The following is a 124,906-nucleotide window of genomic DNA, read 5'->3' as shown; positions in this document are numbered from 1 at the left end:
CCTTCAGAACCATTCAGTAGTACATCGTCTCTGTATCTGTGTCTTTATATTTCGCAGTTTGCAGAGGTACCTGTGTTCTGAATTATGCCACGTATGGACACACACATACATGTGCAGCCTGCCGCTAAAGCCCGAAGTTCATAACAAAACACAATCGCTTTACTTAAAGTTATCCCTTTGACGAGCAAGATCCTGAATTTCCACCACTTAAGGCAATGTGAACTGAGTATCGCTCACATAATACCCACCCAATAAAAGGTACCAGATGTAATCATATCTTCAGGTTTACGAACATTTCCAGTTTTTCTGCACCTCAATAAAGCAGTGCCATCAAGAGAGTTCAGTGCAAACAGTGTACCTTAGCACACGCATGTGAATGTCGGGGAGGAATGTATAACACACGGTGATTCTGTTTTTAGATCGTCTGTTTTTCTGTGCATCACGGCAGCACGACAATGTAAGAGCTCATAACCACGATGAGGGATGGAGGATTTATGTACTAGAATATAGTCAGACATTGGATTCATTAACTAAAGACCAGACGAAACTTGCAGTAAATACATTGTTTTAGAATCCCCATAACACCTATTGCCTCAACAGTGAAATGGCAGAAACGGTTGCAGAATACATGAAAGGGAAAATGTAGTTGGCACTCTCTTTGAGCGTTTAAAGTACCGGCCGAAGCTGATAGCCAGGGTAAGTAACTGCAGTCGTCTCCTATGACATTATCAATAACAATGTCAGTTCTCATTAACATATCGTGAAGAACCATACCATAAGATGCTTAATATTACAGTTCTCAATATCATCCATCTACTCTCGTGGTCAGACAGAATCTTCTTCAAGGAATTTCACATAAATCCTCTTCCTGTAACTCGATCATGATGGGAAAGAGCAGATCTAAACAAACAGGAGCAACTCACGGCCGCTTGAACAACAAATGAGGAAGGAAAAATGTTAACTTACGAGTTGAATTAACGAATATAGACATAGGAAAGCAAAAGGAGAGGAAAAACATAAAAGATAATTGACAACATCGGATGAAATGGCAAGCTGAAAAAGATCTCCGTGGGACAAACTGGAGATGAAGGCGTTCTTCAGCCCGTGTGGGAACCAGCTTTCCAATACTGGGGTTCGATATCCCAACCCCGTAAGGATATGGACATCTAAGTCTACTGGGTAGACTTGCTAAACTATACAAGATTTAGTACAGAGAGAGAAAGGTTCGTTAGAATGAGAATTTGAACCTAGAGGCAGTGGAGTGTTTCAGATATGTAGAAGTGGATTATGGCAGCGAATAGAACCATAGATGCTGAAGCAGGCTTTAGGGTGGGTGAAGGGGCTTTGTGGCGCGTTGTGGAGTGTGTGGCAAGAGCAGCTGTAGCCTGTGAGGACGAAGATGGATATGTTTGATGATATATTAGTCCCAGTGGTAATGCATGGATGTATATACAAAGCATTGGCACAATGTAAGAAAGAAATATACGAAAGAGGGTGGATGTATTGCAAATGAAATATTTGAGGATACTACGTGGCTTAAGGAGGGTTGATCGAATAAGAAATGACAAGGTGAGAGAGAGAGAGAGAGAGAGAGATTAGTAAAAGACTAGTAAGTTGAAGATGGCGAGCTCAAATAGTATGGAGGTATTGACATACTGAGAGGATGAGAGAGGAGAAGACGACAAAGAAGGTATTCATGGCGGAAGTGGAGGAAGCAATAGTTAAGAAACCTAGGAGGAGACGGAAGGATAGAGTGAAAGATGTTCTGAGTGACTGGGACCTGAACATGCAAGAGGGTGTGGATTGGAGAGATGAAGTATACAGGAGGTGACATGGTGTCGGTGGGCTGAGCCATGTGTAGCGGTCGGGGGAAACCACTGAGAGATATGTTGGGCTTGGCTGTGGATAAGATGCATTATACACAACAACTTGGAGAGCAAATGTGAGCAAATGAGATTCATCTTCGTCTGTTTCTGTTGCGATGCAGGAAACGGCGAACAAGTATAAAATATAATGAAACAATAGAAAAAATAAAGATGGACACGATCTGGTTTGATCACTTGATCTTTTGCCAAGTTTTGTACAGTTTTTAACAAGTTTGAAAAACTCAAAATGACCACCAGTCGTCACTTTCGCTTCAGGACATACACTATAGTTTCTCAGCTCTTCCTCCAATCTGCCAACTGTGGTGAAGTTTGCCAAGGGCTTTTGGGAATGTGTCAAAAGAAGATGGTGGATAATGATCAAAAGCAAAAAAGAATACGTAGAGGATGGGCCTTCCTAACTTGACCCACTTTACCAAGAACCTATGATGATAATGATAATATTCGATAAGATTTTTATGAGATCTTCAGTACTTACTTTCTGCTACCGCAGTTGGTGGTGTTGTCGCCATCACTTCAGTGCCCACACTGTCCCGCGGCCCAGTACCTTTCTACTCAGATATCGAGCGCGCGCGCGCGAGAGAGAGAGAGAGAGTGTATGTGTGTGTGTGTGTGCGTGTGTGTGTGTGTGTATGTATGTGTATACGTGTACGTTCATGCATAGGAGTAATGATATGGTACATATATACAGAGTGAAGACGACGGAGTACCGTGAGCGTAAACTCTCCCCCCCCCCCCCCAAAAAAAAAAGTAAATAGCTTTCAGTAATCACACACACACACATATTATATATATATATATATATATATATATATATATATATATATATATCATACAAACCTCCAACAGCCAGGATCGAACCAGGGACCCCTTTGCAACAGGCGGGAGCGATACTGCTAGGCTATGATCGCTGCTGGAGGTTTGTATATTAAAACACGTATATACATACATACACGTCCACACACACACATATACATGCCTATGAATTTCAACGTATACATATTTATATGTGTATATACACAGACATATACATATATACATATGTACATAATTCATACTTGCTGCCTTTATTCAATCCCGTCGCCACACCGCCACGCATGCGCGCGAGGTAGCACTAGGAAAAGACAACAAAGGCCACATTCGTTCACACTGTCTCTAGCTGTCATGTATAATGCACCGACACCACAGCTCCCTTTCCACATCCAGGCCCCACAGAACTTTCCATAGTTTACCCCAGACGCTTCACATGCCCTGGTTCAATCCATTGACAGCACGTCGACCCCGGTATACCACATCCTTCCAATTCACTCTAATCCTTGCACGCCTTTCACCCTCCTGCATGTTCAGGCCCCGATACCTTAAAATTTTTTTCACTCCATCTTTCCACCTCCTATTTGGCCTCCCACTTCTCATTCCCTCCACCTCTGACACATACATCCTCTTTGTCAATCTTTCCTCAGTCGTTCTCTCCATGTGACCAAACCCTTTCAGTGCACACTCTTCTGCTCTCTCAACCACACTCTTTTTATTACCACACATATCTCTCTTACCCTTCCATTACTTATTCGATCAAACCACCTCACACCACATATTGTACTCAAACATCTCATTTCCAACACATCGACCCTCCTCCGCACAACTCTATCTATACCCTACGCCTCGCCACCATATAACATTGTTGGAACCAATATTCCTTCAAATATACCCATTTTTGCTTTCCGAGATAACGTTCTCAACTTCCACACATTTTTCATCGCTCCCAGAACCTTCGCCACCCCCCCACCCTGTGACTCACCTTCGCTTCCATGGTTCCATCCGCTGCCAAATCCACTCCCAAATCCACTTTACTTCCTCCAGTTTTTCTCCATTCAAACTTACCTCCCAGTTGACTTGTCCCTCAACCCTACTGTACCTAATAACCTTGCTCTTATTCACATTTACTCTCAGCTTTCTTCTTTCACACGCTCTACCAAACTCAGTCACCAGCTTCTCCAGTTTCTAACTCGAATCAGCCACCAGCGCTGCATCATCAGCGAACAACAACTGACTCACTTCCCAAGACCTCTCATCCACAACAGACTGCATACTCGCCCCTCTCTAAAACTCTTGCATTCACCTCCCAACACACCCCATCCATAAACAAATTAAACAACCATGGAGAAATAACGCACCCCTGCCGCAAACCTACATTCACTGATAACCAATCACTTTCCTCTCTTCCTACTCGCACACATCCCTCACACCCTAGATAAAAAACTTTTCACTGCTTATAACAACTTGCAACTCACACCATATATTCTTAATACCTTCCACAGAGCATCTCTATCAACTTTATCATATGCCTTCTCCAGATCCATAAATGCTACATACAAATCCATCTGTTCTCACACGCATTCTTCAAAGCAAACACCTGATCCACACATCCTCTACCACTTCTGAAACCACACTACTCTTCCCCAGTCTGATGCTCTGTACATGCCTTCACCCTCTCAATCAATACCCTCCCATATAATTTCCCAGGAACACTCAACAAACTTATACCTCTATGATTTAAGCACTCACCTTTATCCACTTTGCCTTTGTACAATGGTACTATCCATGCATTCCACCAATCCTCAGGCACCTCACCATGAGTCATACATACATTAGATGTCCTTACCAACCAGTCAACAACACAGTCACTCCTTTTTTTAATAAATTCCACAGCAACACCATCCAAACCTGCTGCCTTGCCGGCTTTTTATCTCCCGCAAAGCTTTTACTACCTCCTCTCTGTTTTCCAAATTACTCTCCCTAACCCTCTCACTTCGCACACCACCTCGACCAAAACACCTTATATCTGCCACTCTATCATCAAACACATTCAACAGACCTTCAAACTACTCACTCCATCTCCTTCTCACATCACCGCTACTTGTTATCACCTCCCTATTAGCCCCCTTCACCGATGTTCCCGTTGTTTTCTTGTATTACGCACTTTATTTACCGCCTTCCAAAACATCTTTTTCTTCTCCCTAAAATTTAATGATACACTTTCACACCAACTCTCATTTGGCCTCTTTTTCACCTCTTAGACCTTTCTCTTTCTTTTATACATCTCCCAGTCATTTTGTACTATTTCCCTGCAAAAATCGTCCAAATGCCTTTCTCTTCTCTTTCACTAATAATCTTACTTCTTCATCCCACCACACACTACCCTTTCCAATCTGCCGACCTCCCACGCTTCTCATGCCGTAAGCATCTTTTGCGCAAGCCATCACTGCTTCCCTAAATACATCCCATTCCTCCCCCACTCCCCTTACGTCCTTTGCTCTCACCTTCTTCCATTCTACACTCAGTGTCTCCTGGTACTTCCTCACACAAGTTTCCTTCTCAAGCTCACTTACTCTCACCACTCTCTTCACCCCAACATCACTAGTCTGTGATGATAGTTATGAAGGCGAAATCGCATTTCAGTAGGAGTTCATATAGTTTTGGCTAATATAAAATTCTTTTCTATTACATGCAGCTCTACTTATTTTGCGGAGAAAAGTCGCATCGTGAGGTGCAAACAAGCAATGCTAGAGTTTTAAAACAGCACATTTATGTTCTCTAATTTTCTCAGTATTATTCTACCATTAGGTGGGTGTTCAAACACTAGTTGTACAAAGTTATCCATTTATTTCAATCAAGCTATAGGTATCATTAGTAATCTACAAAAAGATATCATACTGCGTCACAAAACTTGAATGATAGGTAAATAGCACATAGAAGTCAAAGATGACACTAAAAGCGAAACAAATGAACATCATGAAGGTTAGTAGGAATTACACTCTAAATACAACATATGGAAACAAACTTATAGTTGAGGAAACACAGTAGAACAATATAAACGAGGTAGGAATATAGAAACTCTATCACTGAACACATTAAGCAGGGCCGCGTTCCTCCTGACCAGAAATGGCGGACTTTGTAGCTTCAGACAGGTCAATAACTTGTCCCATCTGTACTAAAAAGGCATTATGTCTACGTCCTAGTGGCAGGCCATCAAAGAGCTGTATGGCAGTCGTCATGTTTGTTTGGATATTGATGACAGGTGCTTTCTCTCTCAAGTGAATGACTTCTAATATCTGCAGCTTCCTCCGATCACAGCAACTAGTAATGATTTTGGTGTTATTCACCATAATCTCCCTCGCTAGTATCGTTCCATGCTTTTGTGCATGATCTTGTCTGATTCCACCTTCTTGTAACTGAAGCGAGAGGCTGCGGCTTACAGTGCAGGTCGGTTGTACGTCCAATGTAGTGGGGCTGACAGTCCCCAATATTTCATCGATGCTCATATGCCACATCGATACGATTCAAACGTCCATAAGCGACCTACCATATTGTTGTTCATGACGAGCGAACATGTTTCCGGATTGTTGTAGTATATTATTATACTGATATCCTTGTCTTCATCAATTGCTTTGCAGTTTCTATCCACATTATCTCGCACGACCATCTCGTCCTTTCGATATGTTGTCGTAAATGTGTTACTGTAGTAAACATCAATGCTCTCATGTTGAGGTTGTCTATTTACCGCGAGATGTTGCTCTAGCATGTTGTTCACAATGGTATCAAATTCAGTATTTAGATATCCACTGTTAATTAACATTTGCAGGACACGTCGAAGTTCTTGGTGTACAAGTGGCTAGGCTGAGCACAACTTAATACCTCTCCTCCTGTACCATGGTTGTGGGCATGGTAAGATCTTTGTGGTTAGTGAAAGAACCTGGCTTCCAGCAGGTGCGACTACTGACTGTGGAGGAGAAAATGGCAGGAGCGAGCCAGGATCTCCCCCAGCAAGCTGAAGAAGGCAATGATGTAGCCCAGCAGCAGCAGGTAAAATGCTCCCTGTAGATGATCCAGTCCCAGTACCACTTGACGCTCTTCATCCTGTACACGATATATATATATATATATATATATATATATATATATATATATATATATATATATATATATATATATATATATACACCACTGACAAGTTATATGTGATGATTTAGGAATAAGACACAGAACAGGTACTTTGAAAATGCGATCGCCTTCTGTTACACAGTTGCAAAGATAATAGATTAAAAAAGAAGTCACTGCATCTACATGCAATCATGATCCTGTGAGTGATGTATAACCTGTGGCTGACAAAATCTGAAGAAATATATCTGTTGTAAGTCGAAGAGCAGTTATCATTATTTCTCACTCTGCCCCAGAGCTGAATCTCTCACCTCAGAGGAGACTGTCTTGCTCGCTCCCTTGGTACTGACAACTCTCTCTCTCAGGACATCATCCAGCCAGTACGTGATCAGCCCCGCCTCCATCATTCGCTGCTTCATCGCACTGATCTGGTCAATGAATGGCGCGCCTCGTCTGGAAAATATTTTGTGGAAAGAAAGAAGCCAACAAACAAATGAGAGAGAGAAAGAGAGAGAGAGAGAGAGAGAGAGAGAGAGAGAGAGAGAGAGAGAGAGAGAGAGAGAGAGAGAGAGAGAGAGAGAGAGAGTCCAACATAGCCATGACTGGAGCATGCGATTGTCCGTGTCATCTTGCCTATTATGAAAATTGAATTGTCGACATACAGAAATGACCACACCCACACGGTTCCTTGATTTTATTTCGGTCTTCAAGTTGCTAAGAGCAACGTGTTTTTCTTCGAACAAAGCAACTGCGGCGACCTACAGTGCAAGGGATAGAGGGCATGGGTACCAGAGGAGCCTGTGGGGTGGCCAGCGAAGAACGCAATGTTGGGCAGAAAGAGTCTGCCAAGTGGAAACTGGAGATAAGATTTAGGAAGCTTGAGGAATCAAGGCCTAAGGGCAGCGTTTCCACATAGCTTTCTGTACTGAATCTTATGTGAGATCACCTCCTTCCCGATGAGCAAGTATTGCTATAGTGCTTCAATGCTACAGGTAAAACAGGAAGTTAGCAAGCAAGTTGGAACTGCATACTAAAAGTGAGATTTGCGGTCGGAACAAAAAGGAAAGAATATATTTGAAACAGTTGATTGAATCACTCTGGAAAGGGGAAAGACTTTAGTACTAAATTGAGGTCTCACTTCTGAGATATATATATATATATATATATATATATATATATATATATATATATATATATATATATATATATATATATATACACAGATATTTACCCCAGATCTATAGTTCTACAGTGCTACAGGAAATTCGGAGAAGCGACAAGCACCGCAAACTTAGGACAAGACTGCAGACGATTATTATAATCAGGAAATTGAATATATCACAGTGAGTAGAAACTGACCATCGGATGTAGCTCGGATGTGAGTGAACACTGACCATACTAACGCTTCTACTTAATTTCTTCAGGACTAACATTATACGAGAACTGTTGACCTCCTTCATGAATACAAACCTCTCAAGAACCATCATTTGCTTCCATCCTCGTAAGTCTGCAAACATCACCAGAGTGATTGGTCATCACGTCCACTAAACAAAACGGTACCAACCACACACAGTGGAATGGTAATTAACATTTCATTCTACCAACATTTGGCTGGGATTCATGCAGACAATTACAAGTTTCATCTGAGGTCACATATTACTGATAAAACTACTTGCTTGGCTCTTTCCTCCACCACAATTTGAACATCATGTGCTTTATGGCTTAACAAAAAAATTGTCTTCAACATCAAACAAACTTTGGATCTACTCGCTAATTATCAACAATCAGTCTCATGTCACTGACGGTTCTGTCATGAAAGTATTGACTGGAATCATATAAGTGTAATTCCATTATTGGAAATTTTATGCTAAGTTGTTAGGTTAGCAATACGAACTTTTCTTAAGAGGAAAGGAAACGTCAATAAAACCTTACAGCGTCAATTCTAAGATGACGCAATGATATGCTTACCTAACACCCCATGCATTGCCTCCAAAAATGGTATATTCGGTGGAGCCCAGATGGAGAGGAGCGTTGCTGTATCTGTCGTCGTGTTTGACTTTGACCTGAAATTTTTTCTTTTGGAGGATGTATGAGAAGCCTCCGGCAAGCACCCGTTCCATCCCGTGTTCTAAACCAATTACCTGAAACCAGAATCTTACATTATTACGTCAGATCGACACAAAATGAGATTTTGTATACAAAGGAACCTTGCTATGATGAAGCAATGTTGTGGCGGTCTATCTATGTATCTATCTATCAAGCAACGAAATCTATAACTGCAAAACAGTATTATAGATTTAATTCAGACAAGGTAGAAATATTAAGTATGACTAAAGAGCACAATATGAACGCTTTTCAGATGCAGTGCTTCCCAGAAAATTAAGAAGAAATAACATATATAATAGACTGTCCGGCATAGGCCAGGAAGGCTTAAACTGGAAGTCTATGTCAGATATGAAGATCGTACAGGCCACCACTGAGAAACGGGTCTGTCACACAGGAGAGAACAGAGCAAATAGTTGTTCCGCAGAGAAAATCTCTAAGCTGAGAGAGATGAGAGACCCTCTTTGTCAACTTATCAATATGATATTTCTAGGGGGGCCACACTATCTAGATTTTTAAGAAATGACCCTAAGCAGTGCTTCTTTGAATATCAATAAATCTTTATTTAACAAATGACAATGGATGTGCTGCATTACTATCATGGTCATTTATTCAGGTTAAACACCCGAAGTCCTCAAAGTAAGAATCATCGTGTATCCCAAGTTACTGAACAAATTGTTTAGACGCGCATCTTCTGAACAGGAAGTAATCCAAATCACAGAGTTGGAAAAGAAGGACTATCTTACCTACTTTCTGCAAAAGCTTTATAGAAAGTTTGATACAAAAATATCTGAAAATCTATATACTTTATCTACCTGCATCTTTTTGTTTACTTCTTGAACTACAGGGTCAGTGCTCTGGTTGAAGTAGAGAAAATCAGTTCCTGATAACTTTTTACTACCCCAAGACCAGCCATCTCGACTAAGAAGATCTTCGAAGGAGTTGATGGGTAGGAAGTGTTTCTGGACTGCGAGGTGTGCAATGAGGGACGGAGCGATAGGCTGTTCCGATGACCATACATGACAGGAACCAAAACCCCACCAACATCTGAAGAATACAGGAAAATCTTAAAGAAACACAGGGTCTTGGTAGCCTATGATAGTGCACGTTATTTTCGAAGGTACTTGTAATTGAATAACTACTGCTCAATATTTTGAAAAAAGAAAAATCTTCTGATCTTCGTTTTGTATGAAATAGTTGATTTCTTTACACACACACACACACACACACACACACACACACACACACACACACACACACACACACACACGCACACACACACAATGACGATAATTCAGGGCAAGCCTTCTCTAGGTTTGGTCCACATGTGTTCGAGTACTGTGCATCCTCCCTTTGGGGCTGCTCATTGAACTAGTACCTATCTTGAGCTAGGTTCTATCCAGGTCTTTCCAAAAATTCTACCCAGATCTTCCCCAGATCCTCCTCAGGTTCTCTCCATCAAGCATTTGGTAAGCGACCTGAAATTCTAATGTGACATTTAAAAGTGTAGCTGATAAAGTTATCACTGTGCTAAATGAGTTAAACGTATGTACTTTTACGCCAACCCAGACCTCTTGAGTCAAAATGGAAAATAATGATGCAGCTAGCATGGCGTCTGACCATTAGATTCCTCATTGCTTGTGAAGCACAAAATTTCATAATAGTTTATCGTTAGACATATGATATCAGCATGTTTAAATTCCATATCAGATATGTTTTTTTTTTCATATTATCATTCAGCAGTAACAGAAGGCAACGGCAATGGACATTACACAGCAACAGATAAAGACTGACAATGTTCCTACCCTGCCAGAGACATTAACAGGAGGATCAGTGGGCGGGTCATCCAGCAACACTCCCCAGCTGTAGAAGATGGTGGAGGCCAGCCTTGGGTTACGCTCACCCGACAACGATGACCACACCCTCTGTAGCAACCACAACACGACGCCAAAGACTAGTGTACATGCAGCAATCAACACCCAGAGTTCACCTGGAAAGAAATGATCAGTGAGTGTCGTGCTAAATGTTAGTACATAAGGGGACATAGCTTTCATATCTAATGTGGGTGATCAAAAGCAAAAATTTTAAACGAAAAAAAAAATAATCATTACCTGTTATCGGTTAGATGTTTGTATATCCTGTTTGAAAAAAAATAACTCCATGTGTATATCTAGCGTTGGAAGATAAATCTATTTTTCCAAAAGTAGGAAGTTTTACTTTCGGTTCAATCATTGTACCTCTACATAATACATCATAATGCCACAACATCAACACTAACCGTCTCTCTCGTTGACCTACAATACTTAAACTTCATCTACCCCATACATTCCAACAGTCTCTTAAGAAAAACGCAACCTGAGTATTTGCAAAGCATAGAACATGGAACTATGACAATCCTTGATTATTTCTCAAAAGCGCGACAACTTTTATTATATAACTTTTTTCTGATCAGTATCTTCCTCTTCTTTTCAAGGTCTGTCTTACTTTTTTTCAAGACTTTTTTAAGTATGATGATAAAGATAACATAATTAACATCTTCATTATCATTCCTCAAAACAGCAACATACAGTATCTGGGAATTTTGAACTCTTTTCTCAGATGACAACACTGCGTCTCTAATGTTAACTACGACCAAAATTGTAAACCATTACATCACAAATGTAGACTAACCTGTAAATGGTCTTATAAGAGCCAGATGTCGTGGCAGACGACCAGGCTTTAGTGACACTATAACCATTGGATCATGAGTGTATACCCTGGTGAAGGATATGACCTCCAGACGTGATGCTGTCTGCGTCAGGTCTAGGCTAAGGTCCGCTGCTGGTGCTGGAGGGTTCCGACGATGCCCGTCCAGCTACCATTGGTCAATGGTACACCCCAATTGCCATCCAGTGGCTCCCGGATCTCGTACCTGAGATCCAATAGTATCAGTAGTATACTATGCTAGCCAAATATAACAGAGCATTTGGAACATTCATCATCTGACAACCACATACATTCAAAACCAACTCACTTTCATTTCAATATCACCTCAGCATCCTCGGGACTCAAGTTTTTTCCAACATCACTAGATCCCTTCTTGTCCAAATCACTCCACTGGCAACCACCAATCACCAATTGCAAACCCCCAAGTAGAAATGAAAAGATGACCCCTGCCTCACACTCCGAAAAAAATACTCACAGATTTCCACCTCCCCACACAACATAATAATGGCAAAACATATACATACCGAAAGGGTCCAACGAGCAATCAAGACCAACACCTTCCCAACCCAATATATATACACCATCCCAACAGAAATACACCCATCAGAAAACGTAACCCCCAGACATGGACGAGTTATTCTTTACCGTCTATTTGCTCTTGACCCCACCAAGCCCTACAACATGACAAACCTGTGTCATCATAATACAATATTCCTCGTGCATAAGATGCAACTAGCACAATAAAGACACCGAAAACTTGCTCTACAATTACCTTACATTTTACCCAGGATAAACATGTACTAAATCATCACATGTGGCCGACTTCCTGAACGTTACGAGAAACTTCTTCAGCAAGAAGATAGACAGGTTTTTGTATTTCAGAGAGAGAGAGAGAGAGAGAGAGAGAGAGAGAGAGAGAGAGAGAGAGAGAGAGAGAGAGAGAGAGAGAGAGAGAATGAATGAATGAATGAATGAATGAAAAAAGGAAAAACAGAATTGAAAGGTGAAACAAGACAGTCGACTCAACTTCACATACGTGAGGTTGAGCTGAGCAGCGATGGTGTTCATCATGCGGATGTCTAGGGCGTCCCGTGGCGATACGGGGCCGTCAGGGTCCTCGCTGTTCTTCTCATAGGCGATGTATGGGAAGTACGGTAGCGCTACTATCTTGAGAGTATGTCCCATGAAGTTCTCAAGTCTATCTGGAGTATTGGCAGAAAACAGGCAAGAAAGGACTGTTTACTGCGATATCCCTTATGTGATTATTTTCTTAAAAAATGGTAGTATAGCAGATGTGAAACATGTAGTGCTTGGCTAAAATTACCTTGAAGATAACGCTTGTTATCACCCGATTAGCAACAGTAGCAAGTTACTTGCTTACATTGTCAATACAAGATGGCCCAGCTAACAGCAGAAAAAGTACCTCTCCCTACCTTATCCGACAGGCTGCGCTCGATGAATGCAGTCAGAATTTTGAGCGGATTTGGCGCGCACATGCGCACAATTACAAAAAAAAGGAAAAAGAAAAGAAATGCAGAATATACTGGAAGGCATGTCCCTCAAGAAGTCAACTTGCAGATATAATGTGTCATTGCAAGTAAGAAAACTCAGCAGGGTACTAGTTCACGGCACTGGTAACAACTGATAAATCTTGTCAGCTAATAGAATGACTGCATTCAGTTGGGTAATATTAGCCTCCTGTCTGTGTGAGTAGAGACAACAATCTGTTTAAGGAGTGATGTAGAGGTTGAACCTTACATCCTGCATATCTGTTCCTGAATAGTAATTCTTAATAATACACTGTACTGAATACCACTCACCATTCACTAGAGAACAGTACTGATCAAATCACGTCTTTCGCTCGAGAGTAAATTACTTTTGGTGAGTATTTGCAAAGGAAGTTACGATTAAGATAATTTTACGATAAATACTGGAAATCAAAATATGGTTAGTGTAAGAAGTCCTATGGAAGCAAAATGTAAGGCGAGATATACACATATATATCTCTAGATATATATAGATATAAAGTATATTCCATTAATAATATCAATCATTCTTTGCTGATGACGTACCAGGGAAGAGGTTGTGTTCCAAATGGAAGCGAGAGGACAGGTTCCACTGTTGGACACTGTGGACGCCTATCTCTCCTCTGTTGCAGTACAGACATCGACGGTAGATCTCCACACGAGCTCTTCCTTCCGAAATAGGTATGTAAATCACATCACATAACGACAAAATATAGTAAATAAGTAAACATCTCAAATTTCGTATAATTGACAATTGTGTTGCAAATCTGTTATTTGATATGTATGCACAACAGAGTATGTATAGACTATCAGTACTATTATATTGCATTTTTTCGCTTTAATTTGCAAAAGTAAGTACACCCTAACATGACCACGTGTATCCTTTCATTACTTAAAGGCAACATCCCAAATATTTTCTCATGTATGTAACTCTGATTGGAATAGAGAAAATTATTTAACACATTGCAGTCTACATGTCTTATAATCAGATATCATAACGAAGAGCCTGTTGACTTTGGCAGTCTCGTACTGGTGTCCCTCTGTGGAAACATGGTGGGTGGAGTTACTTGACCCCTTTTGGGCCAGTTCACCCGCCGCAACATTTTGGCTAGAGGCACCTGCTTCTCATGAGGCAGTTCACCTGCGGCAACATGGTATATGGAGGTACCTGCCTCTCATGGGACATTCCACCTGCGGCAACATGGTATATGGAGGTACCTGCCTCTCATGGGCCATTCCCCCTGCAGCAACATGGTATATGGAGGTACCTGCCTCTCATGGGCCATTCCACCTGCGGCAACATGGTATATGGAGGTACCTGCCTCTCATGGGCCAGTCCACCTGCAGCAACATGGTATATGGAGGTACAACGACCAGCTACTGGGCATCGATCCTAGACAGGTTCACACATCAAACTTCACAACACCGAGACACACAGTGAATGTCAGTAGGTATCTCTCTGTAGCCTCCTCTTATTGTTGACTAACATTACCTTGCTGTAAGGTTCCTTTCCTTAGCCATGTGTTGACTGGTAACTTCTGACGGGGGAGAATTTCTAGGGCCAGGTACAGCATGTGGACGGTATTGCGAAGACCTGAATAAAGGAGGACGCTCTCCATCCCTGTCCTTGTACCCACCACCACTACGGACGTCTCCGGCCACAGCCACAATTCAGACCACTCCAAGAACCTATTAAAGAATATACTGTAAGACAATTTATTCTAGATTTGGGAATTAGTGTTATTGTTTAGGTTTGCTACTATGAGCAATTATGTAAAGACAACATTGTAATCAGACGGTACAATTCATGCAGCATTTACTGTCGGCAGAAGTTGTAGTTAGATTTGCTAGGTTGTCTGCCTGGTAGGAGCCCTTGTCTTAGGGTGACTAGTCCAGGTCACAAATGAACTATAGGAGAGTAAAAGGACGTAAGAAATCAACATAATGTCAAATTTTAGAATGTAACACAAGTTCTGTATACCGACGAGGACATATTTCTGAAGATAGCAGCATATTCATAGTTAAAGTGATAGATGGACGAATTTGAACGTGGTTTAAGTAAAAATAACAGTTCAAGACCATAATGATTCACGCATTTCTTAAGAGCGTATTTGTAAAAATGTTCATAGTAAAACCTTAATATTTATTAACCTGAACAGGAGAGTGTTGTAGGTGGTGTCTATATAGAGGATGAGGGCGCGGCAGGAGAACCTCACATCGCCCCAGAGCCCCTGGAGGAGGTGATGCTGTGCTGGTTGTCCCTGGGAGAACAGCAATCCTACGTCTACCACCGTGCTCGCCTCCCCTCCACCCGCCAGTCGTCTGAGGCAACAACTTGGTTTTCATCTAGAACTATAGAGGTACTGAAGGGATCATATACTTGCTTTGAACGTCACATATCTTTGTTTAGAAATGTCCTGTATGTACGTAAAATCCTACCTAAAGTTTTCTGTGTCTCCATATGTCCTTAGGAAGACTGGAAATCTTTTTAATCAAGTTTGGATCATTGCCATCCTTACCTGTATGGACTGTTGGATGTAATAATCAATTCACTAAAGCGCCTGCAACTAAGCGTCCCTGACATGTCACTAGGATTCTCTACACTAACTTCGGTTTTTTGTTTTTCTTTGCAGAAATAACAGATGCTTCACAAACACCATGAAAAGACATAATGCACCAGTAATTCAGAGAACACTTGGTTATCTAGAGCAACCACGCAACATTTACCTCAGCTGAGTGTATATACAGACGAAATTGGGTGGGTGGGTTGGGATGAGGCGTATAGGCGACCAGCGAGACCCGCCATCTATCGGCGAAGGGAGAAAATGAATGTTCACTCGCTATGATTTTCCATTAATTTAAGAAAAGAAGAATGAACTAGATTTATGTAAAGTTACGAGTTGCCAACCAACTGCGGTAATCGTGCCAGTAATTTTGCCTTGAAACATGCTATTCGTGTCAGTGGCTCAATAGCTTTGGTCCAAGACACAGTTCTATGATCTCATGCCAGTAGCTACATTAAAGTAAATATCGTCATTACCTCATACTCCTACCTGCCTTTATAGAGCTGATTTTTTGCATAACCTATTACGTAGAAACATCTGAGTAGTTACAGCATTGTTATCATTTACTAACCTGAGAATCCAAGAGAATATAGAGGTGTTGTCTGTTGTGGTGGCCAGCACCAGCTGACAACTGGTCAAGTGTTGCTCCACCATCTGGCTCACCACAACGGCCACCTGGTCCATGAAGTTGTCAACCAGTCCTGCTACCAGATTCCCGTGGCCATCTACCAGGTATGCCACCTGCTGTACAAGGCCGTCTATCAAGCTTCCCTCTTGCTCTGCAGGGTCGTCTACCAAGCTTCCCTCTTGCTCTGCGGGGCCGTCTACCAGGCCTGCCACTTGCTCTGCGGGGTCGTCTACCACGCCTGCCACCTGCTTCTCAGGGCCGTCTGCCAAACCTGCCACCAGCTCCACGGGGCCGTTTAATACGCTTACCACTTGATCCTCCACGCCACACACATCTTCTATACCCACCGTGGACACCAGGAGCCACAGGACATGTAAGCATGTTGACACAGGCATCACTATGTCTGGAAAGATGATTATCAGTGTAGGGATCTTTGAGGGCAACGTACAGGCTTAAAAGGTTGTATGATAGCAATGCTCAAGAAATGGGGCTCCATGATTGTAGAGGTCCCTTCTCGTGCTGTAAAACGTTATTACACACACGGATATAGTTACTTCTACCGATGTAGCACCCAGATGAGCAGTGTGATTTTCTCTTGCCCATGATTTGTTGTCACTGCACTGTATTATATTGCATTTATTCTTAACTCAGGTGGTCTACATTCGTCCATGTGTAAACTGTACTAACATCATCATTCTTATGATTGTGTTTGTGTAGAGGAAGAGATTTCTTGGCTTGAAAACTTACTTGGATTATGTTTAAAGTAACTTTTTGTACACTGTAGAATATCAATTTTGTTTCTTTCATTGTAAATAGTTTTCATCTCTATATTAAATTTCATCCCCTAATTTTAGGCGAGGCGTTGTCCGTATTCGATGATAGAGTGGCAGATATATGATGTCTTGGTCGAGGTAGGTGTGCGAAGTGAGAGGGTCAGAGGAATTGGTTTGGTTAAGAAAGTACAGGTAGTGAAAGCCTTGCAATAGATGACATCCGGCAAGGCAGCGGGTTTGGGTGGTATTGCAGTTGCATTTTATTAAAAAAGGGGATGACTTCGTTGTTGATTGGATGGTGAGGATATTCAGTATATGTATGGATCATGGTGAAGTGCCTGAGGATTGGCGGAATGCATGCATAGTGTCATTGCACAAAAGCAAAGGGGACAAAGGTGAGTGTTCAAACCACAGAGGCATACGTTTGTTGAGTAATCCTGGGAAATTACTATATGGGAGGTTTTGATTGAGAGGGTGAAGGCATGCACAGAGCATCAGCTTGGGGAAGAGCAGTTTGATTTCAGAAGTTGTAGAGGATGTGTGGATCAGGTGTTTGCTCTGAAAACGTGAGAGAAATACTTAGAAAAACAGATGGATTTGTATGTAGCATTTATGGATCTGGAGAAGGCATACGATAGGGCTGATAGAAATACTTTGTGGAAGCTCTTACGAGTATATGGTGCGGGAGGTAAGTTGCTAGAAGCAATGAAAAGTTTTTACCAAGGATGTAAGGCATATGTACGAATACGAAGAGAGGAGAGTGATTGGTTCCCGGTGAATGTCAGTCTGCGGCAGGGTTGTGTGATGTCCCCAAGGTCGTTTAATTTGTTTATGGACGGGGTGGTTAGTGAATTAAATGCAAGAGTTTTGGAGAGAGGGGCGAGTATGCAGTCTGTTGGGGATGAGAGGGCTTGGAAAATGAGTCAGTTGTTGTTAGCCGATGGTACAGCGCTGGTGGCTGATTCGCGTGAGAAACTGCAAAAGTTGGTGACTGAGTTTGGAAAAGTGTGTGAAAGGAGAAAGTTGAGAGTAAACGTGAATAAGAGCAAGGTTATTAGCTTCAGTAGGGTTGAGGGACAAGTTAGTTAGGATATAAGTTTGAACTGAGAAAAATTGGAGGATGTCAAGCGTTTTAGATATCTGGGAGTGGACTTCGCAGCGGATGTAACCATGGAATCGGAAGTGAGTCTCAGGATGGGGGAGGGGCGAAGGTTCTGGGAGCGATGAATAATGTGTGGAAGGAGAGAACGTTACCTCGTAGAGCAAAAATGGGTATGTTTCAAGGAATAGTAGTTCCAACAATGATATATGGTTACGAGGCACGGGCTATAGATAGGGTTGTGCGGAGAAGGATGGATATGAAATGTTTGAGGACAACATGTTGTGTGAGGCGGTTTGATCGAGTAAGTAATGAAAGGGTAAGAAAGATGTGTGGAAATGATAAGAGTATGATTGAGAAAGCAGAAGAGGGTGTGCTGAAATGATTTGGACATGTGTAGAGAATGAGTGAGGAAAGATTGAAAAGAGGATATAGGTGTCAAAGGATAAGGGAACAAGGAGAAGTGGGAGACCAAATTGGAGGTGAACAAGATTTTGAGCGATCGGAGACTGAACATACAGGGGGTCGAGAGGAGTGCAATTAAGAGAGTGAATTGGAACGATGTGGTATACCGGGATCGACGTGCTATCAGTGGACTAAACCAGGGCATGTGAAGCGTATAGAAATATGGTATGCATGACTAAAAGATACCAACATTGGCGTGAAATTTCATTAACACTTAAAAGAGAGAGGGTTTATTAGATTTTTGTTTTCTTTCGCATTTCACTCTTTTCTTCCTTGTTACGTCTCGAAATCCCCTATTGTTCGGAGCTCAACTCCCCTTTTGTCGACTTTAGAGGATGTAGTCTTGCTTAGATCAAACATTTTTGAAACAACTTTTCGTCCTTCCGTTTTATATCTCACAGTATTTGGACATACTGATTAATAAATGTCACAGAAGAAGTAAGCCTTGCGTGAGCGATGTGCACAATTCTTGTTTGTCCTGCATATTCTGCTCCTGCTTGTTACACAGCCAATTATCGTAAAACATCGACATTCAGTCACTGCAAACTACACTCAGTAGAGTCATCGCAAAGAATTACATGTCGGAAACCAAACGTTCAAGCCACAGTTTTATCAAATTTGTACTTACCATTGTGACATATCGTTCGGATCTTGCTACAAATCTACCTGCTGGTAGCCTCCTCCCCATTGAACCAAACATATACATGAAACCTCCCACTAAACCCGAAACCTCCCACTAAACCCGAAACCTCCCACTAAACCCGAAACCTCCCACTAAAGCCAGCATACTCATACATGCATGAGGTTCGTGACAATCGGCAGTAAAAAAAATCACAAAGAATGAGTCTCACAGACAGATCCTAAGAGTAGGTCCTTATCTGCAGAAGTGTACTTATGTCCTCATACACGTATGGACACACATGCATGCGCAGCCTACGTAATGTTTTCCCTTTGACGAGCGAGACCCTGAATTTCCATCATTTGAAATAACGTAAATTGAGTGTCCCTCGCAGAATACCCGTCCACTAAAAGGTACAAAAGGGAATCATATCTTCTTGTTTACAAAGTCGTTCAGTTTTTTCAGCGCCTCAACAAAGGCAGTGCCATCAAGACAAACACTGAGAAGATTTTAAGAAACGTTCATCAGGACACGTATATGTGAGCGTCGAGGGAGGAATATATAACACACAGTGATTTTGTTTTTAGATCGTCTGTTTTCTTATGCATCACGGCAGCGCAACAATGTTAGTGCTTGTGACAAGGATGAGGGATGGAGGATTTATGTACCAGAATATATTCAACTTTGAATTCAAAAGCTAAAGAGCGGATAAAACTTGTAGTGAAAACATTATGTTTCAGGTTCTCCATACAATCCATTGCCTCAACAGTGAAACAGCAGAAACAGTTGTAGAATACATGAAAGGGAAAATGTTGTTACTCTCCTTGGGCGTTGATAGCAGCGGCTGAATCTGATTGTCTGGGGAAGTGACTCCAGTCATCCTTCCATGACATCATCAATAATGTCAGCTCTCATGAATATATCGTGAAAAGCCATATCATAAGATTTTGCTGTCACACTTATCAATATTTTCCATCAACTCTCGTGGTCAGACAGAGGTTTATTTATGGAATTTCGCATAAATCCTTATCTTGTAACTCGTCCCTAATGGAAAAGAGCAATTTTAAACAAACAGGAACAGGTGCTGGTCGCATGAACAACAATATATGGGGAAGGAAAAAGAATTTTAACTTGCAAGCTGAATTAAAAAAAATGTAGACCTAGGAAACAAAAGGAAAGAAAACAGATTAAAAGGTAATTGACATCACCGGATGAAGAATGACAAGGTGAAAAAAAGTTCCGTGGGACCGACTGGAGATGACAGATATGCGGCAGATCAACTATGTAGGCAATGACACTGGTGACGATGAAAAGAACTATTAGTTTCTCTAGTGCTTTGCCATAAGTGTTTCCATAGGAAAACGAAGTGCACGGAGACGTGCTTCACCTGTTGTGGGAATTAGCTTTCCAATACCGGGGTTCGATATCCCAAGCCTGTAAGGGCAGGGACACCTAAGTCTGCTGGGTAGACTTGTTAAACTATACGAGATTTAATGTGGAGAGAGAAAGGTTCGTTAGAATAAGAGTTTGAACCTAGAAGTAGTGGAGTGTTTCAGATATGCAGGAGTGGATATGGCAGCGGATAGAACCATAGATGCTGAAGCAAGCATTAGGGTGGGTGAAGGAGTTTTGGTTCTAGGAGCATTGTGGAGTGTGTGGAAAGAGCAGCTGTAGCCTTTAAGGACAAAGATGGATATGTTTAATGATACATTAGTCCCAATGGTGCTGCATGGATGTAAACGCAAGGTATAAGCACAAGATAAAAAAAAAAAAAATGTACGAAAGCTGGTAGATGTGTTGCAAATGAACTGTTTAAGGACATTTTGTGGAGTGCGGAAATGACAAGGTAACAGAGAGAGAGAGAGAGAGAATGTTAGTAGAAAGATTATGTAATATGAAGAGGGATTGCAGAAACAGTATGGACATAATGACATATTAAGGAGATGAGTGAGGAGAAGATGGCTGAGAGGGTATGCATGTAGGAAGTGAAGGGAACAAGGAGGATGAAATCTAGACGGAAGAAGAGAGTGAAAGATGCATTGAGTGGTTGGAATCTGAACATGCAAGAGGGTGTGAGGCATGCATGATGTAGCGTTGGAGCGATATGCTATACAGGTGGTGCCATGCTGTCGTTGGACTTAATCAAGACTTGTGAAGAAGTCGAGGAAAACCACTGCCGGGCCTGGCTATGGATAAGGGGCTTGATTTTGGTGCATTATATATGACAGCTGGAGATCAAATGTGAGCAAATGGAATCGTTCTTCGTCTGTTTCTTTTGCGAAGCAGAAAACGACGAACAAGTATGGAAAAAGATATAAGAAAAACGCTATAATGAAACTGTGATAAAATCAGAGACGTACACGATCCAATTTGATTATTGGATCTATTGGCAAATTTCGTAGATTTTTTAACAAAAAGTTTGAAAGACTCAAATTGGCCACCAAAACACATGACCAGTCACTTTCGCTTCAGGACCTACACTATAGTTTCTCAGCTCTTCCTCCGATCTGCCAACTTAGGTGAATTTTTTTCTAGGGCTTTTGAGAATGTTTCTAATAAGATGGTGAATAAATATGATCATCATAATCTGAGAAAAAAAATACAATAGGGATGGGCCTTCCTAACTTGACCCACTTTACCAAGAAACTATGATGATAATGATAATGATAATATTCGATAAGATTTTTATGAAATATTCAGTACTCACTTTTTACTACCGCAGTTGGTGGTGTTGTCGCCACCACTTTACTGTCCAAACTGTCCTGTGGCCCCAGCTCCTCCTACTCTTATACGGCCCCGTCCACGTCTAGCGCAGCTCCAGTGCTGCCTCGTGTGGCCCATTTCCTCATGCCTGCTCTACAAAATTGACTAATCTCACAGTGCTACAAAAACAATTATTTTATGACATGTTTTCGGGATCTTAAAAAGAAGCGTAAAAACCTGAGTAGAAATTACAAAGAAATTTAAAAAAAGAATCACGTAAGAAAGTAAAGAATAAAAGATTCATTGAACGTGACAAGAAATTAATTACTTAGTGGGAATGATACGTGTTGGAATACATGAAAGTCAGGGAAAAGCTTTTCCAGGAAGACACAGAGGACGTCAGTTAGAGCCGCGTAGTTAGGCTGACTGGCAACAAAAAGATATGCAAGGCTAACTGTTAACAGATTCTTTCAGTGTAAACAAGGAAAGTTGTGTGAGAAAGAATCAGTCGATGAAAGGTTGTTTCACTTTGAAAGGCAACTCTCCATTTGGTAAATCCGAAGCATTAATTCACATTTCCGCTTGGATAAAGCCTATCTCACTCAATAAAACGGACAGATTTACTTCAAGAACCGAAAGGCCAATAGAACCTGCTGCCCATTTAAAGTCTGTTATTCAGAGCTGCTGGAAATGCTTATTATATCCCTAGGAAGACAACCATTCACATAGCGTCATTCAGAATTCACCAGTGCAAAGTTGCCTGTTAACACCTCAAGGATCTGGTACTTGTCGATATAGCTCCTGCTACATTTATCACTTGCCAATCATCCTACACATAATACTACCACTCGAGTTATTTTTTGTCTCTCAGCTTATCCCTGTTACCTCTGGTTTTCTTTTACTCCGATGCCGAACTAATTGAGTTTCATTTAATTATTAAACGTCCTTCCCTTGAATCCTCCAGCAGTTTTATATATACTACTTTTTCACACCGGTTTCATAAACAATGGATCATTCTGGGTGATAGAACAGTCATGAGGTAATGGGCCACTCAGAGACGGGATAGCACTGGAGCTGCGCTAGATCTGGGCGGGGCCATGTTCGACTAGGGAGGAGTTAGGTTGCGGGACAGGGTGAGTGTAGTTTGTGAAGTGGTGACGGCAACACGGACCAACAGTATTTAGCTGCGTGAGTATTTAATATTGCACAAAGTTCTTTTGGCATTGTTTGTAGATACTGTCATCACACTCAGCATGTTATATCACTTATTATTTTCGTTATCTTTATCATCATTGTTATTATTCTTATCATTATCATCGTGACCATTATTATCATTCTTGCCATTATTATTATTATTATCATCATACTTAATCGCTGTTTCCCGCGTCAGCGAGGTAGCGCAAGGAAACAGACGAAGAATGGTCCAACCACTCACACACATATATACATAAACGCCCATACACGCATATATACATACATATACATTTCAACGGATACATGCATATACATACACAGACATATAAACATGTACATATTCATACTCGCTGCCTTCATCCAATTCCCGTCGCCACCTCGCCACGCAGGAAAAAGCACCCCCCCCCTCCCCCCCCACACACACAAAAACACACACACACACACACAGACACACCTCTAGCGAGGTAAAGCCAGAAAAGGACAAAAAGGCCACATTCGTTCACACTCACTCTCTAGCTGAAATGTGTAATGCACCGATACCACAGCTCCCTCTACACATCCAGGCTCCACAAAACCCTCCTGGGTTTACCCTAAACGCTTCACATGCCCAGGTTCAATCCATCGACAGCACGTCGACCCCGGTATACCACATCGTTCCAATTCACTATACTCCGTGCACGCCTTTCACCCTCCTGTATGTTCAGGCCCCGATGCTCAAAATCTTTTTCACTCCATCCTTCCACCTCCAATTTATTCACCTGCTTCTTGTTCCCACTACCTCTGACACATATATCCTCTTTGCTAATCACTCATGTTCTCCATGTATCCAAACCATTTCAACACACCCTCTTCTGCTCTCTCAAACACACTCTTTCTTCTACCACACATCTCTCTTACCCTTACATTACTTACTCGATTGAACCACCTCATACCACATTTTGTACTCAAATAATTCATTTCTTACACATCCACCCTCCTCCGCACAACCCTATCTATCGCCCATGCCTCACAACCATGTGATATTCTTGGAACTACTATTCCTTCATACATACCCATTTTTGCTTTCCTTCCACACATTATTCATCACTCCCAGAACCTTCGCCCCTCCCCCAACCTGTGATTCACTTCCGATTCTATGGTTCCATCGCTGCTAAGTCCACTCCCGGATATCTAAAACACTTCACTTCCTCCAATTTTTCTCCATTCAAACTTTCATCCCAATTAACCTGTCCCTCAACCCTACTGAACCTAATAACCTTGCTCTTAGTCACATTTACTCTCAGCTTTCTCCTTTCACACACGTTTCCAAACTCAGTCGCCAACTTCTGCAGTTTCTCATACGAATCAGCTACTAGGGCGATATCATCGGCGAACAACAACTGACTTTACAGGTCCTCTCAATCCCAACAGACTGCTTACTCGCCCCTCTCTCCAAAACTCTTGCATTTCCCTCTCTAAGCATCCCATCCATAAGCAAATTAACAACCATGGGGACATCACACACCCCTGCCGCAAACCGACATTCACTGGGAACCAATCACCCTCCTCTCTCCCTACTCCAACACTTGCCTTATATCCTTGGTACAAACTTTTCACTGCTTCTAGCAACATATCTCCTACACCATATACTCTTAAAACCTTCCACAGAGCATCTCTTATCAAGCTTATCACGTGCCCTCTCCAGATCCATAAATGCTACATACAAATCCATTTGCTTTTCTAAGTATTTCTCATGTATTCTTCAAAGCAAACACCTGATCCACACATCCTCTACCACTTCTGTAACCACGCTGCTTTTTCCCCAGTCTGATGCACTGTAGAGGTAACTTTGAATGGAGAAAAACTGGAGGAAGTGAAGAGTTTTAGATATCTGGTAGTGGATTTGGCAGCGGATGGAACCATGGAAGCGGAGGTGAGTCACAGGGTGGGGGAGGGGGCAAAGATTCTAGGAGCGCTGAAGAATGTGTGGAAGCCGAGAACGTTATCTTGAAGAGCAAAAATGGGTATGTTTGAAGGAATAAGGGTTCCAACAATGTTTATATGGTTGTGAGGCATGGGCCATAGATAGGGTTGTGCAGAGGAGGGTGGATGTGCTGGAAATGAGATGTTTGAGGACAATATGTGGTATGAGGTGGTTTGGTCGAGAAAGTAATGAAATGACAGGAGAGATGTGTGGTAATAAAAAGAGTGTGGTTGAGAGAGCAGAAGAGGGTGTATCGAAATGGTTTGGTCACATAGAGAAAATGAGTATGGAAAGATTGACCAAGAGGATATATGTGTCAGAGGTGGAGGGAACGAGAAGTGGGAGACCAAATTCGAAGTGGAAGGATGGAGTGAAAAAGATTTTGAGTGATCGGAGCCTGAACATACAAGAGGGTGAAAGGCGTGCAAGGAATAAGTGAATTGGAACGATGTGGTATACCGGGGTCGACGTGCTGTCAATGGATTGAACCAGGGCATGTGAAGCGTCTGGGGTAAACCATGGAACGTTTTGTGGAGCCTGGGTGTGGAAAGGGAGCTGTGGTTCCAGTGCATTACACATGACAGCAAGATACTGAGTGCGAACAAATGTGCCCTTTGTTGTTTCCTGGCGCAACCTCGCACGCGCGCGGGGGGAATGGGGTGTCATTTCAGGTTAAAGAATCACCTGATTTAGCAAAACTAACAGCTTCAGGTTCTCCGAGCCTTGTCCGCTTGCTCCCACTGATCCCTCCTTGCCTCCATCACCACGCCCTCCCACCCTAGCTACCAAAGCCTCCTTCGCCATCACGACCATTCCTTCTCTCCCTAGCTAAAACACCCTCCCTCCCCAGCTATCATACCCTTCCTCACCACCACTACTAACTCTTTCTTTCTCTGGCAATCACACCTTTCACCACCACCACTCCTATCCTCCATGGTCACCACACCCTAAACGGCGGATAATATTGATCAGTGATATAATCATTCACCACACCACTTCTCCTTTCCTAAACTTCTATATTGCCAGCACAGCCTTATCGCAGAACCCAAATATATTCTTTTCCGAGAACTTTCACCCCAACAGCCAGCAATATCTAACCTGCCAAGGAAATGAATGAATTAATGGTAGCTGTGTATGAGGATTAGTCATCGTGCGTCAAGCAACATCCTTGCCGAGTTCTACAGATCAATAACGGGCAGATAGACGAGAGCATCTTTTGATAGCACAAAAGTGGTACCAAAATTATAGATATTAGTGAAGCAGGAAACTATATGATGTTTCTGTCTCTCCCTACACCGCTGAGCTTTAGAAATCTTTACCGTCTTAAGTCTTCCCCTAACATTATCGACTTGATCATTTTTTGTAACAAAAAAGAGCTTCTCCTCAGAATTACCAGCAATGACATTCATCTTTCCAGAGAAAGAGATGGTTCCATCACCAAGTTTACATGTCCTGTGGCTCCTGGTGTCCATGGCGCTTAAAGAGGATGTGTGTGGTGGTGAGGACCAAGTGGCAGGCCTGGTAGGTGACCCTGTGGGCCAGGTAGAAGGACAAGTAAACGGTCACATGGACCAAGTTGTGGGCTTTGTAGACGGCCGTGTGGACAATGTGGCAGGCCTGGTAGACTACCCCGTGGACCAGATGTCAGACCTGGTAGACAGCTTCATGAACCAGGTGGCCGTTGTGGTGAGCCAGATGGTGGAGCAACACCTGACCGGATGTCATCTCGTGCTGGCCACCACAGCAGACAACACCTCAGTGTTCTCTCGGATTCTCAGGTGAGGAAATGACAGCAGCGTTGTAACAATGAATCTGGACGTTCGTGCACTCCGAATAACGTTCATGTTCTTTAGTGTATACGATATCACCAGCGTCTCAGAGGCTTTGCTGCCTGTCACCGCTAACTTAGCAGACCAAGGAACCTCAGCGGTAGAGTTGTTGACTAATGCTATATTATATAGAGGAGATGTAGGTTCTGAATCTTCCAGAACTATGATTAGTGAATATTTGGAAAAGCTTATTCAAGCTATTTGACCATGAATATTTCTTTTTTTTTCTATTTTACACATATTTTACACACATATATGTATATACCATCATGAGTGTGCACACTAAAATACACATTATCTGTCAGGGTGAAAACAGAATTCCTTGACAGATATTTACTTGACCTAGTCACATCATTAAGCGATGCGCATAACATGCTCTGTACGCCGTTCTGTGGCCAGTGCTGGCCAACCTGAGGCTTTCATCTTTCATAGTTAATCGCCATATATCCCTGCAACATGTGTTTGATGATAGAGTGGCAGATATAGGGTGTTTTGGTCGAGGTGGTGTGCAAAGTGAGAGGGTTAGGGAAAATGATTTGGTAAACAGAGAAGAGGTAGTGAAAGCTTTGCGGAAGATGAAAGCCGGTAAGGCAGCAGGTTTGGATGGTATTGCAGTGGAATTTATTAAAAAAGGGGGTGACTGTATTGTTGACTGGTTGGTAAGGTTATTTAATGTATGTATGACTCATGGTGAGGTGCCTGAGGATTGGCGGAATGCGTGCATAGTGCCATTGTACAAAGGCAAAGGGGATAAGAGTGAGTGCTCAAATTACAGAGGTATAAGTTTGTTGAGTATTCCTGGTAAATTATATGGGAGGGTATTGATTGAGAGGGTGAAGGCATGTACAGAGCATCAGATTGGGGAAGAGCAGTGTGGTTTCAGAAGTGGTAGAGGATGTGTGGATTAGGTGTTTGCTTTGAAGAATGTATGTGAGAAATACTTAGAAAAGCAAATGGATTTGTATGTAGCATTTATGGATCTGGAGAAGGCATATGATAGAGTTGATAGAGATGCTCTGTGGAAGGTATTAAGAATATATGGTGTGGGAGGAAAGTTGTTAGAAGCAGTGAAAAGTTTTTATCGAGGATGTAAGGCATATGTACGTGTAGGAAGAGAGGAAAGTGATTGGTTCTCAGTGAATGTAGGTTTGCGGCAGGGGTGTGTGATGTCTCCATGGTTGTTTAATTTCTTTATGGATGGGGTTGTTAGGGAGGTAAATGCAAGAGTTTTGGAAAGAGGGGCAAGTATGAAGTCTGTTGGGGATGAAAGAGCTTGGGAAGTGAGTCAGTTGTTGTTCGCTGATGATACAGCGTTGGTGGCTGATTCATGTGAGAAACTGCAGAAGCTGGTGACTGAGTTTGGTAAAGTGTGTGGAAGAAGAAAGTTAAGAGTAAATGTGAATAAGAGCAAGGTTATTAGGTACAGTAGGGTTGAGGGTCAAGTCAATTGGGAGGTGAGTTTGAATGGAGAAAAACTGGAGGAAGTGAGGTGTTTTAGATATCTGGGAGTGGATCTGGCAGCGGATGGAACCATGGAAGCGGAAGTGGATCATAGGGTGGGGGAGGGGGCGAAAATTCTGGGGGCCTTGAAGAATGTGTGGAAGTCGAGAACATTATCTCGGAAAGCAAAAATGGGTATGTTTGAAGGAATAGTGGTTCCAACAATGTTGTATGGTTGCGAGGCGTGGGCTATGGATAGAGTTGTGCGCAGGAGGATGGATGTGCTGGAAATGAGATGTTTGAGGACAATGTGTGGTGTGAGGTGGTTTGATCGAGTGAGTAACGTAAGGGTAAGAGAGATGTGTGGAAATAAAAAGAGCGTGGTTGAGAGAGCAGAAGAGGGTGTTTTGAAGTGGTTTGGGCACATTGAGAGAATGAGTGAGGAAAGATTGACCAAGAGGATATATGTGTCGGAGGTGGAGGGAACGAGGAGAAGAGGGAGACCAAATTGGAGGTGGAAAGATGGAGTGAAAAAGATTTTGTGTGATCGGGGCCTGAACATGCAGGAGGGTGAAAGGAGGGCAAGGAATAGAGTGAATTGGAGCGATGTGGTATACCGGGGTTGACGTGCTGTCAGTGGATTGAATCAAGGCATGTGAAGCGTCTGGGGTAAACCATGGAAAGCTGTGTAGGTATGTATATTTGCGTGTGTGGACGTATGTATATACATGTGTATGGGGGGGGTTGGGCCATTTCTTTCGTCTGTTTCCTTGCGCTACCTCGCAAACGCGGGAGACAGCGACAAAGTATAATGAAAAATTAAAAAATAATAATCCCTGCAACAGCTACTGATGAAGTGAGCCTAACGCGGCGCTTAGCCAGAACGTAGTACACAGAGGAGCTAAAGTGGCACCCCTGCTGGGCACTTCATTACGACTATTACGGACCTGACAAAAGAATGGGTTTTTGTAAACAAACTTCGTGGTAACTGCAGTGTCCAACACCTTTGTTTACTACTTGATGAGAACTTGTGGAACTTGACTTACAATTATACATTTCTGAATACATCTACACACACACACACACACACACACACACACACACACACACACACACACACACATATGCACCCACGACTGTAAACTCCCTCCCATTCAGTACAAAAAGGTAATTAGGAATGTGATTACACTCACACACACACACACACACACACACAAACAAGCTGGGGTGAGTGTGTGTGTGTGTGTGTGTGTGTGTGTGTGTGTGTGTGTGTGTGTGTGTGTGTGTGTGTGTGCTCGCGCGCGCGCAAGCAAGCAAGCAAGCAAGCACAAAAGTGAAGGTTTAGAGACAGAGCAACAGAAGTGTAAAACTCTCTTCCCGTAACATACAAATACTAAATACGAACATAAGAAGACACAGCAAGATATCAAGCAAGTAGCTTCTCAGACAAGATGTGAAGAAACACGGTAACAGAGAGGTAAAGAAGCGGAGCAAGCGAAGTGACGTGACTATGAACACAAATATCAAAGAGAAACATTGAATAGTTTCGTGATGAGAAAGAGAATTCAAAGAGTGTGGCCCCAGAAGTGTAATACTCACTTCCCACACTATACACTTAAGTAGAATTAGGTACATTTCATCACACACACACACACACACACACACACACACACACACACACACACACACACACCTTCGTGTTGTATCGGTTACCGGTTCTGACAATTATGCAAGCATGGACCACCTGGATTCAAAACCGCATAGGTTCGAATCCTGGTCGAGGCAGTCAGTCCTCACTTCACCCAGAGGTTCATCGACCTCTAGGGGCTGGCCGATGGAATGGGTATATAGCATGAACTATGGAAGAGTATATATATATATATATATATATATATATATATATATATATATATATATATATATATATATATATATATATATATCCCCTATCCCTGGGGATAGGGAACAAAGAATACTTCCCGCGCATTCCTCACGTGTCGTAGAAGGCGATTAAAGGGGACGTGAGCGTGGGGCTAGAAACCCTCCCCCCCCCGTTGTATTTTGACTTTCTAAAAGGGGAAACAGAAGAAGGAGTCACGCGGGGAGTGCTCATCCTCCTCGAAGGCTCAGATTGGGGTGTCTAAATGTGTGTGTGGATGTAACCAAGATGAGAAAAAAGGAGAGATAGGTAGTATGTTTGAGGAAAGGAACCTGGATGTTTTGGCTCTGAGTGAAACGAAGCTCAAATGTAAAGGGGAAGAGTGGTTTAGGAATATCTTGGGAGTAAAGTCAGGAGTTAGTGAGAGGACAGGAGCAAGGGAAGGAGTAGCACTACTCCTGAAACAGGAGTGGTGGGAGTATGTGATAGAGTGCAAGAAAGTAAACTCTAGATTGATATGGGTAAAACTGAAAGTTGATGTAGAGAGATGTGTGATTATTGGTGCATATGCACCTGGGCATGAGAAGAAAGATCATGAGAGGCAAGTGTTTTGGAAGTAGCTGAATGAGTGTGTTAGTGGTTTTGATGCACGAGACCGGGTTATAGTGATGGGTGATTTGAATGCAAAGGTAAGTAATGTGACAGTTGAGGGAATAATTGGTATACATAGGGTGTTCAGTGTTGTAAAAGGAAATGGGGAAGAGCTTGTAGATTTATGTGCTGAAAAAGGACTGGTGATTGGGAATACCTAGTTTAAAAAGAGATATATACATAAGTATACGTATGTAAGGAGGAGAGATGGCCAGAGAGCGTTATTGGATTACGTGTTAATTGATAGGCGCGCGAAAGAGAGACTTTTGGATGTAAATGTGCTGAGGGGTGCAACTGGAGGGATGTCTCATCATTATCTTGTGGGGGCGAAGGGGAAGATTTGTAAAGGTTTTCAGAAAAGAAGAGAGAGTGTTGGGGTGAAGAGAGTGGTGAGAGTAAGTGAGGGTGGGAAGGAGACTTGTGCGAGGAAGTACCAGGAGAGACTGGGTACAGAATGGAAAAAGGTGAGAACAAAGGAGGAAAGGGGAGTGGGGGAGGAATGGGATGTATTTAGGGAAGCAGTGATGCCTTGCACAAAAGATGCTTGTGGCATGAGAAGCGTGGGAGGTGGGTTGATTAGAAAGGGTAGTGAGTGGTAGGATGAAGAAGTAAGATTATTAGTGAAAGAGAAGAGAGAGGCATTTGGACGATTTTTGCAAGGAAATAATGCAAATGAGTGGGAGATGTATGAAAGAAAGAGGCAGGAGGTCAAGAGGAAGGTGCATGAGGTGAAAAAGAGGGCGAATGAGAGTTGGGGTGAGAGAGTATCATTAAATTTTGGGGAGAATAAAAAGATGTTTTGGAAGGAGATAAATAATGTGCGTAAGACAAGGGAGCAAATGGGAACTTCAGTGAAGGGGGCTAATAGGGAAGTGATAACAAGTAGTGGTGATGTGAGAAGGAGATTGAGTGAGTATTTTGAAGGATTGTTGAATGTGTTTGATGATAGAGTGGCAGATATAGGGTGTTTTGGTCGAGGTGGTGTGCAAAGTGAGAGGGTTAGGGAAAATGATTTGGTAAACAGAGAAGAGGTAGTAAAAGCTTTGCGGAAGATGAAAGCCGGCAATTCAGCGGGTTTGGATGGTATTGCAGTGGACTCTATTAAAAAAAGGGAGTGACTGTATTGTTGACTGGTTGGTAAGGTTATCTAATGTATGTATGACTCACGGTGAGGTGCCTAAGGATTGGCGGAATGCTTGCATAGTGCCATTGTACAAAGGCAAAGGGGATAAGAGTGAGTGCTCAAATTACAGAGGTATAAGTTTGTTGAGTATTCCTGGTAAATTATATGGGAGGGTATTGATTGAGAGGGTGAAGGCATGTACAGAGCATCAGACTGGGGTAGAGCATTGTTGTTTCAGAAGTGGTGGAAGATGTGTGGATTAGGTGTTTGCTTTGAAGAATGTATGTGAGAAATACTTAGAATAGCAAATGGATTTGTATGTAGCATTTATGGATCTGGAGAAGGCATATGATAGAGTTGATAGAGATGCTCTGTGGAATGTATTAAGAATATATGGTGTGGGAGGCAAGTTGTTAGAAGCAGTGAAAATCTTTTATCAAGGATGAAAGGCATGTGTACGTGTAGGAAGAGAGGAAAGTGATTGGTTCTCAGTGAATATAGGTTTGCGACAGGGGTGTGTGATGTCTCCATGGTTGTTTAATTTGTTTATGGATGGGGTTGTTAGGGAGGTGAATGCAAGAGTTTTGGAAAGAGGTGCAAGTATGCAGTCTGTTGTGGATGAGAGAGCTTGAGAAGGTTGGGAAAAGATTGAACAAGAGGATATATGTGTCTGAGGTGGAGGGAACGAGGAGAAGTGGGAGACCTAATTGGAGGTGGAAAGATGGAGTGAAAAAGATTTTGAGTGATCGGGGCCTGAACATGCAGGAAGGTGAAAGGCGTGCAAGGAATAGAGTGAATTGGAACGATGTGGTATACCGGGGTCGACGTGCTGTCAATGGATTGAACCAGGGCATGTGAAGCGTTTGGGGTAAACCATAGAAAGTTCTGTGGGGCCTGGATGTAGAAAGGGAGCTGTGGTTTCGGTGCATTATTACATGACAGCTAGAGACTGAGTGTGAACGAAGAGGGCCTTTGTTGTCTTCCTATCGCTACCTCGCGCACATGAGGGGGGAGGGGGTTGTTACTACATGTGTGGCGGGGTGGCGATGGGAAGAAAACGAAGGTTAAGAAAACGAAGCAACATGACTATACAACTCTCTCCCCGTAAAACACGAATAGTTATCAGTAATCACACCAAAACAAGCAAATGAATACATTGTAGGATGCCCAAGTGATATCTGGAAGCATCATGATAACGTATGTATGTGTTCATGTTTGTAAGTATCTATTAGAACATTGATTACTGAGGGACCTCAAGTATGCATGTCTCTGTGTGCACATTATCTCTCTATCTATTTGTGCTACCCCTCTAGAAGTTACATAATCTTTTTGATATATATATATATATATATATATATATATATATATATATATATATATATATATATATATATATTTTTTTTTTTTTTTTTTTTTTTTTTTTATACTTTGTCGCTGTCTCCCGCGTTTGCGAGGTAGCGCAAGGAAACAGACGAAAGAAATGGCCCAACCCTCCCCATACACATGTACATACACACGTCCACACACGCAAATATACATACCTACACAGCTTTCCATGGTTTACCCCGGACGCTTCACATGCCTTGATTCAATCCACTGACAGCACGTCAACCCCTGTATACCACATCGCTCCAATTCACTCTATTCCTTGCCCTCCTTTCACCCTCCTGCATGTTCAGGCCCCGATCACACAAAATCCTCTTCACTCCATCTTTCCACCTCCAATTTGGTCTCCCTCTTCTCCTCGTTCCCTCCACCTCCGACACATATATCCTCTTGGTCAATCTTTCCTCACTCATTCTCTCCATGTGCCCAAACCATTTCAAAACACCCTCTTCTGCTCTCTCAACCACGCTCTTTTTATTTCCACACATCTCTCTCACCCTTACGTTACTTACTCGATCAAACCACCTCACACCACACATTGTCCTCAAACATCTCATTTCCAGCACATCCATCCTCCTGCGCACAACTCTATCCATAGCCCACGCCTCGCAACCATACAACATTGTTGGAACTACTATTCCTTCAAACATACCCATTTTTGCTTTCCGGGATAATGTTCTCGACTTCCACACATTTTTCAAGGCTCCCAAAATTTTCGCCCCCTCCCCCACCCTATGATCCACTTCCGCTTCCATGGTTCCATCCGCTGACAGATCCACTCCCAGATATCTAAAACACTTCACTTCCTCCAGTTTTTCTCCATTCAAACTCACCTCCCAATTGACTTGACCCTCAACCCTACTGTACCTAATAACCTTGCTCTTATTCACATTTACTCTTAACTTTCTTCTTCCACACACTTTACCAAACTCCGTCACCAGCTTCTGCAGTTTCTCACATGAATCCGCCACCAGCGCTGTATCATCAGCGAACAACAACTGACTCACTTCCCAAGCTCTCTCATCCCCAACAGACTTCATACTTGCCCCTCTTTCCAAGACTCTTGCATTTACCTCCCTAACAACCCCATCCATAAACAAATTAAACAACCATGGAGACATCACACACCCCTGCCGCAAACCTACATTCACTGAGAACCAATCACTTTCCTCTCTTCCTACACGTACACATGCCTTACATCCTCGATAAAAACTTTTCACTGCTTCTAACAACTTGCCTCCCACACCATATATTCTTAATACCTTCCACAGAGCATCTCTATCAACTCTATCATATGCCTTCTCCAGATCCATAAATGCTACATACAAATCCATTTGCTTTTCTAAGTATTTCTCACATACATTCTTCAAAGCAAACACCTGATCCACACATCCTCTCCCACTTCTGAAACCACACTGCTCTTCCCCAATCTGATGCTCTGTACATGCCTTCACCCTCTCAATCAATACCCTCCCATATAATTTACCAGGAATACTCAACAAACTTATACCTCTGTAATTTGAGCACTCACTCTTATCCCCTTTGCCTTTGTACAATGGCACTATGCACGCATTCCGCCAATCCTCAGGCACCTCACCATGAGTCAAACATACATTAAATAACCTTACCAACCAGTCAACAATACAGTCACCCCCTTTTTTAATAAATTCCACTGCAATACCATCCAAACCTGCTGCCTTGCCGGCTTTCATCTTCCGCAAAGCTTTTACTACCTCTTCTCTGTTTACCAAATCATTTTCCCTAACCCTCTCACTTTGCACACCACCTCGACCCAAACACCCTATATCTGCCACTCTGTCATCAGACACATTCAACAGACCTTCAAAATACTCATTCCATCTCCTTCTCACATCACATATATATATATATATATATATATATATATATATATATATATATATATATATATATATATATATATATATATATATATATATATATATATATATATATATATATATATATATATATATATATATATATATACTCTGACATAAAGCCATATACACATGTACATATTCATACTTGCTGCCTTCATCCATTCCCCCCCACCACCCCGACACATGAAATGGCAACACTCCTCCCCCCGCGCGCGCGCCAGGTAGCGCTAGGAAAAGAAAACAAAGGCCACATTTTCTCACGCTCATTCTCTAGCTGTCATGTGTAATGCATCGAAACCACAGCTCCCTTTCCACATCCAGGCGCCACCCCAGACGCTTCACATGCCCTGGTTCAATCCATTGACAGGGCACTGGATCGACCCCGGTATACCACATTATTCCAATTCACTCTATTCCTTGCACGCCTTTCACCCTCCTGCATGTTCAGGCACCGATCACTCTAAATCTTTTTCACCCCATCCTTGCACCTCCAATTTGGTCTCCTCCTTGTTCCCTCCTCCTTTGACACATATATCTTCTTTGTCAATCTCCTCACTCATTCTTTCCATATGGCCAAACCATTTCAAAACACCCTCTTCTGCTCTCTCAATTACACTTTTTCTATTACAACACCTCTTACCTCTTGCCCTTATATTACTTACTCGATCAAACCACCTCACACTACATATTGTCCGCAAACATCTCATTTCCAAGACATCCACCCTCCTCCGCACAACCCTGTCTATAGCCCATGCCTTATAACCACATAATATTGTTAGAACCACTATTTCTTCAAACATACCCATTTTCGCTTTCCGAGATAATGTTCTCGCCCTTCCACACATTCTTCAACGCTCCCAGAACTTTCGCCCCCTCCCCCACCCTGTAACTCACTTCTGCTTCCATGGTTCCATCCGCTGCCAAATATACTCTCAGATATCTAAAACACTTCACTTCCTCCACTTTCCTCCATTCAATCTTATCTCCCTTTTGAATTGCCCCTCAACCCCACTGAACCTAATAACCTTGCTCTTATTCACATTTACACTCAGCTTTCTTCTTTCACACACTTTACCAAACTCAGTTACCAGCTTCTGCAGTTCCTCACCCGAATCAGCCACCAGCGCTGTATCATCAGCAAACAACAATTGAATCACTTCTCAAGCCCTTTCATCCACAGCAGACTGCATACTTGCACCTCTTTCCAAAACTCTTGCATTCACCTCCCTAACAACCCCATCCATAAACAAATTAAACGACCATGGAGATATCATGCACCCCTACCACAAACCAATATTCACCGGGAACAAATCACTTCCCTCTCTTCCTACACGTACACATGCCTTACATCCTCGATAAAAACTTTTTCACTGCTTCTAGCAACTTACCTCCCACACCGTATACTCTTGATACCTTCCCCAAACCATCTCTATCAATTCTATCATATGCATTCTCCAGATCCATAAATGCTACACACAAATTCATCTGTTTTTCTAAGTATTTCTCACATACATTTTTCAAAGCAAACGCCTGATCCACACATCCTCTACCACTTCTGAAACCACACTGCTCTTCCCCAATCTGATGCTCTGTACATGCCTTCATCCTCTCAGTCAATACCCTCCCATACAATTTCCCAGGAATACTCAGCAAACCTATACCTCTGTAATTTGAACACTCACCATTATCCCCTTTGCCTTTGTACAATGGAACTATGCATGCATTCCGCCAATCCTCAGGCACTTCATCATGAACCATACATACATTGAATATCCTTACCAACTAGTCAACAACACAGTCACCCCCCTTTTTTAATAAATTCCACTGCAATACCAGTCAAACCCGCCGCCTTGCCGGCTTTCATCTTCCGCAAAGCTTTCACTACCTCTTCTCTGTTTACCAAACCATTCTCCCAGACCCTCTTACTTTGCACACCACCTCGATCAAAACACCCTATATCTGCCACTATATCATCACACACATTCATCAAACCTTCAAAATACTCCATCTCCTTCTCACTTCACCGCTACTTGTTATCACCTCCCCATTAGCCCTCTTCACCGATGTTCCTATTTGTTCTCTTGTCTTACGCACATTATTCATCTCCTTCCAAAACATCTTTTTATTCTCCCTAGAATTTGATAATACTTTCTCACCCCAACTCTTAATTCCCCTCTTTTTCACCTCTTGTACCTTTCTCTTGACCTCCTGCCTCTTTCTTTTATACATCTCCCAGTCATTCTCACTACTTCCCTGTAAAAATCGTCCAAACGCCTCTCTGTTCTCTTTCACTAACAATCTTACTTCTTCAATCCACCATTCACTACCCTTCCTAATCTGCCCACCTTTCTGATGCCACAGGCATCTTTTGCACAAGCCATCACTGCTTCCCTAAATACATCCCATTCCTCCCCCGCTCCCCTTATGTCATTTGCTCTCACCTTTTTCCATTCTGCACTCAATCTCTCTTGGTAGGTCCTCACACAAGTCTCCTTCCCAAGCTCACTTACTCTCACCACTCTCTTCATCCCAACACTGTCTATTCTTTTCTGAAAACATCTACAAATCTTCACCTTCGCCTCCACAAGATAATGATCAGACATCCCTCCAGTTGCGCCTCTCAGCACATTAACATTTAAAAATTCTTTCTTTCACGCGCCGATCAATTAACACGTAATCCAGTAATGCTCGCTGACCATCTGTCCTACTTACATACGTATACGTATGTATATCTCTCTTTTTAAACCAGGTATTCCCAATCACCAGTCCTTTTTCAGCAAACAAATCTACAGACTCTTCAACAATTCCATTTACAACACTCTACACCCCATGTACACCAATTATACCCTCAACTGCCACACTACTCACCTTTGCATTCAAATCACCCATCACTATAACCCGGTCTCGCGCATCAAAGCTGCTAAAACACTCACTCAGCTGCCCCAAAACACTTGCCTCTCAAGATCTTTCTTCTCATGACCAGGTGCATAGGCACCAATAAACACCCATCTCTCTCCATCCACTTAGCAGTTTTACCCATATCAATCTAGACTTTACTTTCTTACACTCTATCACATACTCCAACAACTCCTACTTCAGGAGTATTACTACTCCTTCCTTTGCTCTTGTCCTCTCTCCAGCACCTGACTTTACTCCCAAGACATTCCCAAACCACTCTTCCCCTTTACCCTTGAGCTTCGTTTCACTCAGAGTCAAAACATGCAGGTTACTTTCCTCAAACATGCTACCTATTTCTCATTCTTTCTCATCTTGTTTACATCCACACACATTTAGACACCCCAGTCTGAGCTTTCGAGGAGGTTGAGCACTCCTTGCATTACTCCTTCTTCTGTTTCCCCTTATAGAAAGTTAGCATACAAGAAGGGGAGGGTTTCTAGTCTCCCGCTCCCGTCCCCTTTAGTCCCTTTTACGACACGCGGGAATGCGTGGGAAGCATTCTTCCTTCCGTACATACATATTCGCCATTTTCTGCATTAGCGCGGTACTGTTAAGAAAAGAGGTCTGAGCCTTACAGGATATATCCTTATTTGGCCTTCTCTGTTCCTTCTTTTGGAAAATCAAAAACGGGAGGGGAACATTTCCAGCCCAATGTACCTTACCCTTTAGCCGCCTTCTATGACAGGCATGGAATACATGGGAAGTATTCTTTCTCCCCTATCCCCAGGGATAATATCCCACCGTCCAACACCAATCTGTATAGACCAGGCACTGTTTGCTTTGTCTTAATTGCTAAAATTAAGAACTTTAATTTGTCCCCGGGCAATTCTAAAGCTCATCCTAGCATTAATCAAATCTTTATGCGAAAATTGACAAAACACGAAAACATTAAAAAAGTTGTTCAAGACAAGTCCAGCTACCCAGTTGAGTCCCCGCCACATGACCTCTAATCTCTCTCCCTTACAAAGGTTATGACCACACAAAGCGGAAACTGTTTGGTCTATAAAGATTGGTTTTGGACGGCGGGAATCAAGTGTGATGTTGGGATATAAATAACTTTGTTAAGTACTGGCGCCTGATGGGGTGTATTGTCTCCACGACACATGTCGTGCACATGTATAGAAAGAAAAACTACCTATCAGATGAAATTGTATGAAATCCCACTGAAGTGCGATTTCATCTTCATGAAATATATATATATATATATATATATATATATATATATATATATATATATATATATATATATATATATATATATATATATATATATATATATATATATTTTTTTTTTTTTTTTTTTATACTTTGTCGCTGTCTCCCGCGTTTGCGAGGTAGCGCAAGGAAACAGACGAAAGAAATGGCCCAACCCACCCCCATACACATGTACATACACACGTCCACACACGCAAATATACATACCTACACAGCTTTCCTTGGTTTACCCCGGACGCTTCACATGCCTTGATTCAATCCACTGACAGCACGTCAACCCCTGTATACCACATCGCTCCAATTCACTCTATTCCTTGCCCTCCTTTCACCCTCCTGCATGTTCAGGCCCCGATCACACAAAATCCTTTTCACTCCATCTTTCCACCTCCAATTTGGTCTCCCTCTTCTCCTCGTTCCCTCCACCTCCGACACATATATCCTCTTGGTCAATCTTTCCTCACTCATTCTCTCCATGTGCCCAAACCATTTCAAAACACCCTCTTCTGCTCTCTCAACCACGCTCTTTTTATTTCCACACATCTCTCTTACCCTTACGTTACTTACTCGATCAAACCACCTCACACCACACATTGTCCTCAAACATCTCATTTCAAGCACATCCATCCTCCTGCGCACAACTCTATCCATAGCCCACGCCTCGCAACCATACAACATTGTTGGAACTACTATTCCTTCAAACATACCCATTTTTGCTTTCCGGGATAATGTTCTCGACTTCCACACATTTTTCAAGGCTCCCAAAATTTTCGCCCCCTCCCCCACCCTATGATCCACTTCCGCTTCCATGGTTCCATCCGCTGACAGATCCACTCCCAGATATCTAAAACACTTCACTTCCTCCAGTTTTTCTCCATTCAAACTCACCTCCCAATTGACTTGACCCTCAACCCTACTGTACCTAATAACCTTGCTCTTATTCACATTTACTCTTAACTTTCTTCTTCCACACACTTTACCAAACTCAGTCACCAGCTTCTGCAGTTTCTCACATGAATCCGCCACCAGCGCTGTATCATCAGCGAACAACAACTGACTCACTTCCCAAGCTCTCTCATCCCCAACAGACTTCATACTTGCCCCTCTTTCCAAGACTCTTGCATTTACCTCCCTAACAACCCCATCCATAAACAAATTAAACAACCATGGAGACATCACACACCCCTGCCGCAAACCTACATTCACTGAGAACCAATCACTTTCCTCTCTTCCTACACGTACACATGCCTTACATCCTCGACAAAAACTTTTCACTGCTTCTAACAACTTGCCTCCCACACCATATATTCTTAATACCTTCCACAGAGCATCTCTATCAACTCTATCATATGCCTTCTCCAGATCCATAAATGCTACATACAAATCCATTTGCTTTTCTAAGTATTTCTCACATACATTCTTCAAAGCAAACACCTGATCCACACATCCTCTACCACTTCTGAAACCACACTGCTCTTCCCCAATCTGATGCTCTGTACATGCCTTCACCCTCTCAATCAATACCCTCCCATATAATTTACCAGGAATACTCAACAAACTTATACCTCTGTAATTTGAGCATTCACTCTTATCCCCTTTGCCTTTGTACAATGGCACTATGCACGCATTCCGCCAATCCTCAGGCACCTCACCATGAGTCATACATACATTAAATAACCTTACCAACCAGTCAACAATACAGTCACCCCCTTTTTTAATAATTTCCACTGCAATACCATCCAAACCTGCTGCCTTGCCGGCTTTCATCTTCCGCAAAGCTTTTACTACCTCTTCTCTGTTTACCAAATCATTTTCCCTAACCCTCTCACTTTGCACACCACCTCGACCCAAACACCCTATATCTGCCACTCTGTCATCAGACACATTCAACAAACCTTCAAAATACTCATTCCATCTCCTTCTCACATCACCACTACTTGTTATCACCTCCCCATTTACGCCCTTCACTGAAGTTCCCATTTGCTCCCTTGTCTTACGCACCCTATTTACCTTCTTCCAGAACATCTTTTTATTCTCCCTAAAATTTACTGATAGTCTCTCACCCCAACTCTCATTTGCCCTTTTTTTCACCTCTTGCACCTTTCTCTTGACCTCCTGTCTCTTTCTTTTATACTTCTCCCACTCAATTGCATTTTTCCCCTGCAAAAATCGTCCAAATGCCTCTCTCTTCTCTTTCACTAATACTCTTACTTCTTCATCCCACCACTCACTACCCTTTCTAAACAGCCCACCTCCCACTCTTCTCATGCCACAAGCATCTTTTGCGCAATCCATCACTGATTCCCTAAATACATCCCATTCCTCCCCCACTCCCCTTACTTCCATTGTTCTCACCTTTTTCCATTCTGTACACAGTCTCTCCTGATACTTCTTCACACAGGTCTCCTTCCCAAGCTCACTTACTCTCACCACCTTCTTCACCCCAACATTCACTCTTCTTTTCTGAAAAAAAAAAAAAAAAATATATATATATATATATATATATATATATATATATATATATATATATATATATATATATATATATATATTCTGTCGCTGTCTCCCGCGTTTGCGAGGTAGCGCAAGGAAACAGACGAAAGAAATGGCCCAACCCACCCCCATACACATGTATATACATACGTCCACACACGCAAATATACATACCTACACAGCTTTCCATGGTTTACCCCAGACGCTTCACATGCCCTGATTCAATCCACTGACAGCACGTCAACCCCGGTATACCACATCGATCCGATTCACTCTATTCCTTGCCCTCCTTTCACCCTCCTGCATGTTCAGGCCCCGATCACAAAATCTTTTTCACTCCATCTTTCCACCTCCAATTTGGTCTCCCTCTTCTCCTCGTTCCCTCCACCTCCGACACATATATCCTCTTGGTCAATCTTTCCTCACTCATTCTCTCCATGTGCCCAAACCATTTCAAAACACCCTCTTCTGCTCTCTCAACCACGCTCTTTTTATTTCCACACATCTCTCTTACCCTTACGTTACTTACTCGATCAAACCACCTCACACCACACATTGTCCTCAAACATCTCATTTCCAGCACATCCATCCTCCTGCGCACAACTCTATCCATAGCCCACGCCTCGCATCCATACAACATTGTTGGAACCACTATTCCTTCAAACATACCCATTTTTGCTTGCCGAGATAATGTTCTCGACTTCCACACATTCTTCAAGGCTCCCAAAATTTTCGCCCCCTCCCCCACCCTATGATCCACTTCCGCTTCCATGGTTCCATCCGCTGCCAGATCCACTCCCAGATATCTAAAACACTTCACTTCCTCCAGTTTTTCTCCATTCAAACTTACCTCCCAATTGACTTGACCCTCAACCCTACTGTACCTAATAACCTTGCTCTTATTCACATTTACTCTTAACTTTCTTCTTTCACACACTTTACCAAACTCAGTCACCAGCTTCTGCAGTTTCTCACATGAATCAGCCACCAGCGCTGTATCATCAGCGAACAACAACTGACTCACTTCCCAAGCTCTCTCATCCCCAAAGCTGTGTAGGTATGTATATTTGCGTGTGTGGACGTATGTATATACATGTGTATGGGGGTGGGTTGGGCCATTTCTTTCGTCTGTTTCCTTGCGCTACCTCGCGAACGCGGGAGACAGCGACAAAGCAAAAAAAAGAAAAAAAAAAAAAAAAATATATATATATATATATATATATATATATATATATATATATATATATATATATATATATATATGTATATATATATATATATATATATATATATATATATATATATATATATATATATATATATATATATATATATATATATATATATACAGAGGTGCAAGGTTGTTGAGTATTCCTGGGATATTATATAGGAGGGTATTGAATGAGAGGGTGAAGGCATGTGCAGAGCATCAGATTGGGGAAGAGCAGTGTTTTTTCAGAAGTCGTAGAGGATGTGTGGGTCAGGTGTTTGCTTTGAAGAACGTATGTGAGAAATACTTAGAAAAGCAAAAGGAATTGTATGTAGCATTTATGGATCTGGAGAAAGCATATGATAGAGTTGATAGAGATACTCTATGGAAGGTATTAAGAATATATGGTGTGGGAGACAAGTTGTTAGAAGCAGTAAAAAGTTTTCATCGAGGATGTAAGGCATGTTTACGAATAGGAAGAGAGGAAAGCGATTGGTTCTCAATGAATGTTGGTTTGCGGTAGGGGTGCGTGATGTCTCCATGGTAGTTTAATTTGTTTATGGATGGAGTTGTTAGGGAGGTAAATGCAAGAGTTTTGGAGAGAGAGAGAGAGAGGCAAGTATGCAGTCTGTTATGGATGAGTAGGCTTGGGAAGTGAATCAGTTGTTGTTCGCTGATTATACAGCGCTGGTGGCTGATTCGGGTGAGAAACTGCTGCAGAAGCTGGTGACTGAGTTTGGTAAAGTGTGTGAAAGAAGAAAGCTGACAGTGAATGTAAATAAGAGCAAGGTTATTAGGTACAGTAGGTTTAAAGGACATGTCAACTGGGAGGTAAGTATAAATGGAAAAAACTGGAGGAAGTAAAGTGTTTTAGATATCTGGAAGTGGATTTGGCAGCGGATGGAACCATGGAAGCGGATGTGAATCATAGGGTGGTGGAGGGGGCGAAAGTTCTGGGAGCGTTGAAAAATGTGTGGAGAGCGAGAACCTTGTCTCGGAAAGCAAAAATGGGTATATTTGAAGGAATAGTGGTTCCAACAATGTTATATGGTTGCGAGGAGTGGGCTATAGATAGAGTATTGCGGAGGAGGGTGGATGTCTTGGAAATGAGATGTTTGAGGACAATATGTGGTGTGAGGTGGTTTGATCGAGTGAGTAATAAAATGATAAGAGAGATGTGTAGTAATAAAAAGAGTGCGGTTGAGAAAGCAGAAGAGGGTGTTTTGAAATGGTTTGGTCACATGGAGAGAACAGTGAGGAAAGATTGACCAAGAGGATATATGTGACAGAGGTGGAGGGAACGAGGAGAAGTGGGAGACCAAATTGGAGGTGGAAGGATGGAGTGAAAAGGATTTTGAGTGATCAGGGCCTGGACATGCAGGAAGGTGAAAGGCGTGCAAGGAATAGAGTGAACTGAAACGATGTCGTTTACCGTGGTCGACTTGCAGTCAATGGATTGAATCAGGGCATGTGAAGCGTCTGGGGTAAACCATGGAAAGTTTTGTGTGGCCTAGATGTGGAAAGGGAGCTATGGTTTCGGTGCATTATATTTGACAGCTAGAGACTGAGTGTGAACGAATGTGGCCTTTGTTGTATTTTTTTAGCGCTACCTCGCGCGCATACGGGGGGAGGGGGTTGTCATTTCATGTGTGGCGGGGAGACAGCTACAAAGTATAACAGATGAATAAATAAATCATTAAATATATTGTACTATATTATTTTCTTTATTATAATTTGTTGCTGTCTCCCGCGTTGGCGAGGTAGCGCAAGGAAACAGACGAAAGAATGGCCCAAACTACCCATATACACATGTATATACATACACGTCCACACACGCACATATACATACCTATACATCTCAACGTATACACATATATACACACACAGACATATACATATATACACATGTACATAATTCCTACTGTCTGCCCTTATTCATTTCCGTCTCCACCACGCCACACATGAAATGACATCCCCCTCCCCCCGACTATCCGCGAGGTAGCACTAGAAAAAGACAACAAAGGCCACATTCGTTCACACTCAGTCTCTAGCTGTCATGTATAATGCATCGAAACCACAGCTCCCTTTCCACATCCAGGCTCCACAGAATTTTCCATGATTTACCCCAGACGCTTCACATGCTCTGGTTCAATCCATTGACTGCACGTCGACCCCGGTATACCACATCATTCCACTTCACTCTATTCCTTGCACGCTTTTCACCCTCCTGCATGTTCAGGCCCCGATCACTCAGAATCTTTTTCACTCCATCTTTCCACCTCCAGTTTGGTCTCCCACTTCTCCTCGTTCCCTCCACCTCTGACACATATATCCTCTTTGTCAATCTTTCCTCACTCATTCTCTCCATATGACCAAACCATTTCAAAACACCCTCTTCTGCTCTCTCAACCACACTCTTTTTATTACCACACATCTCTCTCACCCTTTCATTACTTACTCGATCAAACCACCTCACACCACATATTGTCCTCAAACATCTCATTTCCAGCACATTTACCCTCCTCAGCACAAATCTATCTATAGCCCACGACTCGCAACCATATAACATTGTTGGAACCACTATTCCTTCAAACATACCCATTTTTGCTTTCCAAGATAACGTTCTCGACTTCCACACATTCTTCAACGCTCCCAGAACTTTCACCCCCTCCCCCATCCTAAGATTCACTTCCGCTTCCATGGTTCCATCCGCTGCCAAATCCACTCCCAGATATCTAAAACACTTCACTTCCTCCAGTTTTTCTCCATTCAGACTTACTTCCCAATTGACATGTCCCTCAACCCTACTGTACCTAATGACCTTGCTCTTATTCACATTTACTCTCAGCTTACTTCTTTCACACACTTTACCAATCTCAGTCACCACTTTCTGCAGTTTCTCACCCAAATCAGCCACCAGCGCTGTATCATCAGCGAACAACAACTGACTCACTTCCCACGCTCTCTCATCGACAACAGACTGCATACTTGCCCCTCTTTCCAAAACTCTTGCATTCACCTCCTTAACAACCTCATCCATAAACAAATTAAACAACCATGGAGACATCACGCACCCCTGCCGCAAACCAACACTCACTGAGAACCAATCAGATATATATATATATATATATATATATATATATATATATATATATATATATATATATATATATATATATATATATATATATATATTATCCCTGGGGATAGGGGAGAAAGAATACTTCCCACGTATTTCCTGCGTATCGTAGAAGGCTACATAAAGGGGAGGGAGCGGGTGGCTGGAAATCCTCCCCTCTCGTTTTTTTTTTTTTTTTTAGTTTTCCAAAAGATGGAACAGAGAAGGGGGCCAGGTGAGGATATTCCCTGTAAGGCCGAGTCCTCTGTTCTTAACGCTACCTCGCTAACGCGGGAAATGGCGAATAGTATGAGTGTGAACCAATGGGGCCTTTGTTGTCTTCCTAGCGCCACATCGCGCACATGAGGGGGAGGGGGTTGTTATTACATGTGTGGCGGGGTGGCGATGGGAATGAATAAAAGCAGACAGTATGAATTATGTACATGTGTATATATGTATATGTCTGTGTGTATATATATATGTATACGTTGAGATGTATAGGTATGTATATTTGCGTGAGTGGACGTGTATATGGGTGGGTTGGGCCATTCTTTCGTCTGTTTCCATGCGCTACCTCGCTAACGTGGGAGACAGCGACAAAGCACAATAAAAATAAAAAAATAAATGATATATATATATATATATATATATATATATATATATATATATATATATATATATATATATATATATAAAACAACTGCATTAAAACTGGCAATGACAGTAAATATGTGATTATGGCTGATAGGGTTTTCCTTCATCTGTACGAAAAAGGACAATTTCCATGATGACACAATTCACAGATTACTAAAAAGATTCACGCAGTAGTACACCCTTGTGCAGAACGTTCTTAGGTCATACAATGTGATGTTCACAGAGTGTATATGATCTCTCCAGTACTTTTATAGTTCGAGATGAAAGCCAAGTTGTTGCTTCAGACGACTGGCGGGTGGAGGGGAGGCGAGCACGGTGGTAGACGTGGGATTGCTGTTCTCCCAGGGACAACCAGCACAGCATCACCTCCTCCAGGGGCTCTGGGGCGATGTGAGGTTCTCTTGCCGCGCCCTCATCCTCTATATAGGCACCAACTACAACACTCTCCTGTTCAGGTTACTACATTGTTACGGTTTTCTTGGAAAGAGTTTTTCAAATACGCTCCGAAACAAGATATGATTTATTGTCTTTAAATGTTTTATTTTTACTTAAATCATGTTCAAATTCGTCCATCTACCGCTTTACCCACTGTCCATTTATCACTTTACATAAAAATATGCTGTCAGCTTTGTAGATATTTCTTTGACAGCACACAAAACTTAATGTTACATTTTGAAAATTTACATTATGATGATTGTTTACTTCCTTTCTGTCAGCCTTTTATAGTTCGCTTTGGCCTGGGTAAGTCACCCTGAGAAAAGAGCTCCTACCAGACAAACACCTAGCAAATCTAACTACAACTTCTGCCGATAGCAAATGCTGCATGAACTGTACCGTCTGATTACAACGATATCTTTACAGAATTCCTCATGTAGTGAACCTAGACAATAACACTAATTCCCAAATCTAGAATAAATTGTCATACAGTATATTCTTTAACAGGTTCCTGGAGTGGTCTGAATTGTGGCTGTGGCCGGAGACGTCCGTAGGTGGTGGTGGGTACAAGGACAGGGATGGAGAGCGTCCTCCTTCATTCAAGTCTTCGCAATACCGTCCACTTGCTGTACCTGGCCCTAGTAATACTCCTCCGTCAGAAGTTACCAGTCAACACATGGCTAAGGAAGGGAACCTCACAGCAAGGTAATGATAGTCAACAATAAGAGGTGGCTTTAAAGATAGACACCCGTAGGAAGGTCTTCCTGTAGACATCCACTGTGTGTGCAGGTGTTGGGAGGCGTAAGGCACGTACTTCACCCTCTTCCTGCCCGAGGGTGATGCCCAGTAACTGGTTCAGGTACCACCACTCACCATATTGCGGTAGGTAGACCGTTCCATGAGAGGTAAGTACCTCCAGCCACCATATTTTCATAAGGGGGCTGGCCAGGTACCTCCAATCACAGTGCTGCCACAGATGGACTGGCCCATGAGTGGCAGATACCTCCACCCACCATGTTGCCGCAGGTGGACAGCACTATTAGAGTCCTGATTTTATCTCGCTTTCATAATGACAACCGATTGTAAATCATATGTAACTTCATGTGTTAATTCCACTCCCTCACAGCCAGAACAGAGTAACTTGAATTCCACTCCCTCACAGCCAGACCAGAGTAACTTGAATTCCACTCCCTCACAGCCAGACCAGAGTAACTTGCATTATGAGGAAAACATTTAGGATGCAGCTGTCACTATCGAGGGATTGATCCTCATGTTCATATTCACATGTCTTTATTGCGGAAGATAATAACAAAGGGTAGAAATACCACATGTGCATATTTAGTACATCAGTATTAAGTTTTTTTTGGATAATTTGCATTTAGTATGACTTCATAATGTTGATATGAAACATAGTTACATTTACCAGAAGGAAGACTTCGTGTGGAGATCTACCGTCGATGTCTGTACTGCAACAGAGGAGAGATGGGCGTCCACAGTGTCCAACAGTGGAACCTGTCCTCTCGTGTCCCATTGGAACACAACCTCTTCCCTGGTACGTCATCTGTAGGAAAATACTTATTCTTTGATTTCATTTATGAAAGATTCCTACATCTAGAGATACGTATATTTCTCGGCCTCAGAACAGGCTTACGTGGTACCTCTTCCAATCTGCCATCTAACTCACAGTATTCATCTGATGAAATGCACTTTTATTATTTTCTTGAAATCCTCACTTTTAATGCAGAATACCAGCTCGTAGCAAGACTTGCCACATTCTCAATTATGAACACTCATTTTACCGGTCATCAGGTATCAGTTTCACAGTAAACAGGCAGAACAGAATTAATGGAGTGGATCACAAACCAATTAAGAACGTTTTACGTCAAATCTCATGCAGTGCTCAATGCTTTGATTATGCAGTAAGAATGTTCTATATATGTTCTTTGTGTAATGCTTGATTTACAGTAACTTACATTTATAAGCCAGTAAGCCATCATTTTATCATTCATTCGCATCACTGATGAGCCTATAGCTATCTATCACAATCTCAATCTATACAAAAGAAACCCTAGGGGTCGTCTCACTGAAACAAACATATCATAACTTCAAATATATACCTTTGGAACACTTGTAATAAATTTCTGAGGTCTACTCTATTTACAAAGATATAATCTAAATTTCCTCCAAAAATTATAGAAAATCACCCCGTATGGTTGCTTTAAGTTGAAATGTCAGAGCTTTAAGTCTGTTTTCCTTTTTCTAATAATGATAAATGACGCGGTATCATTTATGTCCCTTTTTGCTTTATGTTGTAAAAGATTGATTAAGATAAAAAAAAGAAATTCATATAATTAAGTGTGAAAGAATGTAAAGAGTTTTAGGTTTGTCCCGAATGAAACCTTTTTCCACTAACAAACTGCAAACTTACAATAGTTACTCAAAATTTTAACATTTTCTTTAATGGAGCTTGAAATTATTACAGAAAACGAAACGCCCTTTACGAGCGGATCTCCAACAAGCCGGGCCAAAATATAACAAATGCAGATACGAAATACAACTTATTGCTAATTGGAAGATGGCTAGTGCATTCTGTCCGTAAATCATGGTCAAGTATAGTATGATTCACACGTACTACACTGTAATAAAGCTTCTTGTTCCAGCTGACTGACTTTGCAATAATTTTGTATATTCATCCTCCATATATTCCAGATAGACCTGAGAACTTCATGGGACACACTCTCAAGATAGTAACGCTACCGTACTCCATATACGTCCTCTATGAGAAGAACAGCGAGGACCCTAACGGCCCCGTATCGCCACGGGACTCCCTAGACATCCGCATGATAGACGCCATCGCTGCTCAGCTCAACCTCACGTATGTGAAACTAATAACCTCCGAGGAATACGACTGATTTGAGTGTATGCAGTTATCCTTCATCGTTCCGTCAAATGAATAACTTAAGATACATTTGCATTTTGATGAAGTTCATTTTTTCATGCAAGGAAAAATAGAAATGTTCTTGATTGCAGAGTTTTGTTTTTATCCAGAATGGTTGGTCAAAGCTGCTCAGGTTCCACAGTTTAAGTCATCTTATTTGCGTAGAGATGAACTTAGTACAGATGAAGGTGAGTATTTTGAATGAATAGCTTAGTTATTCATGATATCCTTGAGTTTATTAGATGTAATGAATGGCAAAGTGAGGTAGTATTCTGTGTTACTACTGATTAACTTCAGGTACGAGATCCGGGAACCACTGGATGGCAAGTGGGGTGTACCATTGGCCAACGGTAGTTGGACGGGCATCGTCGGAACCCTCCATCGCCAGCAGGCGGACCTTAGCCTAGACCTGACGCAGACAGCATCACGGACGGAGGTCATATCCTTCACCAGGGTATACGCTCATGAACCCATGATTATAGTGTCATTAAAACCAGGTGTTCTGCCACGGCATCTGGCTCTCTTGAGGCCACTTACAGGTTAGGAAAGTCTACTTTTCTTTGTTGAAATAGTTTACATTTTTGGTAAAGATTAGAATTAGAGACCTTGCATATGTATTGTATACATTGCGGTTCTACTAAGATGAATTTAGATAGGATGTATATATTGTGATCTCTGTCACCTGAATAATGTCTCCCTCTAAAATATCCGGAAGAGCTGCGGCAGGACATGGGAAGTAAGGTAGGTGTAGGTGGGACTCGTATAGACAGTAAATCGGTAATTTCGTCCTCAGTAGATCCGATGCCTGTCGTCATTTCATTCTGCCATGCTTTCTGTTTGTCCATAATCTCACCCACATCTTTTCACGTATTCTTACCCATGCACCGTTGTTTTGTTATTTGTGAATATCCCAAACCGTCTCAGAAACTTTAGTATCATTAGTGTGTATGATAGAAAGAGTTGTACTATGTCGTGGCGGAAAACGAATATCTTGTGCATCTAACATAATAGAAACTTTTGAGCAGTTTAGAAGAAGAAATACTTTAAAAATATTTAGACCAATTGTCATTCCTTTAGCCTAGATAGTAATTCTATTCACAGTAAATTTCAGATTTTTCGTTCCAGGATTATGACGCTAATCTTCACCATTATCAAATCATGTTCACGCTGATCATCCCCCTTTTATACTAATAATAGTTCATAAAGACATTAAAATGTTCTGTCCATGGAAAACACCGACAGCCTCAACTTCACCTCATCTTTTGGTACGTCAAAAATCACATTAACCCAAGAGTTTTAGCCAACTCGTAAGACATTACTCAATATGTCAGGTCTCTGTAACAGCAAAAACATATGGAAACTTTATGGTACATAGTCAGACAGCTTAGCAACAACAAAAAGTGAATGACTGAATGAATTTCTCAAGAATAGAAAACAATAATTATTCATAGATAAGTAATTTATGTAATAGAAAGCAACTTTTTGTCAATTTCTGAACGAGAGTAGTAGTAAAGAGGTAGTAAAAGCTTTGCGGAAGATGAAAGCCGGCAAGGCAGCAGGTTTGGATGGTATTGCAGTGGAATTTATTAAAAAAAGGGGGTGACTGTATTGTTGACTGTTTGGTAAGGTTATTTAATGTATGTATGACTCATGGTGAGGTGCCTGAGGATTGGCGGAATGCGTGCACAGTGCCATTGTACAAAGGCAAAGGGGATAAGAGTGAGTGCTCAAATTACAGAGGTATAAGTTTGTTGAGTATTCCAGGTAAATTATATGGGAGGATATTGATTGAGAGGGTGAAGGCATGTACAGAGCATCAGATTGGGGAAGAGCAGTGTGGTTTCAGAAGTGGAAGAGGATGTGTGGATCAGGTGTTTGCTTTGAAGAATGTATGTGAGAAATACTTAGAAAAGCAAATGGATTTGTATGTAGCATTTATGGATCTGGAGAAGGCATATGATAGAGTGGATAGAGATGCTCTGTGGAAGGTATTAAGAATATATGGTGTGGGAGGCAAGTTGTTAGAAGCAGTGAAAAGTTTTTGTCGAGGATGTAAGGCATGTGTACGTGTAGGAAGAGAGGAAAGTGATTGGTTCTCAGTGAATGTAGGTTTGCGGCAGGGGTGTGTGATGTCTCCATGGTTGTTTAATTTGTTTATGGATGGGGTTGTTAGGGAGGTAAATGCAAGAGTTTTGGAAAGAGGGGCAAGTATGATGTCTGTTGTGGATGAGAGAGCTTGGGAAGTGAGTCAGTTGTTGTTCGCTGATGATACAGCGCTGGTGGCTGATTCATGTGAGAAACTGCAGAAGCTGGTGACTGAGTTTGGTAAAGTGTGTGAAAGAAGAAAGTTAAGAGTAAATGTGAATAAGAGCAAGGTTATTAGGTACAGTAGGGTTGAGGGTCAAGTCAATTGGGAGGTAAGTTTGAATGGATAAAAACTGGAGGAAGTAAAGTGTTTTAGATATCTGGGAGTGGATCTAGCAGCGGATGGAACCATGGAAGCGGAAGTGAATCATAGGGTGGGGGAGGGGGCGAAAATCTTGGGAGCCTTGAAGAATGTGTGGAAGTCGAGAACATTATCTCGGAAAGCAAAAATGGGTATGTTTGAAGGAATAGTGGTTCCAACAATGTTGTATGGTTGCGAGGTGTGGGCTATGGATAGAGTTGTGCGCAGAAGGGTGGATGTGCTGGAAATGAGATGTTTGAGGACAATGTGTGGTGTGAGGTGGTTTGATCGAGTAAGTAACGTAAGGGTAAGAGAGATATGTGGAAATAAAAAGAGCGTGGTTGAGAGAGCAGAAGAGGGTGTTTTGAAATGGTTTGGGCACATGGAGAGAATGAGTGAGGAAAGATTGACCAAGAGGATATATGTGTCGGCGGTGGAGGGAACGAGGAGAAGTGGGAGACCAAATTGGAGGTGGAAAGATGGAGTGAAAAAGATTTTGTGTGGTCGGGGCCTGAACATGCAGGAGGGTGAAAGGAGGGCAAGGAATAGAGTGAATTGGATCGATGTGGTATACCGGGGTTGACGTGCTGTCAGTGGATTGAATCAGGGCATGTGAAGCGTCTGGGGTAAACCATGGAAAGTTGTGTGGGGCCTGGATGTGGAAAGGGAGCTGTGGTTTCGGGCTTTATTGCATGACAGCTAGAGACTGAGTGTGAACGAATGGGGCCTTTGTTGTCTTTTCCTAGTGCTACATCGCACACATGAGGAGGAGGGGGATGTTATTCCATGTGTGGCGAGGTGGCTATGGGAATAAATAAAGGCAGACAGTATGAATTATGTACATGTGTATATATGTATATGTCTGTGTGTGTATAGATATATGTGTACATTGAGATGTATAGGTATGTATATTTGCGTGTGTGGACGTGTATGTATATACATGTGTATGTGGGTGGGTTGGGCCATTCTTTCGTCTGTTTTCCTTGCGCTACCTCGCTAACGCGGGAGATAGCGACAAAGCAAAATAATAAAAATATGATATATATATATATATATATATATATATATATATATATATATATATATATATATATATATATATATGTATATGGTAAATACCAAGATCTTATCCATGAGTACCTCCTACTTCATAACCCCGCATTGACGTTTATATATCATGACATACTTCCAGATATACATGAAGAATCCTAAGGTACGTGATAGCTTCTGATATGACAGTGCAAAATACTTACATGATTGCATCACAGTATTAGAAGGTACATGGTATGTCGTGAGAGAACAACTTCAGAAAATGCTCAACACTAGACACACACTCAGTATCCTCTCCTATCCTGCAAAAAGTGTCTCGTGTAATAGTTAGAAGATATACATATTACATGAGCCTCATTGATCTTTTTTTTTTTTCCAGGAGAGCTCTGGGTGTTGATTGCTGCAAGTACATTTGTCTTTGGTGTCGTGCTGTGGTTACTACAGAGGGTGTGGTCATCGCTGTCGGGTGAGCGTAGCCTGGGGCTGGGCTCCACCATCTTCTACAGCTGGGGTGTGTTGCTGGAGGACCCGCCCACTGACCCACCCGCTAATGTCTCCGGCAGGGTAAGAACATTGTCAACCTTCATGTTTACATGAGTTTACATGAGACAGAGTACAGGAGGCCTGATTGGCCTCAACTGGGTTGCTTGGTTGAAAGAAAAAAAAAAAAAAGATTACCTGACAAGAAAATGCAATTACGCTCGGCAGCTTTTTAAGCCAACACCGACTCCCCGCTTTCTAGTGTCTCCATTATCGCTGTTGTTTATACAGTTTATTTCTGGCGCTTTTCTCTGAGTATACCTGAATTTACAAAAAGAAGCTTTTTCCCACGTCCGTACTACATCTTTTAGCTTTGAGTTATATCCCATTTGTTCGTGGTTTCCTTTCTCAAACTTGTTCAGAATTTTGAACATTTGGATTAAATCGCCGATTAGTCTCCTTTTTTTTTTTTTTTTTAAGGGAGAGGAGATCCAATCGTTTTAGCCTCTTCATATGCCAGATTTCTAAGGGATGGATCGGTTTTGTCGCGCGTCTTTGTACTTGCTCTAATTTTTCCTAGTAATCTTTTTTGTTTGGGGGCCAAAACTGGACTGCATATTCAAGGTGTGGTCTTACAAGAGTATCATAAAGTGTGAGAATTGTTTCTGGTGTCTTGTAATCTATGCTCTTGGCTATGAAACAACATTTAATTGTCTTTTTTACTACAGCTTGACTTTGTTTAGTGTACTTCAGATTGTTGCTAATGACAACGCCAAGGTTCTCTTTTTCATCTATCTTACTTTGAGAGTTACCGAATAGTTTGCAGTCGTAACGAATATTCTAGTCTCCAAAGTGCATAACTTTACACTTGTTTACATCAAATTTCATTTACCATCTGTCTGACCACTCTGCCAGTAAGTTAAGATCTCTTTGAATCATTTCGCAGTCCCGCCTGTTTACAGCTCTACCTCCTAGTTTAGTATCGTCATCATTAATGTATATTATGAAAAGAATTCGGCCGAGGACCGACCCATGTGGCACATCACTCGTTACGTCTAGCCAATCTGAGGCTTCGCCGTTAAATACTACACGCTGCTTTCTTCCGGTACGCTAGTCTCTGATCCATGTAGACCTCACCGATTCCCTGTGCTTTGAGTTTATGTCCCTTGTGAGGTACTTTATTGGAATCCTTTTGGAAATCTGAATGTACTACTACATCGTACGGTAGTGTTTCGTCCGAATTCTGATGAATAACTAAAAGATTCCAGCAAATTCGTCAAGCAGATCTATTGCGGAAACCCTGTTGGTTGTCCGGTTGTCCAGTATAATTTTGTGCTCCAGAAACGTGACAATTTTATTTCGCATTATCTTTTCTGTCTTTTCGCTTAACACTGACATAAGGTTAATTGGGCGATAGTTCAAGGCACGCTTTTTGTCTCCTCTTTATATATAGGAGTAACATTTGCTAGTTTCCAGTCAGTTAGCACCTGACCACCCGATAGAGATTTGATGAATATTTTTGTTATGGGGTATATCAGCTATCTCTTGACCCTTAAAAATCTTGGAGCTACGTTATCTAGGCCGTTGGATTTGTTAGCATTTAATTGGTCCAGTATTCAAGTACTTCAGAGTTCTTTATTTCTCTAACCTTCAACTCCTCTTCATCAGATCCTTGAAACATTTTCATTGGTTGCGGTATTCGGGATGTTTTTTCAATCGTGAATACGGAGTTGAATGAATAATTCAGTATGGTAGTCATTTCCTTGTAGTCGGTAGTTAGTGTCATGTTCGTTTTGTAATGGTCCAGTTCCTTAGTTTACTGTCTTCCTTTGTCTTATATGTTCGAAGAATGCCTTAGGATCATTCTTAACTTTCAAGGAAATTCTTTTTTCTTCCTCGCGTTTACTCTGTTTAATGACCTTCTAACACTCTCTTTGGATTTTGAATAATTCCTGGTGATTCTCATCGGTTCCCATTGGTTTGAATTTCTTCAATGTTTTCTTCTTTTGACGAATTAGTCCATCTCTTCCTATTCATCCATGATGGTTTTAGAGTATTGCAAGTTCTCTTCATAATTCATGGAATATGTTTATTTTCAATCTCGAGTTGTATGATTTTAGAATTATTCCTTATTCCCTCTACTGTGTAAACGTCAAGAAGTTTTGTCCAATTGGTATTGCGAATTTCGTGTCTAATGTTTTCAAAATTTGCTCGCCTGTAAACTGGGATCAAGAGTTTGTTGTCATTTATTTCATGATTTAAATCTAACCTAATCAAACTGTGATCGCTGTTTGACAAATTTTCGCCTACTTCGCAAGAGTTGATTAAGTTTGTGTTAAAAGAAAAAGAAATCTCATGTGAAATGAAAAACATCTTGGTGTTATCAATAAACTAAAATCATGCATCACTTGAATTAATCATCTATCAGTATTTCTTGAAACTTAAGGACTGCTCGCCTTTTTACTATCATTTCTCCCCGGGTAGTTTAGGTCAGATTTCATCTTTTTAATAAGTTTTCTCCCTAGAGCTTCATCTTATCTCTTAAATAAGTTCTCTCTCTAGTGCTCCAGCAATATCTGATTTATTTTCCCTAACTCTATCCATAACTATCGTCTCTCCCCTTTCTCATTTACTACTAACCCATCTGTATTTGTATACATAATGTTCAATCTGAAATTCCTGTCACATAACGGCAAACAGTACACCACTGTCGAGGACCTCTCCGTCTCCAGAAGGAACTCACTTTTCTTGCGCAGGCAGAAGCTCCGTTAGCGGTAACTTAGGGCTACATTATGATTATCAGCAATATAAAGGATGTGTTGTTACGTAACTACAGAAGCGTTCTTTCACAAACTTTTCATCAGTTCATTGGAAACGATTTTTTTCTATTACACGTATACACGAAAATGATGTAAAAGATTGATATGCAAACACGGCACAAGGCTTTGTAGCGTTCCAAATGAATGTCCCTGTACTCGGCAGATGTTGATGGGGTTATGGTTGCTGTCAAGTATAGTCATCGGAACAGCCTATCGCTCGTCCCTCATTGCACATCTCGCTGTCCAAGACAAGTTTCTACCCATCAACTCTTTCGAAGATATTCTAAGTCGAGATGGCTGGTCCTGGGGCTCTCATCGCATAGGGGGAACAACATTCCTTTATTTCAACCAGAGCTCTGATCCCGTTATCCAAGAAATATACAAAAAGGTGCAGGTAAATGAAGTGTATCCATTTAGAGATGACTTTATTTGAATTTTCTCAGTAAATCTTACAGAAACTAACGAAGTTAGATGCTCTGTGTAATCCAGATATTCAGTCTGAACTTTCTATCATATCTTTTATGATTTAGATATTCATATTTGATGAGTACGCTTTTGAAGTACTTGTTCAGTAATCGGGAATAAATGCTGATTCATGCACGGGGGAACTTCCTGCTGTTGACTGGGGATTAACGTAAATACTTCCTTGGTCAACCGTGAAATTATATTAGTACCAAAGATTCACATCTTAAGGTATGATAGTTTGTAATTCCACACGATGTCTCAACGAATATCCATCAGGATGAACACTTTGAGGAACAGCAAAGTCTATGCCACCTTGGATCTGAAGATACTGGCAGAAATGTATTGCAAGTAAAGTTCTCCGTGAAGATCGCAATTTTTCCATGATATTCACAGAAGTGCTTCAATGTTTGCGTTTCCTTTTCCTTGTGACAACCTGCTTATCATTTGAGACGCGGGTACTGTCTGTACATTATTTCAGCCTCTCGGATACAAATTTTCATTTTATGTTGGGACGACGAAGTCTGGTCATGTTATCGTGTCATGCAGGATCCTTATTTCAGATCATTGAAGTGGAAGAGGCAATAGAGCGGGTGCTTGCAGGAGGCTTTTCGTATATCAGCTTCAAATCGACCTTTCTCAAGGACATGGAAGATTTATACGACGAAATGAAAGGAGACACACCTCTCCACCTGGGCTCTACCGAGTATATTGTTTTGGGGGGCAATTCATGGGGTGCAAGGTAAGTCTACATTGTACCAGCCTGAAACCAACACTGATAAACTGGATTGTTTCGTTTCCTAAGAAACATCGATATTTCGAAGTAATAACTCGTAGCAAGATCTTCATTTATCAAGTTTTAGTTGCTTGATTTCAATCAGTTCTTTTACATTATAAAATATCAATATGAGTGAAAATCATTAATCTTAAGCAAACCCCGACCATGACACCTTTGACTGTACAAGCTTCAAACATTGTTTACGCCCAAAACCAAAGACTTTACCCAGAACTGCTCAAGTTTATATAACTGTCAATGTTACATTAGAGTCATAAAGCGCATAAAATTCAAATCAGGACAGAGTTCGGAAGCAAGGATATACTGTCATCAATATTTTGTAGTCTTATATGAAAGAAAGATAGAGTACTTGCACGTTACGTCTTAGTGTGGCAATGGAATAGATGCCACCTACCCGTTATATGTGGTTGTTGCAATTCTGTTAAGTGTATCAGAAGTGCGTGCGGATATAAAGATGGTTTATTCTATTGTTGTTGGAAGTGAACTCATGTAATACAAAGGTTCTCAATCCTAGAAGCTGTGAGAGAGATTGGTTACATTGAAGTTACATTCACCATGAAAGCTACAGCGACAAAAATATTGAGAGGTGAATTATGCAAAGAACAAGAGTCACAGGTGTTGTAAGAGGTCGTAGTAAATAGGATGACGCTCTAGGGGTTTGCTAGAAGGCTTTGGGAAGTACTGTCTCAACTAATTATCTCAACTTTCTTCTTGTGGACGTGACGGCTTATTGTTCATACATAAAGATATCATTAAAGAAAGCAATATTAAAGTGAAAAGTGAGTAAACTACGGAGTATGATAGCAATAAACGAGAGATGATATAAAGGATAAAGATGTGACGAAGATATATTGGATACAGTTGTCATTGTCTGCAGTGTTGAAAGTTTTCGAAAGTCCATATACAGTATATGTGCAAGGTTGATAAACACTCATTACTTTCCACTGGGATGTTAACAAGTTTAGAGCCAGAAGTGTTTCAGATGATGACGCATGTATGATTACCTACATGTCTGCATATATATATATATATATATATATATATATATATATATATATATATATATATATATATATATATATATATATATATATATATATATATATATATCATCCCTTGGGATAGGAGAGAAAGAATACTTCCCGCACATTCCTCACGTGTCGTAGAAGACGACTAAAGGGGAAGGGAGCGGGGAGCTAGAACCCCTCCCCTCCTTGTATATTAACTTTCTAAAAGGAGAAACAGAAGAAGGAGTCACGCGGAGAGTGCTCATCCTCCTCAAAGGCTCAGATTGGGGTGTCTAAATGTGTGTGGATAAGGAGAGATTGGTAGTATGTTTGAGGAAAGGAACCTGGATGTTTTGGCTTTGAGTGAAACGAAGCTCAAGGGTAAAGGGGAAGAGTGTTCTGGGAGTAAAGTCAGGGGTTGGTGAGAGGACAAGAGCAAGGGAAGGGGTAGCACTACTCCTGAAACAGGATTGGTGGGAGTATGTAATAGACTGCAAGAAAATAAACTCTTCATTGATATCAGTAAAACTGAAAGTGGATGGAGAGATGGGTGATTATTAGTACATATGCACTTGGGCATGAGAAGAAAGATCATGAGAGGCAATTGTTTTGGGAGCAGCTGAGTGAGGGTGTTAGTAGTTTTGATGCACGAGACCGGGTTATAGTGAAAGGTGATTTGAACGCAAAGGTGAATAATGTGGCAGTTGAGGGAATAATTGGTGTACATAGTGTGTTCAGTGTGGTAAATGGAAATGGTGAAGAGCTTGTAGATTTGTATGCTGTAAAAGGACAGGTGATTGGGAACACCGGGTTTAAAAAGACAGATATACATAAGAATACGTATGTAAGTAGGAGAGATGGCCAGAGAGCGTTATTGGATTACGTGTTAATTGATAGGCGCACGAAAGAAAGACTTTTGGATGTTAATGTGCTGAGAGGTGCAACTGGAGGGATATCTGACCATTATCCTGTGGAGGCTAAAGTGAAGATTTGTAGAGGTTTTGAGAAAAGAAGAGAGAATTTGAGGGTAAAGTGAGTGGTGAGAGTAAGTGAGCTTGGGAAGGAGACTTGTGTGAGGAAGTACCAGGATAGACTGAGTGCAGAATGGAAAAAGGTGAGAGCAAAGGACGCATGGGGAGTGGGGGAGGAATGGGATGTATTTAGGGAAACAGTGATGGCTTGCGGAACATGCTTGTGGCATGAGAAGCGTGGGGGGAGGGCAGATTAGAAAGCGTAGTGAGTGGTGGGATGAAGAAGTAAGATTATTAGTGAAAGAGAAGAGAGAGGCATTTGGACGAGTTTTGCAGGGAAATAGTGCAAATGACTGGGAGATGTATAAAAGAAAGAGGCAGGAGTTCAAGAGAAAGGTTTAAGAGGTGAAAAAGAGGGCAAATGAGAGTTGGGGTGAGAGAGTATCATTAGATTTTAGGGAGAATAAAGAGATGTCTTGGATGGAGGTAAATAAAGTGCGTAAGACAAGAGCAGAAATGGGAAGATCGGTGAAGGGGGTTAATGGGGAAGTGATAACAAGTAGTAGTGATGTTAGAAGGAGAAGGTTTGTTGAATGCGTGGGATGATATAGTGGCAGATATAGAGTGTTTTCGTCGAGGTGGTGTGCGAAGTGAGAGGGTTAGGGAGGATGATTTGGTAAACAGAGAAGAGGTAGTAAAAGCTTAGCAGAAGATGAAAGCTGGTAAGGCAGTGGGTTTGGATGGTATTGTAGTGGAATTTATTAAAAAAAAAAGGGGTGACATTGTTGTTCACTGGTTGGTAACGATATTTGATGTATGTATAGCTCATGGTGAGGTGCCTGAGGATTGGCGGAATACCAATTGAGTATTCCTGGGAAATTATATGGGAGGGTATTGATAGATAGGGTGAAGGCATGTACAGAGCATCAAAATGGGGAAGAGCAAAGTGGTTTCAGAAGTGGATCAGGTGTTTGCTTTGAAGAACGTATGAGAAATACTTAGAAAAGCAAATGGATTTGTATGTAGCATTTATGGATCCGGAGAAGGCATATGATAGAGTTGATAGTGATTCTCTGTGGAAGGTATTAAGAATATATGGTGTGGTAGGCAAGTTGTTAGGAGCAGTGAAAAGTTTTTATAGAGGATGTAGGGCATGTGTACGAGTAGGAAGAGAGGAAAGTGATTGGTTCTCAGTGAATGTCGGTTTGCGGCAGGGGTGCGTGATGTCTCCATGGTTGTTTAATTTGTTTATAGATGAGGTTGTTAGGGAGGTGAATGCAAGAGTTTTGAGGGAGGGGCAAGTGTGCAGTCTGTTGTGGATGAGAGAGCTTGGGAAGTGAGTCAGTTGTTTGCTGTTAATACAGCGCTGGTGGGTGATTCGGGTGAGAAACTGCAGAAGCTGGTGACTGTTTGGTAAAGTATGTAAAAGAAAGCTGAAAGAAAATGTGAATAAGAGCAAGGTTATTGGGTACAGTAGGGTTGAGGGACAAGTCAGTTGAGAGGTAAGCTTGAATGGAGAAAAACTGGAGGAAGTGAAGTGCTTTAGATATCTGGGAATGGATTTGGCAGTGGATGGAACCACGGAAGGGGAAATGAGTCACAGGGTGGGAAAGGGGGCGAAAGTTCCGAGAGCGTTGAAAAATGTGTGGAAGGCTCTCGAGAGCATTGTCTCGGAAAACAAAAACGGTTATGTTTGAAGGAATAGTGGTTCCAACAATGTTATATGGTTGCGAGGCATGAGCTATGCATACAGTAGTACGAAGGAGGATGGATGTTTGAAAATGAGATGTTTGAGGACAATATGTGGTGTCAGGTGGTTTGATCGAAAAAGTAATGAAAGGGTAAGAGAGAAGTATGGTAATAAAAAAAAAGTATGGTTGAGAGAGCAGAAGAGGGTGTTTTGAAATGGTTTTAGTCACATGGAGAGAATGAGTGAGGAAAGATTGACAAAAAGGACATGTGTGTCAGAGGTGGAGGGAACGAGGAGGAATGGGAGACCAATTGGAGGTGGAAAGATGGAGTGAAAAAGATTTTGAGTGATCGTGGCCTGAACATGCAAGAGGGTGAAAGGCAGGCAAGGAATATAAATTGGATCGATGTGGTATACCGGGGTCGACGTGCTGTCAATGGATTGAATCAGGGCATGTGAAGCGTCTGGGGTAAACCATAGAAGGTTCTGTGGGGCCTGGATGTGGAAAGGGAGCTGTGGGTTCAGGCATTATTACATGACAGCTAGAGACTGAGTGTGAACGAATGGGGCTTTTGTTGTCTTTTCCTAGCGCTACCTCGCACACATGAGGGGGGAGGGGGATGTTATTCCATGTGGCGATGGGAATAAATAAAGGCAGACAGTATGAATTATGTACCTGTGTATATATGTATATGTCTGTGTGTGTATATATATGTGTACATTGAGATGTATAGGTATGTATATTTGCGTGTGTGGACGTGTATGTATATACATGTGTATGGGGGTGGGTTGGGCCATTTCTTTCGTCTGTTTCCTTGCGCTACCTCGCAAACGCGGGAGACAGCGACAAAACAAAAAACACACACACAAATATATATATATATATATATATATATATATATATATATATATATATATATATATATATATATATATATATACCTTTTCTTTCATACTATTCGCCATTTCCCGCGTTAGCGAGGTAGCGTTAAGAACGGAGGACTGGGCCTTTGAGGAAATATCCTCACCTGGCCCCCTTCTCTGTTCCTTCTTTTGGAAAATTAAAAAAAAAAAAGAGGGGAGGATTTCCAGCCACCTGCTCCCTCCCCTTTTAGTCGCCTCCTACGACACGCAGGGAATACGTGGGAAGTATTCTTTCTCCCCTATCCCCAGGGATAATATATATATATATATATATATATATATATATATATATATATATATATATATATATATATATATATATATATATATATATATATTTGTTCATTTCATACTACTTGCCATTTCCCGCGTTAGCGAGGTAGCGTTAAGAAGAGACGACTGAGCCTTTGAGGGAATATCCTCACTTGGCCCCCTTCTCTGTTCCTTCTTTTGGAAAATTAAAAAAGAGAGGGGAGGATTTCCAGCCCCCCCCCGCTCCCTTCCCTTTTAGTCGCCTTCTACGACACGCAGGGAATACCTGGGAAGTATTCTTTCTCCCCTATCCCCAGAGATAGGGGAGAAAAACTGGAGGAAGTAAAGTGTTTTAGATATCTGGGAGTGGATCTGGCAGCGGATGGAACCATGGAAGCGGAAGTGGATCATAGGGTGGGGGAGGAGGCGAAAATCCTGGGAGCCTTGAAGAATGTGTGGAAGTCAAGAACATTATCTCGGAAAGCAAAAATGGGTATGTTTGAAGGAATAGTGGTTCCAACAATGTTGTATGGTTGCGAGGCATGGACTATGGATAGAGTTGTGCGCAGGAGGATGGATGTGCTGGAAATGAGATGTTTGAGGACAATGTGTGGTGTGAGGTGGTTTGATCGAGTAAGTAACGTAAGGATAAGAGAGAAGTGTGGAAATAAAAAGAGCGTGGTTGAGAGAGCAGAAGAGGGTGTTTTGAAATGGTTTGGTCACATGGAGAGAATGAGTGAGGAAAGATTGACCAAGAGGATATATGTGTCGGAGGTGAAGGTAACGAGGAGAAGTGGGAGACCAAATTGGAGGTGGAAAGATGGAGTGAAGAAGATTTTGTGTGATCGGGGCCTGAACATGCAGGAGGGTGAAAGGAGGGCAAGGAATAGAGTGAATTGGATCGATGTGGTATACCGGGGTTGACGTGCTGTCAGTGGATTGAATCAGGGCATGTGAAGCGTCTGGGGTAAACCATGGAAAGCTGTGTAGGTATGTATATTTGCGTGTGTGGACGTATGTATATACATGTGTATGGGGGTTGGTTGGGCCATTTCTTTCGTTTGTTTCCTTGCGCTACCTCGCAAACGCGGGAGACAGCGACAAAGCAAAAAAAAAAAAAATATATATATATATATATATATATATATATATATATATATATATATATATATATATATATATATATATATATATATATAGCATACCTGGGGATAGGGGAGAAAGAATAGTTCCCACGTATTCCCTGCGTGCCGTAAATAGCGACTAAAAGGGAAGGGAGCGGGGGGGCTGGAAATCCTCCCCTCTCGTTTTTAATTTCCCGCGTTAGCGAGGTAGCGTTAAGAACAGAGGACTGGGCCTTTGAGGGAATATCCTCACCTGGCCCCCTTCTCTGTTCCGTCTTTTGGAAAATTAGAAAAAAAAAAAAAGACAGGGGAGGTTTTCCAGCCACCTGCTCCCTCCCCTTTCAGTCGCCTTCTACGTCACGCAGGGAATGCGTGGGAATTACCCAAGTGAGAGAAAAATGAATTATGTACTTGCTCAACTATATATTTACTCACGGATTGCATATGACGTTCACAATGGTCGGGGTATGACTTCTTATATCCGTCTTTACGAGCTCTGATTGGCACAGGTCGATTGCGGTGACGAACAGTGGTCCATGATGTGGGTGGTGCGTCGGGGAGATGTTCAGGTCACTCAATCTTTTTCACTCCATCCCTCCAACTCTAGTTTGGTCTACCCCCTTCTCGTCTGCTCCACTTCAGCCACACATATCCTCTTTGTCAGCCTCTCCTCACTCATTCTCTCCATATGTCCAAACCATTTCAGCTTATGTCTCTCGTGCTCTTTTATTACGTACTCGATCAAACCACCTCACACTAAACTGCCTACTCCCATGCTCTAGCTGTCATGTATAATGTACCAAAACGAGAGACCCTTATCCACAGCCAAGCCCTACAAACCTTTCGAAAACTAGTTTCCCATAACTGCTTCATGCGTCAAAAACACCCTCTTTGGGGAGGAACTTCGTGATACATGCTTAATGATTCTTTCAAATGCTAAACATCAAACGGAAACAACTATCAATACCACATCAGTGAAATTAACCTTAACCCTCATCCAAAGACTCACTTTTTTATTGCATTCAAAGCAAGTCTCTCTCACACTATTTTCTATCACGTTTGCATTTTCCTTTTTACTATGCACCATATAAAGCTTCACTCATATGAAATATTTTCCAGACGAGGTGCGCCATTCACTGGCCAGATTGTAAGGATGAAGCAGCGAATGCTGGAGGCGGGGTTGATCACACACTGGATGGATGACCTCGTGAGGATGAGAGTCGTCATGGCAGATAAAAGTCGAGCAGGCAGTACAGTCTCCTCTGAGGTTAAGTATTCAACTTTTGCACGCAGTAAAATGAGGAAGCTATGAGAGGTGTGCTATGCCTCTTCCACTACACATTATCCTCCATTTGGATGATTCAGCCGTGCAATGCAGTGGATCTGTACTGGGCCAATGCCCCAGGCACAAGCTTATATGAATGATTATACAACGTACTTTTTTTTTAATCACATCCACTCTCTAGCCGTTACATATGACACACCGAAACTCCCCTATCCACAACAAAACCCCGTAGACCTTTTCTTGGTTTCCCCTGACCCCTTCATATACCCTGGTCAGCCATGGACTACAAGTTGCACTTATCATGCCACACTGTTCCAATTTGCTCTAACCCATGCACTCCTCACACCTTCCTGCATGCCCAAGCCCATAAACGCTTCGGTCCTCCCTTTCTCCATGTTCCCTTCATTTCCGATATGTATATTCTCTTAGTTAGCTTATCCTCACTCATCCTCTCCATATGTTCGAATCATTCCAGCACAACCTCTTCATTTCTCTCATACACAATCTTTTTACAAACACACCACACACTCTCTCTCTCTTTCTTACCCTGTCATTGCTTATCTGATCAACGTTCAATCACATCAAGTAATGTATGTCCTCAAACATTTAATTTCCAACCCATTAGACCACCTCTGCATTATTTAATGCAGGACCCACACCTCGCACTCATACATCGTCAGGATTATTGTGCCATCGGACATACACACCTTTGGCTTCGCCAACAGTAACCTCTCTTTCCACACACACACACACACACACACACACACACACACACACACACACACACACACACACACACACACACACACCTCGCCCAGGATCTAAGTCTCTTCACCAACCCTTTGGCTTACTTCGGTTCCCATATGCACTCCAAGTTATCTAAAACAATACACATTCCTCGTGTTCTCTCTATTCATATTTGCACTCCATCTAACCTGCCTCTTTCCACTGCTAAACTTAATCTGACTTTTATTCACATTAACTCTCAACTTTCACAGAGTCACATGGTACTGGGACTGGATCATCTACAGGGAGCATTTTACCTGCTGCTGCTGGGCTACATCATTGCCTTCTTCAGCTTTTTGGGGGAGAACCTGGCTCACTGCTGCCCTGTTCTTCTCCACCGTCAGTAGTCGCGCCTGCTGAAAAACAGCTTTTCTCACTAACCAGCCAGACCTCACCATCCCCACAACCCTGCTACAGGAGACTTTCGCCCTAATCTCGTGCCACACCTCACATGCCTTACCAACCCAAGGAAGACCTGGACCACTGCTGATCTTTGTGATGTGTAATAAGAATCATACAGTGTTGTGAGGACACGTATGTGACTTCTATGTGTTATGATGATCCTGATGTCTTCAGCAGTGTTGTCTCATGTGACTTCTATGTGTTATGATGATCCTGATGTCTTCTGCAGTGTTGTCTCATGTGACTTCTATGTGTTATGATGATCCTGATGTCTTCTGCAGTGTTGTCTCATGTGACTTCTATGTGTTATGATGATCCTGATGTCTTCTGCAGTGTTGTCTCATGTGACTTCTATGTGTTATGATGATCCTGATGTCTTCTGCAGTGTTGTCTCATGTGACTTCTATGTGTTATGATGATCCTGATGTCTTCAGCAGTGTTGTCTCATGTGACCTCGCTGTGTTAATGTTATTTACCAGCTTGCAGTGTATATCTTAAAGTAAATGACCACATTTGTGTATTTTCAGATTCCAAGAGATGATGAACTTCTGAAAATCATTTTCACCAGAATACATGCATGGCTATGGCTGTGACTTCCCTTTTTTTTTTACACTATCCTTTTCGGAAGATTTATGCAAGATTATTCTATATTGTTCCGTAATTCTTCTGAAAATGAGACTCTGTGCCTTTACAGCTCTGTCAAGTGTTTTTAGGACTTCACAATCTGTGATCCATTCTCATTAATCAAGTTGTTGGTACCCTAGCTCCCTTCACCGTACTAGGAGAGGAACTGCCACACACCTCAGTGGCCTCACCTGCTGGTGGAGGATGTTTATGTACTGCCACTCTTCACCTCAAGACCCTCGCTTACTGGGGAGTTGAGTTCATCTGCTGCCACACATCACCTCAGTGCCCTCACCCGCTGGAGGAAAACATCACCTACAACTGCACCCCACCTCAGTACCTTCACATGGTGGGGTAGAATATTTGCCACTTAAAAACCTGAAGTCGCAAGTTCTATGAGGATGATCACACTAGACCTAAAAGCTGTAAAAAATTTGCTTGATATGAGGATATGTAAATGTCTTTTGATTGATCATATTTGACAGGATATCAAGGAAACTAGGAGTACACACAGACACATGAATTAGCTAATGAGTTCACCAGACTTTCATGTGGCTGTATTTGCAAAGTACCCGGCAAAGAGTGTCATATGTTTTGTATGGGACGGACAGGTAAGGTTATGCTGCCAGACGTAAATACGAATATATTTTGGTAACAAAACAGGACTCCATTGCCTCGTTTGATAACAGAACAGGACTCCATTGCCCCGTTTATACATTTTTTTTCGTATTAAAGTGACTGGCCAAATCCTTCTTCAGTTACGTCACGTGATTCCTTTGCCAGAAGATGTATTATTAAATCTGTTCTTATCAAGAATGCAAAGACTTACAGCATGAATATTAATGATGGATTGTATGAACTGGGTCACTCTGTCATCGACAAGATCAGTCAACAGATATAGATACATGAAAGGGTTCGAGACATTTGTGTTTCTTTTTTCCTCGTAGTTATCGCCATAACGCGTGACAGCTCAAGAACTGATATGATCGAGGGAGGGCCTTTTCTTTGTTTTTTGGCGCTACCTCGCTACGACGGGAAATGGCAAACAGAAATGAGGGAATGTAGCACAAGGATACGTTGCGTTTTCTCCCCTTGCAGGGAAACGTAGACTCCATTGAGGTGAAAAGTTTATTGACTAGACTGTACGTCCAGTGAAGCCTCATCAAAGGTGACTTTTCACTCGCTATCAGGGGCGTATCAAGGGGAAATGGCGCCAATGGCAAGCACTGAAATTGCGCCCCTGGCTTGATTAAAAATGTGCATACAGTAGACGTATATGAAAATATATAGTGTGATATAAGATGTTGAAGAGTTAGGCCAAACCTAAATTTTGTAAACTCTTAAAGACTTAAGACTTATTTGAACAAAATTGTAACGTAGAAGCGGTAATGCAACTGATAGTAGCAAAATATTACTATAGTTGAAAAGTAAGCGAGTTTCTTTGTTATCTCACAAAACCAAACCGTTGAACATATCAGTCGGGTAGCATATGTCAAAAAACAAACCTGTTGAGTGGCGCCCCCTTCAAGTTGCGCCCAGGGCACCTGCCCTACATGCCATACCCTAGATACGCCACTGCTCGCTATGTAACCTTTTGCAGGGAAAACCTAATCTCTCTCTCTCTCTCTCTCTCTCTCTCTCTATATATATATATATATATATATATATATATATATATATATATATATATATATATATATATATATTATCCCTGGGGATAGGGGATTAAGAATACTTCCCACGTATTCCCTGCGTGTCGTAGAAGGCGACTAAAAGGGAAGGGAGCGGGGGGCTGGAAATCCTCCCCTCTCGTTTTTTTTTTAATTTTCCAAAAGAAGGAACAGAGGGGGCCAGGTGAGGATATTCCAAAAAAGGCCCAGTCCTCTGTTCTTAACGCTACCTCGCTAATGCGGGAAATGGCGAATAGTTTAAAAGAAAGAAAAGAAAATATATATATATATATATATATATATATATATATATATATATATATATATATATATATATATATATATATATATAAAACAGATGTAGCACAAGCTCACATAGCATCTCTGAGGATATACATTTCCAGCACGTGTGATTATGAAATGATAAAACGAACTACTGTGACAAAACAGCAAAAATTATACTTGATCATCTGAAACAGTTCCTATACTATCTACAAACATTTTATTCTTCAACCTCATTACCTTCGGATTTTCCTAAAACAACCCGGACATAAATACACATAACAGCAGAATTCGCTAAATTTGAATTATCATTATCATGGATGCTATTCGCATTATTGCTACAATAACGTCATCATATATGCTACTGATAGGATTTCTTAAATACATTACAAAATGAAGAATGCGTCGCGTAATATAAGCCACTGAAGCAGGGGAGCGCATGGCGTAGTTCAGCCAGAGCTTTAAAATGTTGAATCTCCCGCGAGGCCATGATTGGTCGAGCTCGTCAACACCACCTCCCGAGAGTCAACAGCTCGCGCCAAAAATGAAAGTGGAGATACCATCCAATGGAGATAATTTTCCTCAGAAAAGCAGGTAAATATAAGTCCTGTGAGTATGAGATATAAATGGAAATTACTGTCTGGGTGTAGGTGTTATTTTAATCTCAAAATAGCGTTTGAAAATGAGCTTGGGATGGAGTCAAGCCTCCCGCTGCTCAGCTGATGGGATGTCAACAAACTTGGCGCCGAAATCATTTCTAAGGCAAGTGGGACGGTAAAGCAATCTAATTCAATTTTTTCTTTCTTATTCTTACCATGGGCTTAATGGTCCACTCAGGGTATGTGAAACTTTTGCATGTAGTGATAAGAAATAAGAACCTGTGCTCAAAATTTCCCACGATTACATGATAGATACAAAGAACGGCTTGAAGATGGCATGTGGAAAATGAGGTAAAGGTATTGTTCACTGTAATCCTATGGTAAAAGGGAAATTTATGAGTCGAGAGAGATAGTAAGCTGTGGTAAGTTATACAGGTGATACAATGGCTTCTTAATTTTTCAAAATGCCCTCTTAATAAGTATGTTTCAATAGAGGCATAGGTGAAGGACCTGGTTGCTATCTTTTTCTTATATCAAAGTTCTACTGAGTAGAAGTTAGCTTAAACACACCCAACATATAATATTGGTAAAAGTAATATAGGTAGTTATTTTTATGAGGTGGAGTGGCAATTTATCTCTGCCACTTTCTGTAAGGAATAGAACGAAAGTGGTATGAGCTTACTCCTTACGGTTAGTATGAATGATTTAGACGTGCTGCAAGGTTTGAACAGTTTTCTTTTTTATTCCCCTCGATAAAGAAAATAGCTGGCAGTGAGGAGGGCTAAGAAGATTTAAGGAAAGATTTTTAATTAATCTGTCTGAAACACGTACCAAGTCTCAGCAAACCTTGCTCAACCTTTCATATCATCCACAATTTCTCTTAATTTTAGATATAGTTGAAATATTCCAGACACACCCATGATTAAGAATTGCACTAGCTGGTACAAAAGTATTTAGGTAATCACGACCCAGGCAACTGTTGGCACCACAGCCCAGCTTCCATGTGTCCTCCAACAGTAGCCCACAGAAATGTAGGTTTATTTCTTTTAGTCTTGATTGCTACAAAATGTTGGGTAAGTTTTTATTAGTATTTGTCGGTCTGTACAATTATTTCACTGATTTTTACATTGATTAACCCACACTCTGTGATTTTATCTTTCTTTTCTGTAATGTTAATTTTAGGATGAAAAGAAGAGCTCCAAATCACACAACACCAGTCTGGATCTCTTATCTAGTGCAAGGAATGTATTGATACCATTTTATTTAGTTACATAAAGAAAAGAAAAAAAGAGTATGTTTAGACTAAACTGATAGATGTTATTTCCCCCCAAATAAACAGTGGTTATTTACTGGTTGGCCAATACTTCGGCCCCGATTGACAGTTTGTTTCATAATATTTATTGTTACCAATGACACTTCACTCCCATTATATTTGTTGTTACCAGTAACACTTCAGTTGTACTTCCATAACTGAACTCCAGTGCTGCTTTGTAGCCTTTAGTGCCTTGCCTTTAACAGGCAACTGGCAGAAGGCAACTGAAGTACAGTATTTCCAGAGGTTCCTACCAATTGTTCTTATCGACTACTTTTACCCAATGTGTGTACTAAAGTTCCAACCTGCTACTTCTACCTTATGCTTCCACCTAATGATCCTCTCTCTTACATAATTTTTTTTTACCACATGCTCCTGCTTAATGTTCTTACCTACTACTTCTGTCTGTTGCATCTACCATTTTGCCAAAAGGTAGGGATAGCACATAGCACTCACCATAGGAGAATCTAGAGTTATGAAGAATAAGTTGTGTGAGTTAAGTGTTGTCAATTGTTTTAAAAGTGTGACAGAGTGCCAGCAGTTCACATTTGTGTGAAGTAGAAAGAAAAGTCAGTTACCTAGGTCACAGGAATGCAACTTGACAACCACTGAAGTGCTGGCCACTACGTAGCCATCACTAACCCTCTGTATACCCAGGTGGGTTTAATAAACTCCCAAGTCAGGTAGGTACTTCCCAACCACTACACTTGTGTTTATCCAAACACCTAATTTTCAGTTTCACTGCATTTACTGCATTATTTATATATATGTGGTTAGGTTGCAGGCTGACAGGCATCCTGAGTAGGATACCCAGGAAGGATTTCAATAGCTTTGGAGTGACCATTGGGTTTGCATCCTGTTAGGTTTCGGGGCCTTGAAGGTGAGTCAGATGCAGTTTGCTAGTGATGAAACTCAGTGACAGACTTGAAAGAGAAATTGGTGCTGGTGGTGTCTGACTTTGGAAGTGATTGCAAAAGAAGGTAGTTGAGAATTGACTTAAGTAAAAGAAAGGAAAGGAGAGATACATTTCAGTTTGAAGTATTAGTTTTATGGAGAAAACCTGGAGGATATGGAGTGCTTTAGATACCTGAGAGTGGATTGGATGCAGTTTTGGGTGACATAGCAAAGGTTCTTGGCATAGTGAAGTGTGTGGAAAGTGGTCACTATGTGTGAGGGAAAAGATGGGTATGTTTCGTGGTATAGTAGACCTTGCAGTGTTGTGTGGATGCGAGTACTGAAGAGGGTGAATGTGTTGGAAATGAAATGTTTGAGGACAGCATGGTATGTGGTGTCAGGAGGGTTGATCAATTAAGGAATGACACTGTGAGAGATAGGTGTAGTAGTAACAAGTATGTTTGAGAAAACTGAGCAAGTTGTGCTGAAATGGTTTGGACATATGGAGAGGATGAGTGAGGAGAGACATACTAAGTGGATATATGTATTGGAAATGGAGGGAACAAATAGGAGACATATAATGATAATAAGAAGGAAGAATTGGGTACAAGATGCTTTGAGTTATCAGAAACTGAACACTTTGGAGGGTGTGAGGCAAGCACAGGTTAGGTTAAAGTGGTGTGATGTGTAGTCAGGGGTGATGTGCTGTTACTGGGCTGAACCAATGCTTATGAACTGGTTATGGAAAATCACAAAAGGGTCTGTGGGGCATGGCTGTAGATAGTGAGGCTTTGGTTTTAATGCATTATAAGTGATGGCTAGAAAGAGAATATGTGCAAATGAGTGCCATTTCATGGCCTTTTTCTGACATTACCTTGCGGATGCAGGAAACAGTAAACAAGCATGAAAAAAAGTGTAAATATATGTATGTAGATTGTAGCCATACACTGTGTGGTGATTAGTGTCATCTACTGAATTTGCATTACAACTCTCACCCCACCTTTACGTCCTTACCAACACCACCCCATCATTGCCTCAGCCAGGCAATCTACATGTTAACTTCATTTGCCATACCACAACATTTTAAGTTGTGTTAGCTAACTTATTTGGACTTAGCCTTTAGCTTTACATGTATTTCTTTCATTTGATGAAGGAAAACTTTATATGTGTGTGTGTGTGTGTGTGTGTGGTGTGAAGTGGTTTGATTAAGTAGTGAAAGGGTAAGAGATGTGTGAAAATAAAAAGAGTGTGGTTGATAGAGCAGAAGAGGGTGTGTTGAATTGGCATGGACATATGGTGAGAATGAGTGAGGATACATGTGTGATGAGAACAAGGAGAAGTGGGAGACTAAGTTGGAGATGGAAGGATGGAGTGAAAAAGATTTTGAGCAATCAGGGTCAGAACATACAGGAGGGTGAGAGACATGCAAGGAATGGAGTTAATTGGAACGATGTGGTATACTGGGGTTAACATGTCAGTGGACTGAACCAGGGTATGTGAAGCATTTGGGGTAAATCATGGAAAGGTCTGGAGCCTGGATGTGGATAGGGAGCTGTGGTTTCAGTGCATTACACATGACAGCTAGAAACTGAGTGTGAACAAATGTGGCCTTTTTTGTCTGTTTTCCAGGCACTGTATCTCACTGAAGCAGGGAGTAGTGATGCTGTTTCCTGTGGGGAGGGTAGCGACAGGAATGGATGAAACCAAGCAAGTATAAATATGTACATGTGTATATATGTGTATGTCTTTGCATGTGTATATGTGTTTATATTGATATGTATATGTGCATGTATGGGCATTTATGTGTATATGAGTGGATGGGCCATTCTTCATCTGTTTCCTGATGGTACCTCGCTGAAGTGGTGGGGTAGCAATGTTATTTCCTCTGTGGCAGGGTAGTGAAATGAATGGATGAAGGCAAGCAAGTGTGAATATGTACATGTGTATGTATTCCTACGAGTCCATGGGGAAAATGAAACCCGATAAGTTCCCAAGTGCACTTTCTTGTCATAATCACATCATCAGGGGAGACAAAAGAGAGAAATATGTCAGTTGATATACATCGAAGAGATGAAGCTAGGACGCCCTAGCTTCGTCTCTTCAATGTATATCAACTGACTTATATTTCTCTCTTGTGTCTCCCCTGATGATGTGATTATTACATGAAAGTGCGCTTGGGAACTTATTATGTTTCATTTTCCCCATGGACTCATAGGAATATCTTGATCACGTGCAAAATTGTGATCCTTTCCAACATGTGTATGTATGTAATGTTTGGGTATGGGGATGTATATTTTGATATGTATATGTGCATATGTGGGCGTTTATGTGTATATGAGTAGATGGGCCATTCTTCATCTGTTTCCTGGTGTTACTTTGCTGATACGGGAAACAGCAAGTATGTATATTTAAAAAAGATAGATAAAATAAAAGTAATGATAATAATAATAAGAAGAATAATAATGATAATACATCTGTTCTTGACACGAGCTTGCTGATGTGGGAAATGGCGAATATGTATGAAAAAAATATATATTTTTTCATACTATTCGCCATTTCCCATGTCAACGGGGTAGCATTAAGAACAGAGGATTGATCCCTTGAGGAAATATCCTCACTTGGCCCCCTTCTCTGTTCCTTCTTCTGGAAAATTAAAAACGAGAGGGCAGGATTTGCAGCCTCCCGCTTCCTCCCCTTTTAGTCACCTACAACACGCAGGGAATATGTGGAAGTATGAATATATGCAAAGTGAGAGGGTTAGGGAAAATGATTTGGTAAACAGAGAAGAGGTAGTAAAAGCTTTGCGGAAGATGAAAGCCGGCAAGGCAGCAGGTTTGGATGGTATTGCAGTGGAATTTATTAAAAAAAGGGGGTGACTGTATTATTGACTGGTTGGTAAGGTTATTTAATGTATGTATGACTCATGGTGAGGTGCCTGAGGATTGGCGGAATGCGTGCATAGTGCCAATGTACAAAGGCAAAGGGGATAAGAGTGAGTGCTCAAATTACAGAGGTATAAGTTTGTTGAGTATTCCTGGTAAATTATATGGGAGGGTATTGATTGAGAGGGTGAAGGCATGTACAGAGCATCAGATTGGGGAAGAGCAGTGTGGTTTCAGAAGTGGTAGAGGATGTGTGGATCAGGTGTTTGCTTTGAAGAATGTATGTGAGAAATACTTAGAAAAGCAAATGGATTTGTATGTAGCATTTATGGATCTGGAGAAGGCATATGATAGAGTTGATAGAGATGCTCTGTGGAAGGTATTAAGAATATATGGTGTGGGAGGCAAGTTGCTAGAAGCAGTGAAAAGTTTTTATCGAGGATGTAAGGCATGTGTACGTGTAGGAAGAGAGGAAAGTGATTGGTTCTCAGTGAATGTAGGTTTGCAGCAGGGGTGTGTGATATCTCCATGGTTGTTTAATTTGTTTATGGATGGGGTTGTTAGGGAGGTGAATGCAAGAGTTTTGGAAAGAGGGGCAAGTATGAAGTCTGTTGGGGATGAGAGAGCTTGGGAAGTGAGTCAGTTGTTGTTCGCTGATGATACAGAGCTGGTGGCTGATTCATGTGAGAAACTGCAGAAGCTGGTGACTGAGTTTGGTAAAGTGTGTGAAAGAAGAAAGTTAAGAGTAAATGTGAATAAGAGCAAGGTTATTAGGTACAGTAGGGTTGAGGGTCAAGTCAATTGGGAGGTAAGTTTGAATGGAGAAAAACTGGAGGAAGTAAAGTGTTTTAGATATCTGGGAGTGGATCTGGCAGCGGATGGAACCATGGAAGCGGAAGTGGATCATAGGGTGGGGGAGGGGGCAAAAATCCTGGGAGCCTTGAAGAATGTGTGGAAGTCAAGAACATTATCTCGGAAAGCAAAAATGGGTATGTTTGAAGGAATAGTGGTTCCAACAATGTTATATGGTTGCGAGGCGTGGGCTATGAATAGAGTTGCGCGCAGGAGGATGGATGTGCTGGAAATGAGATGTTTGAGGACAATGTGTGGTGTGAGGTGGTTTGATCGAGTAAGTAACGTAAGGGTAGGAGAGATGTGTGGAAATAAAAAGAGCCTGGTTGAGAGAGCAGAAGAGTGTGTTTTGAAATGGTTTGGGCACATAGAGAGAATGAGTGAGGAAAGATTGACCAAGAGGATATATGTGTCGGAGGTGGAGGGAACGAGAAGAGGAAGACCAAATTGGAGGTGGAAAGATGGAGTGAAAAAGATTTTGTGTGATCGGGGCCTGAACATGCAGGAGGGTGAAAGGAGGGCAAGGAATAGAGTGAATTGGATCGATGTGTTATACCGGGGTTGACGTGCTGTCAGTGGATTGAATCAGGGCATGTGAAGCGTCTGGGGTAAACCATGGAAAGCTGTGTAGGTATGTATATTTGCGTGTGTGGACGCATGTATATACATGTGCATGGGGGTGGGTTGGGCCATTTCTTTCGTCTGTTTCCTTGTGCTACCTCGCAAACGCGGGAGACAGCGACAAAGCAAATATATATATATATATATATATGGGGTGGACCATGGAGGGCTGTGTGGGTGTGTGTGTTTGTGTGTGTGGACGTGTGTGTATGAGGGTGGGTTGGGCCATTTCTTTCGTCTGTTTCCTTGTGCTACCTCGCAAACGCAGGAGACAGCGACAAAGCAAAAAAAAAATGAGAGTTGGGGTGAGAGACTATCAGTAAATTTTAGGGAGAATAAAAAGATGTTCTGGAAGGAGGTAAATAGGGTGCGTAAGACAAGGGAGCAAATGGGAACTTCAGTGAAGGGCGTAAATGGGGAGGTGATAACAAGTAGTGGTGATGTGAGAAGGAGATGGAATGAGTATTTTGAAGGTTTGTTGAATGTGTCTGATGACAGAGTGGCAGATATAGGGTGTTTTGGTCGAGGTGGTGTGCAAAGTGAGAGGGTTAGGGAAAATGATTTGGTAAACAGAGAAGAGGTAGTAAAAGCTTTGCGGAAGATGAAAGCCGGCAAGGCAGCAGGTTTGGATGGTATTGCAGTGGAATTTATAAAAAAAGGGGGTGACTGTATTGTTGACTGGTTGGTAAGGTTATTTAATGTATGTATGACTCATGGTGAGGTGCCTGAGGATTGGCGGAATGCGTGCATAGTGCCATTGTACAAAGGCAAAGGGGATAAGAGTGAGTGCTCAAATTACAGAGGTATAAGTTTGTTGAGTATTCCTGGTAAATTATATGGGAGGGTATTGATTGAGAGGGTGAAGGCATGTACAGAGCATCAGATTGGGGAAGAGCAGTGTGGTTTCAGAAGTGGTAGAGGATGTGTGGATCAGGTGTTTGCTTTGAAGAATGTATGTGAGAAATACTTAGAAAAGCAAATGGATTTGTATGTAGCATTTATGGATCTGGAGAAGGCATATGATAGAGTTGATAGAGATGCTCTGTGGAAGGTATTAAGAATATATGGTGTGGGAGGCAAGTTGTTAGAAGCAGTGAAAAGTTTTTATCGAGGATGTAAGGCATGTGTACGTGTAGGAAGAGAGGAAAGTGATTGGTTCTCAGTGAATGTAGGTTTGCGGCAGGGGTGTGTGATGTCTCCATGGTTGTTTAATTTGTTTATGGATGGGGTTGTTAGGGAGGTAAATGCAAGAGTCTTGGAAAGAGGGGCAAGTATGAAGTCTGTTGGGGATGAGAGAGCTTGGGAAGTGAGTCAGTTGTTGTTCGCTGATGATACAGCGCTGGTGGCGGATTCATGTGAGAAACTGCAGAAGCTGGTGACGGAGTTTGGTAAAGTGTGTGGAAGAAGAAAGTTAAGAGTAAATGTGAATAAGAGCAAGGTTATTAGGTACAGTAGGGTTGAGGGTCAAGTCAATTGGGAGGTGAGTTTGAATGGAGAAAAACTGGAGGAAGTGAAGTGTTTTAGATATCTGGGAGTGGATCTGTCAGCGGATGGAACCATGGAAGCGGAAGTGGATCATAGGGTGGGGGAGGGGGCAAAAATTTTGGGAGCCTTGAAAAATGTGTGGAAGTCGAGAACATTATCCCGGAAAGCAAAAATGGGTATGTTTGAAGGAATAGTGGTTCCAACAATGTTGTATGGTTGCGAGGCGTGGGCTATGGATAGAGTTGTGCGCAGGAGGATGGATGTGCTGGAAATGAGATGTTTGAGGACAATGTGTGGTGTGAGGTGGTTTGATCGAGTAAGTAACGTAAGGGTAAGAGAGATGTGTGGAAATAAAAAGAGCGTGGTTGAGAGAGCAGAAGAGGGTGTTTTGAAGTGGTTTGGGCACATGGAGAGAATGAGTGAGGAAAGATTGACCAAGAGGATATATGTGTCGGAGGTGGAGGGAACGAGGAGAAGAGGGAGACCAAATTGGAGGTGGAAAGATGGAGTGAAAAGGATTTTGTGTGATCGGGGCCTGAACATGCAGGAGGGTGAAAGGAGGGCAAGGAATAGAGTGAATTGGAGCGATGTGGTATACAGGGGTTGACGTGCTGTCAGTGGATTGAATCAAGGCATGTGAAGCGTCCGGGGTAAACCATGGAAAGCTGTGTAGGTATGTATATTTGCGTGTGTGGACGTATGTATGTACATGTGTATGGGGGGGGTTGGGCCATTTCTTTCGTCTGTTTCCTTGCGCTACCTCGCAAACGCGGGAGACAGCGACGAGGTATAAAAAAAAAAAAATATATATATATATATATATTCTTTCTTTTTTCTTTTAAACTATTCGCCATTTCCTGCATTAGCGATTTAGCGTTAAGAACAGAGGACTGGGCCTTTGTGGAATATCCTCACCTGGCCCCCCTCTGTTCCTTCTTTTGGAAAATTAAAAAAAAAACGAGAGGGGAGGATTTCCAGACCCCCGCTCCCTCCCCTTTTAGTCGCCTTCTACGACACACAGGGAATACGTGGGAAGTATTCTTAATCCCCTATCCCCAGGGAAACAGAAGAAGGAGTCACGTGGGGAGTGCTCATCCTCCTCGAAGGCTCAGACTGGGGTGTCTAAATGTGCGTGGATGTAACCAAGATGTGAAAAAAGGAGAGATAGGTAGTATGTTTGAGGAAAGGAACCTGGATGTTTTGGCTCTGAGTGAAACGAAGCTCAAGGGTAAAGGGGAAGAGTGGTTTGGGAATGTCTTGGGAGTAAGGTCAGGGGTTAGTGAGAGGACAAGAGCAAGGGAAGGAGTAGCAGTACTCCTGAAACAGGAGTTGTGGGAGTATGTGATAGAATGTAAGAAAGTAAATTCTCGATTAATATAGGTAAAACTGAAAGTTGATGGAAAGAGATGGGTGATTATTGGTGCATATGCACCTGGGCATGAGAAGAAAGATCAAGAGCAAGTGTTTTGGGAGCAGCTGAATGAGTGTGTTAGTGGTTTTGATGCACGAGACCGGGTTATAGTGATGGGTGATTTGAATGCAAAGGTGAGTAATGTGGCAGTTGAGGGAATAATTGGTATACATGGGGTGTTCAGTGTTGTAAATGGAAATGGTGAAGAGCTTGTAGATTTATGTGCTGAAAAAGGACTGGTGATTGGGAATACCTGGTTTAAAAAGCGAGATATACATAAGTATATGTATGTAAGTAGGAGAGATGGCCAGAGAGCGTTATTGGATTACGTGTTAATTGACAGGCGCGTGAAAGAGAGACTTTTGGATGTTAATGTGCTGAGAGGTGCAACTGGAGGGATGTCTGATCATTATCTTGTGGAGGCTAAGGTGAAGATTTGTATGGGTTTTCAGAAAAGAAGAGTGAATGTTGGGGAAGAGGGTGGTGAGAGTAAGTGAGCTTGGGAAGGAGACTTGTGTGAGGAAGTACCAGGAGAGACTGAGTACAGAATGGAAAAAGGTGAGAACAATGGAAGTAAGGGGAGTGGGGAAGGAATGGGATGTATTTAGGGAATCAGTGATGGATTGCGCAAAAGATGCTTGTGGCATGAGAAGAGTGGGAGGTGGGTTGATTAGATAGGGTAGTGAGTGGTGGGACGAAGAAGTAAGATTATTAGTGAAAGAGAAGAGAGAGGCATTTGGACGATTTTTGCAGGGAAAAAATGCAATTGAGTGGGAGATGTATAAAAGAAAGAGACAGGAGGTCAAGAGAAAGGTGCAAGAGGTGAAAAAGAGGACAAATGAGAGTTGGGGTGAGAGAGTATCATTAAATTTTAGGGAGAATAAAAAGATGTTCTGGAAGGAGGTAAATAAAGTGCGTAAGACAAGGGAGCAAATGGGAACTTCAGTGAAGGGCACAAATGGGGAGGTGATAACAAGTAGTGGTGATGTGAGAAGAAGATGGAGTGAGTATTTTGAAGGTTTGTTGAATGTGTTTGATGATAGAGTGGCAGATGTAGGGTGTTTTGGTCGAGGTGGTGTGCAAAGTGAGAGGGTTAGGGAAAATGGTTTGGTGGGCAGAGAAGAGGTAGTGAAAGCTTTGCGGAAGATGAAAGCCGGCAAGGCAGCAGGTTTGGATGGTATTGCAGTGGAATTTATTAAAAAAGGGGGTGACTGTATTATTGACTGGTTGGTAAGGTTATTTAATGCATGTATGACTCATGGTGAGGTGCCTGAGGATTGGCGGAATGTGTGCATAGTGCCATTGTACAAAGGCAAAGGGGATAAGAGTGAGTGCTCAAATTACAGAGGTATAAGTTTGTTGAGTATTCCTGGGAAATTATATGGGAGGGTATTGATAGAGAGGGTGAAGGCATGTACAGAGCATCAGATTGGGGAAGAGCAGTGTGGTTTCAGAAGTGGTAGAGGATGTGTGGATCAGGTGTTTGCTTTGAAGAATGTATGTGAGAAATACTTAAAAAAGCAAATGGATTTGTATGTAGCATTTATGGATCTGGAGAAGGCATATGATAGAGTTGATAGAGTTGCTCTGTGGAAGGTATTAAGAATATATGGTGTGGGAGGCAAGTTGTTAGAAGCAGTGAAAAGTTTTTATCAAGGATGTAAGGCATGTGTACGTGTAGGAAGAGAGGAAAGTGATTGGTTCTCAGTGAATGTAGGTTTGCGGCAGGGGTGTGTGATGTCTCCATGGTTGTTTAATTTGTTTATGGATGGGGTTGTTAGGGAGGTAAATGCAAGAGTTTTGGAAAGAGGGACAAGTATGCAGTCTGTTGTGGATGAGAGAGCTTGGGAAGTGAGTCAGTTGTTGTTCGCTGATGATACAGCGCTGGTGGCTGATTCATGTGAGAAACTGCAGAAGCTGGTGACTGAGTTTGGTAAAGTGTGTGAAAGAAGAAAGCTGAGAGTAAATGTGAATAAGAGCAAGGTTATTAGGTACAGTAGGGTTGAGGGTCAAGTCAATTGGGAGGTAAGTTTGAATGGAGAAAAACTGGAGGAAGTAAAGTGTTTTAGATATCTGGGAGTGGATCTGGCAGCAGATGGAACCATGGAAGCGGAAGTGGATCATAGGGTGGGGGAGGGGGCGAAAATCCTGGGAGCCTTGAAGAATGTGTGGAAGTCGAGAACATTATCTCGGAAAGCAAAAATGGGTATGTTTGAAGGAATAGTGGTTCCAACAATGTTGTATGGATGCGAGGCGTGGGCTATGGATAGAGTTGTGCGCAGGAGGATGGATGTGCTGGAAATGAGATGTTTGAGGACAATGTGTGGTGTGAGGTGGTTTGGTCGAGTAAGTAACGTAAGGGTAAGAGAGATGTGTGGAAATAAAAAGAGCGTGGTTGAGAGAGCAGAAGAGGGTGTTTTGAAATGGTTTGGGCACATGGAGAGAATGAGTGAGGAAAGATTGACCAAGAGGATATGTGTGTCGGAGGTGCAGGGAACGAGGAGAAGTGGGAGACCAAATTGGAGGTGGAAAGATGGAGTGAAAAAGATTTTGTGTGATTGGGGCCTGAACATGCAGGAGGGTGAAAGGAGGGCAAGGAATAGAGTGAATTGGATCGATGTGGTATACTGGGGTTGACGTGCTGTCAGTGGATTGAATCAGGGCATGTGAAGCGTCTGGGGTAAACCATGGAAAGCTGTGTAGGTATGTATATTTGCGTGTGTGGATGTATGTATATACATGTGCATGGGGGTGGGTTGGGCCATTTCTTTCGTCTGTTTCCTTGCGCTACCTCGCAAACGCGGGAGACCGACAAAGCAAAAAAAAAATTTTTTTTTTTTTTTTTCCGCTGTCTCCCGCGTTTGCGAGGTAGGGCAAGGAAACAGACGAAAGAAATGGCCCAACCCACCCCATACACATGTATATACATACGTCCACACACGCAAATATACGTACCTATACAGCTTTCCATGGTTTACCCCAGACGCTTCACATGCCCTGATTCAATCCACTGACAGCACGTCGACCCCGGTATACCACATCATTCCAATTCACTCTATTCCTTGCACACCTTTCACCCTCCTGTACGTTCAGGCCCCGATCGCTCAAAATCTTTTTCACTCCATCTTTCAACCTCCAATTTGGTGTCCCACTTCTCCTCGTTACCTCCACCTCTGACACATATATCCTCTTTGTCAATCCTTCCTCACTCATTCTCTCCATGTGACCAAACCATTTCAATACACCCTCTGCTCTCTCAACTACACTCTTTTTATTTCCCCACATATCTCTCACCCTTTCATTACTTAATCAAACCACCTCACACGACATATTGTCCTCAAACATCTCATTTCCAAAACATCCACCCTCCTCCGCACAACCCTATATATAGCCCATGCCCCACAACCATATAATGTTGTTGGAACCACTATTCCTTCAAACATTCCCATTTTTGCACTCTGAGATAACGTTCTCGCCTTCTACATATTCTTCAACACTCCCAGAACCATGGTAAGGTTATTTAATGTATGTATGACTCATGGTGAGGTGCCTGAGGATTGGCGGAATGCTTGCATAGTTCCATTGTACAAAGGCAAAGGGGATAAAAGTGAGTGCTCAAATTACAGAGGTATAAGTTTGTTGAGTATTCCTGGGAAATTATATGGGAGGGTATTGATTGAGAGGGTGAAGGCATGTACAGAGCATCAGATTGGTGAAGAGCAGTGTGGTTTCAGAAGTGGTAGAGGATGTGTGGATCAGGTGTTTGCTTTGAAGAATGTATGTGAGAAATACTTAGAAAAGCAAATGGATTTGTATGTAGCATTTATGGATCTGGAGAAGGCATATGATAGAGTTGATAGAGATGCTTTGTGTAAGGTATTAAGAATATTCATATGGTGTGGGAGGCAAGATGTTAGAAGTAGTGAAAAGTTTTTATCAAGGATGTAAGGCATGTGTACGTGTAGGAAGAGAGGAAAGTGATTGGTTCTCAGTGAATGTAGGTTTGCGGCAGGGGTGTGTGATGTCTCCATGGTTGTTTAATTTGTTTATGGATGGGGTTGTTAGGGAGGTGAATGCAAGAGTTTTGGAAAGAGGGACAAGTATGCAGTCTGTTGTGGATGAGAGAGCTTGGGAAGTGAGTCAGTTGTTGTTCGCTGATGATACAGCGCTGGTGGCTGATTCATGTGAGAAACTGCAGAAGCTGGTGACTGAGTTTGGTAAAGTGTGTGAAAGAAGAAAGCTGAGAGTAAATGTGAATAAGAGCAAGGTTATTAGGTACACTAGGGTTGAGGGACAAGTCAATAGGGAGGTAAGTTTGAATGGAGAAAAACTGGAGGATGTGAAGTGTTTTTGGTATCTGGGAATGGATTTGGCAGCGGATGGAACCATGGAAGCGGAAGTGAATCATAGGGTGGGGGAGGGGGCGAAAGTTCTGGGGGCATTGAAGAATGTGTGGAAGTTGAGAACACTACCTCGGAGAGCAAAAATGGGTATGTTTGAAGGAATAGTGGTTCCAACAATGTTATATGGTTGCGAGGCGTGGGCTATGGATAGAGGTGTGCGGAGGAGGGTGGATGTGCTGGAAATGAGATGTTTGAGGACAATATATGGTGTGAGGTGGTTTGATCGAGTAAGAATAGGGTAAGAGAGATGCGTGGTAATAAAAAGAGTGTGGTTGAGAGAGCAGAAGAGGGTGTTTTGAATGGTTTGGTGACATGGAGAGAATGAGTGAGGAAAGATTGACCAAGAGGATATATGTGTTAGAGGTGGAGGGAACGAGAAGTGAGAGACCAAATTGGAGGTGGAAAGATGAAGTGAAAAAGATTTTGAGTGATCGGGGCCTGAACATGCAGGAGGGTGAAAGGCGTGCATTGAATAGAGGGAATTGGAACGATGTGGTATACCGGGGTTGACGTGCTGTCAGTGGATTGAACCACGGCATGTGAAGCATCTGGTGTAAACCATGGAAAGTTTTGTGGGGCCGGGATGTGGAAAGGGAGCTGTGGTTTCAGTTCATTATTACATGACAGCTAGAGACTGAGTGTGAACGAATGTGGCCTTTGTTGTATTTTCCTAGCACTACCTCGCGCACATGAGGGGGGGAGCGGGGTGTCATTTCATGTGTGGCAGGGTGGCGATGCAATTGAATAAAGGCAGACAGTATAAATTATGTACATGTGTATATATGTATATGTCTGTGTGTGTATATATATGTATACGTTGAGATGTGTAGGTATGTATATGTGCGTGTGTGGACATGTATGTATATACATGTGCATGTGGGTGGGTTGGGCCGTTCTTTCGTCTGTTTCCTTGCACTACCTCGCTAACGCGGGAGACAGAGACAAAGCCAAATATACATATATATATATATATATATATTATATATATATATATATATATATATATATATATATATATATATATATATATATATATATACACACAAAATGTCAGTAATTTTTATGCAAGGAACTTGGACTCTGAAATTGAAAGGAAAAGCAATTTTATTTTAGTAGTGTTTAATCAGCTTTTCTATGGGATGGGGACTATGATAGAAAAAAGTTCTGAAGAGAAAATTCAGTGAATTAGAAGCAAAGTGCTGAAATCTAAGAAATTTAACCTTTCTGTAATACCAGCCATTCTATATCTAATTTAAAGTTTAAGAAATTTGGTGGTGAAGATGCAGATGTGAGAGAAGTTTGGACACTTCATGGTTTTCCATTTCATCACCAGGGAGAACTGAAAGTTGTGTTTAGGTTAGCTCCGTAAGGTTGTCAGAGATGTTCCCAGAACCTTACCCAGGTTATGTTTAGCTTTTTTTCATGTCACATCACTCTTTCTACTTTTTGTTTTGACATTCAAGAGTACATTCTTTATTTACATTTTCCTAGACAGCTTATCCAAAATCCTTTCGTTTTTCTAGAACAAGTTGCAAGCATAAGTAAAACTAATATTTTGAATGCTACATATATTAAATCTTGGAATCTCATGACAGAAAACGCAGTTATGATAAAGAGAATAGTAACGGGAACATGAAGTGCACTAAATGGAGCTTGGGTGGTGATGTTGGCACAAATCCTCCACTCTTAGCAGACATGGGTTTGTCACTTCTTCAAGATGAGGAGGGCACAGGAGGACCCACACCAACTCCCCCAACCACTGAAGTTAATTCTGACAATCCTCCTCCTCCTCCAAAGGTAGTTGTATGTTTGATGTCCTAGCCTTAATGTTTGCAGATTACTTGGATCATTTAGAAATAATGTCACTCAGGTGTAACCCAACTGCACATATTTTTACATACACTGAAAAACAAATTACTGTTTATTATTATGCTTATCTTATATGATAGATTTTTTTTTTTTTTTTTTTTTTTTTATACTTTGTCGCTGTCTCCCGCGTCTGCGAGGTAGCGCAAAGGAAACAGACGAAAGAAATGGCCCAACCCCCCCCCCCCCCATACACATGTACATACACACGTCCACACACGCAAATATACATACCTACACAGCCTTCCATGGTTTACCCCAGACGCTTCACATGCCTTGCTTCAATCCACTGACAGCACGTCAACCCCTGTATACCACATGACTCCAATTCACTCTATTTCTTGCCCTCCTTTCACCCTCCAGCATGTTCAGGCCCCGATCACACAAAATCTTTTTCACTCCATCTTTCCACCTCCAATTTGGTCTCCCTCTTCTCCTCGTTCCCTCCACCTCCGACACATATATCCTCTTGGTCAATCTCTCCTCACTCATTCTCTCCATGTGCCCAAACCATTTCAAAACACCCTCTTCTGCTCTCTCAACCACGCTCTTTTTATTTCCACACATCTCTCTTACCCTTACGTTACTTACTCGATCAAACCACCTCACACCACACATTGTCCTCAAACATCTCATTTCCAGCACATCCATCCTCCTGCGCACATCTCTATCCATAGCCCACGCCTCGCAACCATACAACATTGTTGGAACCACTATTCCCTCAAACATACCCATTTTTGCTTTCCGAGATAATGTTCTCGACTTCCACACATTTTTCAAGGCTCCCAAAATTTTCGCCCCCTCCCCCACCCTATGATCCACTTCCGCTTCCATGGTTCCATCCGCTGACAGATCCACTCCCAGATATCTAAAACACTTCACTTCCTCCAGTTTTTCTCCATTCAAATTCACCTCCCAATTGACTTGACCCTCACCCCTACTGTACCTAATAACCTTGCTCTTATTCACATTTACTCTCAACTTTCTTCTTCCACACACTTTACCAAACTCAGTCACCAGCTTCTGCAGTTTCTCACATGAATCAGCCACCAGCGCTGTATCATCAGCGAACAACAACTGACTCACTTCCCAAGCTCTCTCATCCCCAACAGACTTCATACTTGCCCCTCTTTCCAGGACTCTTGCATTTACCTCCCTTACAACCCCATCCATAAACAAATTAAACAACCATGGAGACATCACACACCCCTGCCGCAAACCTACATTCACTGAGAACCAATCACTTTCCTCTCTTCCTACACGTACACATGCCTTACATCCTCGATAAAAACTTTTCACTGCTTCTAACAACTTGCCTCCCACACCATATATTCTTAATACCTTCCACAGAGCATCTCTATCAACTCTATCATATGCCTTCTCCAGATCCATAAATGCTACAAACAAATCCATTTGCTTTTCTAAGTATTTCTCACATACATTCTTCAAAGCAAACACCTGATCCACACATCCTCTACCACTTCTGAAACCGCACTGCTCTTCCCCAATCTGATGCTCTGTACATGCCTTCACCCTCTCAATCAATACCCTCCCATATAATTTACCAGGAATACTCAACAAACTTATACCTCTGTAATTTGAGCACTCACTCTTATCCCCTTTGCCTTTGTACAATGGCACTATGCACGCATTCCGCCAATCCTCAGGCACCTCACCATGAGTCATACATACATTAAATAACCTTACCAACCAGTCAACAATACAGTCACCCCCTTTCTTAATAAATTCCACTGCAATACCATCCAAACCTGCTGCCTTGCCGGCTTTCATCTTCCGCAAAGCTTTTACTACCTCTTCTCTGTTTACCAAATCATTTTCCCTAACCCTCTCACTTTGCACACCACCTCGACCAAAACACCCTATATCTGCCACTCTGTCATCAGACACATTCAACAAACCTTCAAAATACTCATTCCATCTCCTTCTCACATCACCGCTACTTGTTATCACCTCCCCATTTACGCCCTTCACTGAAGTTCCCATTTGCTCCCTTGTCTTACGCACCCTATTTACCTCCCTCCAGAACATCTTTTTATTCTCCCTAAAATTTACTGATAGTCTCTCACCCCAACTCTCATTTGCCCTTTTTTTCACCTCTTGCACCTTTCTCTTGACCTCCTGTCTCTTTCTTTTATACTTCTCCCACTCAATTGCATTTTTTCCCTGCAAAAATCGTCCAAATGCCTCTCTCTTCTCTTTCACTAATACTCTTACTTCTTCATCCCACCACTCACTACCCTTTCTAAACAGCCCACCTCCCACTCTTGATAGATATACTCTGAAAATCAATATGTTTCTGTGATAGTGTTGTCATAGTCAGGTGGATGTTGAAAGCACTGTGACCTATTTTGCTAGAAACACCTGCTTTTTCTTGGTTGACTTTCAATGCTGGAAGAGCCAGTGTCTGTAAAATCACTTCCCCCATGATCCAAAGACAGATCCTCATTTTCAAGTAGTTCAGAATCATCTGCTTGGTCTTCTAAATCTAGCTGAAATCTGTTGACTTTCCTTCTTAGAAAATTCAAAGCACACACCTGTTCCACACATCCTCTACCACTTCTGAAACCACACTGCTCCCCAGTGTGATGCTCTGTACATGCCTTCACCCTCTCCATCATTACACTTTCATACATTTTCCCAGTAATGCTCAACAAACTTATGCCTCTGTAGATTCAAGACACACCTTTATCCCCTTTGTTTTTGTACAGTGGCACTATACTTGGACTCTGCCAGTCCTCAGGCACTTCACCATGATCCATACATACATTGACTATCCTTACCAATCAATCAACAACTCACATATGTATACACATAAACACATATATTTATATACCATAGCCTGAGTCAGGTATCTATGTTATGGACTAATCCCCAGTGGGGGATGAACAGCAGGGTTCAAATCTGTGCATTCAACCCTTGGCACCCCATGAATTTTCAGTTAGGAACACCAGCCGCTTCTCTGTGGTATTCCATATTCATATATTTCTAAAGTAATCAGACTGAATCAACGGATAAAGTGGAAAAAGAGAACAAAATATTATTGTTTTTGAAGTCATACTGTCTGTGGTCACAAAAAATATTTCTCATCCTGAGTGTTTGTTTAAAAAAAATTACATTTTTTTGAAATACAGTTTCATATATACCTGTACATGCTTTTACTTCTTAAAGAATTGGTCTTGTGACTGAAATTTAAGTGATTGTGATTCAGGGTCATGAAAAATATCTTAATTGTAATGATTTTATTATCTATCTGTTAATATTCAAGATGAAACACAGTGACCGTCATTCCCTGACTCATTATCCGCAAACTTCTTTTGAGAATCAGAACTGTACAAGGAATTTTATATGAACCAGTTCTACATATCTGTTGCAGGTACTGCAGCAGATAAACCAGAATTTGATAGCTAATGGGTCCTTTCTTCCTGACGAATCCGTAAATGAAGAAGAATTCTTTGTGTACAAACGCAGAAGATTGGATGCTATTGCTGGAGATGGTAGGTATTTACTTAAATGTTAATATTTCTTCACCTGATAGAGTTTGAAAGATTTATAGAAGGTATTGTTCCATTAAAGCAACTAGATTCAGACCTGGACATGGAAAGCTATCAACACGAAAAAATTGCCACTCCCAGCAGTTGCATCTGTACAATGGTGAATAATGGACTCCCAAACAAGATATAAACAGTGGTTCAGCTGCATCATCTTTCATTAAGGCTACGGCTCTCTTGAACTGTGTGTACCTGTCCCTGCCACCAAAGATTGGACCTATGATACATATCTACCTGCTGCTTCCTATAGTTTCTATGGAGACCCGTCATATAATCCCTGATAGTTATGATACCTTCCTCTTCCCTCAAACAGTGAAGCTATGGAATGCTTTTCCTTCATTCTTCCTTCCCTTTTCCCATAATATTCCTGAAGTTAACCTTACAACTATGGAGTACCTCAGGAAATTACCCTCCCCAATGTGAAAAACCTTTTCCTAATAGAATATGTCTCATTGAAACTAATACCAAAAAAAGTAGCATGCTCTTTACATTGGTGTGGGAGTGTTCTTAGTGGACAGGGAAGAGCTTGGTCTTACAATAGGATCTTCCTTATCTGCTTAAGTGTGATGGTCCTGGGTTTTTCCAGGAGTTTTTCCATTTTTATTTATGCCTAAAAACATTGCACACTTCATGAAATTCCCAGGGAGGACTGTGCATTTCCCCTACTTTTTTTTATTTTTTAACAACTGCATTATGAAAGCAGATGTTTTGCTCTAGATCAGCCACCAACTTGAATTCCCATTGTAATTGCAGATTAAGTTTATCCAAATAGATCAGTGTGTCTGCTAGAAAAGTAAAATCTATAACTCACCGTAGATTTGTAAACTCAGGTATGTCTTGTGTTTCTCTTCCATGAGTACTATCACCAGTTCCAGCAGCTTGAAAGAAATGAGATATAACTTTGCTGTGCAAAAGCCGTTAAACTGGGCAGTGAAGTGGCAGATTTGTTTATATATACTTTGTTTGGGTTGAGAATTTTTTCTCCCCTCCCCAATGTAGCATTAATCCCTTCAGTGCCAAGATGATTTGCATATCAGGTACTGGGAGTCATCGTAAAAGTGCTAATTTTAATGGGCCATGTTTTGATATATTTTTCACTTGTAAGTGTGTCATGGTTTTACAGGTACTTATTGCACAGTATTGTAAGTAAATTTGAAGTGTAAAATGTATATGTAAGTGAATATATATGTGCAAGTATATGTAATACTGGAAATGTAAATAGTAACCCCATCTCCCCAATATCATTTTCAGTTGATGGAAAGGAGTACAGTTTTATCAGGAAACTTCTAACTCCAAGCTAGTCCATTCTCTTCTCTGCTTTTTATTGTAGTGTATCAAAGCTGCAGAAGCCCTTTAAAAGGGGTCCTGGAATGATATATAATATTGATAGTGGTAGTTTCTATGTTATATAACCCCAGGATTACAGGGCTACTGCAGCCTCGAGGCAGTGTTACATTCATGAGCAGAAAATTGATAGACATTTGATCTTAGTGTAACGATATGCAGGTGGAGTCTGGTTATGGTGGAGTCCAGTGACACATGTATGTGTTTTAAGACTACAGCATTTGAGGGTAATATTTTGCACTAAAAGATTTTAAGTGCTGCATGGATGGGACTAGCTTCATTGCCCCCTCATTTTTGTGTTTTTCCTTCTTTCAGATAAATTTAATCGTATGTCAGATGAGTTGATTTTAGCAGTTTTTCGATGGCTTCCGAAGTTCATGTTGGCCAGGTGTGCTCAAGCTTGTAGGCGATGGAAGAGGTTAGCATTTGATGAAACACTGTGGCGAAGACTTGATCTTGGGGGCAAGACACTGAAACCAGGAGTTGTAGGCAGAGTTATTCTCAGAGGATGTATTATTCTCAGACTTGCTAAGGCTGAGGTAAGATTTGCATTATTTTGATTAACCATAATGTAATTCTTATTACCATGATGAGTCCATAGATTGACATGTTTTTTATTTTTCATTATTAACTGTTCTTGAATGTGTCGTTACTAAAGTAATACACAGATACATGGAAATATGTGGCAAACTTCACAAAACATGGATAAAACTGAAGTATGAATTGTAAGGTTGGTCAATAAATTTAAAGAAGCATAATGATTTATTAGAGTCCAAAAAAAAGGCAGCTAAGATGTACTTGAATTAAGAAAGCAGTGCTATATCAATGTTAGAAATTTGTGAACAATGGAGAAGAGAGTAGTTGGGGATGGCATGTGTACATCATTTAAGATTCTATATCATTTAAACTGCATAAACATAACATGAATCGGGAACAACAGGCTATAGTTCTCCATGAAGTACAATGCCTGAGTAACAGAGGTCAGAACAAGATGTTTGTTTAGAAGGACATGAAGTACAGGTACTGTACCATTTATCCAGAAAGTTTGGGACTCGAGGCGACCCTGGATTTCAGGATTTTCCAATTTTCTGGAACACAGCTTAATCTAGATATATGTGAAATATAAAATAACTGAAAACTAAAGAATGAAATTGTCCACTTGCCAGTTGCCTTTCTGCTAGCCTTTTAGACATGGTGTTAAATGAAAATTATAAGTAATTGGGACAGATAATCACAAATTGGTAGAGAGGAACAAATGTCCACAACAGGTGTCCTGCTTGAACTGTCATGTGGCGGGTTTGCCATGCCAAATCACAACACAGTAGCTAAGCAATGAACTACTACAAAGTCTGCCACATTCAAAACTAGCCAGTTTCAAAAATATCTGGATTTCTGGAACTTCCGGTTTTGTGGAATCTGGATGAATGGTTCAGTACCTGTACTATGTATGTGCAAGGTTGATGGATAGTCGAAGTAAACTGTGTGATGAAGTTGTATATGCTGGCAGTATACAAATGAACAGAAAATTATTTAATGTTCAAGAAAGTTTAAAATATGGTACTCCATGAATAAAGAATACTTTCTCCATAGTATATAAATAAGTACACATTACATGTGCTATCCTAGCAATTTTGGCAAAAGTTAATCATAGGAACACTGTCCCAGTCTCTCTGGATCAAAGGTTTCTGACTAACAAAGTTCATAGTAGTAGCAAATACAACTGTCTGAGAAAGGGTGTTCTTTCTGGGGTACCACAAGAAATGTCATTTGCAAAGTTCATAGTAGTAGCAAATGCAACTATGCCTGAGGAAGGTGTTCTTTCTGGGGTACCACAAGAAATGTCATTTGCTTCACTCCTCTGCATTGTAATATTAGATATTGACAGTAAAGTAAAGGAGAGCAGAATGAGCTTCACTAATGACATCAGAGTAAGCAAAGTGATTGGATCAGAAGCCGATCAATAGAAGATGCAAACAGAAATAAATTTGAGCAAATAAGTTGTAAAACAAATAAGAATACATCAGTGACACCAAATATAGGCCCAGCAGAAAAGCAATTGAAAGTAAAACATATGTAAAAGGTTTAGAATTCAGAAAACATATGGAGAAAATAGCACTCTCAAGTAATGAGTGGTAGATTTTGAAAACTTTCATTGAGAGACAGAAAAGCATTGATGAAAATGTTTAATGTATACATAAAAATTAAATTTGATACTGCTGTGTTGTAGTCACCAGCAAAACAAAAGGAAATATTTATTCATTTATTCATTTATTTTGCTTTGTCGCTGTCTTCCATGTGAGTGAGGTAGCACAAGGAAACAGACGAAAGAATGGCCCAACCCACCCACATACACATGTACATACATACACGTCCACACACGCAAATATACATGCCTATACATCTCAGTGTATACATATATATACACACACAGACATATACATATATACACATGTACATAGTTCATACTGTCTGCCTTTATTCATTCCCATCGCCACCCTGCCACACATGAAATAACAACCCCCTCCCCCCTCATGTGCACGAGGTAGCGCTAGGAAAAGACAACAAAGGCCACATTCGTTCACACTCAGTCTCTAGCTGTCATGTAATAATGCACCGAAACCACAGCTCCCTTTCCACATCCAGGCCCCACAGAACTTTCCATGGTTTACCCCAGATGCTTCACATGCCCTGGTTCAATCCATTGACAGCACGTCAACCCTGGTATACCACATCGTTCCAATTCACTCTATTCCTTGCATGCCTTTCACCCTCCTGCATGTTCAGGCCCCGATTACTCAAGATCTTTTTCACTCCATCTTTCCACCTCCAATTTGGTCTCCCACTTCTCCTCGCTCCCTTCACCTCTGACACATAAATCCTCATGGTCAATCTTTCCTCACTCATTCTCTCCATGTGACCAAACCATTTCAAAACACCCTCTTCTGCTCTCTCAACCACACTGTTTTTATTATCACACATCTCTCTTACCCTATTATTATTTACTCGATCAAACCACCTTACACCACATATTGTCCTCAACCATCTCATTTCCAGCACCTCCACCCTCCTTCGCACAACTCAATCCATAGCCCACGCCTCGCAACCACACAACATTGTTGGAACCACTATTCCTTCAAACATACCCATTTTTGCTTTCTGAGATAATGTTCTCGACCCACACATTCTTCAACGCTCCCAGAACTTTCGCCCCCTCCCCCACCCTATGATTCACTTCCGCTTCCATGGTTCCATCCGCTGCCAAATCCACTCCCAGATATCTAAAACACTTCACTTCCTCCAGTTTTTCTCCATTCAAACTTACCTCCCAATTGACTTGTCCCTCAACCCTACTGTATTTAATAACCTTGCTCTTATTTACATTTACTCTCAGCTTTCTTCTTACACACACTTTACCAAACTCAGTCACCAGCTTCTGCAGTTTCTCACATGAATCAGCCACCAGTGCTGTATCATCAGCGAACAACAACTGACTCACTTCCCAAGCTCTCACATCCACAACAGACTGCATACTTGCCTTTCTTTCCAAAACTTGCACTCACCTCCCTAACAATCCCCATCCATAAACAAATTAAACAACCATGGAGACATCACACACCACTGCCGCAAACCTACATTCACTGAGAACCAATCACTTTCCTCTCTTCCTACACATACACATGCCTTACATCCTTGATAAAAACTTTTCACTGCTTCTAACAACTTGCCTCCCACACCATAAATTCTTCCACAGAGCATCTCTATCAACTCTTTATCATATGCCTTCTCCAGATCCATAAATGCTACATTCAAATCCATTTGCTTTTCTAAGTATTTCTCACATACATTCTTCAAAGCAAACACCTGATCCACACATCCTCTACCACCTCAGAAACCACACTGCTCTTCCCCAATCTGATGCTCTGTACATGCCTTCACCCTCTCAATCAATACCCTCCCATATAATTCACCAGGAATACTCAACAAACTTATACCCCTGTAATTTAAGCACTCACTTTTATCCCCTTTGCCTTTGTACAATGGCACTATGCAAGCATTTCACTAATTCTCAGGCACCTCACCATGAGTCATATACATTGAATAACCTCACCAACCAGTCAACAATACAGTCACCCCCTTTTTTAATAAATTCCACTACAGTACCATCCAAACCCTCTGCCTTGCCGGCTTTCATCTTCTGCAAAGCTTTTACTACCTTCTTCTCTGTTTACCAAATCATTTTCCCCAACCCTCTCACTTTGCACACCACCTCAACCAAAACACCCTATATCTGCCACTCTATCATCAAACACATTTAACAAACCTTCAAAATACTCACTCCATCTCCTTCTCACATCACCACTACTTGTTATCACCTCCCCATTAGCCCCCTTCACTAAAGTTCCCATTTGTTCTCTTGTCTTACACGCTTTATTTATCTCCTTCCAAAGCATCTGTTTATTCTCCCTAAAATTTAATGATACTCTCTCACCCTGACTCTCATTTGCCCTCTTTTTCACCTCTTGCACCTTTCTCTTGACCTCCTGCCTCTTTCTTTTATACATCTCCCACTCATTTGCATTATTTCCCTGCAAAAATTGTCCAAATGCCGCTCTCTTCTCTTTCACTAATAATCTTACTTCTTCATCCCACTACTCACTACCCTTTCTAATCTGCCCACCTCCCACGCTTCTCATGCCACAAGCATCTTTTGCGCAAGCCAGCGCTGCTTCCCTAAATACATCCCATTCCTCCACCACTCCCCTTACGTCCTTTGTTCTCACCTTTTTCCATTCTGTACTCAGTCTCTCCTGGTACTTCCTCACACAAGTCTTCTTCCCAAGCTCACTTACCAAGCTCACTTACTCTCACCACTCTTTTCACCCCAACATTCTTCTTTTCTGAAAACCCCCACAAATCTTCACTTTTGCCTCCACAAGATAATGATCAGACATCCCTCCTGTTGCACCTCTCAGCACATTAACATCCAAAAGTCTCTCTTTCTGTAGCCTGTCAATTAACAAGTAATCCATTAATGCTCTCTGGCCATCTCTCCTACTTACATACATACACTTATGTATATCTCTCTTTTTAAACCAGGTATTCCCAATCACCAGTCCTTTTTCAGCACATAAATCTACAAGCTCTTCACCATTTCCATTTACAACACTGAACACCCCATGTACACCAATTATTCCCTCAACTGCCACATTACTCACATTTGCATTCAAATCACCCATCACTATAACCCAGTCTCGTGCATCAAAACTACTAACACATTCACTCAGCTGCTCCTAAAACACTTGCCTCTCATGATCTTTCTTCTCGTGCCCAGGTGCATATGCACCAATAATCACCCATCTCTCTCCATCCACTTTCAGTTTTACCCATATCAATCTAGAGTTTACTTTCTTACATCCTATCACATACTCTCACCACTCCTGTTTCAAGAGTAGTGCTACTCCTTCCCTTGCTCTTGTCCTCTCACTAACCCCTGACTTTACTCCCAAGACACTCTCAAACCACTCTTCCCCTTTACCCTTCAACTTCGTTTCACTCAGAGCCAAAACATCCAGGTTCCTTTCCTCAAACATACTACCTATCTCTCCTTTTTTCTCATCTTGGTTACATCCACGCACATTTAGACACCCCAATCTGAGCCTTTGAGGAGGATGAGCACTCCCTGCATGACTCCTTCTTCTGTTTCCCCTTTTAGAAAATTAGAATTCAAGGAGGGGAGGGAAATAAACAAATTAAAAGTCAGAAGCACTTCATAAGCAAAATTTAGGGATAGAACTTATAAACTATCATAAAAGACTGAAAGAACTGGAGCTATGTAGCCCAGAATGAATAAAAGAAAGATGAATGAGACTCTAGGCTTGGCAAGAAGTTGAAGGCATAAAGGAAAATATTTTAAAACTGGTAGCCTCTCAATGGGAAGATGAAAAATTGTTACACAAGTCTTCAAAATCACCTTGGATTTTACCGTGGAACATACTAAAACTTTATCAATTAAAAATATTTAACAGCCCAATAAGGAAACTAGAATAGGTATTCGTTGTAATGCCAGGAGAAATAAGAAACGCATGAAATAAATACAGACTTAAAAAAGTGCTTGACGTAATTGAAAATCAGTCTTGAACATAGAAGATAATAATGTAATGCATGTGGAGACTTACAAGAATAGTTTTGTTCAACAACCAAGACATGTAGTGAGTTCATGCTAGCTTTGCCATTGTGGCTAAATCTTGTAGGTATTCAAGAGTGAGATAGAGAAAAGTAGTGTCATACAACTATGACATGGGGAGTCAGGAAGTAGCAGTTGAGAGAAACTTTCATGGAACACGCAAGACAAGCAGTGAGTGCAACACACTAGCCCTGCAGTTATGGCAGAATCTTGTCTTTGATGCTTATAGCTTTTCCAAGTTTTTAGCAGAGCCATTTTCGTTATTTTAGAAGCATATTAGCCATTTTTGAATACTTGGATATGTGATAGTTGTCATGAACATTGAATGAAAATGTTTTTGCTTTTTCTATCAAAATTAAGTCATGAATATATGTAGATAAAAAGGTTCTTTATCCCTGGGGATAGGGGAGAAAGAATACTTCCCACGTATTCCCTGCATGTCGTAGAAGGCGACTAAAAGGGGAGGGAGCGGGTGGCTGGAAATTCTCCCCTCTCGTTTTTTTAATTTTCCAAAAGAAGGAATAGAGAAGGGGGCCAGGTGAGGATATTCCCTCAAAGGCCGAGTCCTCTGTTCTTAATGCTACCTCGCTAATGGGAAATGGCGAGTAGTATGAAAGAAAAGAAAAAGGTTCTTACCCATAATTTCAATGTCCAAAAATAATTGTGCAGCAGATACTCTTATCAGTGCTCAATGATTTTGCTTGCATGCAGGTGGGTGGTCCTATTTTCTCTCCACAACTCCACTATTTACCAAGCATTCCACCAGTAAGGAGTAAGCTGCAGTACCTCGATCTCAGTATGGCTGCTATTGAGCCACAAGGTGAGAAGAATCTATTTAGATCATTTTTTTTCAAACATGATTTCTGAATGCTATTAGATTTTATACTTCATTTTTCATATATGGACAGATTTTTAATAGGAGAATTCTGAAAGAAGAAATTTAGTGTAAAGATGTTTTGAAGGGCTTTCGTGAGTCATGTTAGGATGAAGGGTTCTTCATGCTAGGGATATTTGTGTAGTTTTTTTTTTTTTTTTTAAGAAACATATTTACAGTAGGAGTATGTGGGAATGTCTAATGACCATATCATTTCATGTACAGAAGGAAGCATAACTTTAGATATAGCTGGATTGACTTTATGTTAAACACTATGCAAGCACAGCAAAACAAGAATTTTTGAATTTGGTAAGGCATATATGAGAATTAATACCAATACACCAACTGACAATATGTTTTATTTGATTTTATGATAAGTAATGTGGCAAAATTGTGTGTATGGCTTAAAGAATACAAGTCATTAAAGATGAGCAAGTACAGATCATCCTAATGTTTGTGGAAAATACACATAGTTTTGTGTGGTATGAGATTGGAGTCACTAGCAAGTTGTGATATCATAAAACATGTTCAGAACAGTGTATGTGCTTGTATATCATTTATTAGACATTATATGAAACAGAACCCTCACATATTACTTTTTCAATTAATTCCTTATCGCACTTGTTTTATCTTACTTTCAGCTCTCGAAGAATTGCTGAGTGTGTGTTTCGATCTCAGGAAGCTTAGTCTGGAACATTGCACTCTCAACCAGGCTATTTGTTCACACATTGCTAACAATCTTAATCTGGAGACACTTAATCTTGCAATGTGTTATGGGTTGTGTCATCCCTACATTGTCAGCATACTCAATCACTGTAAAAGGTAAAACTGAAATTTTTTTATGGCAGCACCTTAGCTCATCAGGTTACAATTTGAACAAGTGGATGCTATATTTCATGTGTTTAAAAACCATTGATATGTAGTTTTTTTATCCCCCTCCCACTTTCCTTTTTTTTATTTAGGTATTTTTCCTTATTTGATAATGAATAGTTAGCATTCCCAGGTAACTGTGTGAATTTTCATAAATATGACATTATTAATTTTCCTATAAAGTAATTTAAGCATGTAAAGTACAAAATAGTTTAAGAATATAGACAAGAATGTTATTAAAGAAACTACAAATGATAATTTGTCAATGTAATGAAACACATTTGTACATAAAATAAATATCAGACACTAGAATATGTTAAAACAATAAAACATACAGCAGAAATGATAATGGCTAATGTAAAAGAGGATATTGTACTGATAGTAAATCAGACATTCCTTGGGAGACTGTCAAGAACAAAGGGAAATATGCAGTTTATTAATGTAAAAACAAAGTATCAGATGAATGAATATAGGTCATGTAGTACTTTTTTCATGTGAAAATGTGCTAATTAACCCTTAGGTTCTAGCATTTTACAAATTCCATAGAATCATATCAATAGTTAAAAACAGTTCCTTTTTATTTCCAGGTTGCAAAGTTTGAATTTAGCATGGACAGGATTGTGTGCAGAAGACTTGCGGATAATTTGCCGTCGCTTCCCAGCTTCTTTAGAGCGGCTTAATCTTTCTGGTTGCAGGAGTACACTATCTGATACCCGTGAGTACTTGCACCTGGTTTTATATTTTTGTACAAAAGGAGAAATTATGTATATCCCCAAGATTTTTATACTTACAATAAAGCATGTGGTATCACAAGATCCTGCATGACTAGGATGCACATTCCTGACTGAAGACACTGACCACTTATCCCACACACACACACACACACACACACACACACACACACACACACACATATCAGAACATATCTTGATCTATGATCCCATCCAGTGGATGCGAGTGGCTTCCTGAGCGCTGAATTAGGCCCATATATGGGGATCCTCGGACCGAAAGAATAGGTATATATCCCTTGGGATTAGGGAGAAAGAATTCTGCCATCATATTCCCTTAAAGGGGTGGGAGGGGGGCCAGAAACCCTCCCTTCTTTGTATTTCAGTTTCCAAAAACCTTGAGCAGAAGGATGAAAATAAGGGAGACTTAGGTGGCATGTCTGGGGAGAGGAACCTGGATGTTCAGGCACTAGGTGAAACTAAGCTCAAGAGGAAGGGGGAGGGAATGGCTTAGGGTGGTTAGTGTAAGACCAAGACAGAGATGGGGATGTCATTTCTGATGAAGGAGGAATTGTGGGAATGTGTGAAGGAGTGTAAGAAAATGAATCCCAGACTGCCTGGAATGAAAATGAAAGTAAATAACATGGTGGGTGATTAATAGTGATTATGTAGTAAGGAAGAGAGATGATTGTTTTGGGAGAAGCTGAGCGAGTGGATATGCAATTTTTGATGCAAGGGATCATGTATTAGTGATGTGGCAGGTAAGAGTATACCTGAAGGCATAGGATACCCAGCATGTGGACTTGTGTGCTAAAAAAGGACTGGTGATTGGGAATACCTGGGTTAAAATGAGGGATGTATTGAAGTATGAAAAGATGTGAGGTGGTTTGATCAAGTAAGTAATGAAAGGGTAAGGGAGATATGTGGAAATAAAAAGAGTGTGGTTGAGAGACCAGAGGAGGGTGTGGTGAAATGGTTTGGGCATATGGAAATAATGAGTGAGGAAAGATTAACAAAGAGGATATATGTATCAGAGATGGAGGGGACAAGGAGAAGCAGGAGACCAAATTGGAGATGGAAGGATGGAAAGAAAAAGATTTTGAGTGATTGGAGCCTAAACACATGGGAGGGTGGGAGGCGTGCAAGGAATAGAGTGAACTGGGATTATGTGGTGTACAGGGGTTGACATGCTGTCAGTGGACTGAACCAGGGCATGTGAAACGTCTGGGGTAAACCATGGAAAGGTCTGTAGGACCTGGATGTGGATAGGGAGCTGTGGTTTTGGTGCCTTACACTTGACAGGTAGAGACTGAGTGAACTAACGTGGCCTTTTTTGCATTTTCCTGGTGCTGCCTTGCTGAAGCAGGGGGTAGCGATGCTGTTTCCTGTGGGGCGGGGTAGCTCCAGGAATGGATGAAAGCAAGCAAGCATGAATATGTATGTGTGTATATATGTGGATGGACCATTCTTTGACTGTTTCCTGGCACTACCTTGCTTGATGCAGGAAACAGCGATTAAGTATAATATATAATGCATAAAAAGGAATTCAAACAGCAATATACCATCAGATCCTTTTGAGGCTGATTGCAATCATGGAAGATATCAGAAACATACAGATTAGTATGGTAAAAGTTAGCATGCAGATAATTCAAAGAGAAAAACCTGCAAATTTTCATTGTAAGTGGGTGCAAAGTTGTGGACTTGAAGCAAAATGTATTTCATCTTTTTTAAGAAATATAGATAGTACTGCTTTATTACCGCATTTAGTACTGCATTATTACATGACAGCTGGAGACAGTGTGGGCGAGTGTGGCCTTTGTTGTCTTTTCCTGGGGCTACCTCGTGCACATTTGGGGGGAGGGGGTTGGTATTTCATGTGTGGCGGGGTGGCAATGGGAATGAATAAGGGCAGACAGTATGAATTATGTACATGTTTATATATGTATATGTCTCTGTGTGTATATGTATGTATACATTGAGATGTATAGGTATGTATATTTGCGTGTGTGGACATGTATGTATATACTTGTGTATGTGGGTGGGTTGGGCCATTTCTTTCGTCTGTTTCCTTACGCTACCTCGCTAACGCGGGAGACAGCGACAAAGCAAAATAAATAAATAAATATAAATACCACTTTCATTGCAAATCATTCCCCATTAATCATCCTGTTGAAGAAAAAGTAGTTCGCCTCATTTGGGGTAAATTATTTGCCCATAAATTTGTATCCATTATTCTGAGTAAAGTCAGATGAATCAAGTCTTGATAGATCAAGATTATCAAAGCCTTTGAAGATTTTGAATACTTGTATTACTTGTACAAGTATGTGTGGGAGTGAGGAGTTGATGGTAGGTGGGTACAGTTGGAATATTTACTATTGATAGGAATGTTAAAGAGAGACTTTTCTGTGTAAAAGTGCTTAGAAGGGACAACTCTGTCAGGTGTGTGTGTCAGAAGTGGAGAGTGCAAGGGGAAGAGAAGACCAAGGAGATGGAAGGATGAAGTGAAGAAGGCCTTGGATTGTCAGGGGCCAGAACATTCATGAGGGCAAGTGGCATGCATTTGATAGAATAAATTGGCCTGATATTATATAGGGTGTGCCACATGTCACCAAGATGCTGCAGTCAAGATAAACTGTGGAGTTAGTCTGTTGGGCTTGGCTGTAGATGGTAGGCTGTGGTAAGCAATTAGGTATTATAAAAGATGTATTTAGTCTAAATTTCTACATTCCAGATGTACGATTACTGGCAGAACAGTCTTCAGGCCTGGTGGAATTAGATGTAAGTGATGGGACTCAGCTAACAGCCAGTGCTGTTTCAACTATCATCAGTGAATTGCGTCACATTGAGTACCTAGCATTTTCCAGATGTTACACCATTGAACCTGATGCTTACCTGTAAGTTTAAGAGAAACAGATTAAGTACTCTTAACACAGTTCTTATACTCTGTAGTGTACCTGTAGGTATATTAATGGTACAAAGGCTTCACAGTATCATATGACAGTTTATGCAAAATTCTGAGCTTCTTTGAATTTTATTTTTCTTCAAATGGAAAGCTTTACTCTCTTGGAATCACTTCTCATAAACCATTTTTATAATCACTAACTATTTTGAATCCTTTTTATACTGTATTCCCTGTTTCTTCAGTTAGCTTGCTTTATGCATCCAGCACTTTGGTACTGTAGAAGTACTTATTCACACCTTATGTAACTTGTTTGTTGTTATACACTCTAACTGATCATTTTCTGCCATTAAAGAGGACTGCTTGCTATTGACATTTTAAAATGTATGAAACAAAATTTGTTTAGATTTTCCTAGAATTTGGAAAAAGAGAGATAATATAGATTATTGGCATTGCTTATGTTTTGCTTTTCTTTTCCAGAGAGTTAAAATCGATGCCACATTTACTGTACCTGGATGTCTATGGTATCCTTAATGAGAGCGCCCTTAATACCTTACGACAAAGTCTTCCACATATTCAGATCAACAAGTACTTATTCTCATCTGTTGCCAGGCCTACTGTCGGGATCCGCAGAACATCTGTGTGGGGGTTGAGAGTCAGAGATTAATAACTTCCATTTTTAAAGATAAAGTAAACTGTAATGAAGTGTTACAGTACAATTTTTTTCACATTTCCCAAAGACCGCTCACATGACATTCCCACATGCTGTCTCCTTGGTTTCTTTCTATTTCAAGGACCAGATATTTAATGCATTAACATACTTTGTGTCATCCTCAGAACATATGGTTGAAAATAGACGTAACGACATGAGAGTTCCTTGCAACAAGGTCAGTACATCCCTTGGTCCATAATGCATGTTAATTCTTATGGCTCATAGTTGTATTGATTTTCCATGTAATCAGGAATCATTTTCTTTGTATCTCAATGTATGATGAAATATGTAATGTACAGGCAGTAAGCAAAAAAAAATTGATAATGATTAAGATACAAAGAAATTCAGTAAAGTTTCATTCAAAGTTAAAATGAAATTTTTTTTCTGAAAAAAAAGTCACATTATTCATCATTTGTATCAACTTAGGATAAAGGCATTTTCTATATTTTGCTTTAGCTGGTTATCTGACCAGTTTATAGGAATTAATGTAATCCATTAACATGAATTTTAATGAATCCTTAGTATTGTAAGCTGGAATTAGCTGACGGCACTTAAATCCAGCTTAGACGATGGAGCCATAAAGCTTTGAGAATAATTGCACCAGTTTCTGATCTTGTATCATAGTGTCATTGCACCAGGCCTTGGCTGTGTTGGTGGCATGTTAACATTAAGTGTTATATCACCAAATGATTTATTGTAATTTTTTAAAGTTTGTTATATACATTGTCATATGTTTACTTCCTAGAAGTAAAGTATGGTTCAGTAAATCCCAAGAGAAGGGAGTGACAGTTTGAGAAAATTATCCTAAAATTAAATTCTCCAGAATGTTTCATAAAGTATTTTATTGAACTTGCTTGAGGACATTTTTTATAAAAGCAAATATCTTGTTTAGTTTTTAATTTTGTGTTCATGTATATTTACATATCAAAATTTTTTGTGATGAGTGTCACAATTTGCTAACATCCATATTATCATGCTGTATGGAAATTAATTGGTAAATTTATATTTTGTTCAAATATGGATTGAGAAGGAAGCTATAACCACATTTACAGTATGAGTTTTAGCATGTCACCTAGTACCACTTTCCCTTCAGGTTTTTGGAACTTGATTAATTGGGTTCCAATTGTATATAAATAGTCATCTTTTTCATTAACCAACATCAGTTAGTTGATAATTCTTGTGGTTGTAATTACTGTTAGCATTTAAAGGTCATCAGTCATTGTTGCATTGCTCAATATGTTAGCCTGATAAGACTGTGTTAATATTTATGAAAAGTTTTTGAGCTGAGTGTGATCGAATGTATCCTATAAAACTACTACTTTCTGCGACCTCTAAAAAAATTGAGTTGAGACTGTAAATAATTATTTTGGTATGACTGTTAATACAATTCACAATGTCAGTTAGTGTACTTTCATTTTAGAATACTTAATTTTCATTTGGTTGATACAATTCAAAGTGTATTCTATCTACAATTGTACATTCTTGAAAATAATGAAATTTTGAATAAAAGGTTACTGAGCCATGTGTGTGAGTGTTGTCTACAAATTCAAGCATATCCTGATGTTTTAAAGTCACATTTTCCCATAATGAAGAGTTAAGCCCGGGAATTCTGAAAAAAAAAGGTTTTAAAATAGGTGTTTGGTCAGAATTCTGAACTCAGGAACAGTAAAAAGTCAAAAGATGAAAATTCTTGTAAGCATTATTTTTTTCTCTTGAGACATCTTACCAATTCTCTCTGAAATAATTATACTTTTTTCAGTTTTGATAAAGCTTGTTCTATATGTAAGTTAACCCTTCTCTGAGATGGTGTGAAAAATGGACACTGAGCCAGAACACATTTTAAAAATAGTGGAATTTTGAATATCCAGTAAGTGTGTGAACCCTAAGATACGGCAGGTTCACATGTATAAATACAAGAATGTTTAAGCATCATTGAATCTTCAAGTAGTATTAAGAAATGATTTCAAACATCTTGTCTGTTTACAATTTCTAACATACATATCTCAAGACATTTCCTGTTTATCTCACATTCTTCATCTGTAAACTACATGTGTGAGTGGGAGGTGTGAGTCTGTATCATGGATGTGATAGCACTGGTTGTGTAACCTGTTTATGGATAAGGTAGTGAGGGAGCTACAAAAAACAGGTCTAAAGAGTGAAAGGCAGGAATACAACATACTAGGGGTAAGGGGGATGCAGGAGGTGAAAGCAATTGCTGTTGGAAGATGACCCTGCTCTGGTGGTAGACTCGAGAGAAACTGGAATATGGTGACAGATTAGGGAAGTATGTTACAAGAGAAAGTTTAGAGTAAATGTGAATATGAGTAAGGCCACTGGAAGATGAGAAAGGTGTAGCGGTTAGCGTTCCTGACCATGATGCATTCATGGGCTGCCCAGGGTCAAGTACATTGGTTTGAATCCTGGTTGTGGCAGTTGGTCCACAATCAACCCAACTGTTCATCCTCCTCTAGGGGCTGATTGATAAAGTGGGTACCTGGTTCAGGCTAGGGCTCGCCAATGATACAGCACTGGTGGCTGATTCGAGTGAGAAACTGTAGAAGGTGGTGACTGACTCTGGAAAAATGTGTGAAAGGAGATAGTTGAGAGTAAATATGAATAAAAGCAAGGTTATTAGGTTCAGCAGGGTTGAGGGATAAGTTAGTTGGGATGTAAGTTTGAATGGAGAAAAATTGGAGGAAGTTAAGAGTTTTAGATATCTGGGGGAGGACTTAGCAGCGAATGGGATCATGGAAGCAGAAGTGAGCCATAGGGTGGGGGAGGGGGCCAAGGATCTGGGAGCGATGAAGAATGTGTGGAAAAAGAGGAAGTTATCTTGGAAAGCAAAAATGGGTATGTTTGAAGGAATAGCAGTTCCAACAATATCATATATTTGCAAGACATGGGCTAGAGATAGGGTTGTACAGTGGAGGATAGATGTGTTGGAAATGAAATGTTTGAGGACAATATGTGGTATAACTGAGTAATGAAAGAGGTGTGGAAATAGAGAGTGTGGTTGAGAGAGCAGAAGAGGGTGTGTTGAAATGGTTGGAAATATGTAGAGAATGAGAGAGAAAAGGTTGACAAAGAGGATATATGTGTCAGAGGTGGAGGAAAAAAGAACTGTGAGACCAAATTGGAGGTAGAAGGATGGAGAGAAAAATATTTTGAGTAATTGGGGCCTGAACATACAGGTGGGTGAATTGGAAAGATGTGGTATACCAGGGTCAACATGCTGTCAATGGACTGAACCAGGGCATGTGAAACATCTGGGGGTAAACCAATGAAAGTAATGTGGATAGGGAGCTGTGGTTTTGGTGCATTACACATGACAGCTAGAGATTGAGTGTGAATGAATGTGGCCTGTTTTGTCTTTTCCTGGCACTATCCTGCTGAAGGGGAGGATGCTGTTTCCTGTGGGGCAGGGTGGTGCCAGAAGTGGATGAAGGCAAGCAAGTATAAATATGTATGTGTATGTATATGTACATGTATGGGTGTTTATGTATATATGAGTGGATGGGCCATTCTTTGTCTGTTTCCTGGTGCTTCCATGCTAATGTAGGAAAAAGTGATCAAGTATAATGATAATATAAATAAACCATGGAAAGGTCTGTGGAGCCCAGATGTGGATAGGGAGTTGAGGTTTTGGTGCATTACACATTACAGCTAGAGACTGACTTAGCATGAACAAATGTGGCCTTTTTTGTCTGTTTTCCTAATGCATTGATTTATAAAGCTTTAAAGAGAACTAGTAACAGTTTGCATTACAAGGGATAGAAAATACTAACCGGGCACTATTAGGTTTTCTTCGATATGATAAAAGTTTAGTGTCAAAGCCAAAAGTACATTTAGAAGTATCAGTAGATAAAATTAGTCAACTGACATGGAACATGAGTTAATTTCAAAATTCAGTTTAATCTATGGAATTTCATATACAGTGAATATGACGAACACTATTTGAAGATGAATTTCAAATACAAACACACACACACACATATATATATATATGTATATATATATATATATATATACATATTTTTTTTTTTCATACTATTCGCCATTTCCCGCAATAGCGAGGTAGCGTTAAGAACAGAGGACTGGGCCTTTGAGGGAATATCCTCACCTGGCCCTCTTCTCTGTTCCTTCTTTTGGAAAATTAAAAAAAAAAAAAACGAGAGGGGAGGATTTCCAGACCCCCGCTCCCTTTCCTTTTCGTCGCCTTCTACGACACACAGGGAATACGTGGGAAGTATTCTTTCTCCCCTATCCCCAGGGAAAATTTTTTTTTTTTTTTTTTTTTATACTTTGTCGCTGTCTCCCGCGTTTGCGAGGTAGCGCGAGGAAACAGACGAAAGAAATGGCCCAACCCCCATACACACGTACATACACACGTCCACACACGCAAATATACATACCTACACAGCTTTCCATGGTTTACCCCAGACGCTTCACATGCCTTGATTCAATCCACTGACAGCACGTCAACCCCTGTATACCACATCGCTCCAATTCACTCTATTCCTTGCCCTCCTTTCACCCTCCTGCATGTTCAGGCCCCGATCACACAAAATCTTTTTCACTCCATCTTTCCACCTCCAATTTGGTCTCCCTCTTCTCCTCGTTCCCTCCACCTCCGACACATATATCCTCTTGGTCAATCTTTCCTCACTCATTCTCTCCATGTGCCCAAACCATTTCAAAACACCCTCTTCTGCTCTCTCAACCACGCTCTTTTTATTTCCACACATCTCTCTTACCCTTACGTTACTTACTCGATCAAACCACCTCACACCACACATTGTCCTCAAACATCTCATTTCCAGCACATCCATCCTCCTGCGCACAACTCTATCCATAGCCCACGCCTCGCAACCATACAACATTGTTGGAACCACTATTCCTTCAAACATACCCATTTTTGCTTTCCGAGATAATGTTCTCGACTTCCACACATTCTTCAAGGCTCCCAAATTTTCGCCCCCTCCCCCACCCTATGATCCACTTCCGCTTCCATGGTTCCATCCGCTGACAGATCCACTTCCAGATATCTAAAACACTTCACTTCCTCCAGTTTTTCTCCATTCAAACTCACCTCCCAATTGACTTGACCCTCAACCCTACTGTACCTAATAACCTTGCTCTTATTCACATTTACTCTTAACTTTCTTCTTCCACACACTTTACCAAACTCAGTCACCAGCTTCTGCAGTTTCTCACATGAATCAGCCACCAGCGCTGTATCATCAGCGAACAACAACTGACTCACTTCCCAAGCTCTCTCATCCCCAACAGACTTCATACTTGCCCCTCTTTCCAGGACTCTTGCATTTACCTCCCTAACAACCCCATCCATAAACAAATTAAACAACCATGGAGACATCACACACCCCTGCCGCAAACCTACATTCACTGAGAACCAATCACTTTCCTCTCTTCCTACACGTACACATGCCTTACATCCTCGATAAAAACTTTTCACTGCTTCTAACAACTTGCCTCCCACACCATATATTCTTAATACCTTCCACAGAGCATCTCTATCAACTCTATCATATGCCTTCTCCAGATCCATAAATGCTACATACAAATCCATTTGCTTTTCTAAGTATTTCTCACATACATTCTTCAAAGCAAACACCTGATCCACACATCCTCTACCACTTCTGAAACCGCACTGCTCTTCCCCAATCTGATGCTCTGTACATGCCTTCACCCTCTCAATCAATACCCTCCCATATAGTTTACCAGGAATACTCAACAAACTTATACCTCTGTAATTTGAGCACTCACTCTTATCCCCTTTGCCTTTGTACAATGGCACTATGCACGCATTCCGCCAATCCTCAGGCACCTCACCATGAGTCATACATACATTAAATAACCTTACCAACCAGTCAACAATACAGTCACCCCCTTTTTTAATAAATTCCACTGCAATACCATCCAAACCTGCTGCCTTGCCGGCTTTCATCTTCCACAAAGCTTTTACTACCTCTTCTCTGTTTACCAAATCATTTTCCCTAACCCTCTCACTTTGCACACCACCTCGACCAAAACACCCTATATCTGCCACTCTGTCATCAGACACATTCAACAAACCTTCAAAATACTCATTCCATCTCCTTCTCACATCACCACTACTTGTTATCACCTCCCCATTTACGCCCTTCACTGAAGTTCCCATTTGCTCCCTTGTCTTACGCACCCTATTTACCTCCTTCCAGAACATCTTTTTATTCTCCCTAAAATTTACTGATAGTCTCTCACCCCAACTCTCATTTGCCCTTTTTTTCACCTCTTGCACCTTTCTCTTGACCTTGACCTGTCTCTTTCTTTTATACTTCTCCCACTCAATTGCATTTTTTCCCTGCAAAAATCGTCCAAATGCCTCTCTCTTCTCTTTCACTAATACTCTTACTTCTTCATCCCACCACTCACTACCCTTTCTAAACAGCCCACCTCCCACTCTTCTCATGCCACAAGCATCTTTTGCGCAATCCATCACTGATTCCCTAAATACATCCCATTCCTCCCCCACTCCCCTTACTTCCATTGTTCTCACCTTTTTCCATTCTGTACACAGTCTCTCCTGGTACTTCCCCACACAGGTCTCCTTCCCAAGCTCACTTACTCTCACCACCTTCTTCACCCCAACATTCACTCCTCTTTTCTGAAAACCCATACTAATCTTCACCTTAGCCTCCACAAGATAATGATCAGACATCCCTCCAGTTGCACCTCTCAGCACATTAACATCCAAAAGTCTCTCTTTCGCACGCCTGTCAATTAACACGTAATCCAATAACGCTCTCTGGCCATCTCTCCTGCTTACATAAGTATACTTATGTATATCTCGCTTTTTAAACCAGGTATTCCCAATCATCAGTCCTTTTTCAGCACATAAATCTACAAGCTCTTCACCATTTCCATTTACAACACTGAACACCCCATGCATACCAATTATTCCCTCAACTGCCACATTACTCACCTTTGCATTCAAATCACCCATCACTATAACCCGGTCTCGTGCATCAAAACCGCTAACACACTCATTCAGCTGCTCCCAAAACACTTGCCTCTCATGATCTTTCTTCTCATGCCCAGGTGCATATGCACCAATAATCACCCACCTCTCTCCATCAACTTTCAATTTTACCCATATTAATCGAGAATTTACTTTCTTACATTCTATCACATACTCCCACAACTCCTGCTTCAGGAGTATTGCTACTCCTTCCCTTGCTCTTGTCCTCTCACTAACCCCTGACTTCACTCCCCAGACATTTCCAAACCACTCTTCCCCTTTACCCTTGAGCTTCGTTTCACTCAGAGCCAAAACATCCAGGTTCCTTTCCTCAAACATACTACCTATCTCTCCTTTTTTTCACATCTTGGTTACATCCACACACATTTAGGCACCCCACTCTGAGCCTTCGAGGAGGATGATCACTCCCCGCGTGACTCCTTCTTCTGTTTCCCATTTTAGAAAGTTAATACAAGGAGGGGAGGATTTCCGGCCCCCCGCTCCCGTCCCCTCTAGTCGCTTTCTACGACATGCGAGGAATACGTGGGAAGTATTCTTTCACCCCTATCCCCAGGGATAATATACATATATATATACATACACACACACACACACATACACACACATACGCACATACACACACACACACACACATACATATACATATGAAAAATGTAAGAAACAATTTAGAAAACAAACTTTTAGCTTAAAATGAATGAGAAAATGAATGTCACATAATGGTTCAACCTCTGGCTATGGAAAAGGAAATGTACAATTTATTCCCACAGGGAAAATATATATATATATATATATATATATATATATATATATATATATATATATATATATATATATATTTTATTTATTTTATATATAAATATATATATATATGAGAGAGCTTGGGAAGTGAGTCAGTTGTTGTTCGCTGATCATACAGTGCTGGTGGCTGATTCATGTGAGAAACTGCAGAAGCTGGTGACTGAGTTTGGTAAAGTGTGTGGAAGAAGAAAGTTAAGAGTAAATGTGAATAAGAGCAAGGTTATTAGGTACAGTAGGGTTGAGGGTCAAGTCAATTGGGAGGTGAGTTTGAATGGAGAAAAACTGGAGGAAGTGAAGTGTTTTAGATATCTGGGAGTGGATCTGGCAGCGGATGGAACCATGGAAGCGGAAGTGGATCATAGGGTGGGGGAGGGGGCGAAAATTCTGGGGGCCTTGAAGAATGTGTGGAAGTCGAGAACATTATCTCGGAAAGCAAAAATGGGTATGTTTGAAGGAATAGTGGTTCCAACAATGTTGTATGGTTGCGAGGCGTGGGCTATGGATAGAGTTGTGCGCAGGAGGATGGATGTGCTGGAAATGAGATGTTTGAGGACAATGTGTGGTGTGAGGTGGTTTGATCGAGTGAGTAACGTAAGGGTAAGAGAGATGTGTGGAAATAAAAAGAGCGTGGTTGAGAGAGCAGAAGAGGGTGTTTTGAAGTGGTTTGGGCACATGGAGAGGATGAGTGAGGAAAGATTGACCAAGAGGATATATGTGTCGGAGGTGGAGGGAGCAAGGAGAAGAGGGAGACCAAATTGGAGGTGGAAAGATGGAGTGAAAAAGATTTTGTGTGATCGGGGCCTGAACATGCAGGAGGGTGAAAGGAGGGCAAGGAATAGAGTGAATTGGAGCGATGTGGTATACCGGGGTTGACATGCTGTCAGTGGATTGAATCAAGGCATGTGAAGCGTCTGGGGTAAACCATGGAAAGCTGTGTAGGTATGTATATTTGCGTGTGTGGACGTATGTATATACATGTGTATGGGGGGGGGTTGGGCCATTTCTTTCGTCTGTTTCCTTGCGCTACCTCGCAAACGCGGGAGACAGCGACAAAGTATAAAAAAAAAAAAAATATATATATATATATATATATATATATATATATATATATATATATATATATATATATATATATATATATTTCTTTTCTTTCTTTTAAACTATTCGCCAGTTCCCGCGTTAGCGAGGTAGCGTTAAGAACAGAGGACTGGGCCTTTTTTGGAATATCCTCACCTGGCCCCCTCTGTTCCTTCTTTTGGAAAATTAAAAAAAAACGAGAGGGGAGGATTTCCAGCCCCCCCGCTCCCTCCCCTTTTAGTCGCCTTCTACGACACGCAGGGAATACGTGGGAAGTATTCTTAATCCCCTATCCCCAGGGATAATATATATATATATATATATATATATATATATATATATATATATTATATTATCCCTGGGGATAGGGGATTAAGAATACATCCCACGTATTCCCTGCGTGTCGTAGAAGGCGACTAAAAGGGGAGGGAGCGGGGGGCTGGAAATCCTCCCCTCTCTCTTTTTTTTTTTTTAATTTTCCAAAAGAAGGAACAGAGGGGGCCAGGTGAGGATATTCCAAAAAAGGCCCAGTCCTCTGTTCTTAACGCTACCTCGCTATCGCGGGAAATGGCGAATAGTATGAAAAAAAAAAAAATATATATATATATATATATATATATATATATATATATATATATATATATATATATATATATACACATATATATATATATATGTCCACTCTTACATGTGTATGTGGGGGGTTGGGCCATTTTTTTCGTCTGTTTCCTTGCGCTACCTCACAAACGCGGTAGACAGCGACAAAGTATAAAAAAAAAAATATATATATATATATATATATATATATATATATATATATATATATATATATATATATATATATCTAAAACACTTCACTTCCTCCAGTTTTTCTCCATTCAAACTCACCTCCCAATTGACTTGACCCTCAACCCTACTGTACCTAATAACCTTGCCCTTATTCACATTTACTCTTAACTTTCTTCTTTCACACACTTTACCAAACTCAGTCACCAGCTTCTGCAGTTTCTCACATGAATCAGCCACCAGCGCTGTATCATCAGCGAACAACAACTGACTCACTTCTCAAGTTCTCTCATCCCCAACAGACTTCATACTTGCCCCTCTTTCCAAAACTCTTGCATTCACCTCCCTAACAACCCCATCTAGTGGATCTGGCAGCGGATGGAAACATGGAAGCGGAAGTGGATCATAGGGTGGGGGAGGGGGCGAAAATTCTGGGAGCCTTGAAGAATGTGTGGAAGTCGAGAACATTATCTCGGAAAGCAAAAATGGGTATGTTTGAAGGAATAGTGGTTCCAACAATGTTGTATGGTTGCGAGGTGTGGACTATGGATAGAGTTGTGCACAGGAGGATGGATGTGCTGGAAATGAGATGTTTGAGGACAATGTGTGGTGTGAGGTGGTTTGATCGAGTAAGTAACGTAAGGGTAAGAGAGATGTGTGGAAATAAAAAGAGCGTGGTTGAGAGAGCAGAAGAGGGTGTTTTGAAATGGTTTGGTCACATGGAGAGAATGAGTGAGGAAAGATTGACCAAGAGGATATATGTGTCGGAGGTGGAGGGAACGAGGAGAAGAGGGAGACCAAATTGGAGGTGGAAAGATGGAGTGAAAAAGATTTTGTGTGATCGGGGCCTGAACATGCAGGAGGGTGAAAGGAGGGCAAGGAATAGAGTGAATTGGAGCGATGTGGTATACCGGGGTTGACGTGCTGTCAGTGGATTGAATCAAGGCATGTGAAGCGTCTGGGGTAAACCATGGAAAGCTGTGTAGGTATGTATATTTGCGTGTGTGGACGTATGTATATACATGTGTATGGGGGTGGGTTGGGCCATTTCTTTCGTCTGTTTCCTTTCGCTACCTCGCAAACGCAGGAGACAGCGACAAAGCAAAAAAAAAAAAATATATATATATATATATATATATATATATATATATATATATATATATATATATATATATACATATAGGGGATAGGGGAGAAGGAATACTTCCCACGTATTCCCTGCGTGTCATAGAAGGCGACTAAAAGGGAAGGGAGTGGGGGGCTGGAAATCCTCCCCCTCTTTTTTTTTTTTTTTTCCAAAAGAAGGAACAGAGAAGAGGTCCAGGTGAGGATATTCCCTCAAAGGCCCAGTCCTCTGTTCTTAACGCTACCTCGCTATCGCGGGAAATAGCGAATAGTATGAAAAAAAAAAAAAAAGATATATATATATATATATATCTTTTTTTTCACTGACATTTCCCGCATTAGCAAGGTAGCGTCAAGAACAGAGGACTGAGCCTTTGAGGGAATATCCTCACTTGGCCCTCTTCTTTGTTCCTCTTTTGGAAAATTAAAAAAAAAACGAGAGGGAAGGATTTCCAGGCCCCTGCTCCCTCCCCTTTTAGTCACCTTCTATGACACGCAGGGAAAACGTGGGAAGCATTCTTTCTCCCATACGTTCACACCCAGTCTCTAGCTGTCATGTGTAATGCACCAAAACCACAGCACCCTATCCACATTCAGGACCCACAGGCCTTTCTATAGTTTACCCATTTCACATGCCCTGGTTCAGTTCACTGACAGCACGTCGACCCTGGTATACCACAACGCTCCAATTTACTCTATTCCTTGCATACCTCTCACCCTCCTAAATGTTCAGGCCCCAATCACTCAAAATCTTTTTCACTCCATCCTTCCACCTCCAATGTGGTCTCCCGCTTCTCCTTCCCTCTACCTCTGACACATATATCCTCTTTCTCAATCTTTCCTCACTCATTCTCACCATATGTCGAAACCATTTCAAAACACACTCTTCTGTTCTCTCAACCACACTCTTCTTATTCCCATACATCTCTTACCCTTTCATTACTTACTCCATCAAACCACCTCACCCCACATACTGTCCTCAAACATTTTATTTCCAACACATCCACCCTTCTCTGTACAACCCTATCATAAAGCTCATGCCTTGCAATCATATGATGTTGGAACCACTGTTCCTTCAAACATACCCATTTTTGCTCTGAGACAACGTTCTCTCCTTTCACACATTCTTCATCATTTCTAGAACCTTTGCCCCCTCCCCCACCCTGTGACACTTCTGCTTCCATGGTTCCATTCGCTGCTAAGTCCATTCCCAGATATCTAAAACACTTTTCTTCCTCCAATCTTTCTCCATTTAAACTTACATCCCAATTAATTTGTCCTTCAACCCTACTGAACCTAATAACCATGCTCTAATTCACATTTACTCAACTCTCTCCTTTTCACTTGCAGTGTAACCACAGGTGAAGTCAGGTAACATATATATATATATATATATATATATATATATATATATATATATATATATATATATATATATATATATATATATATAAATTTTCATATTACACATGGCAGCTAGAGACTGACTAAATGAATGTGCCCTTTTTTGTCTGATTCCCTGACGCTACCTCGCTGAAACTGGGGGTGGCGCCAGGGATGGATGAAGGCCAGCATAAAAATATGCATATATATATATATATATATATATATATATATATATATATATATATATATATATATATATATCTTGATATTTATTTGTATTATGTGAACGTGTATGGGCATTTATGTATAGGTGTGAGTGGATGGGCCGTTCTTCGTGTTTCCAGGCGCTACCTCGTTGACGCGGGAAACCGATCAAATGTAATAAATAAAACAAATATATAATTAGATTGATAGATAATCTAGCTCGTTCGAATGCATTTTCATGAACTACAATTATTGCCTGCTCACCCCCAAGACACCCACTAGTATGGTGTTTTCATAAAATTACGACAGCACCAATGAGATGAAACTGCTATTACCTGCAATTCACAAATGTTTAAAATGCTACTTGCTAATAAAATGAATTTAAAAGACGAGTCTCAACAAATGTAGAACTCTTTATACTGTACAAACGATTAATTACAAAATGGTAATTATCACTGAGGCAATTGTCGATAACGAGGGGAGCCATGTATCTGGCAAACACTGCAATAATATCACTAGCAGAGGCAACTAAAGCCACCTTTTTGACGTTGTGCCTCAGTCACCCGACTTAAATTTACCCTATGCATATCTAAACGGTCTCTAAGATACCACGATTTTCCTTGTCATAATTCACGACATCTGGTGTCCTCCACAAACTGTCTCCTTCCCAAACCCTAAATTCCTCTTTCAGCATACTGAAGTCTTATATTATTCCTTCTGTCTCTGTCAGGTTATGAAGATTATTATCAAGTGGTTTAGATGAATCACACAATCAGTGTCATATATCACATGATATTGCCACATCTTTCATCGTAGCTTATTTACTTAGCACGAGCTTCACCTGAGCAGCTTTGCCATGACGAATATTTTCAAGTGACGTATTGCACCACAGTTCGACATAGAAACTTCTCTATGTCCCTGTCCTGCAATATATATATATATATATATATATATATATATATATATATATATATATATATATATATATATATATATATATATGCTGATTTCATTGCACCTCATCCTCTGTGAAACACAACTAGTAAATGTGACACATGTTTCGGAAACATTTTCCTTGAACAAAACATAATACTGTTGAAATAAAGCAATAACACTTATCCTCTTTTATGCCCTTGATATTACCTAATGTGATGAACTCACATCAGAAAGGGAAGACAAAAACTTTGGATGAGAAGGAATGAAGAGTAGGCGTTTCCTGTACCTTTCTTTTCTAGTTCCTCTCCGAGTCGTGTTCTGCATCTTTCGCATCAACTCAAGGATCTCTTGCCTGTGTGGGTAATTTCAGCTAGTGTGAGCGGGAGACTAGAATCAGTAATAAACATGCCATATTTACTGATTCAGGGCATTAAACTTTTTATCTATAAACGTGTGGTATTTTATGTCACATTGTGTATTGTGGTCTGGAGAACTACTGTAAGCCGTAATCTGGTTATATTTGATCATAGAACACATATTTCCCAGGTGTTGTTACTTCATAAATGTCTTTCATTACTGTACGAACGGGTCAGGAGGGATAATAGATGTTTCTTGTATTACGTTACTGCGTGCCGCACCTTTGCAAAACCTTTATAGCCAGTGATAGAGACCCTAGAATACAATGGTGCTATCATATCTTGGTGTGTCATTATTGATGAAAATTTCGCATTACATTATCATATGATAAGATACACAGATTGTGGGTTATTTGAAATGTATTTCCTGTCGCCACCTCAGTACGTGACAACCATCAGCGTTACCTTCTCCAGCTACATTGGTGCTTGCGCCGAGTCACACTTTAAGCAACCAGCTGGGTCCTTAAAAGTATTCGCAGAAGCATATGAATCATGGAGGACAACAACCAAGTGAATGACCGTAACGACAGTGACGATACGAGAGGTGGGTGAGGACGTGCTTACTGACCCATCACTTTCTGCAGTGTTTAAAATGTTTTCATTATCATGTGATCTCTGGTCGAGATCGTTGTAAATTTGCGTTGCTTCTATTATATTTTCTTAATAGATTTAACTGATACTCAAACCAATTTTCTACTTACTGAATTAGATATGGTCAGTGAATAAGAGTTAACTGTATATAAGGGATTTCAATTATTTTCTTGATACAAAGGGGCATAGAATCTCAGCCATTAACTCCTAAGCACCAACTTTTGTGTAATATGTACTTACGCCAGCGTTGGAGGCTCGTGATGAACGTCGGTTCCAGTGGCAGTCAGCGTTGCTGATAGAGTCTGTCCGACGCCAAACCTTCACCAACTGGACGGTACCATTCATCGACCCCGACAAACTAGCTGAAGCAGGGTTCTTTTACCTGAGAACCCAGGATCACGTCCAATGTGTCTTCTGTCAGGGCATTGTTGGTTTCTGGGACCCTGGCGACGAGCCCAAGGTAGAGCACAAAAAGCACTTCCCAAACTGTCCCTTCGTCACCGGCGTAGCCACCGGCAACATCCCTAGAGCCAATCCCGATAACGATATCGGGCAACTCTACACTTTCCTGGACGACTATCACGCCTTCAGGGTAGCTGGCACCCGTCCGCAGATCCCCTCCTCTACCTATCAGCCAGGTCAGTCAATAGTAACACGATTTTTTTTAAATGAAAAAATATATATCCTTGTGCTGGTGTGCTAGCAAAAGCTGACCTGGTATGCTGTCAAATGATCCTCTCAGAAAAAGATATAGAATGTTAACATCAGATACAAAATATAAACATGCAGGGAAAATACTGATCAATGAAATATATTTTACATGTAAAAAGATATACAGTGAGTGGTGTTGCAGTGTCAAGATATACGGAATGATAAGAAACAGTCATGCTACGTGCACGTAGGATGTGATTTATACATAGGCATTGTGGACATTCCACACTGTTCCCGGCTATCGTCCTTACTCATGCCAACAATATTTTTTTCTGAATAATTTTCTTTAATTCGACCCATCTTCTGATGTGTTGGCATAGTTCCTCCACATCCCATGGGGTGGTGTGCAGGCACGACCGCAGCCTTCCCCAGCCCGTGGGGAGGTATTTGGGTAAGAACGCAGAACCCTAGCTTGTGGGGAGGCGTGTGTAAGGACACAGCCTCCCCCTTCCTATGGGGAGGGGCGCTCCGATTAAACTGCCCCTTTCTCCTGTCCCACTTCTTCCTCTCCTTTAAGTATGATTTCAGTAAAGATTATCTGAATACCGTTGATCCAGTATTACGAATATAAAATTCTTACATTTTGGCGATCTACTTCAGCAAACATGTAGCCCCCAAGTGACAAAGTTTATCATTTTGGCTTCAAAAAATTAACCTCTCTCGATCTGAATCTGTAATAACTTTATCTTATTGATTCTAAATTTATTTTAAGATGAACAGAAGCATCTACTGTACGTCACTGACCATCATTTTCCATAAATGTGTTGGACTTTGTGGCTGCCAGATGACAGGCGGCTGTAGCCTTGAATCTGCAAAATACGAGGCGTGAGCTAATAAGAAAAAGGAAAAAGCATGACATTAGATTGGGTTCCACATAATTCATCTACAAACAAAATGATTCAATAAACTTATGCTTTTAAGGTTTGACATAAATACTTAAATTCACTGGAAAAAACATTATTCGCATTTATAAGTAGGTAATTAACATGGAATTTCAGAATGACGTTGTCTTAGGTGAATACACCGTTAACTTCATAAAATATAACATATTCACCTTCCTCATCTTCGGTTAAAATTTGAGTCAGTAGCACGTAGAGATCTCAACGTTGTTTATGATAGTTGAGGAAAGTTTGTTCTGTTGGCAGATGCCGTTCGGATGTTGGACAGCGGGGCCGGGGAACTGGCTTTCCCTCAGTTCAGCACTCCCTCCAGTCGTCTGCAAACGTTCACCCGCTGGCCTCAGGAGGTGGGCGTCAGTCCTGACCAGCTGGCAGAGGCGGGATTCTTTTCCACGGGACTGGCCGACTGGGTCCAGTGCTTCCATTGCGGCGGTGGCCTCTTTGGTTGGCGGCAGGGAGATGATCCAGTGAGAGACCACGCCAGGTTCTACCCTTTCTGCCCCTTCATCAGGCTGCGGGCAGCTGAGGAGGCAGTCACTCATAACTGGAGGGACAATTCTGTGCCCACGATCGAAAACCGCTCAGTTACCCTCTCCAACCAAGAAGCTGAGCTGCTACTCCACCATCCTATCGCCAAGGTTAGCTTTAAACATTTAATTGTAATCTACATTCATAAAGATATTAAGCTCTCTGGGGTTAACTCAAATAATTCCAACAACAATTAAGACCAGAGACGCCAATATTCGTGAGTCAGTGCAACATGTCTCTATCACTCACCATAATGGTCATTACAGAGAATAACGGTAAACTCACCGCCATCCTCTTCATAAACCTAAAATTATTTAAGCAGCCATCTTCAATACACTCTCATCTTCTTTACTACATATTTACAGGTCAGGTCAAAAGGCCGTCTCACTACACATTCGACATCACTGACCTTTGACCTTACCTGACATCCTCTTTTTAAATAAATCCTTAACTTCGCTACATCCTCATATTCACATCCTCGTCCTCACTATACCCTTACAAGTCGGTTCAAAGGCCATTTTTACTGTACCCTCATCTTATCTAACATTGTTATTATACCCTTGTTTCCACCATATCCTCCTGACTCACGTAATCATGTCAATGACCATCTTCACTACATCCCTATCGATCCGGTCAAAGGTCATCTTCAAGATTGTATAGTGTACTGGGATAAGATAAAGAACGCCTCAACCTCCTGTACAAACAATTCAATCTTTCCACATATGTGGTGTGGTGGTTTGATCAAGTAATGAAAGGGTAAGAGATATATGTGGAAATAGAGTGTAGTTAAGAGAACAAAAGGTGTATTGAAATGGTTTTGTCACATGGAGAGAATGAGTGAGGAAAGATTGACAACGAGGTGGAGGGTAAGAGAAGTGGGAGACCAAATTGGAGGTGGAGGGATAGAGTGAAAAAGATTTTGAGTCATCGGGGCCTGAACATCCAGGATGGTGAAAGGCTTGCAAGGAATAGAGTGAATTGGAACGATGTGGCATACCGGGGTCGACGTGCTTTCAATGGATTGAACCAGGGCATGTGAAGCGTCTGGGCTAAACCATGGAAAGTTTTGTGGGGCCTGGATGTGGAAAGGGAGCTGTGGTTTCGGTGCATTTCACATGACAGCTAGAAACTGTTGTGAACGAATGTGGCCTTTGTTGTCTTTTCCTTGCGCTACCTCTCGCGCTGGGGGAGGGGGGGGGTGCTGTTTCATGTGTGGCGGGTGGACGATGAGAATGGATAAAGGCAGCAAGTATGAATATGTACATGTGTATATATGTATATGTTTGTGTATGTATATGTATTTATACGTTGAAGTGTATAGGTATGTATATGTGCGTGTGTGGTTGTGTATAAGCATGTGTATGTGAGTGGGTTGGGCCATTCTTTCGTTTCGTTTCCTTGCGTTACTTCGCTAACGTGGGAGCTGATATAGATCAGCTTTTGACCTAATTGGTAAGGGTCGTCTCAAACGCATCTTTACTATTTTAGGTTAGTCTTTTGACTATCAGAAAGAAAGATAAAAGAGCATAAACGTTTCCCTTCTACGAGGGCAAACATAATCAAATATCTAATCGCCACATGAGATCTTAAGCTATCACAGAATTAGTTTGTTGCATTCTCGACGGACTAGGTGTCTTTTGCTTTTGTTTTTGATAATAACCTTTTCCCGCAGCGTCTCGTGGAGATGAGACTGAATCCAGTTACGGTGAAAAAGGCACTGAAGCTTCATCTGGAGAAACATGGTGTCCTTCATCGCACGGCGACGGAGGCGCTAGAGGTGGTGTTCGACTACGAGCAAGACCATAGCGAGAAGAGTACTGTCTGCTACGACAGTGCGCAGGTAAGACAACGCGGCTGCGGACGCTTCATTGTAACAACTCGCTTTCGTAAAGAGAATTATCTTTGTTATATCTGGCTATGTATGTGTAGATGTGCCATTTACACCCATAACTTACAATGGCTCACGTACTTAGTTTTTAATGCCTGAAGAGTCATTTTTGGTGATACTTTGAAGTAGGGTACATTTATTAATTTCTTGGTACGATTAACATTTTTAGATTTCGTGATTATTTAGGATAAAGAATAATTCCTCTTGCCGTCCTCTTATGCATCTTGCTTAGCAATCCTTATTATTTTCCTATCAAACTTGCTATACTTCATTATCTTACTAGTATTTACATTAACTTTCAACTTCATTGGTACTCCCATACTCTGACACGAGTTTCTGGAGTTATTCTTTCGAGTCTGTCACTGATGCTGTGTCCTCTGCAAACAGCAAATAACTCGTCACCTCTCAGTAAATGTACGATATTTTCAAGAACTTTAAAAATATGTTGTCCAATGAAAAATGGAGAGTTCATGAGAATAATGGCATAAGCATCACTGGTTAACGTAAAATGTCACCTACCCACTGGCAGTAAAAGGGCTTTCGATAGATCCTGAAGTTTTCAGTGGTATTCATTGTCGAAAAGCATCAGGTGTTCACGAGAAAGTTATTTCGTTTTCATTTGTAGTTCCATCACGAACCCCTAAAATTATAGAGTAAATGAAGTGGAGTCGTACACCACCAGCTATATTCTAGGATCTAAGACCGGTGAACCTAAGCAGATTTACGTTATACAAATATTTTCTATTTTATTTTTGATGTACGAATATCGGTCAGGGCTTCCAACGTGGTCCATCAAACGCCGATGTCTCCAATTATTGAGAGTAATAATACGTCAAACGCTTTGCTCTACTGGATTTTTTTTTTTTTTCTTTCACAGCTGGGATTGCAGACTAGCGACGAGACCGATCACACGACCCACCACCTCGACCTTGTCGTGAAGGAGGTTTGTATTTCACACTGCCTTACTGTTATCTCCGTACACATGCTTATAAGCTGTTCTTTCCTTCATCATAAATGTTCTTTCCTTGAGAATATAATACTAAATGATACATTGGTGCTTGTAATCTTAGATGACATTTTTGTGGCTCAGCGCAGATCCTTCAGCGCCAGCTGACGGAGGAGGAGAGTCGCCTCATGTGTCGTCTATGCGGAAAGGAGCGAGCGGCGGTGATATTCCTGCCTTGCTCCCATCTCCACTTGTGTGCCGACTGTGCCAGGGGGAAAGATAACTGCACCAGTTGCGGTGCCGTCGTCAGGGGCACCATCAAGCCAATCATCAGTTGATTCTGCAGGGAGGTATGTATCCACTATCACCATCGTCCTAACCTGCTGGTTCATGCGTGCTTCAGACTTGGTAGGGCCCAAAAGATGAAGAGGATAGCAACACGTGAAAGTGTTGGGTAGTTTGAGCGACCCTGGAGCGGCTCCGTGGCTGCAGTGCTCTCAGCAACTTTCGTTTCACCATGTCACGCTGTTAAATATCACTATCAGCTGTATATGTGTATATGGCGCGGGAAACTCTTGTAGGCGCCATACGTATATCTTGTCTTACATATAACTTTTCAATCAATGTTGCTCACATACAAACTGATGTGCTTTTCTCTTTCGATTCCTATGACAAAGTACATACTATAATGTAGACAAAAAGACAAAGCGACGAAATCAAGACAGTGACGTGTATAGAACATGATTATATAGTTTCGTAGCTGTTGCATTTAAAGACAGTGATATATATATCCTTGCAGATATTGACTTTCAAAAAATCATTGCAACATGGACAAAAGCATTACGTAGAAACCCCACTTTCCACAAACAGCCAATCAACCGAGATTTCTTGTCAAATATTGGGAATTCTTCTCGTATCTGTTGCACCCATTAAACTTTAAAGGTTTCATTTGTCCTTGTAGAGCACTGACCTCACATCTTGGGACAAAATGAAATGAAATTTCCTTAGGTATGATAATTCTGATGACATACATTGAATATCAAGCATAACAAAATGTTTTAATGAATCATGGGCTATATGGGAACAGCAAAATTTTTGACGAAATGGTTGCTCATTCGGCGCCCGCGACCCCGGTGCCCAAGGAGGGTTATTACCCATCCCAGCACCTCCCTCACTACGTCAGTCCCCGGGCCCTAGCCCATGGCCTATTTGGCGCAAAGGGTACTCCAGTCCTGGCTCTAGTAATAGTTTGATTAATCTCATATGACAAACGCCCTGGTTTATTATCGTCACGGTTGTTTGGCTGGGAAAAAAAAAAAAGAATTGTGGTGACTGTTACAAGATTCTAATAACTCTGGGCCACGATTGAGACCTGTCGTGCCGCTTCAACCTGTCTAGGCCGCGAGAGGAGCCGCTGCTCGGTTGCACATCATCCCAAGTCGAAGCAAAACCGGACGTTCGAGGAACCTCAGCTAGGCAGGACTCATGAGCAAAAAAAAAAAAAACTATAAATGATTTCAGACGAAATAGCGTCGCCAAACACGGACAGATTATTTTCAACAGAATCCTATGTTTTGACCTCTCCAGAAAACGTTCCTAGTGACCAATAAAATGGAGAAGTGAAAGAAATATTAGTTACGATTTTTTGGTTCTGTAGTTCATTAAGCTTTGATTGTCCAAAATTATTTGTCTTTCTAAAATGAATCAAGTGTACAACAAATTTCAGTAGTGTAAACTAAAAGATATTAACCTTAAAGCAAATGTGTGAACCAACATCATTTGTTCGTCCGAACTCGTGAAGGAGAAACACCTGCCCAGATTTCAGCTTGTTTTGTGATCAGAAAGTTACCCGTAGACGTGCACTTCGTTACTTCATAGGGTAGAAGTGTTCTCGGACTCCTTAAGTCTGACGAACATTGTGATTCACTTTACTAACCAGGCGAATCTCTTCCTGAGACTGAACGATGCATCATGTTTCATTCAGTTTATCCCTTGTCGAGATCCTTTCCCTTCACAACTGCTCTCCAGAAGTCCCCTCCCAAGATTTTTTCCCCAAGTCATTCATTCCTTCCCAGTATTTACCCTGTCTAAGCAGTTTCAACATAGGTCTACTTCTTACACAGGCTCCTGCCCATCTAGGATCACCTTTTACCAGGACTCTCCCCAAAATATGTCCACCCTCAAGACCCTGGCATGGCGCTGCCGTGTGCTCAAGCAGCGTTCATTCACCCGTGGTTTTTATGAAACTACAATAAGATTTGATGCCGATGGTCCATCAAGTCAGTACTTAAGAAGTATTAATAAAGTGTGACTATTAAATGAATTAGGGAAAAACAGCATGTTTCATTACCCTAACCCTACATGATAAGTCTTCTATCCGGCTATTTACTTGTCATTCTCTGTGGACTACGTTAAGTCCAGCATCTAACTCCCATGTATACGGGTGCAAGCTGGGCTCTTGAGAGGAATTTTAACAAGGGTTACAAAGTTTCAAGTCCCCTTCTCTTCTTCATTAGCTATCCTGTTTTTATCCATTACGGTTTTATGTCATGGGCTTTAAGAATATTTTAATTATGCTCACACATGTGAATGCTAGTCTTCAATATATGC

At 41.2% G+C, this 124,906-nt stretch overlaps 4 protein-coding genes and 1 pseudogene across 9 annotated transcripts; 4 read left to right on the top strand and 1 right to left on the bottom strand.

The window, feature by feature from the left end:
* Nucleotides 1-7,910: 7,910 nt before the first annotated feature.
* Nucleotides 7,911-14,256, bottom strand: LOC139763981 (glutamate receptor ionotropic, kainate 4-like; annotated as a pseudogene).
* Nucleotides 14,257-26,586: 12,330 nt separating this feature from the next.
* Nucleotides 26,587-58,032, top strand: LOC139763980 (glutamate receptor ionotropic, kainate 4-like). The gene is made up of 9 exons (XM_071690455.1): nt 26,587-26,939; nt 47,958-48,155; nt 48,577-48,586; nt 48,864-49,002; nt 50,160-50,325; nt 50,686-50,927; nt 54,264-54,448; nt 57,347-57,577; nt 57,925-58,032. Exons 1-9 carry the CDS (start codon nt 26,587-26,589, stop codon nt 58,030-58,032), a joined length of 1,632 nt encoding a protein of 543 aa, XP_071546556.1.
* A 143-nt stretch (nt 58,033-58,175) lies between these two features.
* On the top strand, nt 58,176-68,427 carry LOC139763978 (uncharacterized). The gene is made up of 3 exons (XM_071690454.1): nt 58,176-58,387; nt 65,529-65,676; nt 66,693-68,427. Exons 1-3 carry the CDS (start codon nt 58,176-58,178, stop codon nt 66,825-66,827), a joined length of 495 nt encoding a protein of 164 aa, XP_071546555.1. The 3' UTR covers nt 66,828-68,427.
* Nucleotides 68,428-69,904: 1,477 nt separating this feature from the next.
* Nucleotides 69,905-104,487, top strand: Skp2 (S-phase kinase-associated protein 2). Of its 5 annotated transcripts, XM_071690671.1 has the most exons (10): nt 69,910-70,052; nt 73,893-73,970; nt 85,513-85,714; nt 89,178-89,298; nt 91,012-91,235; nt 97,592-97,700; nt 98,396-98,576; nt 99,212-99,339; nt 102,084-102,246; nt 102,732-104,487. In XM_071690671.1, exons 1-10 carry the CDS (start codon nt 69,925-69,927, stop codon nt 102,916-102,918), a joined length of 1,521 nt encoding a protein of 506 aa, XP_071546772.1. In that variant the 5' UTR covers nt 69,910-69,924; the 3' UTR covers nt 102,919-104,487. The 5 variants fall into 5 exon arrangements, with proteins under 5 accessions (XP_071546773.1, XP_071546772.1, XP_071546776.1 ...); XM_071690672.1 differs by lacking the exon at nt 73,893-73,970 and having other exon boundaries at nt 69,905-70,052; XM_071690675.1 differs by lacking the exon at nt 73,893-73,970 and having other exon boundaries at nt 69,966-70,067.
* Nucleotides 104,488-117,106: 12,619 nt separating this feature from the next.
* On the top strand, nt 117,107-124,630 carry LOC139764009 (baculoviral IAP repeat-containing protein 7-like). 2 transcript variants are annotated; one of them, XM_071690479.1, is made up of 7 exons: nt 117,107-117,277; nt 117,570-117,962; nt 119,181-119,572; nt 121,135-121,302; nt 122,228-122,293; nt 122,446-122,646; nt 124,420-124,630. In XM_071690479.1, exons 1-6 carry the CDS (start codon nt 117,226-117,228, stop codon nt 122,632-122,634), a joined length of 1,260 nt encoding a protein of 419 aa, XP_071546580.1. In that variant the 5' UTR covers nt 117,107-117,225; the 3' UTR covers nt 122,635-122,646; nt 124,420-124,630. The 2 variants fall into 2 exon arrangements, with proteins under 2 accessions (XP_071546580.1, XP_071546581.1); XM_071690480.1 differs by lacking the exon at nt 124,420-124,630 and having other exon boundaries at nt 122,441-122,614.
* The last annotated feature ends 276 nt before the right edge of the window (nt 124,631-124,906 follow it).

Source organism: Panulirus ornatus, chromosome 48 (assembly GCF_036320965.1).
Source record: "Panulirus ornatus isolate Po-2019 chromosome 48, ASM3632096v1, whole genome shotgun sequence".
NCBI lineage: Eukaryota > Metazoa > Arthropoda > Malacostraca > Decapoda > Palinuridae > Panulirus > Panulirus ornatus.
Note: the sequence above shows the minus strand (reverse complement) of the source record. Positions and strands in the feature narration are given on the sequence as shown.

Excerpts from the sequence above, each read along its gene's own strand:
- LOC139763980 (XM_071690455.1), top strand. The coding sequence starts at position 26,587 with ATGGTTCCATCACCAAGTTTACATGTCCTGTGGCTCCTGGTGTCCATG. Across the intron at positions 26,940-47,957 it reads GTGTTCTCTCGGATTCTCAG|GTTCCTGGAGTGGTCTGAAT; the intron begins GTGAGGAAATGA and ends ATTCTTTAACAG. Across the intron at positions 50,326-50,685 it reads GCTGCTCAGCTCAACCTCAC|GTACGAGATCCGGGAACCAC; the intron begins GTATGTGAAACT and ends GATTAACTTCAG.
- Skp2 (XM_071690671.1), top strand. The coding sequence starts at position 69,925 with ATGTTGAATCTCCCGCGAGGCCATGATTGGTCGAGCTCGTCAACACCA. Across the intron at positions 70,053-73,892 it reads AATTTTCCTCAGAAAAGCAG|GCACTGTATCTCACTGAAGC; the intron begins GTAAATATAAGT and ends TCTGTTTTCCAG. Across the intron at positions 99,340-102,083 it reads GAGTACACTATCTGATACCC|ATGTACGATTACTGGCAGAA; the intron begins GTGAGTACTTGC and ends TCTACATTCCAG.
- LOC139764009 (XM_071690479.1), top strand. The coding sequence starts at position 117,226 with ATGGAGGACAACAACCAAGTGAATGACCGTAACGACAGTGACGATACG. Across the intron at positions 119,573-121,134 it reads TCCACCATCCTATCGCCAAG|CGTCTCGTGGAGATGAGACT; the intron begins GTTAGCTTTAAA and ends CTTTTCCCGCAG. Across the intron at positions 122,294-122,445 it reads TCGACCTTGTCGTGAAGGAG|ATCCTTCAGCGCCAGCTGAC; the intron begins GTTTGTATTTCA and ends GGCTCAGCGCAG.
- LOC139763978 (XM_071690454.1), top strand. The coding sequence starts at position 58,176 with ATGTTATCGTGTCATGCAGGATCCTTATTTCAGATCATTGAAGTGGAA. Across the intron at positions 58,388-65,528 it reads GGCAATTCATGGGGTGCAAG|ACGAGGTGCGCCATTCACTG; the intron begins GTAAGTCTACAT and ends AATATTTTCCAG. Across the intron at positions 65,677-66,692 it reads GCAGTACAGTCTCCTCTGAG|AGTCACATGGTACTGGGACT; the intron begins GTTAAGTATTCA and ends CAACTTTCACAG.